This window comes from Melanerpes formicivorus, unplaced genomic scaffold (assembly GCF_026170545.1).
Source record: "Melanerpes formicivorus ecotype bairdi unplaced genomic scaffold, bMelFor1.0.p_v2 SCAF_9, whole genome shotgun sequence".
Lineage (NCBI taxonomy): Eukaryota > Metazoa > Chordata > Aves > Piciformes > Picidae > Melanerpes > Melanerpes formicivorus.
Genome location: NW_027142361.1, coordinates 9,570,652 through 9,714,830, shown reverse-complemented (window position 1 = coordinate 9,714,830; position 144,179 = coordinate 9,570,652). Strand labels below are relative to the sequence as shown.

At 41.6% G+C, this 144,179-nt stretch overlaps 4 protein-coding genes across 9 annotated transcripts; 3 read left to right on the top strand and 1 right to left on the bottom strand.

The window, feature by feature from the left end:
* Positions 1-15,860: 15,860 nt before the first annotated feature.
* Positions 15,861-52,676, bottom strand: NBAS (NBAS subunit of NRZ tethering complex). Of its 6 annotated transcripts, none has more exons than XR_010987867.1 (9): positions 52,488-52,675; positions 28,726-28,789; positions 27,433-27,624; positions 26,274-26,533; positions 24,838-24,963; positions 23,524-23,675; positions 22,568-22,689; positions 22,198-22,276; positions 15,861-18,495 (listed from the first exon to the last, which is right to left on the bottom strand). XR_010987867.1 is itself a non-coding variant. In XM_068143013.1 (7 exons), the coding sequence occupies exons 1-7, from the start codon at positions 52,581-52,583 to the stop codon at positions 22,647-22,649; spliced, it is 933 nt and encodes a 310-aa protein (XP_067999114.1). In that variant the 5' UTR covers positions 52,584-52,675; the 3' UTR covers positions 22,289-22,646. The 6 variants fall into 6 exon arrangements, 2 of the variants coding, with proteins under 2 accessions (XP_067999115.1, XP_067999114.1); XR_010987869.1 differs by having other exon boundaries at positions 15,861-16,454; XR_010987868.1 differs by lacking the exon at positions 15,861-18,495 and adding an exon at positions 20,836-21,002.
* Positions 52,677-73,981: 21,305 nt separating this feature from the next.
* On the top strand, positions 73,982-82,433 carry LOC137443317 (uncharacterized). The gene is made up of 2 exons (XM_068142907.1): positions 73,982-73,994; positions 80,746-82,433. Exons 1-2 carry the CDS (start codon positions 73,982-73,984, stop codon positions 82,431-82,433), a joined length of 1,701 nt encoding a protein of 566 aa, XP_067999008.1.
* Positions 82,434-83,533: 1,100 nt separating this feature from the next.
* LOC137443316 (endogenous retrovirus group V member 2 Env polyprotein-like) lies at positions 83,534-84,712 on the top strand. Its single transcript, XM_068142905.1, has one exon. The coding sequence runs from the start codon at positions 83,534-83,536 to the stop codon at positions 84,668-84,670; it is 1,137 nt and encodes a 378-aa protein (XP_067999006.1). The 3' UTR covers positions 84,671-84,712.
* Positions 84,713-86,528: 1,816 nt separating this feature from the next.
* DDX1 (DEAD-box helicase 1) lies at positions 86,529-120,203 on the top strand. The gene is made up of 26 exons (XM_068143012.1): positions 86,529-86,679; positions 88,339-88,390; positions 89,321-89,384; positions 90,056-90,085; positions 90,339-90,435; positions 90,622-90,669; positions 90,775-90,858; positions 91,726-91,809; positions 92,275-92,351; positions 93,561-93,633; positions 93,744-93,820; positions 94,623-94,737; positions 95,413-95,551; positions 96,557-96,617; positions 98,307-98,405; positions 99,058-99,147; positions 99,711-99,899; positions 100,954-101,005; positions 101,459-101,605; positions 102,376-102,467; positions 116,752-116,824; positions 118,137-118,209; positions 118,319-118,361; positions 118,575-118,670; positions 119,442-119,562; positions 119,875-120,203. Exons 1-26 carry the CDS (start codon positions 86,664-86,666, stop codon positions 120,003-120,005), a joined length of 2,223 nt encoding a protein of 740 aa, XP_067999113.1. The 5' UTR covers positions 86,529-86,663; the 3' UTR covers positions 120,006-120,203.
* Positions 120,204-144,179: the final 23,976 nt, after the last annotated feature.

The following is a 144,179-nucleotide window of genomic DNA, read 5'->3' as shown; positions in this document are numbered from 1 at the left end:
CTTCAAGGAAGAACTGTTGAAGGCTCAGGGACAGGCTGTGCCAATGTGCCGGAAGATGAGCCGCCGGGGCAGACGGCCAGCCTGGATGGTTAAAGAACTTTTAATGGAACTAAGGGAAAAAAAGAGGGTGTATCACCTTTAGAAGAAAGGGGAGGCAACCCGTGAAAAATTTAAGGATGTTGCTAGGTCTTGCAGGAAGAAAATTAGGGAGGCAAAAGCGCATTTGGAGCTTAGTCTGGCCTCTGCTGTGAAGGACAACAAAAAGTCCTTCTATAAATACATTAATAGTAAGAGGAAGGGCAGAGACAACCTCCACTCCTTGGTGGACACGGAGGGGAACGTTGTGATAAGGGATGAGGAAAAGGCAGAGATACTTAACACCTTCTTTGCCTCAATTTTTACTAGCAGGACAGAATGTCTTCCAGACAGCTGGCCTGCAGAGCTGGCAGAAGGAGCCAGGGAGCAACATAGTTTTCCACTGTTCCAAAATGGGGTAGTTGGTGATCTGCTCAGCCACCTGGATCCCCACAAGTCCATGGGACCAGATGGGATCCATCCTAGGGTGCTGAGGGACCTGTCAGAGGAGCTGGCCAAGCCGCTCTCCATCATTTTTCAGCAGTCCTGGCTCACTGGCGAGGTTCCAGAGGACTGGAAGCTGGCCAACGTGGTGCCCATCCACAAGAAGGGCCGGTTGGATGAGCCAGGGAATTACAGGCCTGTCAGCCTGACCTCAGTGCCAGGCAAGATCATGGAACAGGTCATCCTGAGTGCAATAACACAACACTTACAGGATGGCCAAGGGATCAGGCTCAGCCAACATGGATTTAGGAAGGGCAGGTCCTGCCTGACCAACCTGATCTCCTTCTATGATCAGGTGACCCGCCTGGTGGATGTGGGGAGGCCTGTGGATGTAGTTTACCTGGACCTCAGCAAGGCCTTTGACACCATCCCCCATAGCAAACTCCTGGCCAAGCTGTCAGCCCATCGCTTGGACAGCAGCACTCTGAGCTGGGTTAGGAACTGGCTGGATGGCCGAACCCAGAGAGTGGTGGTGAATGGTGTCACATCCAGCTGGCAGCCAGTCAGTAGCGGAGTCCCCCAGGGATCAGTGCTGGGCCCCATGCTCTTTAACATCTTTATTGATGATCTGGATGAGGGCATTGAGTCTATCATCAGTAAATTTGCTGATGACACCAAGCTGGGGACAGGAGTTGATCTGCTAGAGGGTAGAGAGGCTCTGCAGAGAGACCTCGACAGGCTGGGCAGATGGGCAGAGTCCAACGGCATGAGATTTAACGCATCCAAGTGCCGGGTTCTGCACATTGGCCACAACAACCCCATGCAGTGCTACAGGCTAGGGTCAGAGTGGCTGGAGAGCAGCCAGGCAGAGAGGGACCTGGGGGTGCTGGTTGATGGTAGGCTGAACATGAGCCTGCAGTGTGCCCAGGCAGCCAAGAGGGCCAATGGCATCCTGGCCTGCATTAAGAACAGTGTGGCCAGCAGGAGCAGGGAGGTCATTCTGCCCCTGTACACTGCACTGGTTAGGCCACACCTCGAGTACTGTGTCCAGTTCTGGGCCCCTCAGTTTAGGAAGGATGTTGACTTGCTGGAACGAGTCCAGAGAAGGGCAACGAAGTTAGTGAGGGGCTTGGAACACAAGCCCTATGAGGAGAGACTGAGGGAGCTGGGGCTGCTTAGCCTGGAGAGGAGGAGACTCAGGGGTGACCTTATTGCTCTCTACAACTACCTGAAGGGAGGTTGTAAACAGGCAGAGGTTGGTCTCTTCTCCCAGGCAGCCAGCACCAGAACAAGAGGACACAGTCTCAGGCTGCGCCAGGGGAAGTTCAGGCTGGAGGTCAGGAGGAAGTTTTACATAGAGAGAGTGATTGCCCATTGGAATGGGCTGCCTGGGGAGGTGGTGGAGTCGCCGTCACTGGAGGTGTTCAGGAGGAGACTTGACAGGGTGCTTGGTTACATGGGTTAGTTGATTAGGTGGTGTTGGGTGATAGGTTGGACGCGATGATCTTGAAGGTCTCTTCCAACCTGGTTTATTCTATTCTATTCTATTCTATTCTATTGAAAACCCTGAAGTCAGGAAGGAGAATTACAAAATGAGAGGTGGGCTAGGGGGAACCCTGTGGGAATGCTGGTTTTTTGCATCTAAGGAGTCCAAAGTCTACAGTCCCCTGAAAGGGTGTTAGACTTTCACCGTCCCTATAGTTTCAGCAGATTTTGACACAGGACAGGTGATATACAGATTTAATTTACTTCAGTTAATAAAGAGTAATATGGTGGTTACAATCATAGTTCAAAAAATAATTCTTATTGGAGGGAGACAGATTTGTTGTGTACAGCAATATAGCATCATGATGTCTGGTTTGTAAGATGTCAAAGGGAACCTTATAGAAAGTAGGCTGTATGACCGGGAATTGATAAAAGAAATTCACCGATGCTTAGTAAGAGCTAAGCAGAAGTGTTCCACTTTCACCTGCCAAACAGTCTGTCAGGTCACCTTGAGCAAGGCATCTTCCTGGGCTGGGCTTTCTAAACTACCCAGGGACGATACTCAAGTCTCCTACACTTAAAGCATAAACTTACTTTTTCAAAAGAAACCAATATCTCTTTGGAAAATCCAAGAGAAGACATCAGAGTTTTAGAAGTTGCCAGAATAGAAGAATCTTCATTCAGCATCTAAATTGCTTGACTGTTGTAAAAAAATGTGTTGCACTTTGTAACTGGAGGTGCTTATAAAATAGGCAGCAACAGCTACCAAAAGCTTATTTATTGTAACCAAAATTACTCAGCACTACTTATGACACAATTATATTACAAGTTCAGGTATCAATTAGGAATATGCTACAACACAACCAGTTAAGTGCATGCATTATTTGTCTATGCTGTTCTGACAAACACAGGATCAGGTATACACCAAGAACAATACTTTCCAGTAGTAATAGCTTCCAGCAGTTTCAAATAAACAAAATCACTGTCTGTTTGCAGGGCAAACAGAGGATACAACTAGTGTCCTAAATTTACCTTAGAGATGTTAAATCTCCACAAAAATACACAAGTTGTCACTGGAAAAAAAAAAAAAAAAGTGACAAATTAATTATTTCAAAATAAAAAATATTAAAGTGTGCATCCTTTTTTTCAGTCTTAGAAATGGCCCCTTGTGGCCGGTTGACGTTGCCCCCTTAAGAAAGGGAATATGGTGGACGGAAGTTGGTAAACGGAAGGAATAATCTAAACTAATTTCATTGGGAGAGTGGGAGGAAGCACCTTCGGAACTGGGAGTGAACTGGACATTTCCAGGACTTTTCTATCAGTCTTGCTTCCGCTCCTCCACAGTGCAGCTCTGTCTCTGTGCTGGGCTTTCTGCCAAGGCTCCGGCCTTCAAACTGACAAACTTGATAAGGCCTGTATTAACTGCTTTTCCAATTAACACAAAACTGCTTTTAACTTCTTTCTTTCGCTCTCTCTCTCTTCTAGGCAACGAGGTTAGTGAGGGGCTTGGAACACAAGCCCTATGAGGAGAGACTGAGGGAGCTGGGGCTGCTTAGCCTGGAGAGGAGGAGACTCAGGGGTGACCTTATTGCTCTCTACAACTACCTGAAGGGAGGTTGTAAACAGGCAGAGGTTGGTCTCTTCTCCCAGGCAGCCAGCACCAGAACAAGAGGACACAGTCTCAGGCTGCGCCAGGGGAAGTTCAGGCTGGAGGTCAGGAGGAAGTTTTACACGGAGAGAGTGATTGCCCATTGGAATGGGCTGCCTGGGGAGGTGGTGGAGTCGCCGTCACTGGAGGTGTTCAGGAGGAGACTTGACAGGGTGCTTGGTTACATGGGTTAGTTGATTGGGTGGTGTTGGGTGATAGGTTGGACGCGATGATCTTGAAGGTCTCTTCCAACCTGGTTTATTCTATTCTATCCCACTCTGGGAAAAGGGGGGGGAGAGAGGGGAGAGCGGAGGTGGGGAACCCCCTCTCTGCCGAGGGGGGTTACTCTCATTTCTGTGTTACTCTGTTGTATATCTTTGTATATATTGTAGATATTGTAAATTTGTAAATATTCCCCTGCATACCCTACATTGCTTTGTAAATATAGCTCCACTGCTTTGCTAATTCAGCTTGTGAGTTTTTTTTTTCCTTTCCCTTCAAGTTTCTTTCCCTTTACCTTACAAGGGGGAAGGGAGGAGGCTTCTTGGCCTTACCCTTCCAAACCCACCACATTTTTTTTTTTATTGGCGCCCAACGTGGGGCTGATAATTAGTTTAATTTATTACTTGATTGATTTAGTGTTTTCTAGCTGAATTAGCAAACATGAAGGTATTGTGGTTTGTGGAGCGATTATTCTTTTCAATTTTTGGGGCTCTGATTTACAGATATTGTTTGGGTTTGATTTTGGATTACCTGGGTAAATATTTGGTGCGGACAATTTATATGTGGGTTATGTATAGAGTTAAATTATGGTATGGAAAATGTATTAATTTATTATGGCCAGTGAGATACAGGAATGTTACCTCCACCACTCTCCCAATGGAGATAAAGGGTTTTAAGATTCCGCCTGAGGAGAGAGTAACTTTAGGTGATGCCTGGGATCCAAAGGTGATTTATTTCATGTCTATAATTCTGCTGCTGGTGATAATTATCGTGTATCTCCTGATTTCTTTGCGGCGAGAGAGAAAGGTGTCCAGAGCTTGTTTTGTTATTAAAACTAGATCAATAAGAAAACGCCGTGGCTCTCGATGAGTCCTAGAGACATCTAGTGACGAGGAATGTGCAGAACCCGTGTCAGTCAAAAAGAAGGCTAAAAAGTTAATTGGTAAAGCAGCTCTAAATGACTTTGCTGATTCTGGCAAGCAGCCAAGGGCATCGGCTGGTATCAACATGGCGCCTACTCCTTCTCCCACTCCTTCTCCTCCTTCTTCTTCTCCGTCGGCCAGTAATGGAGCAACGTCACTTCCACCCACTCCCTCAGTGGGACCGGAAGTCACTGCCCCAGCAGCTGATTTATCTCAGGACCTGTCAGCTTCTATTAAGGTGGCTGTAAATTCAAACACAGCTCCAGTTAAGGTGGCTCCTTTAAAGACTAGAAGTGGAAAGGCCCAAGATGGAGAAGAAGAGGTGGAGACTGATCCTGGTGAGGGGCCCTCTACTCTAAAAGATCCTGCTCAGGAGGAAGAGAAGGTTTGTTTTAAAGATCTAGCTAACCTGGTGAGATCAAAGCAGGATAGAGATGAAATTAGGAAAGCAGCTGGCAAAGGTGGTTCTCAGCTTAAAGAGATCCTTAGGAGAATGACAGCAGGATTATATTGGCAAAGAATTCAGGGAGACGAGGAGGAAGATGATATTTCAGACTGTTCTTCTCCACGGGAGGAATTGTGAAATGTCCGTAAAGATTTCACCAGGGCAGATAAGGAGCCAGTTCTAGCTTGGCTTAGTAGGTGTTATGATACAGGTGCTTCAGCTCTAACAGTTGGAGACAAGTCAGCAGCTCAGTTAGGAACTCTCTCAAGGGACAATGGAATAGATAGACATCTAGGCGAAGCTCTCGGTAAGGTTAATCTGTGGATACGCCTTTTAATGGCGGTTGCCCTGAGATACCCTTCCCGAGATGATCTTCCATGGAATCCTAAACCCTGGACTACCATAGACGAGGGAATTAAGCGCTTGAGAGAATTTGCTGTTAGAGAGCTACTCTATGGTGAACATGAAACTCTGAATCCTGATGACGTTCCTGTGGGTATTGGTCTTGCTAAAAAGATCATCAAACTTGCTCCTTCTAATTATGCAAACATTCTGGCAAGCAGAATTGTATCAAGAAGTTATGGTGGAGCTTCTCCCACGGTTGACCAGTTCAGTGATCAAATGAGACAATTGGAGGATAGCATGACACATGGTTCTTTGGTTTCGGCCATCAAAACTATGTCTGGTGATATTCAGAATTGCATAAGAGAGTTAAAAGATGAATTTAGAAATTCCATATCCCAATTGGCACAAAGGGATAATTTCAATTCTTCCTCCAGGTGGGTACAAGTCTCATCTGTGAGGAATACACGTCCTCCAAGGAGGACATTCCAAAACAGGACATTCCAAAACAGGTCGTTCCAAAACAGACCACCAAGGCAATCACGTAGAACTATTTGGATAACTGTGCGTGATCAGTTTGGTGAGAACATGAACCGCTGGGATGGCCAACCAACTTCTAATCTTTTCAGGAGACTGAGGGAATTGCAAAGTGGCAGAACCCGAGGTAGCAATACCAGAAGGGTAGCTGTTACTTCCACAGTTCCCCAGAACGACTCTTATGGCTCCAACAGTGGCTCCAGTTATAACATGCAAAGTTATAACCCTGCAAACTATGTGCAATGCACATGTGCGCATGTTCCCCATAACTAGGGGTGCCCTGCCTCCCGCCAGGGGGAGGAGAGGGATAACAGAGATAACAGAATCTATTGGGATGTGTACATCCAGTGGCCTGGCACTTCACAATTTCGGAAGTACAGGGCCTTGGTTGACACAGGAGCTCAGTGCACCATAATACCATCAAATTATCAGGGATCAGAGTCTATAACTATTCTGGGAGGCACTGGTGGATCTCAAGAGTTAAGTAAGGTAGAGGTTAATATAAGTTTAACTGGTAAACAATGGAGGAAGCATACAGTTGTGACCGGACCTGATGCACCTTGTATTTTGGGAATTGATTTTCTGAGAGAAGGGCGTTTCAAAGACCCTAGAGGTTACAAATGGGCTTTTGGAGTAGCTTCTATAGAAATTGATGGACAAAAATTGAAGCTATCTGCCAGACCTGAACTTTCTGATGAATCTGCAGTTGTGGGACAACATAAGATACAGGACATTAAATTGCCGGTTGCTTCTCAGACTGTGCATCACAGACAATACAGAACCAACCGTGACTCTTTATTGCCCATTCAGAATCTTATTCGTCAGTTGGAGAGTCAGAAAGTCGTCAGCAAAACTCATTCACCTTTCAACAGTCCAGTGTGGCCTGTGAGGAAGCAGAATGGAGACTGGCGTCTGACAGTAGACTACCGAGCCCTGAATGAAGTGACACCACCTATGAGTTCAGCAGTACCAGACATGATGGAACTACAGTATGAGCTGGAATCCAAAGAGGCCAAATGGTATGCTACCATAGACATTGCTAATGCATTTTTCTCTATTCCCATAGTAGAGGAATGCAGGCCTCAGTTTGCTTTCACCTGTAGAGGAATCCAGTACACTTTCAACAGACTGCCAATGGGCTGGATTCACAGCTCAAGCATCTGTCATGCAGTGATCCACGATGCTCTGGAGAAAGGCGGTGCTCCAGAACACATCCAGTTCATCGATGATATCATCGTCTGGGGTAAAACTGCTGAGGAAGTCTTCGAGAAAGGTAACAAAATCATTGACATTCTTCTGAATGCAGGTTTTGCCATCAAGCGAGACAAGGTGAAAGGACCTACCACAGAGATTCAGTTTCTGGGAGTGCGGTGCCAGGATGGACACCGACACATTCCAGTGGATGTGGTAAATAGAGTCTCTACCATGGCAAATCCCACAAACAAGCAAGAGATCCTACGTTTCTTGGGGATAGTGGGATTTTGGAGACTGCACATTCCTGGATACAGTCAGATTGTGAATCCTCTGTATGATGTGACTCGAAAGAGAAACCATTTCCACTGGGGACCTGGACAACAAGCAGCCTTTGACCAGATAAAGCAAGAGGTAGTTCAAGCAATGGGTCTGGGACCTGTCCGAGATGGTCCAGACATTAAGAACATTTTGTACACGGCTGCAAGTGACAATTGTCCAACCTGGTGCTTGTGGCAAAAAGCTCCAGGTGAGACACGTGGACGACCTCTTGGTTTCTGGAGTCAAGGTTACAGAGGTTCAGAGGCTAACTATACTCCAACAGAGAAAGAAATTTTAGCTGCCTATGAAGGAGTAAAAGCATCTTCTGAAGTGATTGGAACTGAATCACAACTTCTCTTAGCTCCCAGATTACCAGTTTTGAATTGGATGTTCAAAGGCAAAGGTTCCACACCACATCATGCCACAGACTCAACCTGGTCTAAGTGGATGGCTCTGATAACACAGAGAGCTCGAATGGGAAATCTTGAAAGACCTGGTCTAGTGGAGGTGATCTCAAGTTGGCCTGAAGGTATCAACTGTGCTAAACCTCCAGAGGAGAAAGTAACTCGTGCTGAGGAAGCTCCTCCTTACAATGACCTCTCTCATGATGAAAAGAAATATGCTTTGTTCACAGACGGTTCCTGTCGTCTTGTTGGAAACAAGCGAAGGTGGAAGTCTGCAGTGTGGAGTCCAACACGCCGAGTTGCAGAGGCGAAGGATGGAGAAGGAGAATCCAGTCAGTTCGCAGAGGTAAAAGCTGGCCAGCTAGCTCTCGACGTAGCTGAACGTGAGAGATGGCCAAAGCTTTATCTCTACACCGACTCATGGATGGTGGCCAATGCTCTATGGGGCTGGCTAAAGAACTGGAAGAAGAGTGGTTGGCAGAGGAAAGGAAAACCCATTTGGGCAGCCAACCTGTGGCAGGACATTGCTGATCGAATCGAGAGAATTCCCGTGAAAGTGAGACACATCGATGCTCACATTCCTAAGAGCAAAGCTACTGAGGAACAACAACACAACCATCAGGCAGATCTAGCTGCAAGAGTTTCTCAAGTAGACATGGACTCTAATCTTGATCTCGACTGGAAACACCGAGGTGAGATATTCTTAGCTCGGTGGGCTCACGATTCATCAGGACATCAAGGCAGAGATGCGACATACCAATGGGCTCGTGACAGATCCATAGACATTTCCATGGATGCTATCACACAAGTCATCCATGACTGTGACATTTGTGCTGCTATTAAGCAGGCAAAACGACTTAAGCCCTTGTGGTATGGTGACAGATGGTCCAAGTACAAGTATGGTGAAGCTTGGCAGATTGACTACATCACTCTACCACGTTCTCGTTCTGGTAAGCAGTATGTGCTTACTATGGTAGAGGCAAACACTGGATGGTTGGAAACTTATCCAGTTCCACATGCAACTGCACGCAACACCATTCTCGGTCTGGAGAGACAGATCCTGTGGAGACACAGAACTCCAGAGAGGATTGAGTCAGACAACGGAACTCATTTCAAGAACAACCTTGTAAAGAGTTGGGCAAAAGAGCACGGTATTGAGTGGATATTCCATTTTCCCTACTATGCACCAGCTTCAGGGAAGATTGAACGCTACAATGGTTTGTTGAAGACCACTCTCAAAGCCATGGGAGGTGGATCTTTGAAAAACTGTGAAAAACTTTTAGCACAAGCAACCTGGCTGGTAAATAGTAGAGGTTCAGTGAACCGAGCTGGACCTGCACATTCAGATTTGCTACGGAAAGTAGAAGGTGATAGAGTTCCTGTTGTTAGAGAAAAGAATCTGTTAGGTAAAACTGTTTGGGTATTTTCACCCTCAGGAGAGGCTAAACCTGTCCGAGGGGTGGTTTCAGCTGAAGGTCCGGGTCACACTTATTGGGTAATGCAAGAGTATGGTGAAATTCAGTGTATTCCACAAAGAAATTTAACTTTAGCTGAAAGAGGTTAATTTCGAACTGTTGTATAGCTACATCGCGTCCAAAGGAAGAACCAACAAGGAATCTACGGTGCACGAACCCTGAGATCCCTGAAAGCCCTGAGTCAACTAAGAGACCCTGAGATTCCCTGTTTCCCTTTTCTTTGCTTCGCCGGCGAAGAAATGAACTGTTTTCCATTTTTCTCATTTTCTGATTTTCTTGGACTTTTGAATCATCTACATCTGAGCATAGCCGGAATGGACTATAAACTTTGCTCACGAACTGTAAATATCGTTTTGGATTGGATGGACAGTATGAACAGCCAATGAAATTGTTTAGAAGGGGTGGACTGTGGCCGGTTGACGTTGCCCCCTTAAGAAAGGGAATATGGTGGACGGAAGTTGGTAAACGGAAGGAATAATCTAAACTAATTTCATTGGGAGAGTGGGAGGAAGCACCTTCGGAACTGGGAGTGAACTGGACATTTCCAGGACTTTTCTATCAGTCTTGCTTCCGCCTTTTCTTCATGCAGCAGCTCTGTCTCTGTGCTGGGCTTTCAGCCAAGGCCTCGGCCTTGAAGTCCAGATACCAGGCCTGTATTAACTCCTTTCCAATTAACACAAACAGCTTCTAACATTTTTTTTTCCTCTCTCTTCTTTCTCTTTCTATCCCATTCTGGGGAAAGGGGGGGAGAGAGGGGAGAGCGGAGGTGGGGAACCCTCTCTGCCGAGGGGGGTTACTCTCATTTCTGTGTTACTCTGTTGTATATCTTTGTATATATTGTAGATATTGTAAATTTGTAAATATTTCCCTGCATACCCTACACTGCTTTGTAAATATAGCTCCACTGCTTTGCTAATTCAGTTTGTGAGTTTTTTTTTCCTTTCCCTTCAATTTTTCTTTCCCTTCACCTTACAAGGGGGAAGGGAGGAGGCTTCTTGGCCTTACCCTTCCACCCACCACACCCCTAACACCAATTGCAGCCAGCAGAAAATACAGCTGAACACCTGATTCTCTCCCCTGCTTTGATCTTTGTTTTATGTCAAGGACTGGGGAAAATGGAATAAAACAGAGCAAGATGTTCAGACCCTGACATAGCTGCTAGAATTATACTTTGCCTTCTAAAACAGACTCTTTTTTTACCTTATGTTAGGCAAGATAGTGAACTAACAGTGTTGTTTACTACACATATTTCTTAATTTTGTAGTGGAGAGTGAAGATCCTATTGTACTCAGAGCTTGGAATCATTTCTCCAAACTTCTCTTCCTTTGCCTACATCACTTTAAACACATGTGGGCAGATGAAAGATTTTATTTCTCTTTATTTCCAGCTCCTTTTCCCACAAGGCTTTTCCTTCAAAAATCTTCCCTTTACACACTGGAACAAAAGATAAATTACTATAATTAAGCTACTCCTCTGCAGATTTTCCTCTCCACTCCAATATATATCAGGAATTTTATTCACTGAGAAGATTTTCTTCATCAGTAAAATCTAGTTGTTTAGATAATAAAATATTCACAAAGGCAATATGGTAATTTTCCACGAGGAAAAAATCCGAAGCACAGCCTTAAGCACTTCTGGCTTTGTTTTCTCCACAATAGTCCTTTCCTTAGGGAGAAGATACAGGTGAGCTGGGTTTATTCTTTTCAAAAGAGAAGCTGTGCATTAGAGCTTAATGGTTAACACTTTCACTCACAGAACAAAAGTTTTGGTTTGCTTTGGTGGTGAAATTCCACCCCTCATTTGCCAAAAGAATTGTCTAACTTGTATACTACAGTGTAAGGAGAGAAGGGGCAAGCTATGTCTCACTTCTCCAGATACAACTGAAATATTTTAGATCAAACACAAGAGTCATTCCTTCCTTCTATTCACCTTTGTGGGTTTTTTTTTGTTTGGTTTGGTTGGTTTGTTTTTTTTTTGGGGGGGTGGTGGTGGTGTGTGTTGTTTGGGTTTTTGTTGGTTTTTTTCTTTTTCTTTCTTAATTCTGCTTTCACAGAAAGTTGGATTACATTTAGCTGGGTTGGTTTGTTGACTATTAAAGTACAAAAGGGTTCCTTTAAATACATTTTGTAATTGCTGTAATTCCAGATTTCCACAGAACTGCTGAGATTGAAGCACGCTTCAGAAGACCTTCTAGTCTAACATCCTTATTCCAACAGGATCATGTAGAGCACATTACCCACATATTTAAGCTTAACAATCAAAGTGTTTCACTATGATGGTACAGACTGATACAGTAATTATCTGAGGAACATGAAGTTAATTCTGGGAGACAAGGCACAATACCCAAAGTAATTTATCTAGGGTGTCTTCAATCAAACTGAACTAGACATGGTGACTTTGTCTCAACTTCCATCTAGATGACAAATCATTTTATGTTTCCCTTCCTTATCAAGGTAATGAAACCCAAAGTAGAGACTTTTTTTTTTCTAATGTTGTATACATATAATAGTCATTTTGCAGTGAAGTGTAAACAACAGATTTCACTGTGATGTGAAGATCATGCAAAAAAAAGTAGAATAATGTTCCTATCATTAAATCAGAAGCTGTACTGTTGCATGAAACAGGAATACAATAACATCCCCTACAATATTAAATGCATATATTTTAATACAGTGCAGAGCTACAGATAAATTACCCTTTTCTGATGATACAAAGCATAAACAATTTCAGAGAACAGTCATATTATTGAAAGGAGTGGTGTTAGGAGTGAATCTGCTGCAAAAATATTTTTCATGCTAAAGCAAAAAAAACAAGACAGAAATGCAGGGCTAATGAGTATTTTTTATTCTGTCCTATCAACCTCATAATACAATCCAATGTTCCAATGAAAGTGAACAGCTTACTATAGAATAATAAAGCAATGTTTAATGTCCTAATCTGCAAAGATTGGAAGCAAAAATCTATGGAAATATCAATCACGGTGAAAGAAAGGAATAAGGAGAAAGGTGCATATATGAATGGGGAGGAAGAGGGTTGACATGGGGGGGGAGGAAGTGGGGAGAAGGTGTGGAAATCAACTAATTCAACTATTCTAATAATTTTTCATTCCTTTGTACATGAATGTATTAGCTCTGACTATTGGAAAAATAAATTAAGACCATTTTTTAAAAATTAAAACCTGATTATTGGTTAAGAATTTCATTAGGTTTTGTAGGGATAGCACACATAAAGCACGTCCCATTCCAGGATGCATGGATTAAATTATACATGTACATCTTTGTCTCTGAAATTTTAGATCAAAAAAGTGCTTGGAAATGCTGACAGATTTCCCAATTATTAGTTGAAATTTAGGGCAGGCTTTGTGACCTAAAAACACCTACCTACATGTCCAAGCAATTTGCTATGTTTATAGTTATTAGGTATCTTGGCTGCCACTTCTAGGACTAAGAATGGGATAAGTTACAGAATATACTCTTAAGGAGTCACCACATGTAATTTCTCAATACTTTTCTACATATGTCTGTCTTCCTGCAGGCTCCACACTACAGCAATGAGGAGGAGTTGAGAAGTGATCCCAGTTTAAAGAAAAACTGTCTATATCATTCATTGGTAAACAGAAGAATTAAGTCTCCATAACTGTTATCAACTATAAGTAGAACTTTTAGAAACATTACTTCCTTTCAAAGAAAAATAATAGAAATAATTAAAATTACTATCCAGAGACTGTGTGGACAAAAAAAGATAATCTGATCTCTTATCCTTCACATAAGAAAAGGAGTGAACCTCACAATAGCACTTGGTGAGGACTTAGAGAAGTAAGACAGGGAAAAGAGCTAGACTTACTCATCAAACTTAATTAAACTCCACAACCATACTTTTTCAGTCACTTGATAGAGGCATGAAATGTACAATAAGAAGCAAAATTTTATTTCACTGGAAAAAAAATGATATCTGATTAATATAAAGAAAAAACATAGCTGGGTTATTAAGTGAAAATTAAATTTTAAAAAATGTTCATATCAGGAATATAAGAAAACACTTTTCTAAAGCAATTAATTTATCTTCTAGTGCTTACTACATATAGTTATTTTCCTTGGCAAATTTAGGAAGTGTCTGACAAAGCTTTTCTATCATTTTAGGAAGATGTTTTATTATCTATGGATTTGATCTCATCTAGCCTTTATCTGGTGATTCCCTCTCAACTGCATTTATTTTGAGGTTCTCGATTTTTGCCTTTTTGTAATCTGAAATACTTTCAGATTATGAAGGGGGAAAAAATAATTTAATGATACCATAGATCTGAGTTTTTCATTAAAATACATCCTTTTCACAGAAAACTGTTCTTGTGGCTTCCTCTCAGAACTGAATTACCTGTTAAGTATCTCATGATTCTTTGAAAAGAGCAGTCCCAGTTGGAGTGTTCACAGGAGCCAAAATTTCTCACTTCTCACTCTGGCTACAACGCACACTTTTCTGATCTTACCTTCAGTGGCCTAACCACATCAAAGAATGAACCTCTATAAAAGTAAAACTCCAAGCTGGATCAAAACATTGCAATGTAATGTAGCTCCCTATCTCCCCAGATGGGGAAATGTGTGTGAGAGAGAGAACTAAATCTGGAAGATGGTCAGCTCACTGCTTAATGTTTCTACATGCTGGGATACTAAGGTGTTGGTGCTATATGCAACAGAACTGCAACCAGCTATTGTTTCTTTCTCAAGTATCTGAGTTTAAGGAAATCCCATCATAAAATGAAATAATGAGACCTGCATGATAAAGGCACTAAGGAGAGCAAACACCATGCAGAGAGAAGTGACTCATGTGCTTTCAAGGAAAAATTAATATCTTAGCAGAATATCCAGTAGATTTAACAACATAATAAGCAAATACAGCATTGACGCCATCTATTAGATTTACGGTAGCTTTGACAATTTTAATTTCTTTTTCATTCACTTCTGTTTTCCTGATGCACTTCTGAGACATCTCTATTTGCTTTTATTTTCCATATAAAACTCATCAGATATTCGCCAACAACCTCTGTGTCTGTGTTTAATTATAATGAGATTATAAAGGTAATATAATCTTATATCGTTAATTCAGAATTCTTTGGGGGACATGCCTTGATCGAGACAGCAGCTATAAATTTGGGTCCACATTGTTTTTCTACTGTATTACTGCAGCCTATTTTCTACCTTATCATCAGTCACCACCACCACAAATAGAATCACAGAATCATAAAATCAATCAGGTTTTAAAAGAACTCAGAGATCATCAAGTCCAACCGATTCCCTAATACCCAACATCTCATGACAGCTAAATCATGGCTTCAAGTGCCACATCCAACCCTTTTTTGAATACTTCCAGGGACGGCGACTCTGTCACCTGCCTGGGCAGCATATTCCATTGACCAATTACTCTTTCTGTGAAGAACTTTCTCCTCACCTTGAGCCTAAACTGCCCCTGGTGCAGCTTGAGACTGTGTCTTCTTGTTCTTTTGCTGGTTGTCTGGGAGAAGAGACCAAGCCCCACTCGTCTGCAACCTCCTTTCAGGTAGTTATAGAGAGCAATAAGGTCAAATATCTTTACCATAAGGTTACATATTTTTATGTCCTGAAGCAAAAAAACCCAAACCACAAACAAACAAACAAGCAAACAAAAAATCCCCACCAAAATATTTTGAATGATCTGCTGTTCTCCTTCCAGAATGCTCTCAAGGAACTATAGGAACTGATATTGACAGCTATGTTGTAGAATATGAATGTTTTGGGATTTTTTTAGCATTTAGGTGTAAACAAGCTATGATGGTTGTAGATTAAAAGAAAAAAAAGTATTAAATAACAGTGTCTACATTCAGGAAGATGTAGCGTTTATTAGAAGTTGGGTATGATCTTGTAGGTTTTTTTCCCCTCAAAAACCTCCACCAAACAGAAACAACCATAAACAACCAAACAAAAAAACAATGAAAACTGCATTCAGGTGGGGCGGGGGGAAGGAGGGAGGGAAATAAAAGTACATCCATTTAAAACTTTTTCTTTAAGTGATCAAACATAGCAGAGCTGTGGAGGGTTAGAGAGAGAGGCCCAGCCTTCTCCCCCCACAAAGAGAAAAAGAAATAAAAACCACAGCTAGCCAGATGGAGAAACAAAAAGGGAAATGCTATATTTACAAGCAATTTTTAGGGAATGCAGGATATATATACACAATTTACAGTATTTACAATATATACACAGAAATATACATCAAAGTAAAAACAAATACGATAACACAGGGACGAAATTCCCTCCTCTGCTGAGGAGGGTTCCCCCCCTGTACCCCCTTCCCCCCCTTTTTTCCCCAAAGAGGGTTAGAAAGAGAGAAAAAGAGCAATTGTTAATAAAAGCAGTTATAAATTAAAGCAAAGTGTTAGTAGGCCACACACTTATCTGTCCAAGGTCAGTCTGGCAGAGAGCCTAGAAGCAGACGAGCTGGAAAGGAGGAGGGAAGAGTGAACTGAGGAAAGTCTCAGTCGCACTCAAAACTTAAAGTTGCATTCTACCAATCTACCAATGAAATTCGTTTAGACCTGTCTTTTGTATACAAAACATTCAGCCAGAGTGCCCCAGTACTGTCCTTTTCTTAAAGGCACAGCCCCAAACGGTCACAGTCCACCCCTTCTAAACAATTTCATTGGCTGTTCATACTGTCCATCCAATCCAAGACAATATTTACAGTTCGTAAGTAAAGTTCATAGTCCACTCCAGCTATACTCAGATGTAGATGATTCAAAAGTCCAAGAAAATCAGAAAATGAGAAAAATGGAAAACAGTTTATCTCTTCGCCGACGAAGCAAAGAAAAGGAAAACAGGGATTCTCAGGGTCTCTTAGTTGACTCAGGGCTCTTAGGGTTCTCAGGGTTCTCGCACTGTAGATTTCTTGTTGATTCTTCCTTTGGATGCGATGTAGCTGCACAACAGTCTGAAATTAAACTCTTTCAGCTAAAGTTAAATTTCTTTGTGGAATACACTGAATTTCACCATTGTCTTGCATTACCCAATAAGTGTGACCCGGACCTTCAGCTGAAACCACCCCTCGGAAAGGTTTAGCCTCTCCTGAGGGCGAAAATACCCAGTTTTACCTAGCAGATTCTTTTCTCTAACAACAGGAACTCTAACACCTTCTACTTTCTGTAGCAAATCTGAATGTGCAGGTTCAGCTTGGTTCACTGAACCTCTACTATTTACCAGCCAGGTTGCTTGTGCTAAATGTTTTTCCCAGTTTTTCAAAGATCCACCCCTGTGGTGAAGGGGTTATTAAATTTATGAATATGAAATATGAATTATGAAAATATTATTTATATTAATTATCAAACTATGAATAATTGATGAATCACCAACTTATATACATGTTCTAGTGCATGTTCATGAAATAGATTCCACAAGTGGCTTAGTATTATGATTATAACTTAACTGAACTATCTATAAACCCTTTCTATATTTATATAATGAAGGGTGCAGTTCCGCCGCTTGACCACTAGATGGAGACTCGGCGGGACACAGGCGGCTTCTGGCTATACACAGCAATATTACAATCTTTCTATGCGTCAGCGCTTACTCTGCTAGACGTGGATACTTTGAACTGAGTGCTAGTGGGTGGAAAGCACGTGGAAGATATTCAATTCCCTTTAGACAACAGGGATCGGTCCTGGTCGGGGTCGGTCCGTGGGATCGGCCCTCAAAAGTCGGCTCGCATGGCAGGGCGGGACGATGGTGGCCGGTAGGTGGGCTCAGACGACGCGGCAGCAGGCAAAGCTACGGGGGTCAGCCCAACCACGGCAGTTCTCGGGGCTGATGCAAACAGACTCGGGGAGAGAATGCGGCTGCGTTAGGCGGCGGATTCTCGTTTACTGAGCTTAAAGGAGCAGCGGGACTCTCAGAGTGGTCCTCGGTTCAGTGCAGTATAGGAACGAACAATGCTTTAGTCTTCCCTGGGATTCACAGGGCTCAGAGCGGCACTTGGCGGCTCCTCTCCTGCTACGGCAGGGCTAGGCATATGTGGACTCGATATCGATCAAGTCCCTTCTCCCCGGTAACTGGGCAGATCTTACCCTTGGGGGTTGGTCCAGTCCTCCGGTGGCACGGTGGGCTCTCCCGGTCGGTACGACTGGCTGTGGCGATGCTGGATTCCTCAGAAACAGTGAAGGTCCTCCCTCTGGGCTTCTTCACTATGCAGACGCTCCCAGTATGCGTGCATGTATAACAGAAGCTAACAACTATAAGCTCAATGGCAAAGACTGCAGCTCGAGAGTTACTCTCTCGAGCAAGCACAGAGACAAAGTGAATGAGGGGGCAACTTGTTTACCAAGTGGGGTGATACTTATAGATTCCTCGAGGCTAGGCTTGACCAATGGGCACTCTCATAAACAACTGGCTTCAGCCTATAGAAAGCGTGAACCAAGAATTATGCCCATACTTGGTGTCAGCACGAGCACTGCATGCGCTGGGTGCGTGCAATCCTGGCTAATGCCTTGGCTTTTGTCTTCCTCCTGGAGGAGGGGGAACTTGCCCACATGCTGGGACAAGATTCAGTATCTGGGCATAATGTGCCTTCACCACAACACCCCCATCGCTTTAAAAGTGGTCTTCAACAAACCATTGTAGCATTCAATCTTCCCTGCAGCTGGTGCATAGTAGGGAATATGAAAAATCCCCTCAATATTGTGCTCTTTTGCCCAGTTCTTTACAAGTTTGTTCTTGAAATGAGTTCTGTTGTCTGACTAAATCCTCTCAGGAGGCCCGTGTCTCCACAGGATCTCTCTCCAGACTGAGAATGGTGTTGCGTGCAGTTGCATGTGGAACTGGATAAGTTTCCAACCATCCAGTGTTTGCCTCCACCATAGTAAGCACGTATTGCTTACCAGAACGGGAATGTGGTAGAGTGATGTAGTCAATCTGCCAGGCTTCACCATACTTGTACTTGGACCATTGTGGTGGGTTAACGCCTTTTTCTGAAAACAAAAGAAGAAAGCAGGGGGGAGGGCTTGCGGGTACTTTACACTCCCTGAAGGGCGTTTCCCCCTGGGAAAGCTGAGTCTGTTCCACTCCCCCCTCCCCGCCCAGCTAGGGTATAAAAAGCAGGACATCATAGCTGTTGGATCTCCTTTTTGGCTCCTCCCTCTGCTGGATGAGAGCTACTGCAGCCGCCCTCCTGCTCCTCAGCCACATGGCCGGACCTGATCCTTTTCCCTGCTGCCTCTGCACCTCCTCAGAGAAAGACAGGTTTTGTATTTTTTTTTTCTGTCCCCCTCCTTCTTGTTCCTTGCCCTTGTGAACTTTTTTTTTTTTTTTTTTCCCTGTTATTGTTATATATATAATTTGAGGAAAAAAAAATTATTTGCCTCTCTACTTCTAAGCTGACTCCAGATTGTTGCTTAGTGGATTTGCTCCTTACCCTTTTTTTTTACTCCTCTCCCTGTTTGGAGGGAGGAGGTGGGGGGGAGTGGGGAAGAGATTCTCAGCCTTTTCCCTATTTGAGGTTTTAACTCTCAGTTAAGGCTCAAACCACATCAACCATCTGTCACCATACCACAAGGGCTTAATTCGCTTTGCCTGTTTAATAGCAGAACAAATATCACAGTCATGGATGACTTGTGCGATAGCATCCATGGAAATGTCTATGGATCTGTCACGAGCCCATTGGTATGTTGCATCTCTGCCTTGATGTCCTGACGAATCATGAGCCCACCGAGCTAAGAATATCTCACCTCGGTGTTTCCAGTTGAGATCAAGATTAGAGTCCATGTCTACTTGAGAAACTCTTGCAGCTAGATCTGCCTGATGGTTGTGTTGCTGTTCCTCAGTAGCTTTGCTCTTGGGAATGTGAGCATCGATGTGTCTCACTTTCACTGGAATTCTCTCGATTCGATCAGCAATGTCCTGCCACAGGTCGGCTGCCCAAATGGGTTTTCCTTTCCTCTGCCAACCACTCTTCTTCCAGTTCTTTAGCCAGCCCCATAGAGCATTGGCTACCATCCATGAGTCGGTGTAGAGATAAAGCTTTGGCCATCTCTCACGTTCATCCATGTCGAGAGCTAGCTGGACAGCTATTACTTCTGCGAACTGGCTGGATTCTCCTTCTCCATCCTTCGCCTCTGCAGCTCGGCATGTTGGACTCCACACTGCAGACTTCCACCTTAGCTTGTCTCCAACAAGACAACAGGAACCGTCCATGAACAAAGCATATTTCTTTTCATCATGAGAAAGGTCATTGTAAGGAGGAGCGTCCTCAGCATGAGTTACTTTCTCCTGTGGAGGTTTAGCACAGTTGGTACCCTCAGGCCAATTTGATATCACCTCCACTAGACCAGGCCTTTCAAGATTTCCCATTCGAGCTCTCTGTGTTATCAGAGCCATCCACTTAGACCATGTTGAGTCTGTGGCATGATATGGTGTGGAGCCTTTGCCTTTGAACATCCAATTCAAAAACTTTTACTTTGCTTTTACTCCTTCATAGGCAGTTAAAATCTCTTTCTCTGTTGGAGTATAATTAGCCTCTGAACCTCTGTAATGTCGACTCCAGAAACCAAGAGGCCGTCCACGTGTCTCACCTGGAGCTTTTGCCACAAGCACCAGGTTGGACCATTGTCACTTGCAGACGTGTACAAAATGTTCTTAATGTCTGGACCATCTCGGACAGGTCCCAGACCCATTGCTTGAACTACCTCTTGCTTTATCTGGTCAAAGGCTGCTTGTTGTTCAGGTCCCCAGTGGAAATTGTTTCTCTTTCGAGTCACATCATACAGAGGTTTCACAATCTGACTGTATCCAGGAATGTGCAGTCTCCAAAATCCCACTATCCCCAAGAAACGTAGGGTTTCTTGCTTGTTTGTGGATTTGCCATGGTAGAGACTCTATTTACCACATCCACTGGAATGTGTCGGCGTCCATTCTGCCACCGCACTCCCAGAAACTGAATCTCTGTGGTAGGTCCTTTCACCTTTTCTCGCTTGATGGCAAAACCTGCATTCAGAAGAATGTCAATGATTTTTTTACCTTTCTCGAAGACTTCTTCAGCAGTTTTATACCAGACGATGATATCATAGACGAACTGGATGTGTTCTGGAGCACCACCATTCACCAGAGCATCGTGGATTACTGCATGACAGATTCTTGAGCTATGGATCCAGCCCATTGGCAATCTGTTGAAAGTATACTGAATTCCTCTCCAGGTGAAAGCAAACTGAGGCCTGCATTCCTCTGCTATGGGAATAGAGAAAAATGCATTAGCAATGTGTATGGTAGCATACCATTTGGCCTCTTTGGATTCCAGCTCATACTGTAGCTCCATCATGTCTGGTACTGCTGCACTCATAGGTGGCGTCACTTCATTTAGGGCTCGGTAGTCTACTGTCAGACGCCAGTCTCCATTCTGCTTCCTCACAGGCCACACTGGACTGTTGAAAGGTGAATGAGTTTTGCTGACGACTTTCTGACTCTCCAACTGACGAATAAGATTCTGAATGGGCAATAAAGAGTCACGGTTGGTTCTGTATTGTCTGTGATGCACAGTCTGAGAAGCAACCAGCAATTTAATGTCCTGTATCTTATGTTGTCCCACAACTGCAGATTCATCAGAAAGCTCAGGTCTAGCAGACAGCTTTAGTTTTTGTCCATCAATTTCTACAGAAGCTACTCCAAAAGCCCATTTGTAACCTCTAGGGTCTTTGAAATGCCCTTCTCTCAGAAAGTCAATTCCCAGAATACAAGGTGCATCAGGTCCGGTCACAACTGTATGCTTCCTCCATTGTTTACCAGTTAAACTTATATTAACCTCTACCTTACTTAACTCTTGAGATCCACCAGTGACTCCCAGAATAGTTATAGACTCTGATCCCTGATAATTTGATGGTATTATGGTGCACTGAGCTCCTGTGTCAACCAAGGCCCTGTACTTCTGAAATTGTGAAGTGCCAGGCCACTGGATGTACACATCCCAATAGATTCTATTATCTCCATTATCCCTCTCCTCAACCCTCGACAGCCAGGTTTAAATGCTTCTTTTTCTTCAGATGACTATGTGTGAGATATATGTGGAAAGGCATGATACTGTTTTTTATTTCAGGTTAAAAAAAGAAACCAAACACAGGCATTTTTCATTGATATTCTGAGACAACTCTCTGCCTTACCTTAATTAGGGTTCTGAAAACATAAGCTACAAAGAGATGTTATCAAAGTCATTATATGACCTTTGCAACTGCAAAGTTAAAATTAAAAAAAAATGTAGTTTCACTTTCCAAAACCTTTCACTTTGGCAAGCTTGTGGAGGAAATATTCAGTACTTAATATAAATAGACATTGCTAATGAGACTGGCAGAGTAAAATACTAGTAATTCTGCACCAACTCAGCATCCCATACTGTTGCATAACTTAATTCCACACAGACACAGTATGTTCAAAGGAGGTTCCTACCCAGCTACATCTCTCAGCACTAGAAGGTGGCCATTTGCAATAGTAAAGCAGGAAAAACATGGTAGCTTAAACAGAAATCAGCATACTTTTCCAAATTAACAGACCATAGTGTCTCAAAAAGACTATAAACATTAACACTACAATAAATAATAACAAAAACAAAAAAGATATGATGATGTGACAAAAATGTTGCAGGAATATCTGTGCATTAAGAACTGTTTCCAGTAACTGAGTTTTCTCACCTCATAGGTTTCAAGGCAATCAATGTAACTTAACAGCTTCAATCTGCTATGGCAGAGCTCCTTTTGTTCCAGTGTCAGCCTGTGAAGAAAACATTTGCACATTTTCATTACTTTGTTAACTTGAATATACCAAGAAATTAAGTAAACAGAGAACTCTGACATGGTATAATGCCAATCAAAGTTTAAACTATGTTGCTATTAGTAATAACCCACATTAATTATTTTCTTGCAACCGTGTAGTTGTAACAAACCTGTAACTCTGAAAAGGAAAACATAACAAAACAAAAACAACAAAAAACCCTACCACCATACAACAACCCCCCCCCCAAAAAAACATGTCCTAATGTTTCATTTATTCTGAGAAGTTTACTAATGATAGAAGTTCTTGGTGTTTCTTGGCTTCTTTTTCTTTTCTGGTATCCCTTTCTTCATTTGGTGACAAAAAGTCTTCATAGGGAGAATTTCAATGTCCACCTCCCCGGTAAGATAAATCTGAAAGACAAAACCACCAATATAATCAATTCTGATTAAAAAAACAAAACAAAAATGCAAACAAAGATATGATGAACTAATCTTTGAATAAACACACTAACACAGATTTCCATTTATGTCTTAACTAAAGAATCCAAGCTTCTATAGAAAAAAGAGAATACTGAGCCTTGCTATTATATAAACCAGCAGGAATTCATCAGAAGACAAAAAGAAGCATCTTGTTTCCACCCCTTCCCTAAAAAAAACAAACAAAAAAACCTAAACCACCAACCATATAGCTATGATGGCAGCACTGGGACTGGCTGCAGTTCTACAGCATACAATGCTAACAATTTACTGTAGAATTTAAAAACAGCCTCTTCTACCACCAGGAACTGAATACTGAACAGAATTGTCTCTGCATGTATTTGCTCACTGACCACTTGCTTTGCTTTTTTTCCCCATTTGAACAACAGAAGATCATTACAACAATTAAGACATACAACAAAATACAATTACAGGGATAGTTGTAGCTTCGAGAAGAAGCAAGAGAAACAATCTAAGAGAAATAGTGACATCAGAAGTTTTCTGTGGTGAAGAAAATGAAAGGAATCCAGAGAACAGGGAATATGCAGTAAATAGAATTAACTGAGGTTTTACCTTTTATAAAGGTAAAATTAGAGTAGGCACCTTTTAGGTAGCTTTAGAATAACTTGATGCAAAACATTACCTTTCTTTAAGTCTTGCAAAAGCACCTTAATGTTTCTGTTAGTGATTGATTAGAATTATTAGAAAAGATTTCATACATCACTCTCTTAAAAGAAAACAAACAAACAGAAAAACTTCTTCCCAAACCTGCCACCATCTTCTCCTTTTCCTATGGCCACAAGAGCCTTCAGGTCTGTGCCTTTCAAGCCATATTGAAGTAGCTTCTTAGCAGCATCCACATTCTCTGGAACTCTTTCCAAGAACTCATGAAGAACCCATGAACGCTTCTTAATTTTGCTCTGTCCAAGAACAACAGCATAGACACAATATTACATCAATCCAAAGCAATGAAACCAGAGATTAATTATAAATTTCCAATGTGTTTCTTTCACTTAGGAAACTGCAGTTATCTAATAACTGACAATGTGAAACAAAAGAGGCAAGAAAGCAAAAAATCCCAACCTAAAACAGAATACAGAGTGTAGAAAAAGACACAGAAATGTCAAATGATTTAGAGGAACTTTTACAACAATGAAAACAGAAGTTGTTATTTGTATTCCCTAATTAGTGCTACTCCTCCTCACACTAAACAAAACATGACAGTTTGGAGCTACAATAAAAAGTTTTTATAAGCCATGTATAGACCATGATAGCACTGGAGTAATTTTCATTACCAATGTCTTCACATACCAGCAGGATTGCATGACAGAAAAAAAACACACATGGTCACAAAATTATTGGCCTTATCTGCTGATCTTCAGCTAAGATTCCATAACACACGAAGAATGGCTACTTGTAAAAATCTTGTTTGATATTCAATTAATACCTGACTTGGTAAAAAAAAACCAAAACACCAAAAACTTAGATGGTATTTCCTGTGATATTACAGGACTTTACCCTATAACACCCTTAGGTTGTGCAGCTTTGACAACATCTGTTTGCTGAGTTTGAAGTCTTTCTTCATGTCACAAATCTTCATGTTTGATTATACTGAAAAACTCCAGTTACAGGTAGCAAAGCTTACTGCAAATTTTATTATTCAAATTTTGTTACATAGCTACCAATACCAACATCATCTTCCCACTTAATGTTCTAAAATATTTTAAATTTATTTAAATGCTTTATATTCCAAATTATTATTATTCATTTGCTAGACAACAATCTATGGCTGTGTGGTGAGGAGAGATTACACCAGAGGAAGCAAGCTGTTATTCAGAGAAATTAAAAGATACTTGAAAGGAAACTATTCCATTAACTTCCAAAGTCTCCAAATCAGGCCCTCAGTTAATTTAACTAGATCACTTTCTTTCAGATGACATGAAATGGAATTTGCAGGACAGCTCTCCAAATTGCCACCAATTTCTGTTGCACAAATTAGAACACAACTGAGAATTCAATTTCTGTAAAGCTAATGTAGCCACACTGATAAGAAAGCCTAAGAGTCACAAAAAACAAACCCACCAAGTAGTCTTGAATTGAAGCAACATTAACAGCTGACTTCCTCCACTGTCTTTGATACACAAGATCAGAATCAAGGCCATATGCTTGAGCCAAAGACAAAGCTTCCCCATATTCTTCATTATCAATCTAAAAAAGCAAACACATAAAAAATCAAAGTCAGCTGATATCCATACTAAACTACCAATTACAAATTATGTGTGTTGAAACATGCAGAGAGATAATTACTATGGGTATGCTTAGGCAGATAGAAAAGAGAATGTCTCAAGTTATAGATAAGTGAGACTAAGATTTAATGGACACCTGTAAAAAATGAGATTTTTTCCTCAAGAAAAATGAACAAGTTATTTAGGTAACCAGTATGACATTAGCATTCTCTGGAAACACTGACAGTTACAGTGTGGACTAGTTTCCTATCAGAACAATTGAAATGTCGTAAACAAAGCACTGCCTAGATTGGACTTAAAAATGAAGAAGTATCTGTTTGGTAAGAACAAGTCACAGACCTAATTTGTATGTATGCCAGAAAAAAACATACAGGTAAGCTACATTCACATCAGAGTAGAAGTTAACCCTGGCCAACAGCAAGCTAAATTATTTCCATCCAAGTCTTCCAATATTTGTAAACACTCACATGAGCAGACTTCCAAGTCTGGCCAATCTAATGATGCACAGTGTCTCCCCAGTGACAAACATCATCTCATTTAAATTATTATATTGTTAGCTTTAAACAGTGATCCCTTTAATTAGGTGTGGCGGTTTTAGGCTATGCCTTTAAAATGTAGTTACAGATTTTGAGCAGAAAAATAGAGAAATATAAATAAATCACCATTGGGTGTAAAAAGGAAAACAAAAGATTATTCTAAACAAATTCATTGGATAAACATCTGGGATATGAGCAGCTGTATCACAACAATTCTCCACATTTTCCCATTCCTTTTCCTCTTCTCTGCTGATCTTGCCTGTTTTGCTTTGCTCAAGAGAGAGATAACGTGCTTCTGGCTGGCCTCAGGTAAGTCTAACCCACTTCTTTCTCTCAACTCCTTTCCCTTTCTGGGACAGGAGGGCTTGTGGGGGCAGTGAAATGACTTCCCGCGTCTTTTGACCAGGGGGGTTTTCGTGTTGTTTGCTAATTTCAAGTATCTGTATTATATTGTAAATACTGTGTATTTTGTACATGTTCATTGCATTCCATTATAGAGTGTAGTTTTTGCTTGTAAATACAGCTTCATTTGTGTCTGAGTTGGTCTGGCTAAAAGTTAATGCTGGGGGGAAAATTCAACCCACCACATTAGGTAAGACAGTACACTCTCAATTAAGAGACCCTTAAAAATCTATGCTTAAATCCATCTGTTAACATAGCAAGAATTTTAAAAAATGAAAAGTTTTTTTCTAAATAAAATTGATTAAGGGAGGTATGACCTCCTTTCTACACTTACTTTTCTCTGGTACAGCTCCTCTGGAGTTGTGGATCTAAAACTGATAAGGCGGAAAATCTTTGTAATAGTACGTGGACGTTTCTGTGGAGGAGCAAATCGTTCCATTTCTGTCACAAAGTACAGGCCTTGCTTTAGGTAGCTGAAGTATCTGTCCTTAGCAGAAGTTTCCCGATCTGAATCAGAGTCATCTTCTCCCTCATCTTCATCACCAGGCCTGCTCTCCAAGTGTAATCTTTTCGGAACAAGTTTTATCTCACACTGCATAGAAAATACAAGTATGAAGCATCCACCTAATACACCTCAACTAGTTTGAGAATTGAGTACATCTCCACTCACAGCACTTCAAATTTCAGACATCTTTCCTACCCTCATCCTTTAAGCACTTCATTTCTTGACTTAATATGATCCACAAACCTTGACTACCTCCTACATCTGAGGCCTCATTCCTTCCTTACTGAAGCAAAAGTGAAGGCTTCTTAATAGGAACCTGCTGTTACACTATATGTCTCCATAGCTCTGTCCTGTCTGCATTGATGAAAGACATCTCCATATGCTGTTATATAGTTAAGAGTTAAAAACACTGCAGTAAACTATTCAAACTAATGTTTTCTGTTTAATGCAAATGTCATCTCAGACAACATCCTTAAGGTCAATATGGGTAATTCTATTATGCTCTACTCCACCCTACATACCTACTAAAGATGATCAAAAACATCTATCTTACATGGCTTTGTCTTTATTTGAATTGTTTTTTCATTTCTTTTAAATGTAATCCCTCTCTAAAAGGCATCTGTTTCAAAATGGGAGAGGGATGCTTGAAGCATTCTCAAAATCCACTAACATACAAAGCAGTGAAATCTGTTGACACAAAATGCTTTTTGCACTAAGATTCCTCTCATTCAGATTCAGCCTTCTAGGAGTTTTGCTTCTATTCTCCACAATTTATTTGACAATGAAGTTTTTACTAAGACAGTTAAGTTGCAGCAAGTTCAGAATTTTCCTGCAACACCTACATAGAGAGAAGGAAACACTTAATACTAAGAGAAAAACAACTTTTTTTTCCCTAAACCACACACACAACACCCTTAGGATTACACGTAAAAAAACAAACTCTCTACTGTATTCTGAAAAGGTATCTGCTTGTGCATATTCCTCATCTCCAGACTGAGAAATCCTCTATCATGAGCTGAAGTAACCTGAGGAGAACTCTCAAACCATTCACATGTCTTTCCCAGCAAATTTGTTAACGCCTTGACTGATGACACAGTCAATGCACCAGAGCAGCGAGCCAGGATGACAGAATTATCTGCCCACCAATTTACATCTATCAATGAGTAGTAGGATTCCTTATCTAAAACAAATGAACAAATAAATAACAATGCAATATTATTACAAATACAGACTTAAACACCAGACAGATAAGGAATTACTTGAATTATTAGAAGTCTTCATCTGATGCCCTAATATAACAAGCTTTTATTATGTCTATATATACGTACACCCTTGAGTTTTGTATTTTAGAACAAACATATTTTACAAAATCAGTTTTGCATTTAATAAAGCTGTTGAGGAAGCAATTACTCTTTTATATTATTTGGAGAGAGAATTCACAATAAGCTGATTTACTTGCACAAAATATGACAAGTTTTAGATATTTGATATCTGCTTTAAATCTTTCCAGGCAGTTACAATTATGAACAAAGTTCTTGAAATAGCTTAAAAGATGAGGTTGTTAAGATCAAACAAACAAAACAAAGACTTACTACACATGAAAACTGTGCCATTTTTAAGACTGTCTCGATTATGGAAAATAGATGTTGGGACAAAATGTTCACCATTAAGTTAGCTCATTTTTTTAACTACAATGTCATTTCCCACCTCTCCAATACACAAACAAATTGAAACAAAACAAAACTTCTTTTACCAAACAGCGCTAAGACACAGATCAGTTCAATGCCAGGCACTGAAGAAGTGAACTTGACCCTTGTAGTCCCTCAGCTTTATACTGAATATGGCATACATGGAATTAAATACCTTATTGGTCAGGTTTAGGTCACCTGTCTTGTTTGCTCCTCACTGCAGATGTGACTTTTTTTTTATTCTTTTAATTTACTTACAAACAGTTCACTTACAGTACTCCATTGCAGAAGACAAGATTTGTTTCTACAAGAGCAAGTATAAGGCAGAGCTTTCTGCACACTAATCCTTGGTAGCAACATAAACATCCAGTGTTATCACTTCTAGAAGCAGACACTGTCTGCAAAAATATGCTGTTAACTTCAGAAAGTGCATTCACTTAAAAGAGAATTAGTTGAACAGTTCTAGCTCAAACCCACATATAATTTTGCAATGATTCTGAGATTTATTGAAGCCATTTCAGGTCTTTGTATGTTGGTGTAAATACTTTTAGCTACACAATGGTATAAAATAATGATCTAACTGTACCACATACCTTTTATTTTCTTTCTTTTTTCACTAGAGAGTTTCCAGTCTGGGTTGATCTCATCATAACCTGGCTAAAAAAGAGAAAACTTCATAAGCAAGTAAATATTTGTAACACAATCTATTTACTTTATTGCTGACACACTCATTTTTCAATGAAGAAGTTCCCCATAAATTCAAACTTTTCCTGAATGTAAAATATACAGCTTTTTTCCAGACAGTCATAGAAAAACAGATTTCTGGATTCCTAAAACACCATGTTAGAAAACAGAAATACTAGTAATCATAAAGATTTCTGAAATAAAGGCTCTACAGCCATCTGAAGCCTACGAAGTGTTTTCTTTCCATATCTATTGTCGTAGGGTTGGGGGAAAGGCCGGGCCTTCTCCCCCCCCTGTAAGTAAAGGGAAGAAAATCGAAAGGGAAAAGAAAAAAACCACACAGCCGGATTAGCGAAGGAGTGTGTGCTATATATTTACAAAGCAGTTTAGGGAACGCAGGGAAATATATACAGAATTTACAGTATTTACAATATATACAGAAATATACAACAGAGTGACACAGAAATGAGATTTCCCTCCTCTGATGAGGAGGGCTCCCCACCCCTGCTCCCCCTTCTCTCCCCCTTTCCCCAGAGAGGGTTAGAAAGAGAGAAAAAGAGAAACTGTTAATTTAAGCGGAATTTGTTAGTAGAGGCCTCACGCTTTTTATCAGCTTCAAGGTCAAGTCTGGCCGAAAGCCCAGAAAGCTGCAAGCTGCAAAGGGGAAGAAGGAAAGCGCAGGACTGACCAGAAAACTGCTGTACTCCCAGTTCAAAAGGTGCTTTCTCCCAATCTACCAATGAAATTAGTTTAGATCTGTCTTTCGTTTACAAACATTCAACCACAATGTCCCCTTTCTTAAAGGGACAGCCTCAAACGGTCACATCTATACACAGAACTGCAAGTCTATAAATCAAGAATCTCCAGAACAGTCCTCCTCTTTCCTCGGTGTAGTGGTCCTGAGCAGCAGCTTAGGATACTGCTTTAATTGGCAATTCTTAACTCATGTTCCTCTGCTTAGTTTTGCAAACAGCTCCTGTAGAAAGCATGCAACTTACTAGTAACAATTTGATGAACAAACTACCCTGGAGCATTATCTGGAAGAAGCTAGGGTAAATTTTGAAGGAGAAATAGTTTAACAGATTAGGCACCTGGCAGAATTTAGTTTTACCCATTCAGAGTTATCTATATAGGCCTCTATTTTTAAAATGCATTTCAGTCTACCTCTACCAGTGTCACCCACTTAGCACCAAAATACCTCATGAAAAATTCTCTGCAAAACAACCAAGTCCTTTTCTTAATTTTTCAGTTTTAAGGCTCTTGGCCAAAACATGAAAGATTACTGTAAAATTAAATATAGGACACTTCAAATATATGGAGTTGACTCAAAAGGTGAGTTGACTGTAACTAAAACCAGTTATCTGAACTACCTTTATCTCCTAGAAAAGCAAATCTCAAGAGAATGACAAAATATACAGTAAGTTTCTAAACATCTGCACCCTTCTTACTTGATCAGTTTGGTCCCATTCTCCTTGTTGTCTGAGAGATGGAATAGACCAGTGTTGCAGTTTGAGCTGGGTGCCCCCCTGCAATGTTTACTTCCTGTGTCCAGAAGTCCAGCCCAGAGGGGTGGACACAGGAAATTATGTAGTATTTCCTACCACAATTCTTTGCAGCACTATAAGATGCAGTGCAAAGTCTAGCACCTCCTCTTTTCTTCCTCCTCCGTCAGCCGGTAACTGGGGGAGATGTCTCCTGGCTTTGGGCCTGGCTAGGCCCAAGGCCATGGGGGGATGGGCAGTCTCAGATCTGGCCAGCTGAGACTAGCCTAGCAGTGGGAGGGGGAAGAAGGAGCCCTGGGGGTCTTGGGTGTACCCTCAGGTGGGGATGGGATCTCTCTGGGTCTGTTTTTGGATCTTTCTTTGTCACTGCGCTTTTGGCTTTCTGTAAATGTTCACTGCTTTCTATTTAAACTTTCCATCACTTTTGCAATCCCTTTGTCTGAGTGTTTGTTGTTGCCAGTGGTGGGGAAGGGGGCTGCCTCAACCCAGCACAACCAGATTGTCGGTTTTCCTGAGAAATGAATAGCGGCCAGAAGAGCTCCATCAGGAGAAAGATTCATCTTGAAAACTCCATCCTGTCAAATATTGCCAGAATAAGAACAGAGAAAGAAAAACACACACAACCACACACTGAGGAATATTTAAACAAACGAAAAAATTCCACAAAACTCTTTCTATTTGAGGAAAAAAAAGTATCACAATCTTCTATACTGAGAATTTAACATGCTTTACACTTAAAAAACCCACTATGCTGGAAGTTGGAATAGAGGTAAACTATCAATCATGGCATGGAAGAGTAAAAACAATCTGCATAAAGAACTAACACTACCATAACATGAATAAATCTTTGGAAACATGACTTTCTGCATCACATTTTTGTACAGTAAATGGAAAAGCTCAAATGGAAAAAGGAAGTTTACAGTATGTGGAGAAAAGGACTGGCCACTTTGGAGGAGTATAGGAGCTCTGCCAGTGTACACAGGGACACAATGGTGAAGGCCAAGGCTCACTTAGAAATAAACCTGGCAAAGGATGCAAAAGATTAAAAGGGCTTCAAGTACAACAGCAAGAAAAGGAAGACAGAAAAATGTGGGCCTATTCCTGAATGAGCTGGGTGCCCTAGTGAGAGAGAGAGAGATCACAGATAAGGTAGAGTTACTGAATATCTTCTTTGCTTCAGTCTTTACTGCTACAACCAGCTGTCTGGAATCCCAGTCCATGGAGGTAAGAGAGAAAGCCTAAAGGAAGACTCTCCCTTGGCTGATACAACACAAGTCCTGTGTTTTCAGAAAGATCATTCGGTTCTCACACAGTCTAATCTTCACTGTAAAACAGCAGAGTACTGATACCCTTAAATTATATTGTTCATAAACCCCCATTTTGTTAGTGCAGTTCACTTTTTAAAAATTCTTAATGATGATTCATCCTACAGTAATGTTAGACTGTCCAAGCTTGCAGTGAATATTTTTTAAGCTAGTGTCTCCCCTCTTTGAAAATACCCCAATGTAAATGATGTAGAGAAAAGTTACTAACAGCCCATACAGTTAAGTTTTAATAGTGTTTCCATAGCACATTGTGGGAGGTATCATGGAAGGATAATAATATTCTTTCAGGGTATGTTTGCTTGCTTGGGGTTGGAGTTGGGCTTTTTTTAAAGGTGTTTTTATTTTGTGTTTTAGCCTGGTTTAAGTTCCATCTATGCCACAGAAACAATGCTGACCAAATAATTTGCTCACTTTTGTAAACTGGTTTCCAACTATTGAGAACACTACTTAAGTCTAAGCTCAAAATGCATTTTTAAATGAAAAGAAGAGCATTATTAGGGTGTTCTTTTAAGCCAATTAAGAATTAGTAAAAAAATGTCCTAAGTATTCTCCAGTTATTTTCTTAAGCAGCTGTAGTACTGCAATCTCTACTGTAGTTTGCCAAGAAATTATACATGCCTACTAATGGAAACTCTCTCTCTCTCCAATCAATTTCCATGTGCAGAGAAGAAAGAACAAGGCTGTTAAAGGACTTACAGATGTATAGCCAAAATATATAACCCATTAAAATAAACAATCAGTGGTATACTTCATAAATCTTAAAAAAGGTTAAACATTTACTTGTAGTCAGCAATTCTCTTGCTGTTAAATTTAGATGCTGGACAACCATTAACATTCAAATTTACCTCCTAAGTATTGTTATCTATAGAGATTACTTGGTCCTTTGGCAAAGCAGGCAATGCTGCCTCAGCAAACAGCAAGTCAGCTTAAGGGAACTTCAGAAGAAAATATTGAAAACCTCAGCAGGTTGGCACTTCACATTTTAAGTGTCATTTAAGTTAACAACACTAAGAATTAAATCCCAGTCTAGCTAATACTAATGTACAAGCCTATCATACCTTAACACTGTTGCCAATTTCTGACTAAGAATACAAGCTATACCTCAGATATTTAAAATGTAATCTCTGAAATCTGACTAAAGCATTCATGAGTGAATAACATCTCTTTTTCTTTATTAATTTAGTACTGCCAAGTGCAATGAAGATGAAGTTTAGTACAGCTCACTCAGTACTAGCCTTCCAGTAAAAAAAAAAAAAAAATTTTACTTCAGCCCTCTCTTTTACATTTTCAGTGAAGGAAATAGAATTTCTCCCCATTCCACCCTTGAGAGATATTCAGAAAGATTCATTTTCTCTTTCCAAACAAGCATGCAATTTCTTCTTCTAACCAGTCACCTAAACATCCCTAAGATCTATTAAGGTTATTTCCAAAGTCCATATAACTTCAGCCCAGCCATTTTTCCTCTCAGAAGGACACAGTGAGAGTGATAAAAAGATTCTTTACTGTTTTTCCCTTGTAAAGTAAAAGAACGGAATACAAATTTTCTTACAAGGAGAGAAAAAGGGATAAAAAAAAGAGTGAAACGAAGGCTACACATAACTAGTAGAGAAGAGACAGGAAAAGGTGGTGCAGAACTGCCTAGGTAGCTCCTAAGACTTGTAGGAGGAAGCCACAAGCACTATGTACAAAGTCTTCAAAATACAGGAAGCACACATCCACATCTCAGCATGACACTCAAAATTCAGCACTCATTCAGCGGAGAGAATACAAAACTCATACTCAAGACTCTTAAGAACAAGTCGATTTTCATCAGCAGTATCATAAGGTTTGCATGAGTCCTCGTAGCGTAAGTTTCATCCATAATATACCTCTGAAGCTACTTAGAAAAATGTTTCCATAGTATCTCATAACATACTGTAAAAAATCAAGTCTTTGTGAGCACCTTATTTGAATCCAAGCATTCTTTTCTACCCCACATTGTACAAAAATGTTCGGTGTAGACAACGGAGATTGGAATCAATACGGCTGACCAATGTGATCGAGTATTGTTCCTTTATTGTTCCAGTGTTGCAGGCTGATGGTGCAGGCCTATGGAGCAGGCCTGTAGTGCAAGTATAGCACAGTAAAGTAAGGAAGAACAGGAGACAGGAAAGGCAGAAGTGCGTAGCAAGGCAACTGCTACAACTTACATAAACTCGGAGTGCCCTGTTGGCATAGCTCCATTGGTTCCCTATGAGTGACCACACATTGCACTATTACAGATTATTGGTCCAACTACTAATAACACAACGAGGTTGTTGATGCAGGTGCATGTCCTGTTGTCCCAAGATAACTTTCCATGTTTATAGCTACCAGTGTCTCGTTTTAGTTACATGCTGCAGGCACAGCACTGTTTTGCTCCACTGCTAGCTGACTCTGCATTTATGCTGAGCATGGCCTACCACCATGTCAGGCTCTAGGCCTGCACTGCCAGATTGCTCACACTACTCGTCGCTGGCATTGCCACAAATCCCCCTTTTTGTTTTTGTGAGCAATCTGGTCATGGGAGTTGTTCTCATCCCATACAAGATGCTACTGCGAACACAGAAGCAAGCAAGGTAAGGCTAAGCTGTGTAGCAAAAGCAAGAGTTCTGTAGTGCAGCATATCTAACAGACTGATGTAACCCATACAAGGCACAAAGCTTAAGTTGAACAAGTTACAATGCTCTAACAGAGTTGGCATAATACATGGTTGTGGTGGGTTTTGGAAGGATAAGGCTGAGAAGCCTCCTCCCTTCCCCCTTGTAAAGTAAAAGGGAAAAAAAGTTGAAGGGAAAGGAAAAAAAAACCTCACAAGCTGAATTAGCAAAGCAGTGGAGCTATATTTACAAAGCAACGTAGGGAATGCAGGGGATTATTTACAAATTTACAATATCTACAATATATACAAAGATATACAACAGAGTAACACAGAAATGAGAGTGACCCCCTGGACAGAGGGGGTTCCCCACCTCCGCTCTCCCCTCTCTCCCCCCCTTTCCCCAGAGTGGGATGGAAAGAGAAAGAAAAGAGAGGAAAAAAAGGTTAGAAGCAGTTTGTGTTAATTGGAAAGGAGTTAATACCGGCTGTTATCTGGTCTTCAAGGCCGAGGCCTTGGCAGAAAGCCCAGCACAGGCAGAGCTGCTGCACGAAGAAAAGGCGGAAGCAAGACTGAAGATAAGGTGCTGGAGAAACCCAGTATAGTCCCAGCTCAGAAGGTGCTTCCTCCCACTTTACCAATGAAATAGTTTAGACTATTCCTTCCGTTTACCAACTTCCGTCCACCATATTCCCTTTCTTAAGGGGGCAACGTCAACCGGCCACAATGGTCAAAGATAACAAACATTGTAAAGAAGAACTTAGATCTTAACAGTTCCAATCTTTACGTTTCACTCCTCTTATTGACAGAGAAGACTTGATTATGCCTGAATGCATTGCACAAAGAGATTGAGGCACAAATGCAATCCTTAGCACTGTCTTTTGCAATCTGCTTTAGGATTATGTTGCATCTTTATTTTCCCTAGGATGGTCAAAAATCATGAATTGTTTAATGGTAGCAAGATTTCTTTAATCTGTAAAGGTAGACCTGGCCAGGCTCTAGCTTCAGACAGAAAACTTGCAGGCAAGCAGCAAGAGCAAAAAGAGCTTCATTGCTTTGCCCAATATAAAATTACACATAATAATGTGTTTTTGCTCATCCTAGTAATTCTGATCTCTTAATGTTCACACAACAGTTAAGCAGTCACGACAGTCAGTTATAAGTTAGATGCTTTCTGTTGACATCTTGGTTTATCGTGACAGTCGTTGAGGTCAGTGCTAAGCAGGTTTGCTGATTGTCATTTTCATGACAGCTGTGCCGTGTTCGTGCGGTCTTGTGGTGAGAGGGTTACAGCACATTGCAAAGTTGATGTTTCTAGGGTTACAACACTTTCTAGGGTTAATGTCTCTAGGGTTACAGCATTTCTAGGGTTGATGTTTCTAGGGTTACAGCATTTCTAGGGTTGCCATGAGCTAATTTTTTGCTATGGGGTATTCTCTCTTTTCCCCCTTTTTTGTTGTGGTTTTTTTTTGTTAATAATCACTACTAAGAAAAATGTAAAGATGAAACTGCATCCTCTAGGATGTCTACATTCAGAGGCACACTTAGTTAACAAGACAGAATATAAAGTTATCAAGCAACCACAATATTCAGTCCTAATTCACATGATGCTGTGGTACATTCCTCTGAGTGATGCTGTTTGATCCCAGGTGATCATAGCAGTTATTGTGATCGATGTTCAACTGCATTGGAAATGCGGTGTCCTCATGTTCTTGATTCTTCCACCATTGTTTATTGCGATGATTGCAGTTAGCAGAAAAGAAGGCTCGAGGTGACCTGATCGTGGCCATCCAGTATCTCTTTTATTATTTATTTTTTGTTTCATTTTGTTATTTTATTTCATTTTTAGTTATTGCTTTCTATTGTGAATTTATTATTTTGATGTGCTTAATATTTTGACTTTTAATCTAGTTCTTTGTTTAATCTTTAATTAATTTCAATTTTTGTTTTTAAATTTATTTCTATACTGTTTTAATGTTGTTTTTTCTTCATTGCATTTTATTATATTTTTTTATCTGCACTTTTTATTTTTTGTTAACTTTTTTGTTTGTTAATTTTAATCTAATTTTGATATAATTTTATTCAATTAATTTTTGTTATTTTGTATTTTAATTTTTCTTTCTTTTTTAAATTTTTCTTATTATTATTTTTAACTTACTTTTTGTCATTTTTAATTTATTACTTTTTTACCTTCTTTATTATAATTTTTATTTTGTTATTGTAATTTTTTAATCTGTATTTTATTTTGTTATTCTAATAAATTTTTTCTTTTAATTTCTTTTATTTTTGTAATTTCTTTTTTTCTTTTTATCTTAGTTTCATAGTTTCATAGTTTCATAGTTTCATTCAGGGTTGGAAGGGACCACAAGGATCATCTAGTTCCAACCCCCCTGCCATGGGCAGGGACACCCCACACTAGATCAGGCTGGACAGAGCCTCATCCAGCCTGCTCTTAAACACCCCCAGGGACGGGGCCTCGACCACCTCCCTGGACAACCCATTCCAGGGTTTCACCACTCTCATGGTGAAGAACCTCCTCCTCACATCCAGCCTGAATCTCCCCACCTCCAGCTTCATTCCATTCCCCCTAGTCCTATCACTACCTGATATCCTGAGAAGTCCTTCCCCAGCCTTCCTGTAGGCCCCCTTCAGATACTGGAAGGCGACAATTAGGTCACCTCGGAGCCTTCTCTTCTGCAGACTGAACAGCCCCAACTCCTTCAGTCTGTCCTCATAGGAGAGGTGCTCCAGCCCTCTGATCATCCTCGTGGCCCTTCTCTGGACACGTTCCAGCACCTCCACATCCCTCTTGTAATAGGGGCTCCAGAACTGGACACAGTACTCCAGGTGGGGTCTCACCAGGGCTGAGTAGAGGGGGAGGATCACCTCCCTTGACCTGCTAGCCACACTTCTCCTGATGCAGCCCAGGATCTGATTGGCTTTGCGGGCTGCAAGTGCACACTGAGAGCTCATGTTGAGCTTTTTGTCCACCAGCACCCCCAAGTCTCTCTCCTCAGGGCTATCCTCCAGCCAGTCACTGCCCAGCCTGTATTTGTGCCTGGGATTGCCTCGACCCAGATGCAGGACCCTGCACTTGCTCTTATTGAACTTCATGAGGTTGGCCTGTGCCCACCTCTCCAGCCTGTCAAGGTCCCTCTGGATGGCCTCCCTTCCCTCCAGCGTGTCTGCTGCACCACACAGCTTGGTGTCATCAGCAAACTTACTGAGGGTGCACTCAATGCCACTGTCCATGTCCCCCACAAAGATGTTGAATAAGATAGGTCCCAGGACTGATCCCTGAGGGACTCCACTTGTCACTGGCCTCCACTGGGACATGGAGCCATTGACAGCCACTCTTTGGCTGCGGCCATCAAGCCAGTTCCTTATCCATCTAGTGGTCCACCAATCAAACCCATGTGTCACCAGTTTGGACACCAGGATGTGGTGTGGGACAGTGTCAAAGGCTTTGCTCAGGTCCAGGTAAACGACATCAGTTGCTCGCCCCTCATCTATTAATTTTGTCACCTGCTCATAGAAGGCCACCAGGTTGGTCAGGCAGGATTTGCCCTTGGCAAAGCCATGCTGACTGTTCCCAATCACCTCTTCACTATTCTTTTGAGCGAGTAGTGACTCCAGGAGGATCTGTTCCATGATCTTTCCAGGCACAGAGGTGAGACTGACTGGCCTGTAGTTCCCTGGTTCCTCCTTCTTGCCCTTTTTGAAGATGGGGGCAATGTTTCCCCTTTTCCAGTCTGTGGGGACTTCACCAGACTGCCAGGACTTTTGAAATATAATAGAGAGGGGTTTAGCAACCTCATCTGCCAGTTCTCTCAGTACCCGTGGGTGTAACCCGTCGGGTCCCATGGACTTGAACACTTTCAGGTTCTTCAGATGATCACGAACCTGATCTGCACTTACAATGGGCAGTTCTTCCTCCCCGTCCCTGGCTTTGACTTCCATAACATCAGGAGTGTGGCTAGAGGCCCTTGCAGTGAAGACTGAGGTAAAGAAGTTATTAAGTACCTCAGCCTTTTCCTCATCACAGGTGACCATGTCACCATTTTCCTTTCTGAGGGGGCCCACACCTTCCCTAGTCTTCTTCTTCCCATTAATATACCTGTAAAAGTTCTTAGTATTCCCTTTAATCTCCCTGGCTAGATTCAGCTCAAACTCTGCTTTGGCTTTCCTGACCAGGACTCTTGCTGCTCGGGCAGCTTCCTTGTATTCCCCCTGTTCTACCTGTCCTTCCCTCCACTTCCTGTAGAGTTTCCTTTTAAGTAATAGTGTGTCCAGTAGCTCCTTGCCCATCCAGGCAGGCCTCCTAGCATTCTTACCTGCTTTTCTCTTTGTTGGTACACAGAGCTCCTGGACACAGAGGAGGTGGTCCTTGAATACTGACCAGCTGTCCTGGGTCCCTCTTCCCTCCAGGGCTTTGTCCCAGGACACTTTGGCTAGCAGATCCCTGAAGCGATCAAAATCTGCACGCCTAAAGTCTAGGGTCATGAGCTTGGAATACTTCCTCCTGATTGCCCTGAGGATGTTAAATTCAACTGCTTCATGGTCACTGCAGCCAAGGCCGTCTATGAGCCTCACATTGCTTACCAGCCCTTCCCTGTTGGTGAGAACAAGGTCCAGCATAGCACCATTTCTTGTTGGTTCCTCCACCATTTGGAGGAGGAAGTTGTCTTCTATGCAGTCCAGGAACATCCTGGATTGCTGGTGCCTTGCTGTGTTGTCCCTCCAGCAGATGTCCGGGTGGTTGAAATCACCCATGAGGACCAGGGCTTGTGACCTGGAAGCTGCTTCTATTTGCCTATGGAGGGCCTCATCTGCTTGGATCTGCTGGTCAGGTGGCCTGTAGGAGACCCCCACAGTAATATCTTCTTCCCCTGTCCTGCCTTTAATTTTGACCCATACACTCTCAACTAGCTCATCATCCCTCCCCAGTTGGAGCTCCAATGATTCCAACTGGCTATTGACATAGAGGGCAACACCTCCTCCTCTCCTTCCCTGCCTATCCTTCCTAAAGAGTTTATATCCATCTATGCCTACATCCCAGTCATGGGATTCATCCCACCAAGTTTCAGTAACAGCCACTATGTCGTGGCATCCCAGCAGCACAGTGGCACTTAACTCATCCTGTTTATTGCCCAAGCTGCGCGCATTCGCATAGAAGCACTTCAGCTGGGCTGGCCGAATCTAGCGTTTAATATTTTATTTTTTATCTTATATTCTTTATTGTAATTATTTTTTATTTTGCATGTTTGTTTTATTTAATCTATTTCCCATTTTAATTTTAATTTTTACTTTTTTATTTTTTTTAACCTTCTTTTCTATCAATTCTTTTTTTATTATCATTTTTCATTTTAATCTTCTCAACTTTTTCTTTGTATAATTTTTTGTTTGTTTTAATCTAGTAGTCTTGATAATCTTCATTTTCATTTTTTGCTAACAATTCTTATGTTTTTTGTTAATAGCTATTCTGTGTTAGTAATCTTTATGATTTTTCAGTGTGTCATATTTGTTTTTTAATATTTTATTTTTATTGTTGCTCTTCTTTTTTATTACTATTCTGTTATTTAGTACTCTATGTTTTGTATCCAGAGTTTTTGTGCTTTTGTTGCATATTTCTACATTTACATTTTTTTTTCTTTGCACATGTTACCTTTTTGTTTACCTTTTTTTTTTTTTTTGCATTTTTGTATTTTTTCTAGTCTATGTCTAAGAAGGAAATATAAAGACATTACCTTAGCTAAGGAATACTTTTTTAAATGAATACCTATTTACTACACGTTTTAACTATATTACATGGAGCTCCTTTGAAATGCCATGGCACACAACTAAGAAGGTTCGAATCAAAAGAAATCTTACAATGTGAACTCATTACTAAGTACTTACACCTTACTACAATTACTATGTACTAGGTATCTATAAATACCAAATGCTTAGCATTCATTATGCTTACCAGGAAAACTTAGCAAAACTCTAAATAACAAATCTCTTAAGGACATTGCAATCAGAAATGAAGAAATTATCACTGTAACTTTAAATCAGAGCAGAGCTTTGGATAGCAAGAGACTTACCAGAAAATCCTCCCTTTTCTGGGGGTGGGGGTAGGGGTGGGTGGCTAGCAAGGTGTGACCCAGTTGCTATTGTTTCTGTATTAGGGTCTTAACGACTTGCAGCCTATCGTGTCTGAACGACCATTGTTCCACCCATATTGGATTATGTGTTTTCCATTTTAATTTGAGGGTTGGTTGCTGACTAGGAGCCACTACAAAGAAGGAACGGTAACAAGTTTTGCTCCTAGTTGACTTAAGGCATATCAGCCCAATAGAGCAACTGGAAGGGTTAACATGTACGGTCTTACAGTGATTGATTTGCTGTAGTTAAAAGCTAATTGCACTGGCTCTTTGCTAACCCAGGTTGTTGGGATACCTTTTAAACACATGACTTCAACATTTGCCATGAGCAATGGCTAGTGACCATTCCATTTATGACGAGGTATAATGATGACATCGTCTCCAGTATCCATAATAATTGAAAATTGTATAATTTGTCCACAAGGGTGTCTGACAGATACAATCTGTTCCAGTTTTCCCTTTTGGATTTCTAGGGCTAATAAGGTATTAGGCATATCGGTGGAACCCGAGCCTTCTTGCCCTTGGATCCTGTTAGAAGTTTTAGGCACTCGGGACTCAGATGGTATTAGCTGAGCAATTTCTGTCCCAACAAGAGTGCTAACAGGAGAGGCAATGGTATAGAGCATAATTTTCATAGCCCTGTCATAATCAGAATGTATTGAACCAGGAATTATAAGAATGCCCTGTCTAAAGGTAGACGATCTGCCAATTAACAGAGCACAGGGTCTGTGACCCAAAGGACCATGCCAGTTAAACTCGACAACGCTTTGTGGATTCAAAAGGTGATATGTGGCTGTTGTCAGGTCCGCTATGCGCTGCCAGAGGGGGCTGGGGGGGGGAGAGGGGGAGGGGAAGGTGGGGGGCGTGGTCCAAGGACCCTGGTTTGGTGTCGTCGTGCGGGGTATATTCACACTGCAGGAGCAGCTTCTGCAACGATCTCGAGTAAAATTATTAGATCTGTGACCCTTTCGAGTCTGTCCAACAATCAGACACTTTAAGGTACCTAGGTTTCTCAGAGGCACGATGATTTCAGGACTGCTTCTATGGCCGTGGCTAGATACATTGCTGCTTGTCGATGCCTTCATTCGTTGTAGTCTTGCAGTCATGAGGCAGTGGCACTAAAATGCTGAGAACCTGTTTAGTTTCTTCATTAGCATTGTCAAATGCCAAAATATCCAGCATTTTTACCTTCATATCGTGAGTCAGGTGTGAATTAATGTTGAATGCCATATGTAAGGGATGGTATTGACAAAGGAACCAAGTGTCCCTGTTAGACCCTGCTCAGTAATAAGAAACACAGGATCAGAGTTATTGTCCTGGATTTTGGACGACCTTTTGATCACTAAATTCTGATTTAATTGCAAAGCCTTCTCAGGAAACTGCAATTGCTGATAAGATCTGGCAAAGATCTCGCCCCAACGAGATGGTTAATGGTGACACTTCGTAGAGTCTGCTGGCTGTCAGGGCATGGCTTCCCAGGCATTTGCAAGTGAATTGTCAGTTAATTGAGAAGTTGCAAGGTCTACAGATTACCATAGTCATTGTTAACCTTCTCCATCTGTGACTACATTTCCCACAATACCTTTCCACCAGCGCAGCGGGACAGTTCCGTGTCCCTCCCACCTCCCGATCACCCCATCGGGACTCAATTGAAATCTCCGTCCAAGTGCAGATAACGTGTGGAATGTAGAATTAAAAAAAAAAAAAAAAAAAAAAAAAAAAAATTGAATTAGAATAAAAACCTTTATTAGAATAAACCAAACCAGGTTGGAAGAGACCTTCAAGATCATTGTGTCCAACCCATCCACCAATCCAACCCACCCAAACAGCTAACCCATGGCACCAAGCACCCCATCAAGTCTCCTTCTGAACACCTTCAATGACAGCGACTCCACCACCTCCCCGGGCAACCCATTCCATAGCGCAATCACTCTTTCTGTATAGAACTTCTTCCTAACATCCAACCTGAACCTCCCCTGGCACAGCCTGAGACTGTGTCCTCTTGTTCTGGTACTGGGTGCCTGGGAGAAGAGACCATCATCAGCCTGTCTACAACCTCCCTTCAGGTAGTTGTAGAGAGTGATAAGGTCACCCCTGAGTCTCCTCTTCTCCAGGCTAAGCAGCCCCAGCTCCCTCAGCCTATCCTCATAGGGCTTGTGTTCCAAACCCCTCACCAACTTTGTTGCTCTTCTCTGGACTTGTTCCAGCAAGTCAACATCCTTCCTAAACTGAGGGGCCCAGAACTGGACACAGTACTCGAGGTGTGGCCTAACCAGGGCAGAGTACAGGGGCAGAATGACCTCCCTGCTCCTGCTGGCCACACTGTTCTTGATGCAGGCCAGGATGCCATTGGCCCTCTTGGCGGGGGGGTGTAGCGCAGCTGAAACCGCTGGGGGGAAGGGGCCGCTGGGGCCGTTCCCGCCGCTGCCGTGGGGGTGGCTGTTGCCGGGGCCGCTGTTGTCGGCGGTGCGTCAGTCGATGCCGCTTGATCGGAGCCGTCGGTACTCGCGGGGGCCATGGGGGGGTTGCGGGAGGCGTCGCCAGGAGAACTGCCGGAGGGTGGGGCGCCGTTGAGGTGGGCGCCGCCGGGCTGAGGGCTGCCGGGCTGGTGGGGGCCACCATCGGGGCGGCCGGGGCTCGCAGCAGGGCGGGGATGCAAAAGTGCCGTGATCGCGAGCCTGCAAGCGCTTCAGGAGTTCTAGGGCAGAGTTCGCACTGTCCGGCTTCCAAGCCCAAGCCATCGCTGGCGGTATCAGGAAGATGTTGTTGAAGGGAATCGAAAACGCCGAGCCGCAGGTTTCGCCGCTTTTGCTTTTTTTTTTTTTTTTTTTTTTTTTTTTAATTTTTTTTTTTTTTATTTTATTTCTCTGCAGGGCGCGGACGGCTGTGGTGGTGTCTTAATAAACATGGTGTGCTTGCCAAGATGGCGGAGCTGGCGTCTCCTTTGTCTAATTCTTAATGCTTAGCGACCTCCATTTTGATTTCGCACGCCTTATCAGTTCGATCGGGATTCGCTTCTGCCGCTATTGACGTGCCAGGAGCAAATTTTTCCGCGCAAAAGGATGGTAATAGAGAGCCGCGATTCGTGTAGAAGGAGTAGCGGGCAATTGAAATTGAGGAGGATGCTGACGGAGCGGCAGACGATGTGCAGGGAGAGAGGAGGGGGATGGAGGGTGGGGGGTGCCTTCCGAGTCTCTCTTTCTCGTCTCGGTTAGAACCAAACGCTGCAGCAGCTGAATCGGGAGTAGACTGCTCTGCTTTTTTCGATTGCAATGTCCGTGACGATCCGTCACACAGTGCTATAGCGAAAAGCTGCTTTTTAAAGCATTTAGCACCTCATCCCACAGCTGGGCTGCAATTTCGTCCCATGCTTCGGAAGTAAAAGCTTAATTGCCGTGGGGATGACTCTGGGCACAGGCTAATAGCCCTTTTACGATCCCAGAATTGCCAGTAATACCTCTCACGGAGAGGATAGGTGGAGGGCATTTAGCACTGCCTCTTCTGTGGTGGCGTGCTGCCCCTTGCCCCTCCTCCGGTCGCTCACCGGGCAAGGGTGAGATTCACTTCCTTTTTGAGCGCACGCTGCTAATTTTTCCAGCACCGGGGCAGTGCTGTTCGACCGGCTTTCCGTATCGCTCGGACGTACCTCTCTGTGCTGAGTCGATCAGTATTGTAGTCCGAGGATCCCTTGTCCATGAGTTCAGGTTCGTTCGGGTGCCAGATGTAGACGACGGAGATTGGAATCAATACGGCTGACCAATATGATCGAGTATTGTTCCTTCATTGTTCCACCGTTGCAGGCTGATGGTGCAGGCCTGAGGTGCAGGCCTATGGAGCAGGCCTGTAGTGCAAGTATAGCACAGTAAAGTAAGGAAGAATAGGAGACAGGAAAGGCAGAAGTGCATAGCAAGGCAACTGCTACAACTTATACAAACTCGGAGTGCCCTGTTGGCATAGCTCCATTGGTTCCCTATGAGTGACCACACATTGCACTATTACAGATTATTGGTCCAACTACTAATGACACAACGAGGTTGTTGATGCAAGTGCATGTCCTGTTGTCCCAAGATAACTGTCCATGTTTATAGCTACCAGTGTCTTGTTTTAGTTACATGCTGCAGGCACAGCACTGTTTTGCTACACTGCTAGCTGGCTCTGCATTTATGCTGAGCATGGCCTACCACCATGTCAGGCTCTAGGCCCGCACTGCCAGATTGCTCACACTGCTCGTTGCTGGCATTGCCACATTTATCTTCTGTTACTCACAACTTCACATCATAATTTAACTGCATGAGGTAAAGCAGGCTATAAAGCAAATATTTTAAGTGCCAAGAGGAAATAAACAACATGTACTGCAGACTGTCTATTGATTCAGCTTTGTCCTGATCTTTGATTAGCAACAGAACACACTGATGCCTGATTGTCTCCTGTAAGGCAGTATAAATAATTCTTTCTATGCTAAATTAATGTCAGATTGATCTGTATTGTCCAGAAATCACAACAATTGGTGTTGAACCCATTATGCTGTTCAATATATAACTACAAAGATACACAGACACTGTTCATGTAAGTTCCAGAAACACTAATAATAAAGAACTTCTGAAGTAAAATTCTTTTTATGTCAGTTTGTACTAGAGAGTAGAGATAACAACCTTTACTCCATGACACCTCATATAGCCTTTCCAGGAGTATGGTTGTACCTAAGACAGAGAACAACTATGCTCATTATATAAATGAAAGCACTCTCCAAACACAGTAGTAAGCACCATGGGTTGAGTTGAATCTATTGATGATATTCAATACCATGCTGCTGTCATGCCAGCTTCAAAATTAAAGGGCTGGCTAGAGCCAAGTATCACAGGGCTTGAAGTTCAGATTATAACATGAGAAGCTTCCTGTTCCAGTTTCAAGGTTTGGGGTTTATTGGTCTTTTCCACTGGGCTGGCTGCGGTGTTCTAGGGTGGGGGGAACCATTTTATTGCTGGTTTCTACTGCTGCTTCTACATTTTGATTCATTTTTCTGCACACAGGCTAAGGCAATTGTGCATTGTGTCATTTGCAGTAAAATTCTTTACCTCAACCCAGAGTTTTTTTGTTGCTACTTTCCCTCCCATCTGTGTGGGGGGGACAGGGCTTGTAGGAGCGGGCTACGTTAACCCAGGATAGTAAGAAATACAAAACAACATAGGATATATATTCTTAGCTACAAGAAAAGGTAAAATTATTTGCCAATAAGAAAGCAGGAAAGAGGGATTAAACTGAGAAGACAGGAAAGATAATCAGTAAGGGAGGCATCTAACATCTGTGAAATAAACAGCCATGCTTGTAATTTTCTAGTGAAAATATCTTAGCATAACAAACAGCATTAGAGTAGGCAATGAATTAATTTCCTCTTCTCTTCAGTATAGAATACATAAAGCGGACCTCTCACTCTGAGTTACAGACCAGCAAGCACTAAAAGACATATTCATTCTCAAGTATGTCTATATTTAAATATATATATGGGTTCCCCAATTTAAGCTACTGAAGTAAAGATTCACAGTCTTCTATGCAAAGTTTGCAATCCAGAACTAATATTTCAAATAATCATGCTGTCATCTCACAGCATCTAAGAGACCAACATAGCTGTACTACTACATAGTGTTCCATCTGCCTGCATTTCCACAAATGATTCCACAAGTCCTTCCTTGGAAGCTCCTCTACAACCACTGCCTCATTTCACTGATCAGCTACTCAGTAATTCCTTTCACACTTATTATACATTTTGGGCTTCCCAAACAGTGCATTGTATATATTAGTGTGACCATTTGAGGCTGTCCCCTTAAGAAAAGGAATATGGTGGTCGGATGTTTGTAAATGAAAAGACGGATCTAAACTAATTTAATTGGTAGAGTAGGAGGAAGCACCTTCTGAACTGGGAGTGCAGCAGAGTATCCTGGGCATTCCTGCACTTCTCTGGTCAGTCTGTCTTCCCCCTCCTTCGGTGGCAGCAGCTCGCTGCTTCTGGGCTTTCGGCCAGACTCAGCCTTGGGAAGAGATAAGAACTTTCTAACACGTAACGGCCTAACTGCTTCTAATTGATCACTGCTCTTTTTTCTCTTTTCTCTCTTTCTAACCCTCTCTGGGGAAAGGGGGAGAGAAGGGGGAGCAGAGGTGGGGAACCCCCTCAGCAGAGGGGGGGAACTCTCATTTCTGTGCTACTTTATTGTATATTTTTGTATATATTGTAAATATTGTAAGTTCTGTATATATTTCCCTGTGTTTCCCTGCTTTGTAAATATACAGCACCCACTGCTTTGCTAATTCAGCTGTGAGTTTTTTTTTCCTTTCACTTTTTCCAGGGGGAGGAGATGGCATGGCCTTTCCCGTCCAACCCTACGACAATTAGAATAGAATAGAATAGAATAGACCAGGTTGGAAGAGACCTTCAAGATCATCGCGTCCAACCTATCACCCAACATCACCTAATCAACTAACCCATGTAACCAAGCACCCTGTCAAGTCTCCTCCTGAACACCTCCAGTGACGGCGACTCCACCACCTCCCTGGGCAGTCCATTCCAATGGGCAATCACTCTCTCTGTGTAAAACTTCCTCCTGACCTCCAGCCTGAACTTCCCCTGGCGCAGCATGAGACTGTGTCCTCTTGTTCTGGTGCTGGTTGCCTGGGAGAAGAGACCAACCTCTGCCTGTTTACAACCCCCCTTCAGGTAGTTGTAGAGAGCAATAAGGTCACCCCTGAGTCTCCTCCTCTCCAGGCTAAGCAGCCCCAGCTCCCTCAGTCTCTCCTCATAGGGCTTGTGTTCCAAGCCCCTCACTAACTACGTTGCCCTTCTCTGGACTCATTCCAGCAAGTCAACATCCTTCCTAAACTGAGGGGCCCAGAACTGGACACAGTACTCGAGGTGTGGCCTAACCAGTGCAGTGTACAGGGGCAGAATGACCTCCCTGCTCCTGCTGGCCACACTGTTCTTAATGCAGGCCAGGATGCCATTGGCCCTCTTGGCTGCCTGGGCACACTGCAGGCTCATGTTCATCCTACCATCAACCAGCACCCCCAGGTCCCTCTCTGCCTGGCTGCTCTCCAGCCACTCTGACCCCAGCCTGTAGCACTGCATGGGGTTGTTGTGGCCAATGTGCAGAACCCGGCACTTGGATGCGTTAAATCTCATGCTGTTGGATTCTGCCCATCTGTCCAGCCTGTCGAGGTCTCTCTGCAAAGCCTCTCTACCCTCTAGCAGATCAACTCCTGTCCCCAGCTTGGTGTCATCAGCAAATTTACTGATGATAGACTCAATGCCCTCATCCAGATCATCAATAAAGATGTTAAAGAGCATGGGGCCAGGCACTGATCCCTGGGGGACTCCACTACTGACTGGCCACCAGCTGGATGTGACACCATTCACCACCACTCTCTGGGTTCGGCCATCCAGCCAGTTCCTAACCCAGCTCAGAGTGCTGCTGTCCAAGCCATGGGCTGACAGCTTGGCCAGGAGTTTGCTATGGGGGACGGTGTCAAAGGCCTTGCTGAAGTCCAGGTAAACTACATCCACAGGCCTCCCCACATCCACCAGGCGGGTCACCTGCTCGTAGAAGGAGATCAGGTTGGTCAGGCAGGACCTGCCCTTCCTAAATCCATGTTGGCTGAGCCTGATCCCTTGGCCATCCTCTAAGTGCTGTGTTAATGCACTCAGGATGACCTGTTCCATGATCTTGCCTGGCACTGAGGTCAGGCTGACAGGCCTATAATTCCCTGGCTCATCTAACCGGCCCTTCTTGTGGATGGGCACCACGTTGGCCAGCTTCCAGTCCTCTGGGACATCTCCAGTGAGCCAGGACTGCTGAAAAATGATGGAGAGCGGCTTGGCCAGCTCCTCTGACAGCTCCCTCAGCACCCTGGGATGGATCCCATCTGGTCCCATGGACTTGTGGGGATCCAGGCGGCTGAGCAGATCACCAACTGCCCCATTTTGGAACAGTGGAAAACTATGCTGCTCCCTGGCTCCTTCTGCCAGCTCTGCAGGCCAGCTGTCTGGAAGACATTCTGTCCTGCTAGTAAAAATTGAGGCAAAGAAGGTGGTAAGTATCTCTGCCTTTTCCTCATCCCTTATCACAATGTTCCCCTCCGTGTCCACCAAGGAGTGGAGGTTGTCTCTGCCCTTCCTCTTGCTATTAATGTATTTATAGAAGGATTTTTGTTGTCCTTCACAGCAGAGGCCAGACTAAGCTCCAAGTGCGCTTTTGCCTCCCTAATTTTCTTCCTGCAAGACCTAGCAACATCCTTAAATTTTTCACGGGTTGCCTCCCCTCTCTTCCAAAGGTGATACACCCTCTTTTTTTCCCTTAGTTCCATTAAAAGTTCTTTAACCATCCAGGCTGGCCGTCTGCCCCGGCGGCTCATCTTCCGGCACATTGGCACAGCCTGTCCCTGAGCCTTCAACAGTTCTTCCTTGAAGTAGGACCAGCTCTCCTGGACCCCTTTGTTTTTAAGGGCTTTATCCCAAGGAACCCTCTGAATTAGTTCCTTGACTAGCCTGAAGGTCTTCTTGCTGCCCCTCTTAGCTTGACCAAATAATGAGAACTCAATTATCTCGTGGTCACTGGCCCCTAAGCACCCTCCGACCACCACATCACCCACCAACCCTTCCCTATTGGTGAAGAGGAGGTCAAGCATAGCCTTGCCCCTGGTAGGCTCTTGCAGCACCTGGGATAAGAAGCTGTCCTCCATGCATTCTAAGAACCTCCTAGATTGCCACTTCTCTGCTATGTTAAGATCCCAGCAGATATCAGGCAAGTTGAAGTCACCCATGAGAACAAGGTCAGGCGATCTTGAGACAGCCTTAAGCTGCCTATAGAATGACTCATCAACATCCTCCTCCTGGTTGGGTGGTCTATAACAGACTCCAACCAGGATGTCAGCCCTGTTGGCCTTCCCTCTAATTCTTACCCACAGGCACTCGACCCGATCGTCCCTAATCTCCGTCTCAATGGCATCTAGTGCCTCCCTGATGTACAGGGCCACCCCTCCACCCCTTCTTCCTTGCCTGTCTCTCCTGAAGAGCTTGTAGCCATCAATTGCAGCGCTCCAGTCATGTGAGTCGTCCCACCACGTCTCTGTGATGGCAACTACATCATAACTTTCCTGCTGCAACAAGGCTTCCAGCTCCTCTTGTTTGTTGCCCATGCTTCGTGCATTAGTGTACATGCACTTCATCCGGGCTGCTGGTTTCACCTCTGGCTCTGGCTTATCACCCCCAGACCCCAGCCTCGGGGGACTGGTTTCAACCCCTTCCCCCTTCGAAACTAGTTTAAAGCCCTATCTATGAGACCTGCCAATTCCCTCCCCAGAATCTTTTTCCCTTTGAGGGATAGGCCATTCTCGTACACTCTGATATTACCCCTCCTCTGGGACAGATGTGCTCCATCTGTTGCCAGCTGGCCTGGTGCAGCAGAAAGTTTTTCAAGATCGAAAAACCCAAAATTCTTTTGCCTGCACCAGCCTCTAAGCCACTTGTTGACTTCAGCTGCTGACCTGTTCCTTATGATATTCCCACCTGCAGCTATGGGTATAGACGAAAAAATTATTTGTGCCCCTGATCCCTCAACCAGATCTCCCAGGGCCCTGAAGTCATCTTTGATAGCCCTTTAGTCTCCCTACACTGAATACAGATTGCCCAATTTCCACACCACTCTCTTCTCTGGGACTACAAAGTTCCTTGCATATGTTCTTCACAAATACCTCTTATTTCCTCCCCACCACCCAAATAAAAAATCCTTCTTGGGAAATTCAATATAGGTGAATGAAAATACTAACAAGGACTGAAATTAATTTGAGGTTCCACCCTAAGAAACTTGCACAGTTTTATCAGTATCTTGAATTTAACATGACTCTACATAGGATTCATCTTCCAATGACCATAAATTACAATGTCAAGTCCTCAGCACTCTGCAACTAAAAATGAAATAACAGAAAATAAATCAATGTCAATAGAGAGCTGTGAAATGCTTAGTTTATGGACTTGCTATGTTCCTGCAGAGGAAGGCATTTAATCTAGCTTCCCAGGGCACCATTCAACTTCCTTTCCTTTCCTGCTGTCCCTCCCCTCACTCATTCCAAACCATTCAGTTCTACAAGAAGGCAAGGAATGTGTTGTGACTTTTCAGAAAAAGTGTGAATAAATGAGGATTAAAAGAGACAGATGCTCCAAGCAGAAGTCACAATCACCTATATAATATCCCTGTCAACGCACCTTAAAGCAAAAACTGGATCTTGCTGACAAAATACTTGCCTTTGTATGTCAGCGTAAAAACAATTTACCACTCCAACTGTAAGAAGAACATCAGAAGTATCCTTGGCTACATCTTGAAGAATGATGTAAATCCAAACTACATAGCATAATATTTTCAAGCCTTCCTGATTCTGCCATTCAAAATGGGAATTATCTTAAAATTAAAATAGGCAAGAAATACCAGGTTGTAAATAGCCCATACCATTTGCTGAAGTGGACAAGCAGAATTCTATGATACTAAGAAATTCTAACAGGGCAGATGGGGACCTTCAGACTATGGTCCTTACAATTAACTTTAAATCGGCATACCCACATTGACACTACAGGGAGGTATCACAATTCACTCATTGTTGACTGACCTCACCTCTCTCTGTGGTCATACAGGAAACAACATGATGGCTAATTACTGACTAATTACTTTGTTAAACTTACCATACAACTTCAGGAATACTGATCTAGTTGAGGATGCCCCTGCTTACTGCAGAGGGTTTTGGTCTAGATGACCTTTGGAGGTCCTTTCCAACCTGGACCATTCTATGAATACTAATGGCAACAGAACAGAAGGAATACTTGTCAGAAATGCACCCCCTCATACAACCACAGCCTCCCGCCACCACATCTTAGTCCTCCTAGTTTGCAGACATGTAAATTGCTTTCACATTATTTGAACAACACTGTTTACCATCTCTCAAAACAAAAACAAGTGTAACTGTCTGCTCACCTATATGAATACTCTAGAAAGCTTGTAATTGGTAACACTGAAATAGTATTTTCCAAACATATACCTGTTGCTGCAGTTAAGTATTTACAGATCAAAAGAAACAAACAAAAAAGTCTTATTGAAAAACAAGATGATTTTATAAAAATATTTAGTAATTGCTAATCTACCTGTGATGTTTTAAATCTTCTATGTTCAGATGTTCTCATTAAGTATAAAACTTCAGATGATTCAAAAACATGGTAAACATATTAACAACTGCAGCAAATTTGAAAGCCACTACAAGAAAGAAGTAAAACTACACTGCCTGCATTCTCTATAGTGAAATCAGACAAGAGTAGACACACAGGCAGATATCTCAGCACATTGCAGGGAAAAAAGATGAAAAAGCTAATATTGTCAGCTTATCCATTAAGCCATAAAGAAGAATAAATAGAAACAAACATAAAGTTGTAACACATGAGCAATGCTTTCTGATCTTTTCAGCTTTGGCATGAGTTTGTGTGCCTTGTACACACAAAGCAATACACTTCTTCCTTCCAGCCCACTCCTGAAAACACAGATTCAGCCATTCTGATATTCAAATCCAGAGAGGAATCCTTTTCCTCACTCAAGGTAAGTTCAACAAAGATCTTGTTTTCATCAAGACAGCTTCCACTGCTCCCAGTAGGGAAATGACACATGGACTTCATCACAGTTTCCCTCGAATCAGCTTAACAGTAAAACCTGGCATAGATTGTTCACATGTAAGGAGCAAGAAGGACTTCAAGGCATCTCCAGCGGCACAAACCAAGGTGACAACGTGAGAATTAAGTGACACGAGCCCATGACAGCTGCAGGATGACTGCAAGGGTTACTTCTGTGCTTGCCCCTGCTGCCCTTCTCCCGCTGCGCTCAGCCGGAACGAAGCGTGCAGCCTAAGGAGCCTCAGTAGAGACAAAAGCCTGTCCCCACTCTCTGGGGGGCGGCGGCGATCCCCCGCCCCGGGCAGCCCAGCCCCCGGGACAGCGGGGCACATCACCTGCCTACGTGGCCAGTCCCCTCCCCCCCACTCCAGCCATTCCGTGGCGACACGCACCTGCACCTCCGTCTCCGGAGGCCACTCGGTGTTGACTAGAAGGTCGTACAAGATATTCTCTTCCCCGTCCTCCTCCCCTTCGCCAGAATCAGCCATCTCATTCTCTGTCAGCTCTACTTCCCTTCACTCCCCGCCGGCAGCGGCCATACTGCTCCGGTCTCCGCCCACCCAGCACCGCAGCAAGGACGGTGCCTGGCGGAGACCAAACCAATCGCAACGTACAGCTCCATGCCTTTATATTCCAGTGTTGACACCGGGCAGGCATTCCTGGTGCATCGCGTCGCTTCGCGCCCACTGCTTCCTCGTGGGGCCAGCGGCCGTTGCCTTCCCTGCCTTTGGAGCTCAAAGCTAGAGTAAGGGAATGCGGCCGAGGAGTCCTCACTGTCTCAGCGGTACCTCTGAAGGGCTGCAGCTTCAGAGACTTCAACCTTCCCGCTGAGCCGTGAGGAGTGGCATGCACTTTTAGGGCAAGAAACGAGGAGGTAGCTACTGAATATAACATATGTTGCACGTTTAGTGAGAGCATATACAAATGAGCCTTTAGATCCACAGGTCGTCTGCTGCCACAGGCATCCTAAGATCCTTTTATCCAGTGCCCAACACTTCTCCGGAAGCAAGTTGTCACTATCTCGGGGCCATCTGTCTGGCATTACTGTCCTATTAACACAGCTGTCTGAACAGGACTGCCCGGGGAAATACATGTAGTTGCAGCCTGATGTTGGCTGTCCAGAAAGCTGAGACTGGGAAGATTAGGGTAAGGAACACCTAATGTAGCAAGGCCTGAATGTATTAATTAAACACTTACTGAAAAGTAAAACAAAAAAGGGAAAAAAGCAAAAGTTACATGTTTCTCACAAATTATTCTTCATGAGGCAATGCCAGCGATGAGCAGTGTGAGCAATCTGGCAGTGCAGGCCTAGAGCCTGACATGGTGGTAGGCCATGCCATTTCACTTCAAGCCATGACTGAAAACCAGTATTTGAGAAAGTCAAGGAGTGAAAAAAGCAGAAACATAAAAAAGTCACTATCTTGGAGGAAAGACTTTTACTGCTAGTATAATGTGCAATATAGCAGACTTATGGCTGGGAAGTGTGGCAATGCCAGCGATGAGCAGTGTGAGCAATCTGGCAGTGTAGGCCTAGAGCCTGACATGGTGGTAGGCCATTCTCAGCATAAATGCAGAGCCAGCTAGCAGTGTAGCAAAACAGTGCTGTGCCTGCAGCATGTAACTAAAACAAGGCACTGGTAGCTATAAACATGGACAGTTATCTTGGGACAACAGGACATGCACCTGCATGAACAAACCTTGCATGTCGTTAGTAGTTGGACCAATAATCTGTAATAGTGTGATGGGAACCAATGAAGCCATGCCAACAAGGCACTCCGAGTTTATATAAGTTGTAGAAGTTCCCTTGCTATGTACTTCTGCCTTATCTGCCTCTTCTTCTTCTACACTTTACAGTGCTATACTCGCACTACAGGCCTGCACCATCGGCCTGCAACACTGGAACAATAAAGGAACAATACTTGATCATATTGGTCAGCCGTATTGATTCATAGTTTCATAGTTTCATAGTTTCATTCAGGGTTGGAAGGGACCACAAGGATCATCTAGTTCCAACCCCCCTGCCATGGGCAGGGACACCCCACACTAGATCAGGCTGGACAGAGCCTCATCCAGCCTGCTCTTAAACACCCCCAGGGACGGGGCCTCGACCACCTCCCTGGACAACCCATTCCAGGGTTTCACCACTCTCATGGTGAAGAACCTCCTCCTCACATCCAGCCTGAATCTCCCCACCTCCAGCTTCATTCCATTCCCCCTAGTCCTATCACTACCTGAGATCCTGAGAAGTCCTTCCCCAGCCTTCCTGTAGGCCCCCTTCAGATACTGGAAGGCGACAATTAGGTCTCCTCGGAGCCTTCTCTTCTGCAGACTGAACAGCCCCAACTCCTTCAGTCTGTCCTCATAGGAGAGGTGCTCCAGCCCTCTGATCATCCTCATGGCCCTTCTCTGGACACCTTCCAGCACCTCCACATCCCTCTTGTAATAGGGGCTCCAGAACTGGACACAGTACTCCAGGTGGGGTCTCACCAGGGCTGAGTAGAGGGGGAGGATCACCTCCCTCGACCTGCTAGCCACACTTCTCCTGATGCAGCCCAGGATCTGATTGGCTTTGCGGGCTGCAAATGCACACTGAGAGCTCATGTTGAGCTTTTTGTCCACCAGCACCCCCAAGTCTCTCTCCTCAGGGCTACCCTCCAGCCAGTCACTGCCCAGCCTGTATTTGTGCCTGGGATTGCCTCGACCCAGATGCAGGACCCTGCACTTGCTCTTATTGAACTTCATGAGGTTGGCCTGTGCCCACCTCTCCAGCCTGTCAAGGTCCCGCTGGATGGCCTCCCTTCCCTCCAGCGTGTCTGCTGCACCACACAGCTTGGTGTCATCAGCAAACTTGCTGAGGGTGCACTCAATGCCACTGTCCATGTCCCCCACAAAGATGTTGAATAAGACAGGTCCCAGGACTGATCCCAATCTCTGTCGCCCATATCTGGCGCCTGAACATACATGGATTCTCAGGATCCTCGGACTACGATACTGATCGACTCAGCATAAAGAGGTACGTCCGAGCAATATGGAAAGCTGGTCGGAATAGCACTGCCCCGGTGCTGTAAAAATTAGCAGCGCGCGCTCAAAAAGGAAGTGAATCTCACACTGGCCCGGTGAGCGACCGGGGACGGGCAAGGGGAAACACGCCATGAAACAGAAGAGGCTGTGCTAAACGCCCTCCACCTATCCTCTCTGTGAGAGGTATTACTGGTGATTCTGGGATCTTAAAAGGGCTATTTGCCTGGGCCCAGAGTCATCCCCATGGCAAATAAGCTTTTACTTCTGAAGCACAGGATGAAATTGCAGCCCAGCTGTGGGATGAGGTGCTAAATACTTAAAAAAGAAGCTTTTCGCTATAGCACCATGTGACGGATCATCACATACATTGCAATCAAAAAAAAAGCAGAGCAGTCTACTCCTGATTCAGCTGCTGCGGCGTTTGGTTCTAACCGAGACGAAAAAGGGAGACTCGGAAGGCATCCCCCGCCCTCCGCCCCACTCCTCTCTCCCTGCACATCGTCTGCCGCTCCGTCAGCATCCTCCTCACAATTTCAATTGCCCGCTACTCCTTCTACATGAATCGCGGCTCTCTTATTACCATCCTTTTGCGCGGAAAAATCTGCTTCTGCCACGTCAACAGCGGCAGAAGCGAATCCCAATCGAACTGATAAGGTGCGCAAAATCAAAATGGAGGTTGCTACGCATTAAGAATTGCACAAAGAAGACGCCACGTCTGCCATCTTGGCAAGCACACCGTGTTTATTGGACACCACCACAGCCATCCACACCCAGCAGAGAAACCCATTACAAAAAAAAAAAAAAAAAAGCAGCGAAACCTGTGGCTCGGCGTTTTCGATCCATTTCATCAACATCTTCCTCTGATACCGCCAGCGACGGCTTGGACTTGGAAGACGAGAGGACTGATGCTGGGAGGCCGTACAGTGCCAACTCTGCCCTGCAACTCGTCTTAGAAAAAAACAATGGAGCGCATGCAGGCTCACGATCACGGCATTTTTGCACCCCGACCCCGCCCGCAAGCCCCGGCCGCCCCGATGGTGGTCCCCACCACCCCAGCAGCGTACATCCCGGCAGCCCTCAGCCTGGTGGCGCTCACGCCAGCGGCGCCCCACACCCCGGCAGCTCTCCTGGCATGCCTCCCGTGACCCCACATGGCCCCCGCGAGTACCGGCAGCTCCGATCAAGGCGGCATCGACTGACGCACCGCCGATACCAGCACTGACACCGGCAGCGGCCACCCCCATGGCGGCGGCAGAAACAGTCCCTTCCCCCCAGCAGTTTCAGCTGTGCTACATCCTCCCCCGCCTCCTACATTCCAGACGTTATCAGCAGAGTATAGCACTCTGACGGAGGTTCCAATTGAGTCCCGATAGGGCGATCGGGAGGTGGGAGGGACAGGGAACTGTCCCGCTGCACTGGTGGAAAGGTATTGTGGGAAATGTAGTCACAGATGGAGAAGGTTAACAATGACTAATCTCTGGACTAACAAATGTTAAAGGAAGCTAGACAAGCCATAGCTACCTATGGGCTACAGTCAGGATACACAACTGCTGTAATCAATCAGTTGTTTTCAACACATTTGTTAATCCCTTTTGACACACGTATGTCAGCAAACGGTGTTTATTACGTTGTCTGAGAGCAATCATGGAGGAGATGGATGCCTTACAACCTGGCCTCCCAACTCCCAGTCCCCACAAATTGGGACCTGATTGTTATTCATTTGAAGGATCGTTTTCTTTCCAATTTGCTTACATACTGCAAGAAGGGGGCCGCTTTAACGACCAATTTGATCAGCGGATTCCACTTTATTGAGCATCAGACACATCTTTTATACAGTTTGCTATAATTATGCCCACTTGGCAACATACTATTGGTTGCTCTCTAAAAGGTTACATCCTTGTTTTCACAACTCTGTGGAATTCTTCCATCCGGCCTAATTGCTCTCTTTCCCAGATCTCGCCTCCTCCTTATCTTGCTTGCCTCCCATCTCAGGGGCAGCTGGACTTCAGCATACCAAGCAATCAGCACTTTCTCACATCTCCTACTCCGCCAGTATATTATCAACAGAGAATTCTTCAAGGCCTGAATTGCACAGGTGTTCCTGGGACCCATGTCCCCTCTTGTCCAACAACAATTCCCCCGTTTTTCTTTTGTGCAAGTAAGGCCTTGGAAGTTATTCTTTGAACACTTTGCATAATACAATTATAAACAAGTTTAACAATAATCAAAATGAGTACAATAATACCTAAGAACCTTAAAACTTACTACTATAATTAACAAACATATTTACATTAAGTCTGGGTATCCCTATCAGACATGTCTGAAAAAGTTCAATCAATTCATTATTACCTGTTATGTTGCATCTTTATTTTCTCTAGGATGGTCAAAAAGCATAATTTGTTTAATGGTAGCAAGATTTCTTTAATCTGTAAAGGTAGATCTGGCCAGGCTCTAGCTTCACAGACAGAAAACTTGCAGGCAATCAGCAAGAGCAAAAGAGCTTCATTGCTTTGCCCAATATAAAAATTACCCATAATAATGTGTTTTTGGTCATCCTAGTAATACTAATCTCTTATTGGTACCAACTTCACCCAAAAAGCAACCTTACAATAGTTTTCTTCATCTTATATAGTTTCATCATCTATATAAGCAAACTTATGCTAAATAGAAGGGAGGCATATGATAGTCTTAGAATAGGTGGTCAAATCCCTTCTCCCTACATTCAGTGTGGTAAGGGTCAGAGCATCCACTTTCACACATGCTCAATTGTGCAGGCTTCTTATCTGAAGAAAACAAATTCCCAGTTCTGAATGTTTATCTTTAAGACAGCTCCTTCTCAGCCGTAATGTCTCCAATTAACCAGGCAGTGTCCTTGCAAGTATGCAAGAGAGGTTTCTTTCTCTTTACCCTCTAAACAGGCCTCACAAGATCCTGACCCTTAATCCCAGTGCACTCTAAGTCTTACTATTTTGACACAAATCACCAGTATATTCATCACAATTCCCCCCTTTTTTTTTTTTGTCACCATTGATTTGTGTTAAAATTTCCAGATATTTCAGAACCTTCTTAATTGGATCATAATTAAGGTCATCTGTTCTGATCACATTCTGATCATAATTCTCTACTTGTAACTCATTGACATGAGCAATCTTACTTAAAGGTCTTAGTATTTTGTAACAACAATTGCAGAGTATTATGCATAGCAATATTACAATTGTTCCAACAATATTACAAACAAATGTTGAAGCCAATTTAGATCTGGTAACCAGAAAGTTAATTTATCCCATATTTCTTTAAATCCACAAGAAGTATCATCTAAAGAAATCTGATGTAATATCTGATTGTGGTTTACAATCGCCTGTAAATCTGTTTCCACTCATTTATCTAGATTAACATAACTACAACAACTTACATTTATGACTACACATACACCCCCTTCCTTAACATATAAAAAATCCAAAGCTAATCTATTCTGAGTAGATATTTTCGAGAGACTATTGATTTCAATTTGCTGCACTTTTATTGCATCTATACTTGCATTCATCATGATTTCAACTGTAGCAGAAAAATTTACTATTGCTTTTTCAAGTCCAAGTCTTTTCTCTCCGGTCTGATCAAGATTCCACACATGGGAACGTGGTTTTTGATTTCGATTGGACTACTTATGTACAAATAGGGTTAGGATCAAAATTAGGCTCCACCAAGTATATGTGAACTCTGCCTCCTCGGCCTGCTGGGGTGCAACCAGCAGCCGGGTGTATTTTCTTCTCGGCAGCAGTTACATTCTTCAGGAGCCCTACAGATTTTTTAACTCCTTAACCCACTTCAAAATTCCATTTGGAGTCTCTTCTCTACTTCCTTGGTTAGTTCGTTTACCATTTCCCATTGTGCTTTTGTTATTTCAATTCCTCTGCCTTCAAAATCTTATGTCTCTTACTTTTCCTTTTACTAATCCTTTTAATTATTCCTGATATTTCCCAACTAAAATTTCTCTAGTCTTTATTTCCCACTTATGCCAATCCCTTTCAATAATTTTCCATGGGGATTTAAATCCTTTTTCTCACCACAAAATAGGTTTTCTGTATTTACCAGTCCAAACTGCCTATTTTCAAATTCAGCATTCAGGACAAAATATTTTTTTGATTGATGCTTTTGACCCCAGATTATCAGAACAGTTATTGTGATCGATGTTCGACTTCATGGGAAATGCTGTTTCCTCTCAGTCTTGGTTCTTCTGCACATTAGTGAAGGAATAGTTGTTAAAATTAATACCTATTTACTACAAACCTTAACTTATGCTAATACTAAAAATCCTTAAAACCTTAAAAAACTATGTTAAAATTAATCCAGCAAATCAGTGTCTAAAAAGAAATAAAATTGTTACATTAACTAAAAAACACTTTCCAAAATTAAAACCTGTTTATACATTCCTTAACTATATTACATGGAGCTCCTTTGAAATGCCTAGGCAGACAACTAAGAAGGTTCGAACCAAAAGAAAATCTTACAATTTGAACTCTTAACTAAGTGCATACACCTTACTGCAATTACTATGTACTAAGTACTTATAAATACCAAATGCTTACTTATTCATTATGCTTATTAGAAAAACTTAACAAAACTCTAAATAACAAATCTCTGAAAGACGTTACAATCAGAAATGACAAAATGAGTACTGTTGCTTTAAATCAAAACAGAGTAGTGCGGCTAAAGCCGCTGCGGGGGAAAGGGGTGGGGGCTGCTGCCGTGGCAGCTGCTCCGCTGCTACTGTCGGTGCTGTCGGTGTCGGTGGTGCGTCAGCCGGTACCGCCTTGGTCGGAGCCGTCGGTATCCGCGGGGGCCGGCAGGGCTCGCGGGAGGAGTGCGGTGGCAGGAACGCTGTAATCGCGAGCCTCCAAGTGCTCCATTTTTTCTAAGAGGGGCCGTAAAGCAAAGTCGGCGCTGTTTGAATTCCTCGCTGCCGGTATTGTCTTCCGAATCCGAGCCGTCGCTGGCGATGTCAGAGGAAGGTTCCCCGCTGTGTGCAAACGGCAGTGGTGACGGCTGGTAAACGCGGTGTGGTCGCCGCAAGATGTATCGGGGGCGGCCCCGGTCGATCGGTCGACAGTTCTCAGACACATCTTTCAGCTGCAACTCAGATACACCTGGCGCTGCATCTCGTCCTGACAAAGTTGCTCTAACTGCAGCAGCCATTCGCTGTTTCAGTTCGTAGGTTTTAACACAGTTCATGCATTCTCGCCACGACTTTGCAGCTTTATAGCAGTTTTATCACCATCTATAACCAAGTCCCACAACTTGTTCCTGTATTCTCTCCAACAAGCTTCATCAAAATAACTATCTCCGCTAGGGAAATGCCCTAAAGCGGATCTATGGGCCAAAAGTCCAGGCACTACTTTAGACGATATCTCCGCCTTACGCTTTTCGATGACACTGTATTTCGCCTGATGACTGCTTATAGGGTCGGCCTTGCCCTTTCGAGTCTGTGCGCAAAGGTACTAAGGCTGCCATAACCTGTTGACTATGCTCAAGCTGTTTTGTCATTGTCATTGACAACACCTCAGCCTGTTTTTGTAATCCCTTATCAATCACCTCCGTCAACATGGCCATCGGATTGCTTGGCAAGTCCTGAGCCCTCTGCAACAATTCGGCTACTGTCCATCTAGGATCTGCTGATGTAATAAGCTGCTGCGTCTGCTGGTTCCCATTCTGCATTAAACACTGCCTTAAAATTGCCTCTCGGATACCTTCTCCTACGCTTGCTGCTCTAAGTGCGGCAAGCAACTTATCCACAAATTCACCAAGAGGTTCCTGTCTACCTTGCTTAATTCCCATATAGTGAGGATTTGCATTTCCATCCTTCTGCTTGTCAAAAGCCATCCTTACTATCTGGGCTGATGCTTGCAAAACAGGCGGCTGTAAAAGTGCCTGTAACTCTGGTCTCTCATACTGTCCCGTTCCACACAACTGATCTACTGTTACATCAAATAGTGGGTCGTTTTGCTGTCTTTGTACTCCAGCTGATTGTCTAGCTAGGTGTTCCCACTCATTCAAAAATGTCATAAATTGAGATGCTGTTAGGATCAGCTTCATAACATTATAAGAATCTCTAGGTAACATATTATAGTTCATGTAAATAAAATCAATCATCTGTCTAGCTGGTTCAGATTGAACCCCAAATTGACTCGCAGTCTGTCTTAATTGAGATAACAATTTCCATGGCAATTGGGTTACATCAGCCTGAAAAACATTTTGCTCCCCAGGGACCTGTGTATACATTACTGGAAGAACTTGATGTGAAGCAGCCAGCTGGCTAAGCCCTTCCTGATCTCCTTCGGCATTTAAGTGTTCTGCAACCTTTCGCCAATACTCTGTGTGCTTTCTTACATGATCTTTAACACCACCTCCAGGATCTATCGCCCTGTTTGTCTTCTCTCCCTCACCTACTTTCTTGTCCTGTACAATTTGCTCAGCTAAAAGAGACAGGGAAGGCTCCTCACCAGAGTCCTGTGTTACAGATTGTAATTCGACTCTGCCACCTAGTCCTTTTACACACGCAGCCTTCTCCTTTCTTAAATAATCCTGAACCTCTTCTGACAAAGGCAACCCAGCATGTGTAACACTTGCTCCATTTGGGTCCGTATAATCTAATCGTACCCTGGCTTGATAAGCTGCCATTTGCTCAGCACGATGCTGATCCAATGCTGTCATAACCATCTTCCACCATTTTCCACACTCCTTTGCTCGTTTTTCATCATCTAAGCCATGCAGCCACAAGTCTTGTCCAGACTTTTTCCACTGCAATTTTTCAAACACCTCATTTGGGTCCTTAAAATATCCTAACTCTTCTGCATAGCTTAACAGCGGCACCAACTCCTTTGTAAAATTTAACTTACACTGTCGCTTTTCTAAAAAGCATATAAATAAATCATACGCTGCCTGCCTATCCATAACCGTATTTAAACGTTAATACCTGTGCGCACAGACCTCGTTTAAGCAGTTTCCGGCTCTACAGCGTCTTCGGCTTCAAGGCTGTCTTCCCTTTCCTTGCAGCCTCCGGTACTGCTATCCCGGGCCGGCCGTCTTCTTGCCTCCCGGCTTACTGCGAATCTCCCAACGTCCCGAAGAACTTCTTAAACCCTAATGTTTGTCCTCATTAGGGTCCCGTGTTCGAGCGCCACTTACTGCAAGAAGGGGGCCGCTTTAACGACCAATTTGATCAGCGGATTCCACTTTATTGAGCATCAGACACATCTTTTATACAGTTTGCTATAATTATGCCCACTTGGCAACATACTATTGGTTGCTCTCTAAAAGGTTACATCCTTGTTTTCACAACTCTGTGGAATTCTTCCATCCGGCCTAATTGCTCTCTTTCCCAGATCTCGCCTCCTCCTTATCTTGCTTGCCTCCCATCTCAGGGGCAGCTGGACTTCAGCATACCAAGCAATCAGCACTTTCTCACATCTCCTACTCCGCCAGTATATTATCAACAGAGAATTCTTCAAGGCCTGAATTGCACAGGTGTTCCTGGGACCCATGTCCCCTCTTGTCCGACAACACTTACACCCGGAGGATTCAAAAAAGTCTACATCTACTGAGTCATCGATTAAGGCAGACTCCACCCACCGATATCAATGGGTAGCCTCACAGCATGCCAGAATTCTCTGGCACTCTCTTCCCACTTAGGTAGATGCATTGTGACTTTCTCATCTATAAGTCTATAGATGATATTCTGATTGCAACAAAAAAGTTACATCCTAAGACAGTGCTCTCTGAGTTTCAGCCCCTGTCAGCAAGCACAGACTTGAAAGTCACATCGCTTCAGGCCTTCCAACTTCTCAATTAAGTGACAATTCACTTGCAAATGCCTCGGAAGCCCCGCCCCGGCAGCCAGCAGACACTTTACAAGGTGTCACCGCTGACCATCTCCTTGGGGCGAGATATTTGCCAGATCATATCAGCAATTGCAGCTTCCTGATAAGGCTTTGCAATTAAGTCGGGATTTAGTGATCAAAGAGTGGTCCAGAATCCAGGACAATAACTCTGATCCTGTGCTTTTCACTACTCAGCAGGGTCTAACAGGGCCACTTGGTTTCTTTGTCAATACCATCCTTTACATACCGCATTCAATACATTCAGACCTGACTCACGATATGAAGGTAAAAATGCTGGATATTTTGGCATTTGACAATGCTAATGAAGAAACTAAACAGGTTCTCAGTATTTTACCAACAGGTGCCACTGTCTCATGACTGCAGGACGCAACAACGAATGAAGGCATCGACAAGCAGCAATGTATCTAGCCATGGCCATAGAAGCAGTCCTGAAACCACCAGTATGACCACCGCACAAAGGAAACAAACTGGGTGGAAATCATTGTGCCTCTGAGAAATCACTCTTTCTGTATAGAACTTCTTCCTAATATCCAACCTGAACCTCCCCTGGCACAGCCTGAGACTGTGTCCTCTTGTTCTGGTACTGGGTGCCTGGGAGAAGAGACCATCATCAGCCTGTCTACAACCTCCCTTCAGGTAGTTGTAGAGAGTGATAAGGTCACCCCTGAGTCTTCTCTTCTCCAGACTGAGCAACCCCAGCTCCCTCAGTCTTTCCTCATAGGGCTTGTGTTCCAAACCCCTCACCAACTTCGTTGCCCTTCTCTGGACTCGTTCCAGCAAGTCAACATCCTTCCTAAACTGAGGGGCCCAGAACTGGACACAGTACTCGAGGTGCGGCCTAACCAGTGCAGTGTACAGGGGCAGAATGACCTTCCTGCTCCTGCTGGCCACACTGTTCCTGATGCAGGCCAGGAAGCCATTGACCCTCTTGGCTGCCTGGGCACACTGCAGGCTCATGTTCATCCTACCATCAACCAGTACCCCCAGGTCCCTCTCTGCCTGGCTGCTCTCCAGCCACTCTGACCCCAGCCTGTAGCACTGCATGGGGTTGTTGTGGCCAATGTGCAGAACCCAGCACTTGGATGTGTTAAATCTCATGCTGTTGGATTCTGCCCATCTGTCCAGCCTGTCGAGGTCCCTCTGCAGAGCCTCTCTACCCTCCAGCAGATCAACTCCTGCCCCCAGCATGGTATCATCAGCAAATTTACTGATGATGGACTCAGTGCCCTCATCCAGATCATCAATAAAGATGTTAAAGAGCATGGGGCCCAGCACTGATCCTTGGGGCACACCATTATGACTGGGCTATGAAAATTGTGCTCTATACCATTGCCCCTCCTGTTAACACTCTTGTTGGGACAGAAATTGCTCAGCTAATACCATCTGAGTCCCGAGTGCCTAAAACTTCTAACAGGATCCAAGGGCAAGAAGGCTCGGGTTCCACCGATATGCCTAATACCTTATTAGCCCTAGAAATCCAAAATGGAAAACTGGAACAGATTGTATCTGTGAGACACCCTTGTGGACAAATTATACAATTTTCAATGATTATGGATACTGGAGATGATGTCATCATTATATCTAGTCATAAATGGAATGGTCACTAGCCATTGCTCATGGCAAATGTTGATGTCATGTGTTCAAAAGGTATCCCAACAACCTGGGTTAGCAAAGAGCCAGTGCAATTAGCTTCTAACTATGGCAAATCAATCACTGTAAGACCGTTCATGTTAACCCTTCCAGTTGCTCTATTGGGCTGATATGCCTTAAGTCAGCTAGGAGCAAAACTTGTTACCGTTCCTTCTTTGTAGTGGCTCCTAGTCAGCAACCAACCCTCAAATTAAAATGGAAAACAGATAATCCAGTATGGGTGGAACAATGGTCGCTCAGACATGATAGGCTGCAAGTCGTTAAGACCCCCATACAGAAACAATAGCAACTAGGGTACACCTTGCTAGCCACCCTCAACCTCCCCCCACCCCCAGAAAAGGGAGGATTTTCTGGTAAGTCTCTTGCCAACCAAAGCTCTGCTCTGATTTAAAGCTACAGTGCTAATTTCTTCATTTCTGATTGCAATGTCCTTAAGAGATTTGCTAAGTTTTCCTGGTAAGCATAATGAATGGTAAGCATTTGGTATTTACAGATACCTAGTACATAGTAATTGTAGGAAGGTGTAAGTACTTAGTAATGAGTTCACATTGTAAGATTTTCCTTCGGTTCGAACCTTCTTAGTTGTGTGCCATGGCATTCCAAAGGAGCTCCATGTAATATAGTTAAGGTTTGTAGTAAGGTTAGTAGTAAATTGGTAATCATTTTAAAAAGTATTCCTTAGCTAAGGTAATGTCTTTATATTTCCTTCTTTGACATAGACTAGAAAAAATACAAAAAATGCTAAAAAAAAAAGGTAAACAAAAAGGTAACAAGTGCAAAGAAAAAATGTAAACATAGAAATATAACAAAAGCACAAAAACTCTGGATACAAGCCATAGAGTACTAAATAACAGAATAATAATAAAAAAAAGAAGAGCAACAATAAAAACAAAATATTAAAAACAAAATATTACACACTGAAAAATCATAAAGATTGCTAACAAAGAATAGCTATTAACAAAAAATATAAGAATTGTTAGCAAAAAATAAAAATAAGGATTATCAAGACTACTAGATTAAAACAGACAAAAATTATACAAAGAAAAAATCAAGAAAATTAAAATTAAAAATTATAATAAAAAAGAATTAATAGAAAAGAAGGTTAAAAAATATAATAAAAAAGCGAAAATCAAAATTAAAATAGAAAATAGATTAAATAAAACAAACATGCAAAAAAATAATTACAATAAAGAATACAAGATCAAAAACTAAAAGATTAAACACTAGATAAAAAATAGAAATTACAAAAAAAAAATTGAAATATAAAATATATTAGAATAACAAATTAAAATACAGATTAAAAATTACAATAACAAATTAAAACTAATAATAGAGGGTAAAAAAGATATAAATTAAAAATGACAAAAAGTAAATTACAAATAATAATAATAAAAATATAAAGAACAAAGAAACATTTAAATACAAAGTATCAAAAATTAATTGGAAAAAAATAACATCAAAATTAGATTAAAATTAACAAAACAAGAAAATTAACAAAAATAATTAAAAAGTGCAGATAAAAAAAATATAATAAAATGCAATGAAGAAAAAAAAACACATTAAAAGAGTATAAAAATAATTTAAAATGCAAATATTAAAATGAATTAAAGATTAAACAAAAGAACTAGATTAAAAGTCAAAATATTAAACATACCAAAATAATAAATTCAGAATAGAAAATAATAACTAAAAATGAAATAAAATAACAAAAAGAAACAAAAAATAAATAATATAAGAGATACATTCAAAATAAAATATGAAACTACTCAAATTAGAATTAAAAAGAAAAAATATAAAAATAATTCACAAAAAATAAAATTGAAATGAAAATAAATTCAAAAATTAAACAAAAACAATTGCAAACATGTAAAAATAATGAAAAAAAAATAATTTAGAAAAAAACAATCCATATAATGGAATCAAACAAAAATGAAATAGATTTATTGAAAGTAGATTTCAAAATATTAAAGAAATGATGCAAAAAAGTAATTGCAAAATTTAAAAATAGCTCACATTAAAAGCAAACAAAAAACTGTCAAAATTAGTTACAAAATATGTGGAATCATAGACTCGTGGAATGAGTCAGGGTTGGAAAGGACCACAAGGATCATTTAGTTCCAACCACTGCCATGGGCAGAGACATCTCACACTGGATCAGGCAGGCTAGAGCCTCGTCCAGCCTGGTCTTAAACACTTCCAGGCATGGGGCCTCGGCCACCTTCCTGGACAACCCATTCCAGGGCTTCACCACTCTCACGGTGAAGAATTTCTTCTCCACATGCAGCCTGAATCTTCCCATCCCCAGCCTTGTTCCATTCTCCCTAGTCCTGTCATTTCCTGACATGCTAGGATGTCCCTCCCCAGCATTCTTGTAGGCTCTCTTCAGATACTGGATGGCCACGATCAGGTCACCTCGAGCCTTCTTTTCTGCTAACTGCAATTATCGCAATAAACAATAGCAGAAGAATCAAGACCATGAGGACACAGCATTTCCCATGCAGTCGAACACTGATCACAATAACTGTTATGATAACCTGGGATCAAACAGCATCACTCAGAAGAATGTACCACAGCATCATGTGAATTATGACTGAATATTGTGGTTGCTTGATAACTTTGTATTCTGTCTTGTTAACTAAGTGTGCCCCTGAATGTAGACATCCTAGAGGATATAGTTTCATCTTTACATTTTGCTTAGTAGAGATTAACAAACAAACAAACAAAAAAAAAAGGGGGAAAAGAGAGAATACCCCATAGGAAGAAATTAGCTCATGACAACCCTAGAAATGCTGCAACCCTAGGGACATCAACCCTAGAAAGTGCTGTAACTCTAGAAACATCAACTTTGCAAAGTGCTGTAACCCTCTCACCACAAGACAGCACGAATACGGCACAACTGTCATGAAAATGACAATCAGTAAACCTGCTTAGCACTGACCTCAATGACTGTCATGATAAACCATGATGTCAACAGAAAGCATCTAACTTATAACTGAGTGTCGAGACTGCTTAACTGTTGTGTGAACATTAAGAGATCAGCATTACTAGGATGAGCAAAAACACATTATCATGTGTAATTTTATATTGGGCAAAGCAACAAAGCTCTTTTTGCTCTTGCTGCTTGCCTGCAAGTTTTCAGTATTCAGTATTCCTAAGGTTGGAAGAGGCCTCAAAGATCATCGAGTCCAACCTGTCACCACAGACCACATGACTAGAGTAGGGAAGACACTACTGCCCACTGCAGGCTTGAACTCACGACCTTCCCATTAAGGGTCTGATGCACTACCAAGCTGAGCCACCCTGCTCCCCTGTGTTCTGTCTGTGAAGCTAGAGCCTGGCCAGGTCTACCTTTACAGATTAAAGAAATCTTGTTACCATTAAACAATTCATTATTTTTGACCATCCTAGGGAAAATAAAGATGCAACATAATCCTAAAGCAGATTGCAAAAGACAGTGCTAAGGATTGCATTTGTGCCTCAATCTCTGTGTGCAATGTGTTCAGGCATAATCAAGTCTTCTCTGTCAATAAGAGGAGTGAAATGTAAAGATTGGAACTATTAAGATCTAAGTTCTTCTTTACAATGTTTGTTATTTTTGACCATGTATTATGCCAACTCTGTTAGAGCATTGTAACTAGTTCAACTTAAGCGTTGTGCCTTGTATGGGTTACATCAGTCTGTTAGACATGCTGCACTACAGAATTCTTGCTTTTGCTATACAGCTTAGCTTTACCTTGCTTGCTTCTGTGTTCGCAGTAGCATCTTATATGGGATGAGAACAACTCCCATGACCAGATTGCTCACAAAAATAAAAAGGGGGATTTGTGGCGATGCCAGCGACTAGCAGTGTGAGCAATCTGGCAGTGTAGGCCTAGAGCCTGACATGGTGGTAGGCCATGCTCAGCATAAATGCAGAGTCAGCTAGCAGTGTAGCAAAACAGTGCTGTGCCTGCAGCATGTAACTAAAACAAGACACTGGTAGCTATAAACATGGACAGTTATCTTGGGACAACAGGACATGCACCTTCATCAACAAACCTTGCGTGTCGTTAGTAGTTGGACCAATAATCTGTAATAGTGCAATGGGAACCAATGAAGCCATGCCAACAAGGCACTCCAAGTTTATATAAGTTGTAGAAGTTCCCTTGCTACGCACTTCTGCCTTTCCTGCTTCTTCTTCTTCTACACTTTACAGTGCTATACTTGCACTACAGGCCTGCTCCATAGGCCTGCACCACAGGCCTGCACCATCGGCCTGCAACACTGGAACAATAAAGGAACAATACTCGATCACATTGGTCAGCCGTATTGATTCCAATCTCTGTCACCCATATCTTCAGACTTTCATGATGCTACATAGAAATTAAAAATATTTCAACAAATGTTGAATTACAAGCGTTTGTACTCACACAGTACAGCTCTCTCATGCAGATACAAATATGAGCCAGCTCACAAACTATTATGAAAGAGCTAATGTTTCAGTCTCTTTCCTGCAAAGCATTTTTACAAAGCATTTGTAAAGTTCAAAGAAAATTACCTCACACCTTGCTACTTCTGCTCCAGTATTCTAATTTTAGCCTGTAGTAGTATCCTAGCCCTGTAAACTACTGTGCAGCCCAGAATTAGGTTAAAGTAAAAATTAAATTCTAAGATTAGGGATTCAGGTCAACATGAAAGCTGTGCTGGGAAGAAACACTTGCTGGGGAAAAGATATTTCTGACTGTCTCAGTAACATTTCTTTAGCTACACTTCGCAATGCAGTTTGTAAAGAAATTACAAATGGTATAACATGTTCATTAATTTCAAAGAATTGTGGGAGATTTATAATAAATTACATGCTAAGTTCCATGCCAACAAGCAGCAATATATAATATAAAGAGATCTGCTTACAAACATTTTCTCAGACTCGTGGCTGAATCCATAGATGATTCACATCTGTGCCTTTACAAAATAGTTAGATTTGTTATTTATCCAAAAGCAAGCAAATTAATGATTGACAGATATAATTAATAATAGTGGAACAAAGGAAGCACATTAAATGAAAATACTCCCAAAGGAATTATTAATATATGATAAGTCATCATGATGTAAACAGCCTGCTAGTAAAGATATGAAATAGCTACCATATTTTTTCTGTACACTGCCTCTTTTCTACAGCGTGTCATAGAATTATAGAATCAGCAAGGTTGGAAAAGACCTCAAAGATCAAGTCCAACCTGTCACCCAAGACCTCATGACTACTAGACCATGGCACCAAGTGCCACATCCCGTCCCCTCTTGAACACCTCCAGGGACAGCAACTCCACCACCTCCCTGGGCAGCCTATTCTAATGGCTAACAACTCCCTCTGTGAAGGACTTTCTCCTCACCTAGAGCCTAAACTTCCCCTGGCACAGCTTGAGACTGTGTCCTCTTATTCTGGTGCTGGTTGCCTGGGAGAAGAGATCAACCCCCTCCTGGCTACAACCACCCTTCAGGTAGCTGTAGACCACACTAAGGTCACCCCTGAGCCTCTTCTTCTCCAGGCTAAACAATCCCAGCTCCCTCAGCCTCTCCTCATAGGGCTTGTGCTCAAGGCCTCTCACCAGCCTTGTTGCCCTTTCTCTGGACACGCTCAAGAGTCTCAAAGACCTGCTTAAACTGAGGGGCCCAGAACTGGACACAGTACTCGTGGTGTGGCCTAACCAGTGCTGAGTCCAGGGGCACAATGACTTCCCTGCTCCTGCTTGCCACACTATTCTTGATGCGGGCCAGGAAGGGCCAGGAAGTGTCAGTAGGACTCAGTGTGTGTATAAAAATGTCTTGCAATAAACCTATAAACCTCTGATGAACAGAAAATTTTCGTTAACAGAATAACAGAGTTGATAAGAATTTTCCGCTTGTTAGCTGAAATGCTGGAATGCAGGGAGGGGGAGAGGGATTGGCAGACAGCCTTTGGATAGATAAGGAATAGCAGGATTTTTCAGTGATTTACTTCTGTTAGTCTTGGACAAGATGATCTTTTGTATAAGATAAAGGACACCTGCATGATATGTGTACTTCTGCTATTTTTAGATAGATAAGCTTTGTATAGATAGGAAGCATCTGGACTTTTCTGTGAAATATTAACATACCTCTGTCATTATAGACAGATAACTTTTTGTATAAAAGTTTGCCCAAAACTTTCTGAAGACACACAGGTCTTCTGAAATTATTCTACCTGTGTCAGGCACGCCAGAATAGAAGCATAATACAAGAAACTTACTGAGTCTCTTGTGTGTCATTCTCTAAGTCAAATTGGCGACTGCGGCAGGATGACTCTGTTTGGCTGCAGGACCTGCTGAGGAGCCGGACCTCTCAGGGCCCGCCGAGAAATTCTCGAGGAGAGCTCCGCTGCTCATCAGATCGCTGCAGGAACAGACAAGACTGCCAGCAAAGAGAAGGTATGCTTCTATAAAAGGGGTAGCTCCGTAAGTCGTGAGGGGACGCCCTGCGCGGGAGAGAGGCATTTATTGCACCCCTAGGTAAAAGAGCTCTTGGGTTGGGACCAGGGGGGTCCCAAAGGTAACTATAAGCATTGTTTATATATTGTGAACATTGTTTATAGTGTGGGACCAGGGGAGTCCCAAAGGGAATTGTAAGTATTGTTTAAGTGTGTGAGGGGCCAAGAAGGTCCCTAAAGAACATAAAGTATTAGAGGTTTTGAATGTGTGGCTGAGTGTGTGTGGCCAATAACTGTGTGCTAAGGACCGGTCATTATTGTTGTAGTTGTATTTGTATTTGTTTTGTGTTCTGTGTGCTGTAAAAAGAAAGTACTGTGTCGTATTGTGTAAAATGGGAGGGAGACAAAGTAGTGAGATCCCAAGACATAGCCCACTTGGTTGTATACTTGCCCACTGGGGAGAAATTGGAGGCCCCCCAGGAGGGTCAACAAATCAAAAGACTCTAATTAAATTTTGTACCCGGTGGTGGCCATTATATAAATTAGATGGTGGAGAGAAATGGCCTGTAAATGGGAGTCTGGAGTATGATACTTTACTGCAATTGATGTTGTTTTTAAGAAGAGAAAAGAAATGGGATGAGACAATATATGCTGATATGTTTTTCTATCTCCGAGAGCATCCGGAGTTTCAAAGGGACTGTGGTGTTAGAGCTCCCTCAGATCCAATGGTTTTGGCCCTTGAAAAAGAAAACAAGGCCAAGAATAAGAGGCAGACACAGTTGAAAAGGTGTTGCTCTACGTGTAGCATAGGGCAGAGGTGTCTTAAACTTGAGGAAATAAAAGACCTGCCTGAATTTTATCAATCTCCAGGAAAATTGCAAGAGGTAGTGACAGAGAGTTCGGAAAATAATGTAGGAAATTCTGGGAGTGGCAGCAATTCAGATAGTGATACTGGAGTCAGTTCCCAGAGCTATGCTCAGGGAAGCCCAGTGGCAAGAAGGACCCGAGGACAGCAAGCAAATGCCCCGGCTTCCCAGGTACTCATTCAAGCCCCCCTGCGACAAGCATCAGGGCCTGAGGGGGACCCAGTCTGGATTAAGGTGCCTTTTACAAGTCATGATTTGGATAGTTGGAGAGAAAAGGCTAAAAATTATTGTAACGATCCCACAGGGACAGCTACACATTTTCGATTCATGGTTAGGCAGCACAATCCAGACTGGGACGATATCCAGTTATTATTAGAACAAATGACTGAAACAGAGAAACAATTAATTGAAAAACATGGATTGGAGCTAGCAACAGAAAGAATTCAAACCCGGGGAGGGGGGGCAAACATTGGAGATGTATTTCCACTCCAAAATCCAGAATGGAATACAAACAATGCCCTGCAAAGGACTAGATTGGAGGAATACCGGGAATTTGTAGCCAGGGGAATAGAAAAAGCCATTCCGAAAGCAATTAACTGGTCTGTGTTATACTCAGTCAGACAAGGACCTGGTGAATCACCCTCAGAATTCTTAGATAAGCTGAGGGAAGTCATGAGGAAAAACACCTCTCTTGACCCCGGATCAGAAGTAGGTATACAACAACTGGTATCCCTATTTATTGGCCAATCTGCTAGTGATATCAAAAAGAAGCTGCAAAAGTTGTCACCCCCGCAGGGAAGGGATTTAGAGGCACTTTTGGATGTAGCATGGAGAGTATTTTCTAACAGGGAAGAAGAAAGTAGGAGAAAAGAGAAGAGAATGTTGGTAGCAGCGTTGCAGGAAAGTAAGGAGACTAAAGGGACTAATAGAGTGCGGTTGGAAAAGGATCAGTGTGCGATTTGCAGAAAGAAGGGACACTGGAAAAGAGAATGTCCAGAGAGGAAAAAGAAAAATAGAATACAGGCACAACTAGAAGAGGATGATTAGGGAGGACCGGAGGAGACTATAAATACCCTAGCAGATCCTCTGGTTATAATGAAGCTAGGGGAACAAGAAAATAAATTGGAATTCCTAGTTGACACAGGAGCAACCTTTTCAGTATTAAATCAAGCACTGCTGCCTTTGGATGAGAGCTATGTTTCTGTGGTAGGAGCTACAGGTCAAACTGAGAAGGCATATTTTTTTAAACCTCTTAAATATAAATATGGTAAAACTTGGGGCTTACATAAATTTTTATATATGCCAAATGCCCCAAAGTCATTGCTGGGGAGGGATTTGTTGGAAGCATTGGGAGCTGAAATTAAATTTAATAAGGGGAAGGTAGAATTCAGAGTAAGGGAGGAACAGTTGACTGAGGTTTTAAGTCTTGCATTAATGAGCCCTCAACAAGAGAAAAACAGAATAAAAGAAAGCATAAAAGATCAAGTATATCCTGGGGTTTGGGACACTGAGCAGCCGGGAAGGGCCAAAAATGCCCTACCTGTGATAATAGATCTTAAGCCTGGAGCTCAACCTGTTAGATTAAAACAATATCCTTTAAGGAAAGAAGATAGGGAAGGAGTTTTGCCTATTGTAGAAAAATTCTTAAAGTATGGGCTGATAACAGAGTGTGAATCAGCTTACAATACTCCAATTTTACCTGTAAGGAAACCAGCTGGAGGGTATCGGTTAGTGCAGGACCTAAGGGCTATAAATAAAATAACAAAGGATATCCATCCTGTGGTGGCAAACCCATATACCCTCTTGACTCAATTGAGAACAGAATTAGAATGGTTTACCGTCTTGGATCTAAAAGACGCCTTTTTCTGTTTACCCCTGGCCCCTGAGAGCCAGCCACTGTTTGCCTTTGAATGGGAGAACCCAGAAACTAACCGAAAGTGTCAATTAACTTGGACAGTCTAGCCCCAAGGATTTAAGAACAGCCCTACTATCTTTGTGTGACCGTTTGAGGCTGTGCCCTTAAGAAAGGGAATATGGTGGACGGAAGTTGGTAAACGGAAAGAATAATCTAAACTATTTCATTGGTGAAGTGGGAGGAAGCACCTTCTGAACTGGGAGTGAACTGGGCATTTCCAGCACTTCTCTGTCAGTCTTGCTTCTGCCTCTCCACGGTGCAGCAGTTCTCTCTCTGCTCGGATTTCTGCCAAGGCCTCGGCCTTGAAGACCAGATAAAGGCCGGTATTAACTCCCTTCCAATTAATACGAACTGCTTCTAACATTTTTTTTCTCTCTTTTCTCTCTCTTTCTATCCCACTCTGGGGAAAGGGGGGGAACCCCCTCTGCCGAGGGGGGTTACTCTCATTTCTGTGTTACTCCGTTGTATATCTTTGTATATATTGTAAATATTGTAAATTTGTAAATACTCCCCTGCAAATCCTACACTGCTTTGTAAATATAGCTCCACTGCCTTGCTAATTCAGCTTGTGAGTTTTTTTTTCCTTTCCCTTCAATTTTTCTTTCCCTTTGCCTCACAAGGGGGAAGGGAGGAGGCTTCTTGGCCTTACCCTTCCAACCCACCACAGTTTTTTATTGGCGTACCCAACGTGCGGCAGATAATTAGTTTAATTTATTATTTGATTGATTTACTGTTTTCTAGCTGAATTAGCAAACATGAAGGTATTGTGGTTTGTGGAGCGATTATTCTTTTCAATTTTGGGGGCTCTGGTTTACAGATATTGTTTGGGTTTGATTTTGGATTACCTGGGTAAATATTTGGTGCGGACAATTTATATGTGGGTTATGTATAGAGTTAAACTATGGTATGGAAAATGTATTAATTTATTATGGCCAGTGAGATACAGGAATGTTACCTCCACCACTCTCCCAATTGAGATAAAGGGTTTTAGGATTCCGCCTGAGGAGAGAGTAACTTTAGGTGATGCCTGGGATCCAAAGGTGATTTATGTGATGTGTATAATTCTGCTGCTGGTGATAACTAATGTCTTTTCTCTGTATTCCTTGTGGCGAGAGAAAAAGGTGTCCAGGGCGTGTTTTGTTATTAAAACTAGATCAAAAAGAAAACGCCGTGGCTCTCGATCAGTCCCAGAGTCATCTAGTGACGAGGACTGTGGAGAACCCGTGTCAGTTAAAAAGAAGGCTAAAAAGTTAATTGGTAAGGCAGCTCTAAAAGACTCTGCTGATTCTGGCAAGCAGCCAAGGGCATCGGCTGGTATCAACATGGCGCCTACTCCTTCTCCCACTCCTTCTCCTTCTTCTTCTTCTCCGTCAGCCATTAACGGAGCAACGTCACTTCCGCCCACTCCCTCGGTGGGACCGGAAGTCACTACCCCAGCAGCTGATTTATCTCAGGACCTGTCAGCTTCCATTAAGGTGGCTGTAAATTCAAACACAGCTCCAGTTAAGGTGGCTGTTTTAAAGACTAGAGGTGGAAAGGCCAAAGATGGAGAAGAAGAGCTGGAGACTGATCCTGGTGAGGGGCCCTCTACTCTAAAAGATCCTGCTCAGGAGGAAGAGAAGGTTTGTTTTAAAGATCTAGCTAACCTAGTGAGATCAAAGCAGGATAGAGATGAAGTTAGGAAAGCAGCTGGCAAAGGTGGTTCTCAGCTTAAAGAGATCCTTAGGAGAATGACAGCAGGATTATATGGACAAAGAATTCAGGGAGACGAGGAAGATGATATTTCAGACTGTTCTTCTCCACGGGAGGAATTGCGAAATGTCCGTAAAGATTTCACCAGGGCAGATAAGGAGCCAGCTCTAGCTTGGCTTAGTAGGTGTTATGATACAGGTGCTCTGGCTCTAACAGTTGGAGACAAGTCAGCAGCTCAGTTAGGAACTCTCTCGAGGGATAATGGAATAGATAGACATCTAGGCAGAGCTCTGGGTAAGGTTAATCTTTGGATACGCCTTTTAATGGTGGTTGCCCTGAGATACCCTTCCCGAGATGATCTTCCATGGAATCCTAAACCCTGGACTACCATAGATGAGGGAATTAAGCACTTGAGAGAATTTGCTGTTAGAGAGCTACTCTATGGTGAACATGAAACCCTGAATCCTGATGATATTCCTGTGGGTATTGGTCTTGCTAAAAAGATCATCAAGCTTGCTCCTTCTAATTATGCAAACATTCTGGCAAGCAGAATTGTATCAAGAAGTTATGGTGGAGCTTCTCCCATGGTTGGCCAATTCAGTGATCAAACGAGACAATTGGAGGATAGCATGACACGTGGTTCTTTGGTTTCGGCCATTAAAACGATGTCTGGTGATATTCAGAATTGCATAAGAGAGTTAAAAGATGAATTTAGAAATTCCATATCCCAATTGGCACAGAAGGATAATTTCAATTCTTCCTCCAGGTGGATACAAGTTTCATCTGTGAGGAATACACGTCCTCCAAGGAGGTCATTCCAAAACAGGACATTCCAAAACAGGTCATTCAACAGACCACCAAGGCAATCACGTAGAACTATTTGGATAACTCTGCGTGATCAGTTTGGTGAGAACATGAACCGCTGGGATGGCCAACCAACTTCTAATCTTTTCAGGAGACTGAGGGAATTGCAAAGTGGCAGAACCCGAGGTAGCAATACCAGAAGGGTAGCTGTTACTTCCACAGTTCCCCAGAACGACTCTTATGGCTCCAACAGTGGCTCCAGTTATAACATGCAAAGTTATAACCCTGCAAACTATGTGCAATGCACATGTGCGCATGTTCCCCATAACTGGGGGTGCCCTGCCTCCCGCCAGGGGGAGGAGAGGGATAACAGAGATAACAGAATCTATTGGGATGTGTACATCCAGTGGCCTGGCACTTCACAATTTCGGAAGTACAGGGCCTTGGTTGACACAGGAGCTCAGTGCACCATAATACCATCAAATTATCAGGGATCAGAGTCTATAACTATTCTGGGAGTCACTGGTGGATCTCAAGAGTTAAGTAAGGTAGAGGTTAATATAAGTCTAACTGGTAAACAATGGAGGAAGCATACAGTTGTGACTGGACCTGATGCACCTTGTATTTTGGGAATTGATTTTTGAGAGAAGGGCGTTTCAAAGACCCTAGAGGTTACAAATGGGCTTTTGGAGTAGCTTCTATAGAAATTGATGGACAAAAATTGAAGCTATCTGCCAGACCTGAGCTTTCTGATGAATCTGCAGTTGTGGGACAACATAAGATACAGGACATTAAATTGCCGGTTGCTTCTCAGACTGTGCATCACAGACAATACAGAACCAACCGTGACTCTTTGTTGCCCATTCAGAATCTGATTCGTCAGTTGGAGAGTCAGAAAGTCGTCAGCAAAACTCATTCACCTTTCAACAGTCCAGTGTGGACTGTGCGGAAGCAGAATGGAGACTGGTGTCTGACGGTAGACTACCGAGCCCTGAATGAAGTGACACCACCTATGAGTGCAGCAGTACCAGACATGATGGAGCTACAGTATGAGCTGGAATCCAAAGAGGCCAAATGGTATGCTACCATAGACATTGCTAATGCATTTTTCTCTATTCCCATAGCAGAGGAATGCAGGCCTCAGTTTGCTTTCACCTGGAGAGGAATCCAGTACACTTTCAACAGACTGCCAATGGGCTGGATCCACAGCTCAAGCATCTGTCATGCGGTGATCCACGATGCTCTGGAGAAAGGCGGTGCTCCAGAACACATCCAGTTCATCGATGATATCATCGTCTGGTATAAAACTGCTGAAGAAGTCTTCGAGAAAGGTAAAAAAATCATTCACATTCTTCTGAATGCAGGTTTTGCCATCAAGCGAGAAAAGGTGAAAGGACCTACCACAGAGATTCAGTTTCTGGGAGTGCGGTGGCAGGATGGACGCCGACACATTCCAGTGGATGTGGTAAATAGAGTCTCTACCATGGCAAGTCCCACAAACAAGCAAGAGACCCTATGTTTCTTGGGGATAGTGGGATTTTGGAGACTGCACATTCCTGGATACAGTCAGATTGTGAAACCTCTGTATGATGTGACTTGAAAGAGAAACCATTTCCACTGGGGACCTGAACAACAAGCAGCCTTTGACCAGATAAAGCAAGAGGTAGTTCAAGCAATGGGTCTGGGACCTGTCCGAGATGGTCCAGACATTAAGAACATTTTGTACACGGCTGCAAGTGACAATGGTCCAACCTGGTGCTTGTGGCAAAAAGCTCCAGGTGAGACACGTGGACGACCTCTTGGTTTCTGGAGTCGAGGTTACAGAGGTTCAGAGGCTAATTATACTCCAACAGAGAAAGAAATCTTAGCTGCCTATGAAGGAGTAAAAGAATCTTCTGAAGTAATTGGAACTGAATCACAACTTCTTCTAGCTCCCAGATTACCAGTTTTGAATTGGATGTTCAAAGGCAAAGGATCCACACCACATCATGCCACAGACTCAACCTGGTCTAAGTGGATGGCTCTGATAACACAGAGAGCTCGAATGGGAAATCTTGAAAGACCTGGTCTGGTGGAGGTGATCTCAAGTTGGCCTGAAGGCATCAACTGTGCTAAACCTCCAGAGGAGAAAGTAACTCGTGCTGACGAAGCTCCTCCTTACAATGACCTCTCTGATGATGAAAAGAAATATGCTTTGTTCACAGACGGTTCCTGTCGTTTTGTTGGAAACAAGCGAAGATGGAAGTCTGCAGTGTGGAGTCCAACACGCCGAGTTGCAGAGGCGAAAGATGGAGAAGGAGAATCCAGTCAGTTTGCAGAGATAAAAGCTGTCCAGCTAGCTCTCGACGTAGCTGAACGTGAGAGATGGCCAAAGCTTTATCTCTACACCGACTCATGGATGGTGGCCAATGCTCTATGGGGTTGGCTAAAGAACTGGAAGAAGAGTGGTTGGCAGAGGAAAGGAAAACCCATTTGGGCAGCCAACCTGTGGCAGGACATTGCTGATCGAAACGAGAGAATTACAGTGAAGGTGAGACACATCGACGCTCACATTCCTAAGAGCAAAGCTACTGAGGAACAGCAACACAACCATCAGGCAGATCTAGCTGCAAGAGTTTCTCAAGTAGACATGGACTCTAATCTTGATCTCGACTGGAAACACCGAGGTGAGATATTCTTAGCTCGGTGGGCTCATGATTCGTCAGGACATCAAGGCAGAGATGCAACATACCAATGGGCTCGTGACAGATCCATAGACATTTCCATGGATGCTATCACACAAGTCATCCATGACTGTGACATTTGTGCTGCTATTAAGCAGGCAAAACGACTTAAGCCCTTGTGGTATGGTGACAGATGGTCCAAGTACAAGTATGGTGAAGCTTGGCAGATTGACTACATCACTCTACCACGTTCTCGTTCTGGTAAGCAATACGTGCTTACTATGGTAGAGGCAAACACTGGATGGTTGGAAACTTATCCAGTTCCACATGCAACTGCATGCAACACCATTCTCGGTCTGGAGAGACAGATCCTGTGGAGGCATGGAACTCCGGAGAGGATCGAGTCAGACAACGGAACTCATTTCAAGAACAACCTTGTAAAGAGCTGGGCAAAAGAGCACGGTATTGAGTGGATATTCCATATTCCCTACTATGCACCAGCTTCAGGGAAGATTGAACGCTACAATGGTTTGTTGAAGACCACTCTTAAAGCCATGGGAGGTGGATCTTTGAAAAACTGTGAAAAACATTTAGCACAAGCAACCTGGCTGGTAAATAGTAGAGGTTCAGTGAACCGAGCTGGACCTGTACATTCAGATTTGCTACGAAAAGTAGAAGGTGATAGAGTTCCTGTTGTTAGAGAAAAGAATCTGTTAGGTAAAACTGTTTGGGTATTTTCACCCTCAGGAGAGGCTAAACCTGTCCGAGGGGTGGTTTCAGCTGAAGGTCCGGGTCACACTTATTGGGTAATGCAAGAGAATGGTGAAATTCAGTGTGTTCCACAAAGAAATTTAACTTTAGCTGAAAGAGGTTAATTTCAAACTGTTGTACAGCTACATCGCGTCCAAAGGAAGAATCAATGAGACATCTACGGTGCACGAACCCTGAGAGCCCTGAGTCAACTAAGAGACCCTGAGATTCCCTGTTTCCCTTTTCTTCGCTTTGTCGGTGAAGAAATGAACTGTTTTCCATTTTTCTCATTTTCTGATTTTCTTGGACTTTTGAATCATCTACATCTGAGCATAGCCGGAATGGACTATGAACTTTACTTACGAACTGTAAATATCGTTTTGGATTGGATGGACAGTATGAACAGCCAATGAAATTGTTTAGAAGGGGTGGACTGTGACCGTTTGAGGCTGTGCCCTTAAGAAAGGGAATATGGTGGACGGAAGTTGGTAAACAGAAAGAATAATCTAAACTATTTCATTGGTGAAGTGGGAGGAAGCACCTTCTGAACTGGGAGTGAACTGGGCATTTCCAGCACTTCTCTGTCAGTCTTGCTTCTGCCTCTCCACGGTGCAGCAGCTCTCTCTCTGCTCGGATTTCTGCCAAGGCCTCGGCCTTGAAGACCAGATAAAGGCCGGTATTAACTCCCTTCCAATTAACACGAACTGCTTCTAACATTTTTTTTCTCTCTTTTCTCTCTCTTTCTATCCCACTCTGGGGAAAGGGGGGGAACCCCCTCTGCCGAGGGGGGTTACTCTCATTTCTGTGTTACTCCGTTGTATATCTTTGTATATATTGTAAATACTGTAAATTTGTAAATACTCCCCTGCAAATCCTACACTGCTTTGTAAATATAGCTCCACTGCCTTGCTAATTCAGCTTGTGAGTTTTTTTTTCCTTTCCGTTCAATTTTTCTTTCCCTTTGCCTTACAAGGGGGAAGGGAGGAGGCTTCTTGGCCTTACCCTTCCAACCCACCACACTTTGGAAATCAGCTCGCAAAAGAATTAGAAAAGTGGAACAGGCCAGAAGGCAACGGAGTTCTGCTACAGTATGTAGATGACATCCTGCTGGCCACCCAGACCAGAGCGGAATGTGAAAGATGGACTGTGAGTATGCTGAATTTCCTGGGACTTAATGGGTACCGAGTTTCCCCACAGAAGGCCCAAATAGTACAGCAGCAAGTAACCTACTTGGGATATGAATTAACAGCAGGAGAACGAGTGCTGGGCCCTGAAAGAAAGGAGGCCATCTGTTCTATTCCACTTCCAAACACAGTAAAGGCACTCCGAACCTTTTTGGGAATGACAGGGTGGTGCCGGTTGTGGATTTATAATTATGGCCTGTTTGTGAAACCCCTCTATGAATTATTGAAAGAGACTGATAAGGACTTGCAATGGAATGGAGAAGCTGAACAAGCTTTCCGTACCTTAAAGAAGGAATTGATGAGTGCACCAGCACTAGGCCTACCTGATGTCACTAAACCTTTTTTATTGTATTCCCATGAAAGCCAAGGGATAGCACTCGGAGTCCTAGCACAAATCTTAGGACCCTACCGAAGGGCGGTGGCATACCTCTCTAAACAACTGGATGAGGTAAGCAAGGGATGGCCAGGATGCCTGAGGGCTGTGGCAGCAGTTGCGATTAACATTCAAGCGTCTCGAAAATTCACAATGGGGCAGAAGATCACAGTCCTAGTATCACACACCATCTCTGTTGTTCTAGAAGCCAAGGGAGGACACTGGCTGTCTCCACAACGATTTCTTAAATACCAAGCCATCCTAGTGGAGCAGGATGATGTAGAAATTAGAGTTGCTAACTTTGTCAATCCAGCCTCTTTCCTCCAGGGTGGTGATGGAGAACCAGTTATTCACGATTGTTTGGAAACAATTGAGGCCACTTATTCCAGCAGACCTGACCTGAAGGAAGGACCCCTAGAAAAGGCAGACCATAACTGGTACACCGATGGAAGCAGTTTTGTGATCCAGGGAGAAAGAAAAGCTGGGTACGCTGTAACTACAGGAGAAGAGGTAATCGAGGCAGAAGCCCTACCAAGTAACACCTCTGCTCAAAAGGCAGAGATAATAGCGCTCACCAGAGCTCTTGAGCTTTCCCGAGGGAAAAGTGCAAACACATGGACTGACTCCAAGTATGCCTTTGGGGTGGTACATGCCCATGGAGCCATTTGGAAAGAAAGAGGACTGTTGACATCTCCAGGAAAAGGTATTAAACATGCAGAAGAAATACTGAGGCTGCTAGAAGCAGTGCAGAAGCCAAGCAAAGTAGCCATAATGCACTGCAAAGCACACCAAAAAGGGAATACTGGTCAAGAAAGAGGCAACAGACTGGCAGATGAAACAGCTAAAAGGGTGGCCAGGGAGGGGAGAAAGGTGTCAGAGTTTGTTTTAATCCCAGATGGTAAACTGTCAATTGAGCAAAAAGAGCCAGAACCTGTGTATAGCACAGAGGATCAGAAATTAATTAAAGTCCTTTTGGGGAATAGGACAGGAAAGGGCTGGGCCAGGACACCGGATGGGAAATTAATCATTCCCACTAACCTTCTCTGGGCTTTTGTTCAGATGGAACACTCAAAGACTCATTGGGGAACAGAAGCCCTGTATTGAAAATTGGTTCAGGAGTGTATAGCACGGAAGTTATGCACCACAGTCGAACAGGTAACCCGGCAATCTGAGGTGTGTCTTAAGGCTAACCCCAAAGTAAGAAGAGGAGTTAGACTGGGACAAATTAGCAAAGGAAATTATCCAGGACAACAATGGCAAATTGATTTTACTGAGCTCCCAAGAAAGGGGGGATACCGGTACCTGTCGGTACTCACTGACACCTTCTCTGGTTGGCCAGAAGCATTTCCCGGTTGCACAAACAAAGCACGGGAGGTTACTAAGGCAGTGTTACAAGAGGTAACACCTCGTTTTGGGGTACCTGCTGCTATTTCCTCAGACAGGGGACCTCATTTTGTGGCCAAGGTGGTACAACAAGTGAGCAAAATTTTAGGGATTGATTGGCAACTCCACACCCCCTACAATCCACATTCGAGTGGGCAAGTGGAGAAAATGAACCATTTAATCAAAAACCAGATTGTAAAAATTGGACAGGAAGCAAACCTTCCTTGGCCACAAGCATTACCAATTGCCCTGTTGCAAATTCGAACTAAGCAAAGAATAAAGGAAGGGTTGAGCCCATTTGAAATCCTGTTTGGAAGACCTTATGTAGTAGGAACTATGGACCCTTCTGAACCAGGGCAATTTAGAGAGGAAAGGTTGAACAAGTATGTTCAGCAAATTTATAAGAACCTGAGCATTGTTAACAAACAGATGATTGGAACCAATGTGAGAGGGTTAGACAGACCAGTCCATGATGTGGAACCCGGAGATTATGTCTATGTCAGATCTATTTCAGAGTACCCTCTGGAGCCCAAGTGGACCGGACCATATCAGGTGTTACTGACATCCTTCACAGCCATCAAAATCAAGGAACAAGCTGCTTGGATTCACCACACCAGAGTCAAGAAGACCTCAGCAAAAGAATGGAAACTCGAACCCCAGGGACCCCTGAAGCTCAAGCTGTATCGAGAATTGTGATTTGTTTGTTGATTGTTACTATTGAGAGATGGGAAGGCAATATGTACTTAAATGTTAGGCAAGGATTGGCTTTGCAAACTAATCTCTCTAACTGTTGGATATGCACTGAACTTCCTCGAGGCCAAATGAGGACCCCTTTATTTGGGGAAGCCTCAACGAATTGGACTTGGGGGCCATCAGACTGGGTGACTACATCTGATAGTACCTTCCACAATTGTCAGCATGGGAAAGATAGCTCAGAAAGCCTGGGTCCAAAGTTTGACTTATTAATTGTAGATCCTTCACGAACCCTTTTTGTAGAAAGTAATGAAAGTAGTGAAAATAAGGTAGGATGGCGAAATTTAACAGGGTTGGGCTGCAGCTGGAATTACTCTTCCCCTGGAGAAGTCTCAGGTGCCAATCCATGGGTTCAGGGAAATGGCTGTACCTCTTCTAAAGAAAACAGGCTGGATGTTGTAGGGGCTGGTGTAGCCCTATTAAGTCAAATTAGTTGCTTACTCCCTTATAGATATTGGTGGTTATGTGGGGATGGGCATGCCAGAAAAAGCTTACCCCCAAAATGGACAGGAGTTTGCACTGCAGGCTACTTAACCCCACAAATCACTGTCCATCATGAGATCCTGCCTAGAGGATATTGGAGAACTCTTTGGAGAAGACACAGAAGGACAGCAAATCCCCTTGTTAGATACAATACTGGATATCACAGTTTTGTTCGAGCATTGTTCCCTGCATTAGGCGTTGCACAACTTGAAAAAGCAATAGTAAATATATCAGCTACAATGGAAATCATCGCTAATTCAGCAGCTGATGCGGTGCAGAATCTGCAGGTGGAAGTTAAGTCTGCGAGCAGTGTGTCACTGCAAAACAGGCTGGCTTTGGATATTATTACAGCTGAAATGGGAGGGGTGTGTACCTTGATAACCACCACTTGTTGCACCTATGTAGATAAATCAGGACAAATTAAAACTGATGTACAAAATATATGGGAACAGGGGAAAGTATTACATGAGGTGAGCAAGGATGATACAACATATGGATTATCAGACCTCTGGGAAGAGTTAACCTCATGGATGCCCAATATACTCTGGCTTAAACAGTTGTTGCTGGGAATTGGAATGATTATTTTATTAATAATATTACTGTTAGTTTTGATTAAGATAATTATGTGTACTGGAAAGAGTAGTGTAGAATCCTACCATAAGTATAAAAATTATAAACTCAGGCATGAGCTGGAAACAGGACATTATTTTAAGAAAATATAGTATAGGAATATACTCTTGGCTGTAAGAAAGGGGGGGAATTGATGAACAGAAAATTTTCGTTAACAGAATAACAGAGTTGATAAGAATTTTCCGCTTGTTAGCTGAAATGCTGGAATGCAGGGAGGGGGAGAGGGGTTGGCAGACAGCCTTTGGATAGATAAGGAATAGCAGGATTTTTCAGTGATTTACTTCTGTTAGTCTTGGACAAGATGATCTTTTGTATAAGATAAAGGACACCTGCATGATATGTGTACTTCTGCTATTTTTAGATAGATAAGCTTTGTATAGATAGGAAGCATCTGGACTTTTCTGTGAAATATTAACATACCTCTGTCATTATAGACAGATAACTTTTTGTATAAAAGTTTGCCCAAAACTCTCTGAAGACACACAGGTCTTTTGAAATTATTCTACCTGTTTCAGGCACGCCAGAATAGAAGCATAATACAAGAAACTTACCGAGTCTCTTGTGTGTCATTCTCTAGGTCACCTCTCTGACAAAACCACTACTCAGATTGCAATACTGTAATCAAGAAAACTACATGATCAGAGATGCTGTCCTTTATTCAGCCTTTTGAACTATATGTGTCTTTGCCAGAGGACTGCCTTAGAAAAGATTAAAGTTGTGGTTCGTGACGGAAAACAGTAAGGTAGTATTTTATAATGTTGCTTTCCTTACACTGTGACTTTCACTTAGCAGACAAATGCATTTGCAATCTAGTTTTATTTTTATATTTATATTAACATCCTAGAAATTCTTGCTTTTAAACTTCACTAGAGGTTATCCTAGAAACAGATTGTGCAGATTTGGGGAAACTTCTTTAAAAACTGGAGAAAGATGCATCCCCTTTGTAAAGGGGTTGGGGGCAAACCCTCTGCCCACCTTAACCATCCTCTGCTACCAAGAATGTGCTGGGTAGAGGCAGCCCCCTTCCCCACCCCTGCTAGAGATAAACACTCAGACAAACGGATTGCAAAAGTGATGGAAAGTTTAAATAGAAAGCAGTGAACTTTTACAGAAAAACAAAAGCAGAGTGACAAAGCAAAATCCCAAAGCAGACCCAGAGAGACCCCATCCCCACCTGAGGGTACATCCGAGACCCCCAGGGCTCCTTCTTCCCCCTCCCACTGCTAGGCTAGTCTCAGCTGGCCAGATCTGAGACTGCCCATCCCCCCGTGGCCTTGGGCCTAGCCAGGCCCAAAGCCAGGAGACATCTCCCCAGTTACCGGCTGACGGAGGAGGAAGAAAAGAGACAGTGCTAGACTCCGCACTGGATCTTATAGTGGTGCAAAGGATTGTGGTATGAAATACTACATAATTTCCTGTGTCCACCCCTGGGCTGGATTTCTGGACACAGGAAGTAAACACTGCAGGGGGGCACCCAGCTCAAACTGTAACACCCTTTAATGTGTCTAAAAAACATTAATTGGTGCATTATCTGTGTGTGGAGGTGCTTTTGTCCATATAAAATCCTAAATACTTTCTGCCAAACGTATTGATTGTATCAAACTATGCCAATGTGAATCACATCAACAAAATGAAAAGATACCAGTGTTGTGTGCAAATGTAGAGTTCCATTGTAAACACACACTTCGTGTTCAAAACATAGGTTATGAGTCCCGATACCACAGATACACTCGAACTTTGAATTGCAGTAGGGGGGAAAAAAACATGCCATGATTTCAGAAATGTGGTGAAATTCTGAGCATGTGATCAGAGTGTACCCTAAAAATCTGCAACACAGAGCAAAACTAGTTTCTTCTTGCTGTGTCAGCTGTAGGGTTACGTCTGTGCCCGTCCCTGTGCACGAAGGGTGCATAGAGGGGTGGGGCCGGAACGCGCGGCGCGGTGCCTTCAGCGTTCGACCCGGCATCAAAAAGCCACGAACGGGCTCAGGGTCTCCTGATTCCCAGCCGGCGTACAATTCCCGCGGACGGGCTCGGTGCTTGCGCACTGTGGGTCGTGGTGCGAGGCGGCGTTGGTGGTGTCAAGATGGCGGCGTTTTCGGGTACGTTGGGGTGGGTGGGGGTGTCGGTTATATGACTGGCAGTAGACTACGGAGAGAGTCTAACGTCTCTACACTTGCTGGCGCTTTGCGATTGTGTCGGTTCCCGGTCTCGCTGCGGCAAACGGGGCCCATTAGCACCGTGCTCAGCTCTTCGGGCCTGTCCTTGGTGCAGGCTCCCCGCAGTCTGTCACTACCACGTAGCAGGTTTAAGATCGAGAGGCCTATAGTGTTGTAGCTCTTTCCGCCTCCTCGATCTGCCGCAGGCCTTCAGAAGTAGTAATCAAAGTGGATTTCCCGATTTTATTGCATATGTGGTATACTTGTGTCCGATAAATGGCGTTAATTAGAAGTCAGACTCGTTCCTCAGGCTGACTGGTTTCTATAAAAGGAGATTCATCAGAAATGCTTTATGTGTGGCAGTGCTGTAGCTCTGGTCTGTGATACTGTTCGAAATATGTATGTAAACTGTAATCACAAAACTGATAGAGGAAGCATCGCAGTTTGTACCACCATCACATGTGCATGCATAGGTGACAAGCAGTAGGGTACTATGGAGTTCTAGTGTATATAAGACTTTTAATTCGTTTCTTGAGACTGAGTTATTTATACGTAATCATGAGGGAAAATGCTGAAGCTTCTTCCATACATCCAGAGATGCATACAGATGCTAGACAAAAGGATTAATTTGATTGTAGTTGAGGAAAATGTCATAGCGCAATCAATAGCGATTTTTATCGCTATGCGCAAACCTTTTTGCTTTTGTGGAATGTATAGACTTGTAGACTACAGAACACTTGAAAATATTAAAGCTTTCTGAAATCCTGTTGCAAATAAAACCCACTTCTTGCAGCATTTGTATTATAGCAAAAGGAAGATTTGGCTGTATAGATCCATATATGTCAGCCCAACTCTTTGTGCATACATGTGTGTGATATATGTGAAACTGATCATGTTTCTGATCAGGTTTCTTTTCTTTAACTTTTTCTTTTAATCAAAATACAGACATTGTATGGCATCACATTAAACTTCTGCCTGAGGTATAACCATTAGACCTTGATAGGAGTTTGTTGAAAGGGATGTCAAAGGAAAAATAACCTTTCAAAGCTGAATGTGATTAGTAACTATGAAAATAAGTGTCATATACTTAATACATATGCTGTAAGGGTATAAGGCAAGATTGCATGAAAAAAACCTTAGGCATCTCAAATTTAACTCCTTATAAAAGTTTTTGGTTTTTTGTTGGCTTTTCTTCAAAAACTATTTTTATCTCAACTGTAGGAGAGAGTTAGGATGTTTGTGACTAACAAAGTCTTCCATGTTGCCTGTATAGGCAGTTTCTTAAATGTGCAAAGATAAGTACTTTATCCTTGAAATGGTACTGGGCTCCCAGTGTGTTTGCTTTGCTGCTGTGCCAGCACCTGCCCCTGTGCCTAGTGTTTGCATGATTTACTCTGTTCTAAGTGGGAACATCTGTCAAATTTGTATATGTGAAAGGGAGAAGGTTTCTGATTTATCACTTATTCCATAGAGAAGACTGTGTGTACTGTTCCCAAAAAGAATGGGTTATTATTCTTGTCTGTATTTGGAAGCCTTGACACTTGAAAATCTTTCGTGCTGTGTTGAGGTAAATAACACTGTTCCTTTTTTCTTGTCTTACAGAAATGGGTGTTATGCCTGAGATAGCTCAAGCAGTGGAGGAAATGGACTGGCTGTAAGTAGGAATGCATTTGAGTCTGGTGAAATCTAATTTGCATTTCAAAAATATACAGCATGCTTCTTAAAATACATCTGCTCTCACATTGAAACAAAGCATATCAAGCACTTACTTGTAGTGTGAGTGGCTGAAAACACAAATTATAACTGTAGTGTTAACATTTAAACTTGGACAAGCAAAGCATGACTGATCATACTTAGTTACCATTTGTTTGATAAAAGCTTCTACCTCTGTGCTTCTGGTTTGTTTATATATTGTGAGATTATTGAAGGAGTACTATCACATAATTGATGCTGCTTTAGTAAGTGTTTTCTAGGCTGGCCTGAATTTGTATTCTTCAGAGTTGATGCTTGTGTGTCAATCTCTTACAAAAGTTACTTTTCCTGGGTTCAGTTACTCATTTGGCTGAAATATGTGACTTAAGAGTTTGTTTTGAGTTGTCATACATAATGTTATCACTATGGACAGTCTTATTGTATGTAGTTCTGTTCTTATATGTATATAGCTGTGATTGTTCTAAAAATGCTGGTTACATTTGGTTATCTTTACTTTCTTTTTCAGTTCTGAGTAGGAATCTGGTAAATGAGCGTTCTGTAAGTGGCTTTAAAAATGAAAGTTGCTTGATTAAAAACAGAACGTATAATTAATCTGTATGTTTTATAATTAAGTGTAGCGAAGTGAGGTGCAGCCAGCTTGTCAGCGTACAGCAGAATCCACTAGGTGTTTCCTCTCAAAGTACACCTCCCATTCCAAAGTCTCTGTGTAAATGGAATCCCTTTCACTTCTTTAGCTGCAAGCCAAGAACAACAGTATTTACTTGCTATTTCCCATCTTGCAGGTGATTGGTTTCTGTGAGTTCCTGTGTATGTAGAAATCCTATTTTTCTACTGATAACATAGATTTCTGTTAATGTGTTCTTTCCCGCAGTCTTCCTACAGATATCCAAGCAGAATCCATCCCACTGATCCTGGGAGGTGGTGATGTGCTTATGGTATGTATGCAGGATTGCCTTGTTCCTAGAAAGTCTGTTTTTTAATTGTTGCCTGCACAATCAGTTCCTTTCTTTCCAGAAGCTTCCATAGTTAGGTCTCCTGTTCATCCTCAATGGAAAATACATTCTTTAGCTAAAATCCTCTTTGAGTTCCTGGTGTGTTTCCAACTGTTCTTATTGATGGAATTCTTTTTAGGCTTTATTTTCTGACTACTTTACAGGCATTGCCACATGAATGAGAGCTCTCTGACTTCATTTACTGCCCTTTTTTGTCATAAATATGTGAACATGACTGATTCTGACTACTCAAATGCTTCTGTATTGATAACCTTAAAGGTACCAGATTAGTGTGCCTTGCTCATCATGTCTTTTGCAGATCTCTTGTGTTCTTTATTTGGAAACTGAAGTAGTACTTCCTTTAATCTTCTGTAGTGCCTCCAGAAAATGGACATGCATAGTTTTCTGGTGGGACTGTGTGAGATCTTAGTTTGTGGTGCTTTGTCTATTGTAAATACTCTATTGTTTTCAATCTAATTGCATGAAGCAATGACATTACTCTAAGTATTATGCAGAAGTAAAAGTAAACTTTGTAGGTTAGAATAGAACTGTAAAATTGTCCTTACAGGTTAAGTTGCAATTCTGGTTAAACTCTTAAATTTTTCTTCTAATAGGCTGCTGAAACAGGGAGTGGGAAAACTGGTGTAAGTAAATAAATTTCTTACTAGACAGTAGAAGTCTTTAAGTGGTGAGAGGTGGTTTGTGTGTATGTTTATATACTGAGTAACAATTACATCAGTCCATGTTTATATTTAACTAGTATTAGTTACATTATTATTAGTTAGTAGACATGTTTTGAAGTGTTCTGACTATGGCTATTGCATCTGAAAACTAGGCTGACTGTACATCCAGACATATCTATATAAATTGTGGAATGAAAATAACTTCCCATTTTAGGCTTTTAGCATTCCAGTTATCCAGATTGTTTATGAAACACTGAAGGATCAGATGGAGGGAAGGAAAGGGAAAGCAACAATTAAAACTGGTGGTGCAGGTAAGTTGTTTGCTTTTTTTATGTCATACTCTGAGTTTTATTCCATTACTTCCCAAAGTAAAGTTAATCTAATTTGCCATTAAATACTATTTTTTTTCCTTTAATTTAGTATAACATAGATAAAATATTATCATCCTGGATTTTGTAGAACAGTGAGTGCTTTTTATGTCTGTCTTTTAAACTTAGTGCTCAATAAATGGCAAATGAACCCATATGACAGAGGATCAGCTTTTGGTGAGTTATCCAAATGGTCACTTGGTGGAAAAAAAGTATGCATGAAAATTTCCTATAAAAGAATTAGGCAATGTCTTTAACTGAAACTGTCTTTGTCATTTTCAGCAATTGGATCAGATGGTTTGTGCTGTCAAAGCAGGGAGGTAAAAGAATGGCATGGATGCAGAGCAACTAGAGGTGTGACTAAAGGTAGATATAAAATTATGTGGTTTTGAGACTATTAAAATGCCTTTTTTCACCTGTTGTTAATGTAGCTGTTTGCATTTAAAACTTACTTTCATCCAAGCAAATGTGCTATTAGTATGTCTACTGCTAGCTGAAGACTTGGGAATGATAGATACCTCTGTTTTGCTCTCCATGTGTGGTAAATGTACCTTTTCCCTGACTAGCGATTGAGTTGGAGGAGACGGAATCATAACCAATAGTCACTATATTTTATTAAGCTGTTATTAATAAGAATTAGCTATTCACACTACTTTCAGTTGTTGCCTTACATGGAAAAATTTCATAGCTACATGTTTGGAACAACAGTTGAGAGCCCAACCCCAGTCTTTACTCAGAAGTAGTGTCATACTCCAATAGTTCTAGATGGGTGTTCAGAAAGTCCCTCAGTTTCATTTCATCAGATGTGCAGATAATACTCTAGGCTGTCTGTACATAGCACTCTGTTGGATGTGGTTCAGGTTACACAATCAATTAATACCAGTGCATGCTGGTGGTCATGCAATGACTTGGCAGACCCCTAGTGTTCCAAATTGATAATTTCTTGTGCATCCAGTAAAACTACTGGTCTCTCTGGTTTACCACTTCTTGGGAGCCTTTCACACACTATCCCTCAGCATGTATCTTTTTCTCTCATAATCTGTTTCTTCATTACATACAGATAGATAGATACTAACAGAACCATTTCATGCCAACACAATAGAGGGTTTTATGAAGCCTTCAGCAGGGATGGAAGTGTTGGATTTGCATGGTCTTGGAAGTAGACAAACTGAATCACCTTGATGAAAGTTAAATTAGGTGTTAAATTTTAGATACTGTCTTTCTCTTTTAAAGGAAAATACTACTATGAAGTTTGCTGTCATGACCAAGGCTTGTGCAGAGTTGGTTGGTCAACTATGCAGGCTTCATTAGATTTGGGTGAGTGTCCTTCAAAAGAAGAATCCCATAGACAGTTTTCATATTTGCATGGAATGGTTGAGTCCTGTTCTAGGTCTTGCAGAGAATGGACTCCTTTGGAAGGATAGCAATACAGGGCAGTTTAAAACTTTGTCCATATGTTGTTCTTGTAAATGGAAATCTGCTTAGGTGGCAGCAATGTTTGTTAATCTTGTAGTTATATTTTTTTTTTTAAATTAACATAATTGGAGACTATTAAAATGAGCTAACACACTCATACAAAAATTCTAGTGTAGCATATATCAAAGCTGGAAGTCTTTAGTTAGCACTGTAAGGCTTTGTCATGGTTGGGTGGGTTTGTTTGTTTATTGGTTTTGTTGTTTTTTAAATGATAGTTTTAGAGGTTTCAGTTGCCTATACAAAGACTGGGGAAAATGCAACCTGTCGACCAAAAACATTAAAAGGTGTACATTGTCTTGTCTTCAGGCACTGATAAATTTGGCTTTGGCTTTGGTGGCACGGGTAAGAAATCTCACAACAAGCAGTTTGACAGCTACGGTGAGGTAAGCTTGTATTGATAACTGGCAGCAACACGATTAAAAGTTTTGCATGTTGATTCTGTCTTTTGTAGTAGAGCTTACTTTTAAGGTATGATCACTGGGCAAAAGTACTGCAAAGCACTGAAACATTTTTTTGATAAAAACATGTTAACAGGTTTAACTAAAGCAATTATCAGTTTGAGGCTTGTGATTGTGGCTAAACTGCATTACAGGTTAGAGGTTCACTGATCTCTTGGGATTTATTTCTTGACTTCTTTAAGTCTTAGAACAATACTAGCCCATCTGTATACATTGGTGAATGCCTCAGTGAGGGCACTGTATGCTGTCTGCTAGTAGTTAAAGTAATTTGCTCTAATGTCAAAACACATACTTAAATGCTAATAAGATTTAGAGAGTCATGCTCTTTTATTTCAGGCTCTTGAGTTGAGTTTGCCTTTAGAACTGTTTACCTTAATATACACCTCTAAAAATCTCTACCAGCAATATCTGTGGTGGGTTTTGTGAACATAATTTATTAAAATATGAATAATACAGCAGAAACAAGTCTTTTCGTAGTATTAATGAATTGTTAGTGCCATAAACTTGCAACTTCTATGGTTTTTGTAATGTAGCTTATTTGTAGTAGTGACTTCTGGGCTGTAAAATTAGAAACACTTTATAATACACAGATTTCATTGAATATCTTTACAGTGAACAGACTTGAAGTTATTTAAATGCACACTTAAGTGTACATAGCATGCATATATCCTGCAAGAATTAAGCCTTTTTAAATAGTGAAAATATGTTTCTGTCACCATGTTTGGTGCTCTGAGCTTAGATTTAGATTGGCTAATAAAAGCAAGATAAATGCACTTTTCCATAATGCAGAATACTTCCAGGTGAATGACTTAAGTTTATCATTGGCAGAGTGTTTGTTTTTAAAATGAATTTAAAGGAGCAATCAATGTTTAAATATCTAAGATAAATTGGGCAGTTTACTGAGGATATCAAATCAAAGTATGTATACATGCCATTTACAGTGGTATTGAAATGAATGAACTTGCTCCTCTGAAAAATTAGAATTTAGTAGGGACAAGTGGGAAAGCTAAAAGTTGATAGGTTGTAAGGATACAATTATAAGCATATAAGATACAGATTATAAGCATAAGATTATAAATTTTCTTAATACAGTGAACACTAAAATCTCTTTGCTTTTCAAACTTCTTGTTATAGGAATTCACTATGCATGCTACAATTGGGTGTTACCTGGACATAGATAAAGGACAAGTAAAATTTTCCAAAAATGGTAAGTTTTAGTTTTTTCTTATTGGGAGTTTGAGATGCTTGCCTTGTGGGTGGGGCAGGGAGAAGGAACACACATACTCTGGAGTCTGACTGAACTAACCCTGCTTTCAGGGAAGGACCTTGGCCTTGCATTTGAAATCCCACCACACATAAAGAACCAAGCACTTTTTGCAGCTTGTGTGCTGAAGGTAACTTAGGAATGTCACAGATGTGTAAGATGATGAAATTCATTCTAGATCTAGTAACTGACTACTTACCTATAGTGTTTATAGAGCTGCCTACGATTACTGTAATTATACACTCTTCCTTTGGTCTGCTAGTATTTCAATACTAGAGTGGTCACCACACTGTGTTAGCTTTGACAAGTATTGTTTCAGTTAAACTTTAATTTAAACATTTGATATTTAAGTACTTAAATTTGAATAGAAAGATAGAGCTGGTACCAAGAATTACTTGTCCATTCTATTCTATCTTGTCTGTGTTAAACTTTGATCAGAGAAAAGTAGATAACGTGAAAGCCAAATCCCTGTTCCATTTATTCTCATGAATACATTACTGTAATGGTTGAGTTATGTCTTTCTGGAGTTGGTCTCCCTGGGATAATCTCTTGCCAAGTAAAGGTTTTATTAAAACATTTTGGCAGACAGACATGTACAAATCCAAAAATGTGGAGTTTGGTCTTTGGTGTTTGTTTTGTTTTTTTTTTTGACTGTCTTTTGTCATTGAAACAAAAGTTCAAAAAAATGTTTCTGTAGATACGGGAATATTTTGATGTAGAAGAGAAGTTTTAAGAGCTAAAATTACACAAAATAAAATGTCTGGGAGGTTATAGACAATTTGGGGAATAGAAGCTTGTAACATGAGAAGGTAGACCATCTTCCCCTCCTCTTCCTCCGGCTGTTTCTGATGAGGAAATTAAGGAATTTTGTTTTTCATTTTGTCTTACTGATATCTCCAATCTGTCCATATGACCTAACTGTTGAAATCTAGAATGCTGAATTGAAATTCAATTTTGGTGAAGAAGATTTCAAGTTTCCACCAAAAGATGGCTATATTGGTCTTTGCAAGGCCCCTGATGGTAGTGTTGTAAAATCACAACACTCAGGTAGGTCAGGTTTTTAAGCTTCCCTTGATTCCTTGATTGTATAGTCTTTATTTTCATTTCCTTGTTTTTGTTTGTTTTTTTGTTTTACCAAGGATCTTTTGCTCACTTTAATTGCTTCATTACTGTTGTGTTCAAGATCTTATAGCAATATAAGTGCTTTTTAGGAAGTATTCCAAATTTTCTTCATTTAAGCCACTAATAGTCTAACATTTTGAATTCAGAAATGCATCAGATAAAAAGAAGTTAAGCTAAGTTACTCAGCAGTATTACCTTAAAAATAAGTGTGTGTCCTTAAGCTCTGCAATAAAATCAGTTAGGCTACATAGCCAGAATCATAGAATTTGTTGGGGTAGAAGGGACCCTTAAAGATCATCTTGTTCAGTTACCCTGCAGTAAGCAGGGACATGTTTAACTAGATCAGGTTTCTCAGATGCCTGTCAAGTTTGACTGTCTCATGGCATGTATCCAATATCATGGCAAAATTTACTTGTATTCCCTGAATATTAATTTACAGCTATTCATAATTGAGTGAGCAATATATAATATTTAATGGAGCATTTGGGTTCATGACACTTTAGATTATTAGTAGAAAATCTAAGATTGTTTCCTATAAAAAATTCCAGGAAAAGAATTTAATTTCTTGATAACATTTTTATATTTTTTTAAATTACTTAGGAAGTGCACAAGTGGTTCAAACACAGAACCTTCCAAATGCTCCTAAAGCATTGATTGTGGAACCATCAAGAGAGCTAGCAGAACAAACTTTGAACAACGTGAAGCAGTTCAAAAAATATGTTGACAATCCCAAATTAAGGTAACAGGGTATCTGTTACAATTCTGTCTATGGTGTTGTTGGATGTGATATGGGAAATGGGGAGGTGTTTCACTTCAGCTGTGTGGACCCTCATCTGCAGTGCTACTGATAATAGCCCAGTAATACCTGCTACCAACTAACCTGACTTTACAGCTAGGGTTTTTTTAATGTTTTCTCCATGGACTATATTTCTGGTATGACAGATCCAATCAGTTTTTTTTGATTCAGATTATCAAACATGTATGATACCTAGTGGTTTTAATCAAGGAAAGCATATCTTCTGCTTTACTGCCTTTCCTTTCTGAGCATCTTCCTGTGCCTCCCATGTGCTCCTGCCCTCACATGGTTTGTTTTCCATCTCCAACAAGTAATTACATGCAAGGTCTGCTCTGTTTATGTTAGTATGCTCAGGGGACATATGTTGTGATTAGCATGGGGATGTAATTCTGAAAGGCGAATCATCTACAAGCTACTTAAGTCCAGAGTTATTTTTGCTTTTCACTGTGCTTATAAAATTTAAATATTTTAATATTCTAAACTGCAATCCATTTACAAGAGTGCTTTTGTCAGAATTGCAAGGACATAGCAATGGGGAGAGGCAAGTTATAATGTAAGTTCATTTAGTTTATTGTTACTTGTATATCTACCTTTAAAGAACACAGAAAACTTACTAAACTGAGTTACATTTGAGAGTTTTAAGGAACAGATGAATCTTTTAAATTAAATTGGTTAAACACATTAACACTTTAATACAACCGTGATAAAGTAATCCCATCAAAATACAATTGGGTAACAAAACTTTCCCTTCTGAAATTAAAATGCAATATACTACATATGAAGAGCCAAGTTTTAAAACTAATTTCTTTCTGTTATTTTGTTCTTAAAATTACTCTTCAGAGCTGTTGTCAGCTACTAAAAATAAAAATCCTTTTTTGACCATATGTCAGTATATCTTCTGAATATAATAAATTATCATATGTCAGAGTATGTTGATGTTAATTTTAGGGAACTGCTGATTATTGGTGGTGTTGCTGCAAGAGATCAACTCTCTGTGCTGGAACAAGGAGTAAGTTGTATTTTTTGCTCATGATTTAATAGTTTGGATTCTGAATAATTCAGTGTTGCTAGAGAATAGTAATGTTTCTACTTTTAACTTCTCTAAACCTGATCAAAAAAGGTTGTATGTTTTCTAGCAAGTTCATGTTGCACTGGTTTAGCATTTGTTCCTCTGCTTCCAAGACAATTGACAATACAAACACAGTCTTTTGTCAAATTTTGTTGAAGCCTGAGTACTTCTGAAAATTTCAAAACAAAAATGTAATTATTGCCATTACTCCTTGGTTTACAAGATTAGAATAGAGACAGTTTCCCTGTTAAGTTCTGCTTCACGTTGATGTGAATACAGCTGACCTTCAGTTTTCAAGCTCAACCTACACCACAAATTAGTCCTACATAGAAGCATGCGATGTATCTTCAGCAGCATGGGATATTCAGTCATGCTGTAGGGATGCCATAGTAATTTATTTTTTTTGTTGTTCAAGACTCGCTTTTGGAAGTAAGAACACGTCACTACTGATTTCCAGCAATTTTAGGTGGCAAAATACAAATTTTCTGCTAAGCAGGTTTGAATTTGCTAGACTTCCAGGTGCATGCCACCAGTGAACCCTACCATCTGGCAGAACCTTGTTATTTCTACAGTTGATGGACTTGATATGTGTACTTCCACAGTGAGAGAAGCTGAATTTATTTCATCCCCATTTGAAAACAGATCTGTTTGACTTCAGATAACAAAGTTAAAGAGCTTGTGGTGCAGGAGAGGGAGCAGGGCAGAACATGTCACAAAATAAGGGAAGGCTTCTTGCCAAAGACAGATTCTGTTAATGAAATGACTGCAGAACCAAAATGCAGGCTCTTCAGAGAGGTGGTTGTCGTGGGATGGAGAGGGTAAGGCCAAGAAGCCTCCTCCCTTCCCCCTTGTAAGGTAAAAGGGAAAAAAAAATTGAAGGGAAAGGAAAAAAAAAACCTCACAAGCTGAATTAGCAAAGCAGTGGAGCTATATTTACAAAGCAATGTAGGGTTTGCAGGGTATTATTTACAAATTTACAATATCTACAATATATACAAAGATATACAACAGAGTAACACAGAAATGAAAGTGACCCCCTTAAGGCAGAGGGGTCCCCCACCTCCGCTCTCCCCTCTCTCCCCCCCTTTCCCCAGAGTGGGATAGGAAGAGAGAGAAAAGAGAGGAAAAAAAAAAAAAATGTTAGAAGCAGTTTGTGTTAATTGGAAGGGAGTTAATATACCGGCCTTTATCTGTCTTCAAGGCCAAGGCCTTGGCAGAAAGCCCAGCACAGAAAGCTGCTGCACGGAGAAGAGGCGGAAGCAAGACTGATAGAAAAGTCCAGGAAATGTCCAGTTCACTCCCAGTTCCGAAGGTGCTTCCTCCCACTTCACCAATGAAATTGTTTAGACTATTCCTTCCGTTTACCAACTTCCGTCCACCATATTCCCTTTCTTAAGGGGGCAACGTCAACCGGCCACAGTGGTGAAATCTCTCTTTGAACGTACTAGAGATTCTACTTGGCAACTGCTTAAAGCAACTCCAAGCCAAATTACTCTAGAATTCTGTGAAGTTATAATTAATAGAATGTAGGGCATCATACAGAAAACTGTCTCAATCTTCAAACAAGACTAAGCTGATATTGTCTCCAGTTAGTTATGGGACCGATTCATGTTCCTGCCTGTTTCACAGGTGGATATTGTTGTTGGAACTCCTGGAAGACTGGATGATTTGGTTTCAGCAGGAAAGCTGAATTTATCTCAAGTTAGATTCCTGGTTCTGGATGAAGCTGTACGTAGAAAACTTAATCTGTGATCTTAAATTCAGTATGACGTTTCCTGAAAGAGTCAGCATTTGGTACATCAGTAGAATAATTAGCTACCTATAGGCAATTACAACTTAAATCTTGTTTGTAACCAAAGTAAAGTATTTTTCCCTTTCTAGCCTCTATAATAAAGCTGTTTGGATGTTTGGGTTTTTTATTATAGAGAAGTGTAATCCGGGCTTTATTCATAAGCTGGTGAAGTCTCTCCCTGTCATTGTACAGGGAACTTGAAAGGACAAAAATGAGATTAGCTTTTGATTACCCAGCAGGTCTTGAGGCCAATGAATGTTGTAGCCGATATACTGGGAAATTAGTGCCTCACTCTCTGATCTGTTAGAGTACAACTGACTAATCACAAAGATGAAATGCATCAGGGTATTAGCTAGCAGAAGTTGCTGAGACAGATGTTCAATTTCTCGTGAAGCACAGCAACTGTATTTGTAAATACTCCAAATTTTTACTTTTATTCATCTTCTCATTAGTAATATCCCAGCCAGGCATTGATTTGAAGAGCTAATTAAAAGAGAACTTCTGAGACTACAAATATATTGTGTATTTAACTCAAGTGTATAGACTCAGAAATGACAGAATTGCAGGTTTGCCTTTATTTCCATATAGGATGGTCTTCTCCTCCAAGGTTATTCAGATTTCATAAACAGGATCCACAGTCAAATTCCTCAGATAACTTCAGATGGAAAGAGACTTCAGGTATAAAATCGTTTTTTTTCATGATGGTGATTTGGACTTTTTTCATTTGTTTGGGGGGTTTTGAATGGTGTGCACTGCTTTCAATTGACTGTTAAGTGGCCTGGAGCCTGCTTCTTTGGAGAAGGATTTGTCACTTGTCCAAACTTAACACTCATTGATTTGGTTTGGCAGTTTCCTGTAAGTATGTGTTTTTAGGTTTATAGATTTTAGGGCACAGTGTTTAATAATATTGGAGTTTACATATAAACATACCTGAAAAATTAGTGATTGCATGCATTATGATTTCCAATGCTCTAACAATCTTGATTCATCAGCTCTCAGTAATTCTGCTTTCTTCCTCTTAAATCATTGGGGGTTTTTGAGAGAATAGTTAAGTAACTTTGTCTTGACTCTTGCCAGCTTCCTGGCTGCTGTGATGAGGAAAGCCAGTCAAGGACTTAACTTGTTTTATTGTGCTACTGTGCTATTCAACTGCATAACATTTTTCCAGTTATATTCTTGACATTTTTTGCTTGGAGAATCTGATGTTCAGTGGTATCCATATGGATTTTTTTTCTTCTCAGGTGATTGTGTGCTCTGCAACACTGCATTCTTTTGATGTGAAGAAACTGTCTGAAAAGATCATGCATTTTCCCACCTGGGTTGATTTGAAAGGAGAAGATTCTGTCCCTGAAACTGTACATCATGTAGTTGTGCCTGTAAATCCAAAAGCTGACAAGCTCTGGGAAAGGCTTGGCAAGAATCATATCAGAGTAAGTGGTCTACAGATGACAGTTACTTGCCTGTATTTACTTACTTAACTTTCAGAGTTAGGGACTAATGTAGGATTTTTCCAGTTTAATGTATCTGAAGTGATTTTTTCCATGGTGGTCAGCATCATGATATTGGAGATGTTGTAACACTGTTTCTGAACAGCTCACTTCTGCAAACTTGATTGAGGAAGATATTGATAGAATAACATTCTGATTTGTATTAGAGAACAATGTCACCGCATTGCATTTTCAGCCATTTCATTGCTATTGGTCTGTGGCTGAGCTGCAGTTAGTACTTGTCTTTTCTGACCAGGTGGAGGTAAACCTTCCAACACAGGTCATTCTGTAAAGCAGTTATGTTTCATGTAGGTTAGAGACAAACAATCTTTAGAGGAATGGATTTAATCTCTGGCTATATATGAGGCTTCAGTTCAAATTCTGCTTCAATCTCTAAGCTATTCGTGTGAGAAGGTAGTGGTGGTGGTTGAAGTCTGGTTTTGAGTTCTAAATAACTTGGGACTGTATTTTGTTCTCAGTAGGTCTTACACAGTTACACTTGATAAGTTTTCTTAACCCTTCCTTATCTCTGGAACCTCCTTTTGTTAGGGCTTTTGGAGCCTTTTCTTTAAGTCTTAGCATGAATTTATTTCTCTTAGGTTTTATCTTTATGCTTCAGCCTAGCATAGGGAAAAGGATAAGGAATAACTGTTTGTATGATGCATCCATATTTATAGTACATTGTTTTCAGGTTTGGTAGTTTGGGGGTTTTTTGTTTGTTTTATTTGCTGCTTTGTTTCCACAGTGGTTTCTATCTAGGGACAACCAAATTATTTATGTAGACACTTTTTTTTTTTTTTTTTTTAACAGTTTTGGTGTGCTTACACTTCAGGACTTTTCTTTTAGCTAAAGTATATTAGCTTGTTTAGGTGGAAGAACAGAATTCTAACATTAAACTTTATTTAATTTCTTAATAATTATAAGTTAGTGGAGTTAAGTATTTCCTATGTAAAGTATGGACTAATGACTTGGAGGGCTTGTTTGGTTTTTTGCCTAGACGGATGAAGTACATGCAAAGGACAATACAAGACCTGCTGCTAACACTCCAGGTAATCAGCAGCACTAGTTAAGTAATAATTTATGAAATAAACCTTTGTAAATGTTGTGAAGTAAAGTTAAATCATAGTAGCCATCTGTCTTGAGTCAAATTCCCCCAAATTTCACTTCATGCATTTTTGTAGTTGTGAAAATAAGTGTTTCTGTAACTGGAAGGGGCAGGAGGTGCAGGAAAGACCTGAATGTATTCTGTAGGCATGTAAACAGCAAGCGTTTGTTGATGTGTCAGTAACCAAAAACTCCTGAGTAGTTTTATTCTTTCTGTATTATTACCTTGGAGCAGGGGAGTACCAGTGCAATGAGGAAAAACTGAAGGTCTAGCTCAAGTGTGATTCTAATAAAAGTTTAACTGTTTACTGAAAGAGAGAACTTTGAATCTACGCTGTTCAAAGCCTCTTCAAACTTTTAAATAATTGGAGTGAAATAACTTCTTTACTTTTACTTAGAAATGTGGTCTGAAGCGACTAAAATTCTAAAAGGAGAATACACTGTTCGTGCAATCAAAGAACACAAGATGGACCAAGCCATTATTTTCTGCAGGACAAAACTAGATTGTGATAATATGGAGCAGTACTTCATCCAACAGGGAGGAGGTAGTATTTTTCACAAAAAAACTTACTCTGCTCACGTTTCTGTTTATTTCAGAGCCAAAAATTGCATGGTAGAGATCACCAATACTCAGACACCACACAAATGAAACAGTGTTGTTTTGGGGGTGTGGGGTGTGTTTGGATGTGGTGTGTTTTGTGGGGTTGTTTTGTGTTGTTTTGTTTTGGTGTTGGTGTTTTGGGTTTTGGTTTGTTTGGGTTTGGTTTTTTTGTAGTGCTAACTGGGCATATAAAGGTCAGGATTTGGTAGCAGGAACACCCTTGATGGGAGGAGGCAGTGAACTGCTCTGTAGCTATGCCACATCTGGAATGGCTGGAAATAATCAGATTTGAAACAATTTGAAGTGGTGCCTCTGCTGAAAAGTATATAACAAAATGTGATAGTTGCTAGGGGCAGGTGACACAAGATTAATGCAGGTGTACGAAAGTGCAGAAGTAAGGATGTGTGGAACGAGAAATGTGAGGGGATGTTTGAGGAGAAAGGCAAAGATGCATGTTCAGAGGAATAAGGGTAGTTTAGATTAGTAAGGAGTGAGGAGACATACCTGCGCAGACCTCCTCTGGTGAGGAGGGAGGAATGGGATTTGTTCAATTGGTGGTCTTAGTTTTCCCCAATGCCTGTATCGGTCATTAGAAGTTCATATTAATTGGTAATAAATTAAATTGCCCTGAGTTGAGAGTTTTGCCTGCCAGTTTTGCATGGTGTTGTGTCGTAGTTAATATATGGTGTTATTAATGCATAGCAACTCTTTCAGGTCCTGATAGGAAGGGACATCAGTTCTCATGTGTCTGTCTACATGGTGACAGAAAACCTCAAGAAAGAAAGCAAAACCTGGAAAGTTTTAAGGTGATGCAGCAGATTCTCGAAAGCGTTTCCCTCACTTTCTGATATCTGAAATAATATATTAAATTGTGCTATTAGTTCTTTATTTAAATGAAATTGCATGCAAGTGCTCTACAATCCACTGCCTAAAATACTGAGGTACGATTTCTGTGGGTGAAAATCTATGCTGTCTGCCAATCAGACCTTGTGAGTTTTCACTGAGTGGGTAGGTGGGCTAAATTCAAACTTGGTAATAGATTAAGTTGGGGGGTTTTTAAGTCCTTAGTTCTTCAATACTTATTTAAATATCCGACAGTTTGGTTTTGGTTAAGGCATTCGTTGATTTATGCTTCCCTTGTGCTGTTGGGGAACGAAATAAAAATGTAAATAGAGTAAGTTGTTCATGTTCAAAAAGCACTGTTGCGTTGTGGAAAAGTGTGGAGGGTTTGAGAGAGAGGCTCAGCCTTCTCCCCCCCACAAAGAGGAAGGGAAAAAAACCACAGCTAGCAAGCCAGAGAAGCAAAAGGGAAAATGCTATATTTACAAGCAATTTTGGGGTATGCAGGATATATATACACATTTTACAGTATTAACAATATATACACAGAAATATACACCAAAGTTTAAAAAAAAGAAAATAATACAGGAACGAAATTTCCTCCTCTGGAGGAGGGTTCCCCCCCTGTTCCCCCTTCTCTCCCCTTTTCCCCCAAAAAGGATTAGAAAGAGAGAAAAAGAGCAGTTATTCATTAAAGCAAAGTATATTAGTAGGCCTTAGTTGATTATCTGTCCAAGGTCAGTCTGGCAGGGAGCCCAGAAGCAGGCAAGCTGGAAATGGAAAAGGAATGGAGCGAACTGAGGAAAGTCCCAGCTGCACCTAAGCTTAAAACTTCATTTTTACCAATCCACCAATGAAATTAGTTTAGAATATCTGATTATTTTTGTTAATATTCCAAAACATTCAGCCATAGTGTCCCAGTACTGTCTCTTTTCTTAAAGGCACAGCCTCAAACAGTCACAGTCCACCCCTTCTAAACAATTTCATTGGCTGTTCATACTGTCCATCCAATCCAAAACAATATTTATAGTTCGTAAGTAAAGTTCATAGTCCATTCCAGCTATACTCAGATGTAGATGATTCAAAAGTCCAAGAAAATCAGGAAACAAGAAAAAATGGAAAACAGTTTATTTTCTTCGCCGACGAAGTGAAGAAAAGGGAAACAGGGATTCTCAAGGTCTCTTAGTTGACTCAGGGTTCATGCACTGTAGATTCCTCGTAGCTTCTTCCTTTGGACGCAATATAGCTGCACAACAGTCTGAAATTAAACTCTTTCAGCTAAAGTTAAATTTCTTTGTGGAATACACTGAATTTCACTAGTCACACCCAATAAGTGTGACCCTGACCTTCAGCTGAAATCACCCCTCGGATAGGTTTAGCCTCTCCTGAGGGTGAAAATACCCAAACAGTTTTACCTAGCAGGTTCTTTTCTCTAACAACAGGAACTCTATCACCGTCTACTTTCTGTAGCAGATCTGAATGTGCCGGTCCAGCACAATTCACTGAACCTCTACTATTTACCAGCCAGGTTGCTTGTGCTAAATATTTTTCCCAGTTTTTCAAAGATCCACCCCCCATGTCTTTAAGAGTGGTCTTCAGCAAACCATTGTAGCATTCAATCTTCCCTGCAGCTGGTGCATAGTAGGGAATATGGAATATCCACTCAATACCGTGCTCTTTTGCCCAGCTCTTTACAAGGTTGTTCTTGAAACGAGTTCCGTTGTCTGACTCAATCCTCTCTGGAATTCCCTGTCTCGACAGGATTTGTCTCTCCAGACCGAGAATGGTGTTGCGTGCAGTTGCATGTGGAACTGGATAAGTTTCCAACCATCCAGTGTTTGCCTCTACCATAGTAAGCACGTATTGCTTACCAGAACGAGAACGTGGTAGAGTGATGTAGTCAATCTGCCAAGCTTCACCATACTTGTACATGGACCATCTGTCACCATACCACAAGGCCTTAATTCGTTTTGCCTGCTTAATAGCAGCACAAATGTCACAGTCATGGATGACTTGTGTGATAGCATCCATGGAAATGTCTATGGATCTGTCACGAGCCTATTGGTATGTTGCATCTCTGCCTTGATGTCCTGACGAATCGTGAGCCCACCGAGCTAAGAATATCTCACCTCGGTGTTTCCAGTCGAGATCAAGGTTAGAGTCCATGTCTACTTGAGAAACTCTTGCAGCTAGATCTGCCTGATGGCTGTGTTGCTGTTCCTCAGTAGCTTTGCTCTTAGGAATGTGAGCGTCGATGTGTCTCACTGGAAATTCTCTAGACTCGATCAGCAATGTCCTGCCACAGGTTGGCTGCCCAAATGGGTTTTCCTTTCCTCTGCCAACCACTCTTCTTCCAGTTCTTTAGCCAACCCCATAGAGCATTGGCTACCATCCACGAGTTGGTGTAGAGATAAAGCTTTGGCCATCTCTCACGTTCAGCTCTGTCGAGAGCTAGCTGGACAGCTTTTATCTCTGCAAACTGACTGGATTCTCCTTCTCCGTCTTTCGCTTCTGCAACTCGGCGTGTTGGACTCCACACTGCAGACTTCCACCTTCGCTTGTTTCCAACAAGACGACAGGAACCGTCTGTGAACAAAGCATATTTCTTTTCATCATCAGAGAGGTCATTGTAAGGAGGAGCTTCCTCCGCATGAGTTACTTTCTCCTCTGGAGGTTTAGCACACTTGGTACCTTCAGGCCAACTTGAGATCACCTCCACTAGACCAGGTCTTTCGTGATTTCCCATCCAAGCTCTCTGTGTTATCAGAGCCATCCACTTGGACCAGGTGGAATCTGTGGCATGATGTGGTGTGGAGCCTTTGCCTTTGAACATCCAATTCAAAACTGGTAATCTGGGAGCTAAGAGAAGTTGTGATTCAGTTCCAATCACTTCAGAAGATGCTTTTACTCCTTCATAGGCAGCTAGAATCTCTTTTTCTGTTGCAGTATAATTAGCCTCTGAACCTCTGTAACCGTGACTCCAGAAACCAAGAGGTCGTCCACGTGTCTCACCTGGAGCTTTTTGCCACAGGCACCAGGTTGGACCATTGTCACTTGCAGCCGTGTACAAAATGTTCTTCATGTCTGGACCATCTCGGACAGGTCCCAGACCCATTGCTTGAACTACCTCTTGCTTTATCTGGTCAAAGGCTGCTTGTTGTTCAGATCCCCAGTGGAAATTGTTTCTCTTTCGAGTCACATCATACAGAGGTTTCATAATCTGACTGTATCCAGGAATGTGCAGTCTCCAAAATCCCACCATCCCCAAGAAATGTAGGGTTTCTTGCTTGTTTGTGGGACTTGCCATGCTAGAGACTCTATTTACCACATCTACTGGAATGTGTCGGCGTCCATCCTGTCACCGCACTCCCAGAAACTGAATCTCTGTGGTAGGTCCTTTCACCTTGTCTCGCTTGATGGCAAAACCTGCATTCAGAAGAATGTCAATGATTTTGTTACCATTCTCAAAGATTTCTTCAGCAGTTTTACCCCAGACGATGATATCATCGATGAACTGGATGTGTTCTGGAGCACCACCTTTCACCAGATAATCTTGGATTACTCCATGACAGATGCTTGAGCTGTGGATCCAGCCCATTGGCTGTCTGTTGAAAGTGTACTGGATTCCTCTCCAGGTGAAAGCAAACTGAGACCTGCATTCCTCTGCTATGGGAATAGAGAAAAAGGCATTAGCTATGGCTATGGTAGCATGCCATTTGGCCTCTTTGGATTCCAGCTCATACTGTAGCTCCATCATGTCTGGCACTGCTGCACTCATAGGTGGTGTTACTTCATTCAGGGCTCGGTAGTCGACCGTCAGTCGCCAGTCTCCATTCTGCTTCCGCACAGGCCACACTGGACTGTTGAAAGGTGAATGAGTTTTGCTGATGACTTTCTGACTCTCCAACTGACGAATCAGATTCTGAATGGGCAACAAAGAGTCACGGTTGGTTCTGTATTGTCTGTGATGCACAGCCTGAGAAGCAACCGGCAATTTAATGTCCTGTATCTTATGTTGTCCCACAACTGCAGATTCATCAGAAAGCTCAGGTCTAGCAGACAGCTTCAATTTTTGTCCATCAATTTCTACAGAAGCTACTCCAAAAGCCCATTTGTAACCTCTAGGGTCTTTGAAACGCCCTTCTCTCAGAAAATCAATTCCCAAAATACAAGGTGCATCAGGTCCGGTCACAACTGTATGCTTCCTCCATTGTTTACCAGTTAGACTTATATTAACCTCTACCTTACTTAACTCTTGAGATCCACCAGTGACTCCCAGAATAGTTATAGACTCTGATCCCTGATAATTTGATGGTATTATGGTGCACTGAGTCCTGGATTGGACTGTTGCAAGAAGGGGCCGCTACAACGGCCAATGTGATCAGCGGAATCCAACTTTATTGAGCATCAGACACATCTTATATACAGTTTACTATAATTATGCCTACTTGGTAACATACTATTGGCTACAGATTACATGTCAACCCCACCTCTTGCGGTTTTAGCATCCTACTTCAGCTAGCCACACACATCTTGTTTGGATAAGCCCCCTACTTGTTTTACGACCCTCACGATTACACGACTACAGTGCCCTTGTGACACTTTGTGATAATTCAGCTACATCCATCATGTTCTGTGGCATTCCTTATCTTGGCAGGGCGCCAGGCAGTCCTGCAGGTATCCCTTATCTTATCAGAAGGCCAGATGGTCCTGCAGGCCTCTTTCCTTTGCCCATTGTACCACAATTCCCCTGTTTTCTTTAACAACTACAAAAGATTCAGTAAAACGATCAAACTGTTTCATTACACATCTAAATATTATTCGTGCAGCTATAATAATAATAATAACAATAAACAAAAAGCGCAATGCTTCCTTGGCCAACCCTTTTACATTTTGATGAAAGGTCATATGTGCTTCTCAGGCCTTTACTGAGGCTGAGACTGGTACAGATAAGGATACCAATTTATCTGCTCGAGCGTTTCCTTCTCCCAGGCCAACATCAAACTTATGACTTCTAATATGCAAAATACAATATGATGCTGACCCACATCTTAGGGCTTGTTGTAACCTCAACATCAACTCATATAATCTTATTTGTTACATCTTTAATCAGGGCATCCTCTATCCGTTGTACAACCCCTGTAACATACATGGAATCTGACACTATTATTAAGAGGTTGGCTCATCCAATGCTGTAATTCCCACAACACTGCCAACAATTCCAAAGTTTGAAGTGAGTCCTGTGGTTCTGCCTCTAACATCACATGTCTCCTCTGGCTAATACTCTTGTCTTGCCAAGTCACTGCAGCTTTTCGGGAACGCTTCCCTGCATCTGTAAATACTGTCAGAGCACCCACAATTGGTTACTCCTTATATTTTGGTATACCAATCCACGATTGCTGCGACATCCAGCCTAAAATCTTATCTTGCAAAGGTGCAGTCTTAATGAGAGCACCTTCAAAAATTGTTTGAAAAATGGTATGTTGTGGTTGTAAGGATGGAAAGACCCATTCCAATACTCAGGTCTGTACACTCTCCTGACCTCTTTTCCCCCGTTTTCTTTAAAGCTTGAGTCAAGGACCCCGTAAGGTGTTTTGTTTCTGCTAAGGAAAGGTACTGGGTCCTATTAATGCTCACCGTTGGCCTAATGCTGTTTCTTTTTATTTCAAGTTTCTCCTAGCTAAAACGTCCATAATTCTTACATCCTCTCTAAATTTTGTTAAATCACATATAAAATGAAAATTTGAGAACATAGTATGCTTTAACTATTCTTTCTTATAACATAATACCTGAATTCCCCTCTTTTGTTTTTATAACCTAACATTAAAATGTATTTTGTGCTATAATTGATTTTGACTTTTCCTATAACTATTTAAAATTACAACAAACTGATGAGTTAACATTTAAATCCATATAAACATTTTCTCTAATGATACAATCATTGAACAATTATGATATACAGCCCTAAGTGTTAAACAATTCTTTAAACTAATCATTATTATCAATCTGCAAATGTGTTACTCTCTATTCCAGTTCTTGAACATGCTTATGCATTGAGACTAAGTGATCTAACAGATTCATACAACACAATTAAAACAATAATATAGGACATAAACCCTTTTGCTAGTTATGGCCTTGATTTCAACATGCGTCACAGCATGCTCCAACCGGTTGTCCATTAATCTTAATGGGACCTTTTACATCAGTTAAAATCTTTTGTGGTCTGTTGTCCAACAAGGTACAAGGCTTAAGTTGAACTAATAACAATGTTTTAAAAAAGCTGGCATAATACCTGGTCAAAGATAACAGACATTGTAAAAAAAGAAATTTAGATCTTAATAGTTTCGATCTTTGCATTTCACTCCTCTTATTAACAAAAAATACTTGATTATGCCTGAACACATTGCAAAGATTAAAACGTAAATGCAATCCTTAACACTGTTTTACAATCTGCTTTAGGGGTATGTTGCATTTTTATTTTCTCTAGGATAGTCAAAAATCATAAATTGTTTAATAGTAGCAAGATTTCTTTAATCTGTAAAGGTAGATCTGGCCAGGCTCTAGCTTCACAGACAGAAAACTTGCAGGCAAACAGCAAGAGCAAAAGAGCTTCATTGCTTTGCCTAATAGCCTTTTTGCTCATCCTAATAATGCTAATCTCTTATTGATACCATTATATATATATAATCCTTAAAAAAAAACTATTACAAATACAAAATAAGACCAAAAATCTCATTCCATAATATACCTATAACAAACCCTTAACTTATGCTAATACCAAAAATCCTTAAAACCTTAAAAACTATGTTAAAATTAATCCATCAAATCAGTGTCTAAAAAGAAATGAAATTGTTACATTAACTAAAAAACACTTTCCAAAAATTAAAACCTGTTTACACAGTCCTTAACTATATTACATGGAGCTCCTTTGAAAAGCCTATAGGCACACAATTAAAAAAGGTTCGAACCAAAAGAAAATCATACAATATAAACTCATTACAAAGTACTTACACCTTACTGCAATTACTATGTACCAAGTACCTGTAAATACCAAATGCTTACTTATTCATTATGCTTATTAGAAAAACTTAACAAAACTCGTAAATAACAAATCTCTGAAAGACATTACAATCAGAAATGACAAAATGAGTACTGTTGCTTTAAATCAGAGCAGAGTAGTGCGGCTAGAGCCGCTGCGGGGGAAAGGGGCGGGTCGCTGCTACTGTCGGTGCTGTCGGTGTCGGTGGTGCGTCAGCCGGTACCGCCTTGGTCGGAGCCGTCGGTATCCGCGGGGGCCGGCAGGGCTCGCGGGAGGAGTGCGGTGGCAGGAACGCTGTAACCGCGAGCCTCCAAGCGCTCCATTTTTTCTAAGAGGGGCCGTAAAGCAAAGTCGGCGCTGTTTGAATTCCTCGCTGCCGGTATTGTCTTCCGAATCCGAGCCGTCGCTGGCGATGTCAGAGGAAGGTGTTGATAAAAAGGGGTCGAACACACTGAACTGCCTTTTTCCGGCTTTTTCCCCGCTGTGTGCAAACGGCAGTGGTGACGGCTGGTAAACGCGGTGTGGTCGCCGCAAGATGTATCGGGGGCGGCCCCGGTCGATCGGTCGATAGTTCTCAGACACATCTTTCAGCTGCAACTTAGATACACCTGGCGCTGCATCTCGTCCTGACAAAGTTGCTCTAACTGCAGCAGCCATTCGCTGTTTCAGTTCATAGGTTTTAACACAGTTCATGCATTCTCGCCACGGCTTTTGCAGCTTGATGGTAACCCAGTCCCACAGTTTGTCAAAAAGCTTATCTCCTAACTTACACCATTCTCCTTCTTCATCTCCCTCCTCGTGTAAATGCTCTGCAACCCTTCTCCAATAATCTCTGTTTCTTTGTCCTAAATCATCGTTAACCTCTTCCCTTTTTACTTCCTTTGTCTCCACAACTTCTTCACCCTTCGGCAATTCAGAAGAGTGAGGCGACGGAGGAAATTCCTCCTCTGCATATTCTAACATGGGTACTAACTCCCTTTTTTTTTAAATTTAACTTACACTGTCGCTTTTCTAAAAAGCATATAAATAAATCATACGCTGCCTGCCTATCCATATCCGTATTTAAACATTTATACCTGTGCGCACAGTCCTCGTTTAAGCCGTCCCTGGGGGTGTTTAAGAGCAGGCTGGATGAGGCTCTGTCCAGCCTGATCTAGTGTGGGGTGTCCCTGCCCATGGCAGGGGGGTTGGAACTAGATGATCCTTGTGGTCCCTTCCAACCCTGAATGAAACTATGAAACTATGAAGTTCCCAGCTCTACAGCGTCTTCGGCTTCAAGGCTGTCTTCCCTTTTCTTGCAGCCTCCGGTACTGCTATCCCGGGCCGGCCTTCTTCTTGCCTCCAGGCTTACTCCAAATCTCCCAAGTCCCGAAGAACTTCTTAGACCCTAACCTTTGTCTTCATTAGGTTGCCCGCATTCTCCACCATTTGTTGCAAGAAGGGGCCGCTACAACGACCAATGTGATCAGCGGAATCCAACTTTATTGAGCATCAGACACATCTTATATACAGTTTACTATAATTATGCCTACTTGGTAACATACTATTGGCTACAGATTACATGTCAACCCCACCTCTTGCGGTTTTAGCATCCTACTTCAGCTAGCCACACACATCTTGTTTGGATAAGCCCCCTACTTGTTTTACGACCCTCACGATTACACGACTACAGTGCCCTTGTGACACTTTGCGATAATTCAGCTACATCCATCATGTTCTGTGGCATTCCTTATCTTGGCAGGGCGCCAGGCAGTCCTGCAGGTATCCCTTATCTTATCAGAAGGCCAGATGGTCCTGCAGGCCTCTTTCCTTTGCCCATTGTACCACATTGGACCATTACACTCTGTGCTGGGTTAGGAACTGGCTGGAGGGCCGGGCCCAGAGAGTGGTAGTGAACGGTGCCACATCCAGCTGGAGGCCAGTCACCAGTGGTGTCCCCCAGGGATCAGTGCTGGGCCCTGTCCTCTTCAACGTATTCATCGATGATCTGGATGAAGGGGTAGAGTCAGTCATCAGCAAGTTTGCAGATGACACAAAGTTAGGGGCAGATGTTAGTCAGTTGCCACTTGGATATCCACAAGTCCATGGGACCAGATGGGATCCATCCTAGGGTGCTGAGAGAGCTGGCGGATGTGCTAGCTAGGCCACTCTCCATCATTTTCCTCCAGTCCTGGCTCACTGGTGAGGTCCCAGATGACTGGAAACTGGCCAACGTGGTCCCCATCCACAAGAAGGGTCGGATGGAGGAACCTGGAAACTACAGGCCAGTCAGCCTGACCTCAGTGCCAGGGAAAGTGATGGAGCAGATTATCCTGGCGGCAATAACTGCGCACCTGAAGGATGGCCAAGGGCTCAGGTCCAGCCAACATGGATTCAGGAAGGGCAGATCCTGCCTCTCCAACCTGATCTCTTTCTATGATCAGGTGACCCGCCTGGTGGATGTGGGGAGGCCTGTGGATGTGGTCTACCTAGATTTCAGCAAGGCCTTTGACACCGTCCCCCACAGCAAACTGCTGACTAAGCTGTCAGCCTGTGGATTGGACCACTACACTCTGTGCTGGGTTAGGAACTGGCTGGAGGGCCAGGCCCAGAGAGTGGTCGTGAACGGTGCCGCATCTAGCTGGAGGCCAGTCACCAGTGGTGTCCCCCAGGGATCAGTGCTGGGCCCTGTCCTCTTCAACATATTCGTTGATGATCTGGATGAAGGGGTAGAGTCAGTCATCAGCAAGTTTGCAGATGACACAAAGTTAGGGGCAGATGTTAGTCAATTAGAGGGTAGAAAGGCTCTGCAGAGGGACCTCGACCGACTGGAAAGATGGGCAGAGTCCAATGGGATGGCTTTCAACAAGTCCAAGTGCCGAGTGCTGCACTTTGGCTATGGCAATCCCATGCAGAGCTATAGGCTGGGGTCGGAGTGGCTGGAGAGCTCCCAGACAGAGAGGGACCTGGGTGTGCTGATCGACAGCCACCTGAATATGAGCCAGCAGTGTGCTCAGGTGGCCAGGAGGGCCAATAGCATTCTGGCCTGCATTAGGAATAGTGTGGCCAGCAGGAGCAGGGAGGTCATAGTGCCCCTGTACTCTGCTCTGGTTAGGCCGCACCTTGAGTACTGTGTCCAGTTCTGGGCTCCTCAGTTTAAGAAGGACATTGAGACACTTGAGCGTGTCCAGAGAAGGGCAACAAGGCTGGTGAGAGGCCTTGAACACAAGCCCTATGAGGAGAGGCTGAGGGAGCTGGGATTGTTTAGCCTGGAGAAGAGGAGGCTCAGGGGTGACCTTATTGCCCTCTACAACTACCTGAAGGGTGGTTGTAGCCAGGAGGGAGTTGGCCTCTTCTCCCAGGCAACCAGCACCAGAACAAGGGGACACAGTCTCAAGCTGCGCCAGGGGAGGTTCAGACTCGAGGTGAGGAGGAAGTTCTTCACCGAGCGAGTCATTCGGCATTGGAATGGGTTGCCCAGGGAGGTGGTTGAGTCATCGACCCTGGAGGCGTTCAAGGGGAGATTGGACGTGGCACTTGGTGCCATGGTCTAGTCATGGGGTCTGCGGTGTCAGGTTGGACTCGATGATCCTCGAGGTCCTTTCCAACCTAAGTGATACTGTGATACTGTGATAAAAGAAGGACATTGAAACGCTTGAGCGTGTCCAGAGAAGGGCAACAAGGCTGGTGAGAGGCCTTGAGCACAAGCCCTATGAGGAGAGGCTGAGGGAGCTGGGATTGTTTAGCCTGGAGAAGAGGAGGCTCAGGGGTGACCTCATTGCCCTCTACAACTACTTGAAGGATGGTTGTAGCCAGGAAGGGGTTGGTCTCTTCTCCCAGGCAACCAGCACCAGAACAAGGTGACACAGTCTCAAGCTGCGCCAGGGGAGGTTTAGACTCGAGGTGAGGAGGAAGTTCTTCACCGAGCAAGTCATTCGTCATTGGATCGGGTTGCCCAGGGAGGTGGTTGAGTCATCGACCCTGGAGGCATTCAAGGGGAGATTGGACGTGGCACTTGGTGCCATGGTCTAGTCATGGGGTCTGTGTTGATAGGTTGGACTTGATGATCCTCGAGGTCCTTTCCAACCTAAGTGATACTGTGATACTTCCTCCATTGTTTACCTGTTGAACTTATATTAACCTCTACCTTACTTAACTCTTGAGATCCACCAGTGACTCCCAGAATAGTTATAGACTCTGATCCCTGATAATTTGATGGCATTGTGGTGCATTGAGCTCCTGTGTCAACCAAGGCCCTGTACTTCCAAAATTGTGAAGTGCCAGGCCACTGGATGGACACATCCCAATAGATTCAATTATCTCTGTTATTCTTCTCCTCCCCCTGGCGGGAGGCAGGGCACCCCTAGTTATGGGGAACATGCCCACACGTGCATTGAGCACAGTGTGCTGTGTTAGAACTGGAGCCACTGTTGCAGCTACTAGAGTTGTTCTGGGGAACTGTGGAAGTAACAGCTACCCTTCTGGTATTGCCACCTCGGGTTCTGCCACTTTGCAGTTCCCTCAGTCTCCTGAAAAGATTAGATGTTGGTTGGCCATCCCACCTGTTCATGTTCTCACCAAACTGATCACACAGAATTATCGAAATGGTCCTATGTGATTACCTTAGTGGTCTGTTTTGGTTTGATCTGTTTTGGAATGGCCTCCTTGGAGGACGTGTATTCCTCACAGATGAAACTTGTATCTACCTGGAGGAAGAATTGAAATTATCTCTTTGTGCCAATTGGGATATGGAATTTTTAAAATCATCCTTCAACTCTTTCATGCAATTCTTTATTTCATCAGAGTTTCAATGGCTGAAACCGAAGAAACACGTGTCATGCTATCTTCCAATTGTCTCATTTGATCACTGAATTGGCCAGCCGTAGGAGAAGCTCCACCATAATTTCTGGACACAATCCTGCTTGCCAGAATGTTTGCATAATTAGAAGGAGCAAGTTTCATGAGCTTTTTAGCAAGACCAGTTCCTACAGGAATGTCGTCAGGATTCAGAGTTTCATGTTCATCATAGAGTATCTCTCTAACAGCAAATTCTCTCAAGCGCTTAATTTCCTCATGGTAGTCCAGGGTTTAGGATTCCATGGAAGATCATCTCGGGAAGGGTATCTCAGCGCAACTGCAAATAAAAGGCGTATCCACAGATTAACCTTACTGAGAGCCTTGCCTAGATGTCTGTCTATTCCATTATCCTTTGAGAGACTTCCTAGCTGAGCTGCTGACTTGTCTCCAGCTGTTAGAGCTGGAGCACCTTTATCATAACATCTACTAAGCCAAGTTAGAATTGGCTCCTTATCTGCCCTGGTGTAATCTTTATGGACATTTCTTAATTCTTCGTGAGAAGGACACCCAGAAAGGTCATCTTCCTCTCCATCTCTCACATATTTCTGAACATGTTGTCCCCATAATCCTGCTGTCACTGTCCTAAGCATCTCTCTAAGCTGGGAAGCACGCTTAGTTGCTGTCCTAGCTGCATCTCTATCTGGTGTTGAACTCAATAATTCAGCTAGATCTTTAAAACAAATCTTCTCTTCCTCCTCAGCAGGATCTTTTCTAGTAGAGGGTCCCTCACCAGGATCAGTGTCCTGCTCTTCTTCCCCATTAGCTCCTGGATCAGCTTTGGCCTTTCCACTTCTAGTCTTTAAAACTGCTACTTGCTTAATTGGAGCTATGTTTGAATTTACAGCCGCCTTGACACAAGCTGACAGGTTTTGAGACAGATCAGCTGCTGTGGAGGTGGCTTCTGGTCCTGCCGAGAGGGTGGGCGGAAATGACTGTGCCTCGTTAATGGCCAAAGAAGAAGGGGAAGCCGCCATGTTGGAATCTGCCACCGCTCCTGGCAACTTGGCAGAATCAGCAACAGAACCATTCAAAGCAGCCTTTCCAATAGACTTTTTAGCTTTATCTTTAACTGACACAGATTCTCCACTCTCCTCATCACTAGATGTCTCTGGGGCTGACCCAGAGGTATGCCACCTTCTCTTTGATCTATGCTTAATAATGAAACATGCTCTGGACACTTTTTTCTCCCGATGCAAGGAAAATAGCGAATATGCAATCACTATGATTAGCAGCATGATTACGCACATCAAATAAATAGAATAGAATAGAATAGAATAAACCAGGTTGGAAGAGACCTTTGGATCCCAGCCATCACTTGAAATTACCCTTTTACCTACTGGCATCTTAAACTGCCTTATCTGTATCGGGAGAGGGCTAGAGGTCACATTCCTTTATCTGGCAGGCCAGAAGAATCCCAGACAGCGATGATATAAAAGCCGGATTTTATACATAAACCACAAATATAACTTCTGCATTAAATAATTACCTAGATGATCGATAAGGAGGCCTAGACAATACTTGTAGATCAGAACCGAACACACTGAGAATAGCAATTGCTTAAAAATCCAAGGCACCTTCATGTTTGCTTCTCTGAGTCAAGCAAGCAATAAATCAAGCTAATTATACTCAAGCCCCGAGTTGGGTGGCCAAAAAAAGAAATGTGGAGGGTTTGAGAGAAGGGCTCAGCCTTCTCCCCCCCACAAAGAGGAAGGGGAAAAAAAACATAGCTAGCCAGCCGGAGAAGCAAAAGGGAAAATGCTATATTTACAAGCAATTTTGGGGTATGCAGGATATATATACACATTTTACAATATTTACAATAAATACACAGAAATATACAGCAAAGTAAAAAAAAAAAACAACAATAATACAGGAACGAAATTTCCTCCTCTGGAGGAGGGTTCCCCCCTGTTCCCCCTTCTCTGCCCTTTTTCCCCAATGAGGGTTAGAGAGAAAAAGAGCAGTTATTAATTAAAGCAAAGTATATTAGTAGGCCTTAGTTGCTTATCTGTCCAGGGTCAGTCTGGCAGGGAGCCCAGAAGCAGACGAGCTGGAAAGGGAAAAGGAATGGAGCGAACTGAGGAAAGTCCCAGCTGCACCTAAGCTTAAAACCGCATTTTTACCAATCCACCAATGAAATTAGTTTAGAATATCTGATTGTTTTTGTTAATATTCCAAAACATTCAGCCATAGTGTCCCAGTACTGTCTCTTTTCTTAAAGGCACAGCCTCAAATGGTCACAAAGAGATTCATTTGAACTGTTTCTAAATATACAGAGAGGCTTCAAGGTAAAGTAATAGCAAAGGACTACTGTTTCTTTGGGATTTTATGTAGTTCATCTTGCAGAACACTTCTTTACAACTGTGTTTTCACAGAGAGGAGATGTCCGTTTCCTGATCTGCACAGATGTTGCTGCTAGAGGAATTGACATTCATGGTGTTCCGTATGGTAAAACATAACTTTTTAATTAAGCTATTGAATGGCTTGCAACCAGTGTATTTGCAGTCCTGTCAGCTAGTTAAAACACATGTATGATTTATGGCCTCATTTTTTGAAGTTGTACATGTTAAAGGCTTGAGCAAGGCAGCTTTTAATTTGGTTGTTCACTGTACCTTCTCAAATGCCTTGATTTTTTTTTTTTTTTTTTTTTTTTTTCCCACTCTTGTCAAAAACTAGTCATGGAGAAAGTGGAAACCTTAAGTGTAGATATTGCAGTGAATATCTCTTAGTTAAGGCTGAGAGAGCTGTGTCTGTTTAGCCTAGAGAAGCAGAGTCTGAGTGGTCTCATTAATGCTTGCAAATATCTAAAGAGCCAGTGTAAGGAGGATGGAGCCAGACTCTTCTGAGTGGTGCCCAGTGATAGGACAAGGGGCAGGGGACACAAACTGGAACACAGGAGCTTCCATGTAAATATAAGGGGAAAATTACTTATTTTGAGGGTGACAGAGCACTGAAACAAACTGCCTAGAGAGGTTGTGGAGTCTCTGGAGGCATTCAAAACCCACCTGGACATGTTCTTGGGTGACTAAGATGCTCCTGCCCTAGTAGGGGGGTTGGACTAGATGATTTTCAGGAGTCCCTTTAAACCCCTTCTAGGGACGACGGAGATGGGAATCAATACAGCTGATCAATGTGATCTGGTATTGTTCCTTTATTGCTTCAGCATTGTTCCGTTATAAAGCAAGCATAGTGCAAAGCAGACAGTAGAGCTGACAGGCTAGTAGGAAGTGCGCAGAAGAAGTGCGTATTAAGAAAAACTTGACAACTTATATAAGCTCGGGGGGCATTGCTGACATGGCTTCATTGGCCCCTCACGAGTGACCACACACTGTATCAACAATCCCGCGTGTTAACCAATAATCCACAGTAGTATACATGTGCGTCCTGTTATTCCAAGATAACTCTATGTTTATGGCTACCAGTGCTCCGCTTTGGTTACACAGTGCGGGCACAGCACTGTTCTGCTATACTGCTAGCCACTTCCGCACTCATGCTGGGCACGGCCTACCACCATGTCAGGCTCTAGGCCTACACTGCCAGATTGCTCACACTGCTTGTTACAACTACTACCACAACCCCTATAATTTTATGATTCTATGTAATGACTTCTGTAACTGCTGTAAGAGAACATTATGTATATAGGCTAAAGAGAAGGATGGCAGCAGTCAAAATCACTTCAGATGTCTAGTCTGTGATCTCCGTAGCTCATACATTTCGCAACAAAAATCTTGTGTTCTATTTGGACTTTGTGATCTTACAGTTATCAATGTCACACTCCCTGATGAAAAACAGAACTATGTTCATCGAATTGGGAGAGTAGGCAGAGCTGAGAGGTATGTATGTGTTCAGAGCCGTCACATGTACTCTTATTTTGTTGTTGTTTCAAAAGCTGGCAGTAGTAACTGAAACACTTTCTCTTTCCCTTCTCCTCTAATATTTCAGGATGGGTCTGGCAATCTCCCTTGTGGCAAAAGAGAAAGAAAAGGTAATTTATACTCCAAAGTAAAATTGAAGAGATGTTATTTACTGAAATTCTGTCCACAGCTGATATGTGCTGCATTTGAAAACTGCCCATTTGTTCTTGCTTAATTGATAAGGAATTTGGATAGATACCCAGATTATTTTTCGTGCTATAATTAAGGAAAATGAATGTACTAAACTATTTCACAAAGTCTAAGTTATTTTCCTTTATTTCTAGGTTTGGTATCATGTATGCAGTAGTCGGGGAAAAGGGTGTTACAATACCAGGCTGAAGGAAGAAGGAGGTTGTACCATATGGTACAATGAGATGCAGGTAAACATTTTGTTTCAGATGAATTAGAACTTTCTGGTTAAAGACTGGGATATGGTTCTTGTTTTAGCTGTGTAGTTGAAGGTCAAAGCTAGTTTTGAGATATTTATAACCTTTGGTTCTTTTCAAAGAAGAAACTAGAAAACTTAACTTCTAGAAAGTGTAACTTGTTATTTCTTCAGTTACAAAAGCTTGTTTAAATATTCCCAGCCAATTCTGTTGGAGTTGTATTTTCAGCTTCTCTATAGTCTTAATAAAACGTTGCTGAGAGTTGCAGGACTTTAGTTACATCTTTTGGGTTTAGATGGTTTGTTGCAAAACTGCAAGGAACTTTAAAACTGTGGTTCCTCTAACCTGGCAATAGTGTGTCAAGGAAATATGCTTTCATTGAGGTTTGTGTACTAAGTGTGGGTGCTTGTTAATTTCACTATTTCCCTTTCTCCATTAAAGGAGGTTGAATGGTTTTACCATCATCTGTGGTAAAATAATCTTGGACTGTGAGCTCTTTATTAAAATAGCCTCACTCATATAAGTAGGGTAGCATGTAAAACAAAGGATTCCAGGTAGGACACAAAAGGACTGAGAATGGAATTGAACTTCTTAAATTGATTTATGTGAAAAAATGTATTAGTCTTTGGTGTTTGTAACCAAACTGTTTTGTGTGTCCAGTTTCTGTTGAAACTGCTTGAATGTGATTGCTCAGAATGCTAGTCTGACCTGAAGTCTTGGACCACAAGAGTACTTTAAGATTGATTTATTCTATTTTGTTTTAAGTTGCTGGGAGAGATTGAAGAACACTTAAACTGCACTATTGCCCAAGTTGAACCAGACATAAAAGTACCAGTAGATGATTTTGATGGGAAAGTAACATATGGGCAGAAAAGAACCCTGGGTGGTAAGCAATTAACTACTTTTGAGTTACTTTGCTATACAATGTTCAGTTTCTTGGTTGTCTGCTGTGTAACTACAGAATGATAGATCTAAAAAAACTGCCAGGTCTTTGCTGGCATCTGCACATATTATTTACAGTCTCTGGGTTCCAGGTGACCAAAGTGTGCATATATCTGTTTGTGTTTTGGTTTGGTTTGTTTGTGCTTTTTTTGTTAACAAAGTTACTTTAACTTTATGAATGACTGTGGCTGAACATTATTAGTTCTGCTGAAAATGGATTTGAACCACATCATTTAGACTGGGTCTTTTTTGACAGGTGGACTGTATAAAGGCCATGTGGATATTCTGGCACCTACAGTACAAGAGTTGGCTGCCCTTGAAAAGGAGGCTCAGACATCTTTCTTGTATCTTGGCTATCTTCCTAACCAGCTGTTCCGAACATTCTGATTGTGCCACACTTGAGACAAGGCTTGAGTTAATAAATCCTCTACCCTGCAAATACAAAAAGTTCATACTGTCTCTGAATAGCTGTAGTTAGAAAAGGATTAAAATGAAAACATGCTTCTTTTATGATGAACAGCATGTTCAGCATTGTTAACTGTGTTAGCTGTTGTCTTGATAAAATAAAACCCATCAAAGATTAAATGGTTTGTTTTGCTCTACTTTTCTCTTACCTTGAGGATTACTTTACAGAATCATTCTTTGCATGGCTTTCTGTTTTGTTGAAAATACAAGTATAGTTAAACAAACATGGAGAAAGTTTTCTACTTCTTTGCAGAATGTTGAAATAACTCAAATGGTTGTGTATTATGAATTTTTTAGTGCTGAGAGCTTTTTAAAGATGTATCCATATTCAGACAGCTCTTTAAGATATTAAAGAAGAGGGAAAATTCTGAATATGTATTTGAAGGTCTGGGTTATTCTAAACCCCTAAATCTAGACTGTTAACTGTGTTTTGATTCTGTAATGATAGACTTAGTGTGTGTTATACTTCCAAAATTGATGTTGTACAGGGAATTCTACAATATTTAAATTCATAGTTAAGTAAAATGCTAGTATTAAAGCAGTTCATAAATCTTCAAGAAAATCTAGTTCGTGCATCAGTATAGCTTGAAATACTTAATGCCTCCTGTGCTGCATTGAGGCAGCTTAGATTTGTTCCAATGGAGTGTAGTCTACCTTAACTTTTTTTTCGCTTCCTTTTTTGTCTTCTCTTTTTTCCCCCAACGATTTTGCCTGCAAAACATTGCCTAATAATTCAAAACAAAATGAAAGTAACTTTTTGCCTTCCTTATGAAGACTTCTAGTCACAAAATATTTGGGCTCCCTGCAGAAAACAGTGAAAACCAGATCAAGGTTGAGCAAAGGAACAATTTTTTTGTGTTTTTTTTGTTACCTGGAGAGGGCAAATTCAAAGTCCTAGCTATTATAACAAAATACATAGGTAACTCATGAAGTTAAACAAATTTAAGTATTAAATTTACTTGGACCATGTGGTGTTATCTAATCCTAAACTGGTTATCATGGAATCTTTCCTTTAGTAACTTTCATATACTTGAAAACTAGAGGGTGGAGAGGAGAACACACAGGGTACCTTTTGGGACTTGGAAAGAAAAGTTCTACGATTCATTGTATTGGGCTTCTCTTATCAAGCAAGTAATGAAATCTCTTGACTATGCCTCACTCAAATTTAATTTATTACAGTGCCTAAAATGATTTTTAGATACAGGAGGAAACAGATCATGAATGCTTGCACATCAAAGTTGAGTAAACCCAGCTTCATCTATCTTAAAGTTAACATTTATGTTTAATCTGGGATCACTTTTAAATTGGGGGAAATGATGGGTATAGAATTAAAATATCAGCACTGGTCTTTCTCTGTGAAGAGTGTAATGTTTATTCTAAACCCACTATTCAGTATCCAAACTTCAGACAAATTATGACTATTTCACATGGCTTTATTCAGTCTTGAAAATTAAAATTGCTTTAAATGTGCCAATACTTACTGAAAATTTGTTTCCTTGGTCTTACTGAAACGGCCTAATATATGCTTATTTTTGGGGGGGTTTTGCTGATGTGCCTTCAAACACTACAGCATGATGTGTGTACAGGGAGGAAAGAGTTTCTAGTTGAGAACTTAGAAAGTTTACTGATGTCAAAAACTCATCTGTATTTTGTTTTTGTCACACTGACACCGTTTTGGCTTGGCATGAATTTATAATTCTTTAATAGTACAAGATAAATCAAACGCTGAATTTTATCAGCACATAAACAATTCAAATGTCAACAGTGCTAAACAAGAAGATATCTCTGCTTTTAATGAGTAATCTCTAGGAAAAGTATTTAGATAAGTTGGCCCATAAACTGCTTGCAACTGTTTTGAGGGTTCTGGTCTGAGGTGTTTTTTTGGTAATGCTTGCAGTTACTGCTACCTTAAAACACTGCAAAGATGAACTTTCTGGAAGAAGTCATTAGACATATAATTAGAAAGTAAGTAAGAGTATTTAAAAAAACAACACATAGTATGATAAATGTAATTACACCAAATTAAGTTCAGACATTTGTCCCAGCCTGTTCACTGTCTTTTATTTCAGCATACACATCCTTTACACCTAGTAACATTTAAGTGATGAGCTGTATATATCTAGGTAGGGATGATTTCAATTAAAAGCTTTATCTACCTTTCTTGAACCATGTACAGACTTGCTTTTACATCCACAATTAAGGTGTTTTCACATTGGAAGTCAACATGCAGAACAAAATTTCTTAGGCTCAGATGATGTACATCTTGTTGGGAATATTCCAAATTGCATATTAGGAAAAAAAGATAAATCATTAAGTACCTAATTGTATATCTTTATAGATAAATGCAGATATACATGGAAGTTTTTCTGTATGTGTATGCTACATGCATGTGATGGGGGGATGGATGTTCCAGTGCGGTTTTTGTTAGCTGATAAATAACTGACTGCCTCTTGGTGGTGCTGATATTCTGTGTAGGGCATGAGTGGCTGTTAGTACACCAGCCTACTGCTTCCAACTGGGTCAGTTACATTCTCACTATTATTTTTCTCCTTAGAAACAAACTCCTAAATGAAAAAACAACTTAAAGTTGTTAGGACTGTAGAGCACAAACTTTGAGTGAAAGGCCCTTACTTCATTAGCTAGCTTCTTGTCACAGCTTGAATAAACATGCAGTTTAAGCTGTTAGGATGGTTAGTCCACTAATGTCTGTTTTCAGTGGCTTGTTCCTGCTCTGGATACAACACTAATTCTTGCTACTCTTTATCTCAAAATTGTGTTTATTTTTCTTCTTAGTCTTGTTTTCTAAGGATGTCTAGAAAACAGTACAAAACAGGGGCTTTCATAAGTGCCTCCCCAGCAGCGTTTGTCAAAATGGCTTTAGAATAGAATAGAATAAACCAGGTTGGAAGAGACCTTCAAGATCATCGCGTCCAACCTATCATCCAACACGACCTAATCAACTAACCCATGTAACCAAGCACCCTGTCAAGTCTCCTCCTGAACACCTCCAGTGATGGCGACTCCACCACTTCCCCAGGCAGCCCATTCCAATGGGCAATCACTCTCTCTGTGTAAAACTTCCTCCTGACCTCCAGCCTGAACTTCCCCTAGCGCAGCCTGAGACTGTGTCCTCTTGTTCTGGTGCTGGCTGCCTGGGAGAAGAGACCAACCTCTGCCTGTTTACAACCTCCCTTCAGGTAGTTGTAGAGAGCAATAAGGTCACCCCTGAGTCTCCTCCTCACCAGGCTAAGCAGCTCCAGCTCCCTCAGTCTCTCCTCATAGGGCTTGTGTTCCAAGCCCCTCACTAACTTCGTTGCCCTTCTCTGGACTCGTTCCAGCAAGTCAACATCCTTCCTAAACTGAGGGGCCCAGAACTGGACACAGTACTCGAGGTGTGGCCTAACCAGTGCAGTGTACAGGGGCAGAATGACCTCCCTGCTCCTGCTGGCCACACTGTTCTTAATGCAGGCCAGGATGCCATTGGCCCTCTTGGCTGCCTGGGCACACTGCAGGCTCATGTTCATCCTACCATCAACCAGCACCCCCAGGTCCCTCTCTGCCTGGCTGCTCTCCAGCCACTCTGACCCCAGCCTGTAGCACTGCATGGGGTTGTTGTGGCCGATGTGCAGAACTCGGCACTTGGATGTGTTAAATCTCATGCCGTTGGACTCTGCCCATCTGTCCAGCCTGTCGAGGTCTCTCTGCAAAGCCTCTCTACCCTCTAGCAGATCAACTCCTGTCCCCAGCTTGGTGTCATCAGCAAATTTACTGATGATAGACTCAATGCCCTCATCCAGATCATCAATAAAGATGTTAAAGAGGATGGGGCCCAGCACTGATCCCTGGGGGACTCCGCTACTGACTGGCTGCCAGCTGGATGTGACACCATTCACCACCACTCTCTGGGTTCGGCCATCCAGCCAGTTCCTAACCCAGCTCAGAGTGCTGCTGTCCAAGCCATGGGCTGACAGCTTGGCCAGGAGTTTGCTATGGGGGACGGTGTCAAAGGCCTTGCTGAGGTCCAGGTAAACTACATCCACAGGCCTCCCCACATCCACCAGGCGGGTCACCTGATCATAGAAGGAGATCAGGTTGGTCAGGCAGGACCTGCCCTTCCTAAATCCATGTTGGCTGAGCCTGATCCCTTGGCCATCCTGTAAGTGTTGTGTTATTGCACTCAGTATGACCTGTTCCATGATCTTGCCTGGCACTGAGGTCAGGCTGACAGGCCTGTAATTCCCTGGCTCATCCAACCGGCCCTTCTTATGGATGGGCACCACGTTGGCCAGCTTCCAGAGCTCTCTAAGCAAATCTAATATAGGCATGCCCTTTAGTTTTTCTGATCAAAAGGGAAAATATGGAAAATTCAAGTTTAAACTAAATAAATTCTAGTTTTAAGCCTTTTTTTTCCCAAGTTACGCTTTAGTAATAGACATAAAGTTGGGGCAGGGAAAGATTTTTGGTTAGCTTCTTGAGTTTACCACTTGCTTATTGGAGCACCCTTGTTCAATAGCTTTGTATTTTCAGCTAATTTGCCCTAGTCCAATGTCTTGAGAGAATTCACATTCTTACTGGATGATTAACTGTTCAGTTTAGTATTTATAACTACTGGTAGTAATTTTTTTTTTTTTCCTTTACACTGCTATAAAGGTTCCTTTTATTGCAGGGAAAAGGATACAGATGGTGTTTGCCACTCAACATCCAAACTGCTGAGCTCAGGGCCCCTTTTAGTGTATTCCAAAAGCAAGAGTTCAGTGGTGTCTTGTGTTTTAAGTATGGTTCTGTTTTGCTACTCTGAAAGCAGACAAAATTGCTGCTGGCAACACAAACTTGTACTCCAATCTTCTCATGTTTATGGTATCACACATACAAATAAATGTCCCTGGTTTGTTTGAAGTGGTAATTGGCCTGTGGTCACTACCATATGTGAATATCTGTATAATACAGTAAGCTGGGCTCCTATTTAAGCCAGTTAGCAAAATAATTGCACTTCAACTAGATTAGTTAATGTAAGAAAAGGGGAAAATGGAGTGGTGAGTTCAAAGGGTGGACCTGTATGAAGAAATGTATACTCTTCTGCCTTGCAGCTCTATCTGTGGATAGGGAAAAGTGTAAAAGTTAAGGACACAAAGAAATTCATTATAACTGCTGTCACACTAACTGTGTTAGACAAAATAAAGATATGCAAGGGGAGAGAGGGAGGACAACCTGTGGCTTGTGTAAAGAAGCAATAATACTTTTTTGACAAGGTTTTTGAAAGCAAAGTTGCTACTTTACATAGTTGGTCCTAGTTGCAGATACTAAACCATTCCATGGGTGATGAATGAACTCTTAATTGCTTAGGATGTTTTTTAAAAAACACTTTGCATCTTGTAGTGCATTTTATCTGTAGTTCCAGGTTTCTTAAAATTGTGGATGAACCCATAGATAAACTGTGGTAAAAGGGTTGCAGTATTCTGCTGAGTGTCAATGATGACTGGCAAAAACCTTCATATTTTCTTTGCATTAACAATGTATTAAAGGCTGTTTCATGATACTCGGTATATGAATGAAACAGTCTTTCATAATGGTTGTTACTACTGGAGAACATAAAAGGTACATTCATAAAGCTTAGCCTATGTCTGCTGGGCACTGCTGCATACTGGAGTTCCTAAGGAGCATTGCACAGTGTTTCTCCTGTCCTGAAGGGACTTGCTTGATTTAATATTTGGCAGAAAAATTAAAAGGACCAACAGGTAACTGATATATGGAGAGCAGCTTGCTGGAATTCAACTGATTCTACTTAACATTGACCCAATGCCACTATAGGTGACAGGAAAGATGTGTCTTTCTCCTGTAGGTACTATGTTGTACCTGTCAGTGCTGTACAAAAAAATTGCAGTAGCATGGATCATCTAATGGCATCCGGAGCTTGTGTTTAGACAACTTGAGCCATTCTATACATAGAACAAATTTTAATTTAAAAGTTTTAACATGTATGGATATGTATTAGTATTCTTATTTCATAAACTGTGTTACCCCGGTGTTCTCACTTTGTTTTCAGAAGTGAAATGTTGCAGAATTGTCCAGTGGTGACATTCTTCTGCTTTGTTGATTGTTGCAATACACAAAGCTCAGTGGGTGATTTGGATAGTATCAATTAAAGCCATCCTTCTACAGACCTATTTTTGAAACCCAGCATCCTTTTAACGAGAGCTGTCATTGTTAGAATTCACTCAATTTATTGTATGACTTCTGAAGAACAACATGAAGAGTAACAAAACCAAACAAATTATTTCCATATTTCTTTTGTTGAAATTTTTAACTATCTGGTATAATATCAACATTATATATTGCTGTTACTGAGATTTTAAGCAATGTGTTCCATTGTGATCAACATTATGACAGTTTCTCTGAACAATAATAATGTTTTTTTTAATTAGTTGCTTCAAAATAGGAAGTAGAGAACTTGTTAGCATCGAGTAGTATACAATTATGCTTTAAGCAGCTCTGTATCAAATGCAGTAGTAGGCTTGGGAGTTTAATATTTTTAACCTTTAAAAAAAATAATTTAATTGCTCTTCACTCCCTCATATCAAGAGTTTGAGTGGTGCTGTTCCCAAAATGTTTAAAACAAAATTAATTTCACAAGAAGAAACTCTATTCATTTGAAAGCGCTTATCTTTGGTGGTATGTCTAATGTCCTGAAACAATGAGAACATAATTTGATTTCTGTGAAAACATTTGTAAAATAACCTGAAGTAATCTGAAGTTTTCTGTCAGCAGCCCAAACACTGGTTAGGAGTTCTGCCAACAGCCATTGTTGCCAGGTGGTGTTTTTACACTAGGGATTTCATTTGGTCCAAGTTTCTGAAGCACAGCAGTTCTTAGTACATGGTAAATACACCTAATTTTTCTGTAGTTTGTACTAAGCTTTAACTTTTCTTGTATGTGTCAACAAACAACTTTTCCTGATGTCTTAAAAATAATCTATATAGCTAAAGAAGGAAAAAGTTTGTTTCTAAAACAAACAAAAAAGTCTTTCTAAAGGAGTGTTTCCATAAGTGACACTATTTGAGGTAATTAAGTTTGAGATGCCCAAATATGTTGTGGTTTTTAAGGTTATGAGCTTCAGAGCTCATATGTGATAATCTTAGCTATGCAAATTGATATGCAACAAACAGAAGTTTTCTTTACTCTCTTTCATACATCTGTTGTTTAGAGAAAATTAATGTGGTTTGATACGCCATGATAAAAAATTCTCTCACTGAAGCATCTATCTCAGCATGATGTCAGTCTCTGCAGCTCATTCACATATCCCAACCTCAGCTATGTTCTGTTTCAGATTAGGTTTGTACTGAACAACAGAGTGTAACGAAAGTAGCCAGGAGGAAATGCCACCCCTAAATGAGGCCATTACATTTCTTTTGTTGTTGTTTAATAAGAAACTTCACAAATTGCCAACTCAGGTAGAACTTAACTTGCAGGATGTTGCTCTCCTTTTATATAGAGATGTTGTATTACACAAAGTATTACATCCAAAACCCATGCTTTCTCAGACAATATTTACCAAACTGAAGTCTCTAACTTATTTATTTGAATAAGAAATACCCAACTACACTAGACTATTTCCTTCATTAAATTAATTAACCTTCACAGAGAAAATACACCTTGCTGAGGTGGTTATATTTCCTAAGAGAGTAGCCACAGCACTCCTGACAAATGTTTGATGTGGAGAAACAGTTTTTAAGAAAAATGACTTAATTTCCAAACGTGCTGCTAGTGGAAGAGATAATTTCTAGTCTTACACATGCTCCTGTTTTATCCCCCTACATAGTGAGATGTTGTTTGTTGTATTAGCAGCAAGGACTCACGTTTTGTTTGCCAAACAGAACTTAAAAGGTTTTATTCAGCAAAGTTTTTGTAGCAAAAGGTTTGATTCATATATTCAATTTCAGAATTTTGCTTTAGTTTTAATAATTTATTCCTTTAATAAGAGCAAAAATTGAGGGGAGGGAGAAAGGACAATGGTGGGCAAGGGTAACCCAGTTAGAGCTTAGCCTGATGAATGATGTGGAATAGCTTTTATCTGGAGTGCTGTTGACAGTCTGCATGGTATATGTAAGCACTCCCTTTTCCTCTAATGTCAGCCTAATTAGCTACGCTATTTCAGTTTCACTTTGGGTAATAGGTCATACACGTGCCAGGTGCTGTGCTCGTTCCTGTGGTGGGCAGGATGTGTGCAAAGGCGGAGTGAAATATCGGGCAATTAAGGTAGTGGAGATGGGACAGCATTTCACTGAGGAAACTTGCTGAAGTGAGGCCTAATAAAGAGATGAAATTAAGAGTGGTAACAGGCTACTGTAAATTGTTCTGGATTGGATGGAAGCAGGAAAAAATGGGAAACTGCATGACACTTATTCTTCTAAAATTTTTGTATTGCCATTGTGGTAGAATGAGACCTTTCCTGAAATGAAGTGATACATTCAGATACCTGTCAAGAATGGCTCATTTTCCTTGCTTCCTCTCCAAGGAGTGAATGATATGAGCACTTAGGCACAAAAACATTCTTTTAAAGGAACAAGCAGTAAGATTGAGGTTGACAAGGTGTGAACTTTTAAGAAGAAAGTAATTCATCTAAGATGATCCTAAATTTCTCTGAACAGCCACTCTATTCACCACAATATTCAGTGGAAGTTATTTTTTTGTGAGACAAAGTTCTGTCGTGTCAGAAGGAGAAAGGTGTTTTTCTTTCTGTGCCAAATAAATTGTTCTGTAATTACACTGGTTTCTTTGAAGAAACCAAGGAATGGATCATGAAACCTTTTCATGGAGTATGTTATGTAATGAATGAGAGAGTTACAGACAAACGCACTGAAATCTGAATTTTTTTGGAAGTGAGTATGAACAGATAACATGCCCTGAGAGGTAATTCAAAAAGGGTGGTAAAGATGTGTAATTATTTCTAAATTTACCAGTATAATTGAAGTCCTCTAGTCAATTATAGGCAACAACACTACTTGTGCACGCTGACAAGAACTTATGGGAATACTTAAATTGCAGGTTAATTGTCTGGTTGTGTGTGTGGTTTCAGCCAATTTGCTTGCACTGTATTTAGAAGACTCACTGAATTCCCTCTTGTGCTAAGAATTGATCTGCCACAGAGCTAAGGACTAGTCTATGGACTGTATTTCTTTTATTACAAAGGTCAGATTTGCATAATTTTCATATTGTAAAGGTTTAGGAAAAGGTTGCAAGGTTGATCTACTTATTCATGGTTTTATTTTCTTCTCTAACTTTTGTGTCTGTGTGCATAAATTTAGGTGTAAATACATGAGTGGTGAGAGATGTTGGTTTGAAATGTTTTTACACTCATTTTTTTTGTTTAAACCTTTGACTTTTTTACCAACACTAGTCATCCTTTTCAAACATCCTTTTGCTGTTACTTTTTGCTTTGTCCAGGTGTCATGAAAGAAGTGAGTGTGTAAGTACCAAGGAAAATATTATTTTCAAGGTCAAACTCTAAATAAAATTTGCAGGATGAACTTTGATTCATAACATGCTTTTAGCCCCAAACTAAAGCGCATTAGAGTTCAAGTGGTGAAGCACAGATCCAAACAAGAAACTGTAGGTAACTGCATTCAGAACCTGATTGTTTTGGCTCATCTTCTTGATGGTATTACCATTCTAGTAAATATTATCTCTAACACAGTTTTCCACTTTCCCTTTGTCTCTGGTTCAAAAGGTCCAGCTGAGAGCAGAGTGAGCAAATGGTGTTTTATGGTGTATCCAGACTGGCAGATTAGGACAAGAATTTATCCTGAATGGGTCCAAACCAGATCTATTGTGCTTCATGCCAAGTGAAAATCTCCCAAACAGGTGGGGTAAAATTGAAGGAATGCTGTTTTTTATTAACTGAGTGCACATTGATATGTCCTTAAGAGTGGGAGGATGTAGCCTGTTTGTCTTGCCACTAAGACTCCCAGATAGATTACATGCTTGACTGCCACCATGTGTTAGCAAGGAATAACATTGCAGCCTGTGAGAGGGACCCTTATGGGCCACCTTATGATGGCCACCACTCTTCTTCAGGCACCATTCTCTGCTGTTGTACTGGATTTGACCCTTTAATTTTACCCATATATATTTGCAACCTCATATGAATGTGGGCAAAATTCTACATTATGATAATGCTGTGCATTTATGTTATTATGACTTTTTTTATTGTACACCTATCAGAGAAGACAATATTCACATCTGTATTAAAAGAAATACATAGGCTTATTTTACTGAATTTCTCTGCTTCTTAGCACACTTCTAAATTGATTACATGGTAAAATGGTAGAGCATAAGAGATTCTGAACCAGATCTTGGAACAGCATTGGACTTACTTTTTAAGTTCCTCATGTCCTGAAAAACATTTTATTAGGTACTAAACTAAAGCTCACCTCAGTTCTGCAAATAATTTCCTTACCACACTGCAAGGTTTTCAGGAGCCTGAAATTTTCCTTCATAGAGTTAGCAAAAGAGGATGAATAGAACAGTGGAGAAACTGGAAACTGTTCACTACATAGTCAAAAGTCACAAATAAATATTTCTCCTTTCTCTGTTTAAATTGCCAAATTTAAATTGAAGACACTCTTAGAGAATAGCTGATAGGGATATTCTTAAATGCTGTGATTGACATTAACTGTAGTATCATCCTTTTCTTTCTCTTCAAAAAGTGTCATGATCACCAATCATAGCTTTTCACTGTAGTTGAGTAGTTAGAGCATTAGCCAAGGTATAGGAGAATGAAAAATGCAACCTTCCTCCTGCACAGAAAGCTTTAAATCCTTATATGTCCCAAGAGACTACACCATTTAATCAGCCTTAGGGTAGTTTTGAGAATGTGTTTGCCTCCCAGTATAATTGTGTAGAACAGACTTCAAGATTCATTGACCTGAGGAAAAGGCCAGAGAGGAAAGGGAGACCTCTGTAAACAGTAAGTTACTCAAAGTTATTTTTTCAGTTTTAGCTTATTTCCAGTCTAACCTTTACAGCTTAAGTTAAATCTTCATCTGGACTGAAAAGACACCTATTCAATTTTGTTCCTTAAATAAGTACCTAAAGAATATGGTACGGTCATGTCTTTGCTTTCTTTGCCATAAATTGTTTAACTGAGCTCTCAAATACCTCAAAAAGGAGCAAGTTTTCTAATCCTCACATGATTCTTGTGGCTTCTTTGTCTCTGAATGCCAGCACTGAGCAGTACTCCAAATTTAGCAGCACAATTCCCAAGCACAAAGTTAGTGCAACCTTCCTTTCTATTAGATCATGCTCTTGCTGAACCCAGTGACTCTATTTGTCCTTGTAAGCAGAGAATCACGTTGGAAACTTGAGCTCAGTTTATAATTCACTAATACTTCTTTCTGTCATTCTCTCTTCTTGCCCTTTTGTTTTTTAATTCCAGAGAGTGTTTGAATTTGTAACGTAAGAGTAGTGATTATTCTCAGAGGTATTAAAATATATGTGGCCATATTTAGGATCAAAGTCTTTGTTTATGGTTAGGTTATGAGGTGGCTTGTACCACTTTGTCATTCTCTTCATTAGTTACTAATGGTATTTAAAAAGATAGGTGTTTGGTTTTGGGTTGGGGTTTTTTTTGGGTTGGTTTTGGGGTTGATTTTAGCTTGGGTTTTGTGGTGGTTTTTATTTGTTTGTTGGTGGGTTGGTGGGTTTTTTATTGTTTGTTTGGGGTTTTTTTGTGTTAGGTTTTTTTCCAGGAGTTTTGATACAAATAACTTGTGAAGATCCCCAAACCCCCCTACATTCTCAGTGATGCCTCAACATCTACAATTCAGTCACATGGTTTTACTGATGTGTGCCATGCTGTATTTGTGTCACCACAGTTTCTTCATTGGTAAATAAATAAATCAGGGAATGCCAAATCAATACTGTGAAGTGGTTTAAATATATGAATTTGTCTTTATTCTCTTTTGAATTAAAATTGTAATTTCATCATAAAAGATACCACTTTAGCTTCATGCAACCCTGTGTTGATTGGCATTAATTAATTACCCTCCTTTAACTTATTAATCAAGTCCTCTATCAGTCAGATATTTTAATATTCAAGGATTATGACAGCTTTTATAGAAGGCAGCATCAGATCTCTGTGGTTTCTTATTGAAATAAATAATAATCACTGCCAAATTTTTCCATCTTGCCATAGTTACAACTGCTAGTCCCACCATAGTTCCTGTCAGTTATCTCCATGTTTTCCCCAAATTAGTGATATTTGTCTGAGAGATACTTGTCTACTAGCAAATTTTATGTGATTTCATCTGTTCATTGGCTAAAAACATGATGAGAAGTTTGCTGGTTTGAAACCAAACATCTGATTTCTAATGAGAACATGAAATACTAAATGCAATCCTTTTGTTAGGAAGATATCCCTGTACCATAAAGGGACAGAGACACAGTACTCACATGGGGAGTCACTGCTGCAGCTCTAGTTATTTTGTTCCAAAACCATACATTGCTAATATCTCAAAAATTCCCACTGATAGTAGTCATATTGTTATATGATTCTGACTTTGATCTTTAGCTTTGTTTTACAATAGTATCCACCACTTGGCTTGATCAGATTCCTCTTCCTTCCTCCAAACAGAGACCCATTAAGCTGGTATATTTCAAAAGTTCAACTGCTCAGCCTGCATTCCCTGTCTCATTAAACTGAATTGTAATAGCCATGTTTTCATGGGTTATAGTTGACTATTTAACGTGCTCTTTGATTACTGATGTACTTTATGCTGCAGGAATTCACCTATTATGGTCTGGTTTTGAATGGCTTAAAGTGTAACCCTCAATTCTGTTTTCTACCCTGGCAAGGAAAAAAAAAAAAAAGAAAAAAAAAAATCAGGGAAATGGGAAGGAAATTCTCACTAACAGAATGATTGGTGTTTCCTGAACTGGGAAGTAATGATACCAATTAACAATATATTTCTTCTCCTTTTCTTCCCACTTTAAAATATCCGAATGCACAAACAAGAGTCATGCCACATTAACCAATTGGCTGTTAATGAAACCTCCATGTGAAGACCCTTCCTAATCTACTCAACCCTCCAGAGATCAAACAGAGTTAACAGAGCAGAGCAGGTTATATGTGATGGATGTGTGTGTATAAATCACTTCCTCAAAGCTAAATTGTTCCAATTCACTCAGCGGCTACAAACTGCAAAGGTTCTCACACACATGTAACATTCCCTCCTCGTCCTCCTCCTCCTCAGTACGGATTATTGGCTGAGAGTTAGAAAACTCCTGGGAATCTAGGTAATGTAGTAACAGAGAGTAGAAAGCAGAAAGTGAGGTAGGGAATAAAAGTAAGCATGTAAAAGAAATAATCATTACTTTTTTTATTCTGATAAACATTTTGTTGGCCCTAAGGGAGCATACACTTGCTTTGACTTTTGATGTTGTGCAGACAGCTTTGCTTAGATGTTCTTAAAGAAGGTAATATTAAAAGAGACATAATGGCAAAAGAATAAGTCATAAGTCTTTAAGGAAAGACTTGTAAAATTATGAAACAAAATTCAGTTTTGAATCACAAGCTCTTAAAGGGCACTTCTGACTACTGCTACCCACAATCCATATTTCTTTTCTGGCTTGCTTTTGTTATCCTGATAAAGTAAACTTTTGGAATCTTGCAACATGAAGAACAGTTGGTTTTGTACTTATTAATGTCTTTCCTGTGCCTGCCTTCTCAGATATCTTTTTAGGAAGTATTGTTAGATCTCCTACAGATAAAAAGCTCACTGCATACAGATTTTGCTGAGACCAAAATAAACTCATTTAGTTTGATAGAGACATTCTATTTTTCATTATTACTCACTAGTTTCAGCAAGATCTATTAATGTAACTAAGGGCTGAATTACATTTGAGGGAAATTTTAAATGCACAAGTAAAATGCAATGAAATGTTTTTATGTATTCTTTGTTTCCCATTTTAAAAATTATTCTTCATGCTTGTTGCTTGTCTTTGCCTCTCTTTTTTACTGTACCCTATTACACACATTTTCTCCCTTTTCCTAATAGTCTACTTATTTTTAGCTTTTTCGGTGGTCAAGAGAATGTTTTCTGTCAGGAACCTATCTGCTTATCACTACTTATTGAAGCATCAGTATTCATGAATAGTTGTCCACTAGGAGTTTCCTCTGAATACATGCTAATATAGTAAAGGAAGGTTGAGTAGGCCATGAGTATAAATATGTGAAGAGCTAGGTTTTGAAAGGGGAAAAGAAAAAAAAGTGGAAGACTCAGACTGTTACCCTTGTTTCTATTTTATTTTTTTTATTTATACTGAAGACAATGAAGCTGAATATGCATATTGTAAGACTATGGTCATAGATCCAAATATCCAGATCCATAGTTCCAGAGACAGATATTTGTGGATGAGATTAATGAAGACTTGACTAACAGAAGTCATTAAAAATGGGGGGGCAGGAATCCTAACCAGGTCATTACTAGTATAAAAGTACCACCTTCAAAGCATTAAACTTCAGGTCATTCTGGTCTACCATACTGGTGGTGATTAAATTAATTTCACCTCACTTTAGATAATTGCAGCTGAGTCACCTTTAATTCCTGCCTGCGGCATGATTTATCTCACTCTATAGTTGATGTCTCTGGACTAAAATGAATTACATCTCTTTTCACTATTTATGAAGGACATGATTAATTGAAACACTGATATCTTTATATGGACGTCTGCATAAGCCCACAATATAGACCTCTGACGATGTCTGTATTGACACATCCAATGTCAGGTAAATTCTGCCCAAAGCAATATATTCACCAGCCTCACCTTTTTCCCTAATCTCACCTACCTGTAAATTTCTAAAGACATTCAAAGTATAAGGTTTCAGTTTCAGAGTGGCATGTACAAGGAAGCAAACTGAGAGCTCAGTCAGATAGCATTTGTAACAGCTGAGTTTAGCAGATTTAAAAAAAAAAAAAAAAGAGCCCCAGTCTTGTTTTTATGATGGACATACTGACAAATACCCCCTCAGGTGGCTCAGTTGGTAGCACATCAGACCCTTAATGGGAAGGTTGTGAGTTCAAGCCTGCAGTGGGCAGTAGTGTCCTCCCTACTCTAGTCATGAGGTCTGTGGTGACAGGTTGGACTCGATGATCTTTGAGGTCTCTTCCAACCTTAGGAATACTGAAATCCTGTGTTACAGTAAGTGTTGGGTTCAGTACAATACATGACAGTTGAAAGACACCTGATGTCACTTCCTTCCCTACACTGTGGAAAGTATGAGAAGGGAATTGATATGGCTCAATTTGTGTGGGTAAATCCAAGTCTTTAATCAAATCCCTGCTTAGTCTTTTAACGCCAACTTTTTCTCCTAATTTTGAAGATTTAATTCTGGAGGTTCAGACAAGTTAGTCCAGAGAGCTATGTGCTTCTCACACTTGATCAGCTGGGTCATCTGTTTCTAGGGGGAAGTCAAGCAACCATACAAAATAATTGCTTTTTCTCTTTTTATATAGAAAAAAGGATTTTTGTTGAAATGGCTAAGTCTTCAAAAGGCCATTTTGCAAAACAGAAATACACTTAAAAGCATATAATCTTTAGCTCGAGGCCAAACTAAGTGTGTTTCTGATTGTGCTGGTGACCCTCACACTAAAATCCCTTTGTAGAAATGCCTTTATTCTAGACAACATACTGACTAGCAAATGATCTAACAGATTTCACAGCACATAAATTAAGACCTAATAAATTATTTTGAATTCAGACTCCCTAATTACAGAATCAGTGAAGCATTCCTTTTACAATTGCAATTACCTAAACAATTAATAAATATAACTAAAATGAAGCAACACAGAAAAATATTTTGTAGCTATTTCCTATGGGGAAGACAAAATTTTAAGCACTGCCTAAAACTAGTGAGTACTGGTTAAAAATCTATTATTCATGGTAGATACCAGAGTAGGAGCATTTCATTATGTGAGCTTAGTTGACTGTAAATGCTCAGAAATTAACCTCTGTTACTACTGATTAATTTTTACACTTATTTAGAATAATTCAATCCCATTGTTTTCTACAATATGATAGTGTACTCACTTTATCAGACAAAATGTTTTAAATATCCATCATATTTATTAAATATATAATTCACATGTGTTTCTTGGAATTTATACATGTGATAGGAACAACTGGGAAACTGTTATTTCCATATTTATGAATTCCAATTATGAAGTTAGGAAATGTACTTTGTTTATGGCAATGACTGTATGTGGGTAGCTCCAAAGTGTATCAGTGGAAAGGTTATGTTACCTCCTTTCACATATAAATGTAATAGGGGGGATGTATATCACCTATAAAATCTAGAGCAGCTTGCTCTTTGCCCATAGCACTGTTTCTGGAATACTCTCTTTCTTGTCTGTTTTTTTGTACCATACCCAATAGCAAAGATCAAACAGACCCCCTCCCCCCAAAAAAAAAAATCAGTCACTGGTATAAATTTATTACAGATATTGGGATATCTGAAATGAAAAAAATTAAGACAGCTATCAACAAATGGCAAAGGTATCTATATTGCATGTATCTATAAGGTGCATCTGTTCCGGTACTTTGCATTGTCTTAAGCGCTGCCAGTGAAGAACAATAGCACTGCTGGCCCAGAAATCTGTCTCCATTATTTCTTAGGATTTCATTGCACCCACTGCAGTGGGACTTTGTTTCTGCATCCTGTCAGAATAAAATACATGAAGATACTGAAATGTAGAATTGACCTTGTAGGAAAGGTCCCTGCTGCTCACCTGTGTCCCCAAGCAGCAGAAGGTTGTTCATCAGAGACAGAACTTGAATACCGCCATCTTGTCAATGATCGTGCCAAAACCAACCAAACAAACAAAAGAGGGAAAGCAGAAACAAGAATATAACTGTGTTGTTTACTGGCTGCCACATGTAGGTGTTTTCTAAATCAGGTGATGCATTGGTTTGAAATGTGGGTCTAGTTCTGTTTTTACAAGGTATCACAAGGGCTCATTTCAGAGTTTTTAGGAGCTTTCAAGACTTCTGTCACTTCAAATATCAGGTTCGAGCTCTGTTCAGGAACCATTGAAATCCTTATCTAATGTCTTTGAATTATTCCTTAGGAAAAAGATTTTCCATTCTGCTAATTCTGATTGGCTGAAGGGAAAAGTCAGCTCTTTCCAGAAACTATGGCTTAAATCTGAGGTAACATGTTGGGACTGTGAGTCAATTGTGAGCTTGTTGGAAAGTGTAGTTAAGGACCTGGGACTGCTGAGTGAGTTTGCAATTACCGTATGTAGGGCTTAAAGGAGCTCTTGCCATTATTCATTCCCACATTCTTTGGATTTTCTGAGATCATGGATCAGGGTAGAAGAGTGATAAAATAATCTGTTCAGATGACTCAAATAGTGAAAATGAATTTTAAATTGGTGGTGATCTAGCAGAGTCATCTTCCATATCTCGAATACAGTGTTCTTGTTCATGCAAAGTCTGTATGTTTTGGTAAGCACAGATTGTTCTTTAAAAAAGAACCTGAAATAACAAATTGTCTTTGCACCTTAAATAGCATATTAAACTTTACACTTTCATACTTGATGTGGTACCTAACTATATTAAGCTTTCTTGCTGTGTGCCAATCATATGTGAAGTATTCCAAAGGCATACAAGAAATCTCATGTTGTTCAAACTACTGGCCAACATGACTTCATATTCTGCTTCTGACAGTGGTAATAAGACACTAAATATCAGCTGTGTTCACCGATTTTCTCTTCTGCAGCCTTACTAGATTCCCTTCTTCCCATTTTCATTTTGTAGCAGTAGGTGGTATGTTTTTCTTACTGGTGAATTCCACTGAACTAACATCAGTGCAATAGCAAATCTACCCAGAGTCAAATTCTGTGATCCTTACTGAGTCAAAGCTTCATCCCGGAGTGGATGGAAGTTTGGCCTCAGTAATAATAGAGTCATTCTGAAGTTTGTCCCTTTGTAATTTGTGGCTTTTCACATATTGCCGTAATATACATTCATTTCTTTTTGCTCTTAGCCTACGCTGGAAGCTGTTTATGTATTTTATGGAATGCCAAGAAAACAGTCACAAATAATCTATTAGCAATTGGGTTACACATTTTTCTAAAGCTGGTTAGCTTTTTCTTGCCAAATATATTTTACTTCTTTCAATCCAGCTTGCTAGGGGGAAAAAATAATCAAACTGCTATACATGCGCTTTCATTTTAATTGCTGGCATTTTATAAGGAATGCACACAGATCCTAATTTGCACAAAGAACTTACTGTGTGTTCATTTGCAATTGCAAATTCCATGTCTTGGGGGAAATTATCTTTGCAGTAATGCCTTGTGTCATAAAATTGCAGCATATTATTTATTATGCTCTCTTAATCTTATTATATTCAGTTGTTGAACTCGGTTTTAGCAGACTGAAACAGCAAGAGAAGCATTCCTGCTAAAAGTCAAAGAGAATCATAGCTGTTAGGCAGGGATAATTCACTGCTTCTTCAAATCTTAAGTGAAAAATGGACACCATTCTGAGCTGCACCTGAGGAAAGGGGATGGAACCCTCATTTTTGATTGAATCTAAAAAGACTTTTTTCAATAAACTAATATCAGTAGGAACAGCAGCTGTTCAGCACCTCTGAAAATGGATTCTTCCAGATCTGTAGGTATGAATGCAGTGTGGAGGCAGCAAAAATTAGTTGCCAAATCTGGTGGTTTAGGCTTTTGGGAGCACTTTGTACTGAGTGGCTACTTCCATCAATAGATAGCCACAAGAGGTAGAGTTGCAACATAACAATTAGGCTCTCAGATGAGAGGTTTGTTACTTTAATTGATGATCATCTGTAAAAAAGTAACAAAGATGCAATTACTTCCTTTCTTTTTTTTAGAAAACTATGCTGAGTAGTAGACATTTTAGTGGCTTGTTTGTACCAATTAAAAGCTTACAATTTATTTCTGCTACAGCACCTACTCATTTCCTTCTAGGAACATAATTCAGTTTTCAACAAATACTCAGACACGAGTTGATCTGCTAGAGGATAGAGAGGCTTTGCAGAGAGGCCTCGACAGGCTGGACAGATGGGCAGAGTCCAACGGCATGAGATTTAACACATCCAAGTGCCGAGTTCTGCACATCGGCCACAACAACCCCATGCAGAGCTACAGGCTGGGGTCAGAGTGGCTGGAGAGCAGCCAGGCAGAGAGGGACCTGGGGGTGCTGGTTGATGGTAGGATGAACATGAGCCTGCAGTGTGCCCAGGCAGCCAAGAGGGCCAATGGCATCCTGGCCTGCATTAAGAACAGTGTGGCCAGCAGGAGCAGGGAGGTCATTCTGCCCCTGTACACTGCACTGGTTAGGCCACACCTCGAGTACTGTGTCCAGTTCTGGGCCCCTCAGTTTAGGAAGGACGTTGACTTGCTGGAACGAGTCCAGAGAAGGGCAACGAAGTTGGTGAGGGGCTTGGAACACAAGCCCTATGAGGAGAGACTGAGGGAGCTGGAGCTGCTTAGCCTGGAGAGGAGGAGACTCAGGGGTGACCTTATTGCTCTCTACAACTACCTGAAGGGGGGTTGTAAACAGGCAGAGGTTGGTCTCTTCTCCCAGGCAGCCAGCATCAGAACAAGAGGACACAGTCTCAGGCTGCGCCAGGGGAAGTTCAGGCTGGAGGTCAGGAGGAAGTTTTACACAGAGAGAGTGATTGCCCATTGGACTGGACTGCCTGGGGAGGTGGTGGAGTTGCCGTCACTGGAGGTGTTCAGGAGGAGACTTGACAGGGTGCTTGGTTACATGGGTTAGTTGATTAGGTCGTGTTGGATGATAGGTTGGACGCGATGATCTTGAAGGTCTCTTCCAACCTGGTTTATTCTATTATATTCTATTCTAAATAAGAGAAAATCAAAATCCATCTCAAGATTCTTCTGCCTGAATTGTAAAGCAGTCTGGTACACTGCTTGAGTAAGAAAATGGAACAGTAAACCTAAAAGCCACACTTCTGCATTCAGCTCCTATGAATTGTCTGTGTTATGGAATCTTGAATCTGGTGTCTCGGTTTTATTCCAGGAGGCTGTGCTATGAAACAGATGCTGTCTCTGAACCCAAAGCATTTGTAAGGAAGATGAGGGGAACTATTTATAAACCTCTTCAATCAAGCACACAGAGAAACATGTAAAATGGGGAGCTGTATTTATTTCAAAAAACTAGCAGCTAAATCTGCTTGGCTGGATGTGGCTCTGAGCAACCTGATCTAGGTGTCCCTGCCCATAGTGGGGGCATTGGAACTGGATGATCTTGGAGGTGCCATCCAACCCTGACAGTTCTGTGATTCTTGTGTAACAATGTAACTGGTAATGTCTGACCATTAAGAACTGACAGGTCCAATGGGAAATTTTTATGTCCTTATACTGACTGTGCCTCTAAAAATACTTGACTGATAGAGTGTTTTTCCTTGTTTTAAAATTGTGTTCACAGCCTGATGTGCTGCCCCCATCTCTACAGGGTGAGGACCTGCTGCAGACTGGAGTGGTGACTGGGACACATCACAGCCAGGCCCTATGCAAAGAAAGGAATTTGCTCAACCTACTTGGGTTTCCCAAAGTCCTCTCCTTAGAGGTACTAAGCTTGTTGCTACTACCTAGTTTGCCTCATAGATATCCCATGAAGGACAATAGACTTTGCCTTTGAGACTGAAAAGAGGTGGTGAATGATCAACCTAAGCCTATCCCTCCAAAACCCCCCCAGTCATGCCACACCTGATGTATTTGTGCTTGCTTCAGGAGTATAGTTTGCCACCTGACTCAGAGATCCTATTTTAAAGTTGAGTAAACAGGAGGAGGTAGGTAAGTTTGAATGTCCAGCACATCAGACCAGACAGAGTTCTGTGAAATAGCTGATCTTCTGGCAATGGAATTATTCACAACTTACAGCATCCAAGAAATGTAAAAAAGAGGGATGCCTGTGAAGTTTGGTGTTTCATCTAACATTTAGATGCCATGACTTAGATGTCTTTGAAGACTAAATTAAAGAAAGAAAGAAAAAAAAAAAGCACCCACAAACAAATCCTGTAATAAGGCATGTCTTAGAGTGCAGGCAGCTATTTTATATAAGTTTTAGGGTACAGCTGCCTGCCTTTCACAGAAGATCATAGTGATCACAGCTTGCTGAGGATCTGAGATGATCTCTGGGACTAAGGGGTATGAGCACGTGATTAGGTTACTTTGTGGAAGAAAGTTTGAGAGTTCTGTCATTCCCTCAATATTTCTGGTTTTACACAACCCTTGCCTAATGTGGAATATATAAACAGTTAAGATACCATACAAGTTCCTATGTGATTAAGTGGTTATGTAGGCATTCCGTGGACCACTTGTCTAAACTGCTGTTTTGGGATTTCATAATTTGGGCTTGAAAGAGTAGTGGACATCTGGCTCCAACTTGCTCTCTGTAATAACAATAAGACCTTCATGGCACTTCTGTATGGGATGTTTAACTCATGGAGATACTACTGGTGATTTTAGACAACCCCTAAACCAAGTGCACTAGTATTATGTCCATTTTCACTCTGCTGTCTGTCTCAGTAGGGCTTTCCTGGGCTGTTAGCCATGTCTAAAAGCAGTAGGGCTACTTCTGCTGCTCGTTTCCATGACTCATGTAAGCAGGGGATTCTGGTGCTTCACCTTGCTGTGGTCCTGTGAGAGACCCTCCCTTGAGAGAGAAGATTTGTTTCTCTTACCCCTCAGACTTTCATAAGACTTCATGGAAACACAGTCTATCATTTCACACTCCAAGCAAGATTCACAAGTGTAGTGGGCTGAGAGAGAAGGCCTAGCTCTCCCTTCCCCACAAAGAGGAAAAAAATCCCACAGCTAAATCAGTTGGAGAAGCAAAAGGGATGCTATATTTACAAGCAATATATGGAATGCAGGTTGTATATATACACAATATATACAGTATTTACAATATATATACAGAAATATACAGCAAAGGAAAAAAAACAGGAACGAAATTCCCTCCTTCGGACAGAGGAGGGTTCCCCCCCTGTACCCCACTCTCTCCCCCTACCTCCCTTGTTTCCCAAAAAGGGTTAGAGAGAGAAAAGGCAGTTATTAAGGGAGAAAGGTGTTAGTAGGCCTTATCTGTTATCCAAGGTCAGAACTCTGGCTAGGTGCCCAGAAGCAGGCAAGCTGGAAAGGGAGAAGGAAAGGAGCGAACTGAGAAAAATTCCAACTGCACTAAAACTTAAAGCTGCGTTCTACCAATCTACCAATGAAATTCGTTTAGACGTGTCTTTGTTTACAAAATATTCAGCCAGAGTGTCCCAGCGCTGTCCCTTTCTTAAAGGCACAGCCTCAAACGGTCACAACAAGGCCTTTAGAAGTTCATGATACAGAAGGTTACTTTTGGGATACCCCCACTGGCTTTTTTAATAGTCTGCAGAGACACATTTCCAGCAAGCAATTCATGGCTTTCTAATGTTTGGGTGAATAACACCTTATTTTATTGCCTGAATAGCTCACGTGCAAATGTCTGCATTTGGCCAGTGGGTTGCCACCATTTTGTGCCTAGCTGAAGTGACAACTTCGAATAATTGCTGAGCAAATGACTGCTATCATCCCATGCACATTTGGAGGAAGAGGTGGTAAATGGAAGGGGTTGTGTGTTGTTTTCTCTCCATCAGTAGTCTCAGATGCCAAATGTATGCTCAGGATCATTTGAAACCCATAGACTGTGCTGCCTTCCCAGCCAGATATCAACAAGATTCATGTAATTACTTTTGCAACTATTATGTCATTTGAAAAAAAAAATACATAATGCTCCCTGGTTACCCTTCACAGCTCTGGCTTATTTTGTAACCAGTTCCAGGAGGTTTTGTTATGTGTATCAAGAAGCTGTGATGGCTACAAAGGTGGCAAAATCTGCCAAAAAGGAAAACTGAAAGGAAAATCAAAAGAGCAGCTTTCCAAGAGGCCTTCTCCAAATGGCTCCAAAGTTTTTCCTAAATGTGTTGTTGTGGCAATGCCAGCGACGAGCAGTGTGAGCAATCTGGCAGTGCAGGTCCAGAGCCTGACATAGTGGTAGGCCATGCTCAGCATAAATGCAGAGCCAGCTAGCAGTGTAGCAAAACAGTGCTGTGCCTGCAGTATGTAACTAAAACAAGACACTGGTAGCTATAAACATGGACAGTTATCTTGGGACAACAGGACATGCACCTTCATCAACAAACCTTGTGTGTCGTTAGTAGTTGGACCAATAATCTGTAATAGTGCAATGTGTGGTCACTCAGAGGGAACCAATGGAGCTATGCCAACAAGGGACTCCGAGTTTATATAAGTTGTAGCAGTTTTCTTGCTACGCACTTCTGCCTTTCCTGTCTCCTGTTTCTTCTACACTTTACAGTGCTATACTTGCACTACAGGCCTGCTCCATAGGCCTGCACCTCAGGCCTGCACCATCGGCCTGCAACGGTGGAACAATAAAGGAACAATACTCGATCATATTGGTCAGCCGTATTGATTCCCATCTCCATCGCCCCGATATCTGGCGCCCGAACAGGGACACTTGGTTCCTTTGTCAATACCATCCCTTACATACGGCATTCAATACATTCAGACCTGACTCATGATATGAAGGTAGAAATGCTGGATACTTTGGTGTCACAAGAAGGGGTTGACACACGACCAATTTGATCGATCGAATCCACTTTATTAGAGCATCAGACAAGCTTATATACAGTTTCAGCTAATTATGCCTACTAGTCACTATCTTACTGGCACATAACTGACGTCAACCCCTCCTCTTGCGGCTTACACATCCTGGCACAGCTGACCACAAGTTTTTGCTTATCAGTCCTTCGGGACTTTCCAGAGCTCTCAGGGTCGTAAACAACTCAAGGGTTATTCTCGGCTTTCAGGGTTACACTAGTTCAATCAAGTCTCTGGTAGTTCGAGCACGGGTTCGATGCTTCTGCAGGTCATGTTCTGAGAAGTCTGTTGCTGTATTGAGACCCTTCTGGGCGATCCATTCCTCCACAAGTCCCCCGTTTTCTTTGACAACCACAAAGCTTCCTGATAACTTATTAATCCTATTAATTATAAA

What these genes read in the sequence shown, in the direction of transcription:
- DDX1 (XM_068143012.1), top strand. An exon ending in AGTTTGACAGCTACGGTGAG is followed by an intron (nt 92,352 to 93,560) that starts GTAAGCTTGTAT and finishes TTCTTGTTATAG; the next exon opens with GAATTCACTATGCATGCTAC. An exon ending in TGGCAAAAGAGAAAGAAAAG is followed by an intron (nt 118,362 to 118,574) that starts GTAATTTATACT and finishes CTTTATTTCTAG; the next exon opens with GTTTGGTATCATGTATGCAG.
- NBAS (XM_068143013.1), bottom strand. Translation starts at nt 52,583, where the DNA reads ATGGCTGATTCTGGCGAAGGGGAGGAGGACGGGGAAGAGAATATCTTG. An exon ending in CTCCGGAGACGGAGGTGCAG is followed by an intron (nt 28,790 to 52,487) that starts GTGCGTGTCGCC and finishes TCTCTTTTTTAG; the next exon opens with CCAGGTTATGATGAGATCAA. An exon ending in AAAGGAGAAGATGGTGGCAG is followed by an intron (nt 22,690 to 23,523) that starts GTTTGGGAAGAA and finishes TTTGTCTTTCAG; the next exon opens with ATTTATCTTACCGGGGAGGT.
- LOC137443316 (XM_068142905.1), top strand. Translation starts at nt 83,534, where the DNA reads ATGAGGACCCCTTTATTTGGGGAAGCCTCAACGAATTGGACTTGGGGG.